At 39.9% G+C, this 132023-nt stretch overlaps 9 protein-coding genes across 10 annotated transcripts; 4 read left to right on the forward strand and 5 right to left on the reverse strand.

Annotated features, from left to right (window-relative positions):
* The first annotated feature begins 934 nt into the window (after positions 1 to 934).
* Positions 935 to 4105, forward strand: CALHM6 (calcium homeostasis modulator family member 6). The gene is made up of 2 exons (XM_084516206.1): positions 935 to 1613; positions 2872 to 4105. The coding sequence occupies exons 1-2, from the start codon at positions 1095 to 1097 to the stop codon at positions 3280 to 3282; spliced, it is 930 nt and encodes a 309-aa protein (XP_084372332.1). The 5' UTR covers positions 935 to 1094; the 3' UTR covers positions 3283 to 4105.
* A 4898-nt stretch (positions 4106 to 9003) lies between these two features.
* Positions 9004 to 32800, reverse strand: TRAPPC3L (trafficking protein particle complex subunit 3L). The gene is made up of 5 exons (XM_084513884.1): positions 32585 to 32800; positions 27496 to 27593; positions 24522 to 24621; positions 10702 to 10887; positions 9004 to 9936 (listed from the first exon to the last, which is right to left on the reverse strand). Exons 1-5 carry the CDS (start codon positions 32624 to 32626, stop codon positions 9817 to 9819), a joined length of 546 nt encoding a protein of 181 aa, XP_084370010.1. The 5' UTR covers positions 32627 to 32800; the 3' UTR covers positions 9004 to 9816.
* On the forward strand, positions 12106 to 42930 carry LOC311434044 (calcium homeostasis modulator protein 5-like). Of its 2 annotated transcripts, none has more exons than XM_084513881.1 (3): positions 12106 to 12149; positions 12455 to 13009; positions 15661 to 18088. In XM_084513881.1, exons 2-3 carry the CDS (start codon positions 12470 to 12472, stop codon positions 16048 to 16050), a joined length of 930 nt encoding a protein of 309 aa, XP_084370007.1. In that variant the 5' UTR covers positions 12106 to 12149; positions 12455 to 12469; the 3' UTR covers positions 16051 to 18088. The 2 variants fall into 2 exon arrangements, with proteins under 2 accessions (XP_084370007.1, XP_084370008.1); XM_084513882.1 differs by lacking the exons at positions 12106 to 12149; positions 15661 to 18088 and adding exons at positions 39856 to 39960; positions 40711 to 42930 and having other exon boundaries at positions 12211 to 13009.
* Positions 42931 to 43160: 230 nt separating this feature from the next.
* RWDD1 (RWD domain containing 1) lies at positions 43161 to 50894 on the forward strand. Its single transcript, XM_084513883.1, has 7 exons — positions 43161 to 43300; positions 44558 to 44623; positions 46124 to 46254; positions 46870 to 47013; positions 48210 to 48342; positions 48972 to 49034; positions 50353 to 50894. The coding sequence occupies exons 1-7, from the start codon at positions 43228 to 43230 to the stop codon at positions 50463 to 50465; spliced, it is 723 nt and encodes a 240-aa protein (XP_084370009.1). The 5' UTR covers positions 43161 to 43227; the 3' UTR covers positions 50466 to 50894.
* Positions 50895 to 55017: 4123 nt separating this feature from the next.
* Positions 55018 to 69208, reverse strand: LOC311434047 (amine sulfotransferase-like). The gene is made up of 7 exons (XM_084513885.1): positions 68996 to 69208; positions 61373 to 61543; positions 60062 to 60270; positions 58304 to 58430; positions 57536 to 57630; positions 56717 to 56897; positions 55018 to 55637 (listed from the first exon to the last, which is right to left on the reverse strand). The coding sequence occupies exons 1-7, from the start codon at positions 69135 to 69137 to the stop codon at positions 55513 to 55515; spliced, it is 1050 nt and encodes a 349-aa protein (XP_084370011.1). The 5' UTR covers positions 69138 to 69208; the 3' UTR covers positions 55018 to 55512.
* A 2694-nt stretch (positions 69209 to 71902) lies between these two features.
* LOC311434048 (amine sulfotransferase-like) lies at positions 71903 to 81079 on the reverse strand. The gene is made up of 7 exons (XM_084513886.1): positions 80869 to 81079; positions 78125 to 78295; positions 77040 to 77248; positions 75819 to 75945; positions 75040 to 75134; positions 73588 to 73768; positions 71903 to 72522 (listed from the first exon to the last, which is right to left on the reverse strand). Exons 2-7 carry the CDS (start codon positions 78261 to 78263, stop codon positions 72398 to 72400), a joined length of 876 nt encoding a protein of 291 aa, XP_084370012.1. The 5' UTR covers positions 78264 to 78295; positions 80869 to 81079; the 3' UTR covers positions 71903 to 72397.
* Positions 81080 to 98666: 17587 nt separating this feature from the next.
* ZUP1 (zinc finger containing ubiquitin peptidase 1) lies at positions 98667 to 106999 on the reverse strand. Its single transcript, XM_084514564.1, has 9 exons — positions 106766 to 106999; positions 105426 to 105542; positions 104232 to 104341; positions 103282 to 103450; positions 102667 to 102855; positions 102142 to 102310; positions 101248 to 101399; positions 100682 to 100902; positions 98667 to 99486 (listed from the first exon to the last, which is right to left on the reverse strand). The coding sequence occupies exons 1-9, from the start codon at positions 106935 to 106937 to the stop codon at positions 99439 to 99441; spliced, it is 1347 nt and encodes a 448-aa protein (XP_084370690.1). The 5' UTR covers positions 106938 to 106999; the 3' UTR covers positions 98667 to 99438.
* Positions 107000 to 107028: 29 nt separating this feature from the next.
* KPNA5 (karyopherin subunit alpha 5) lies at positions 107029 to 126451 on the forward strand. The gene is made up of 14 exons (XM_084514563.1): positions 107029 to 107169; positions 108433 to 108566; positions 110971 to 111072; positions 111155 to 111254; positions 112049 to 112143; positions 112837 to 112968; positions 113838 to 113926; positions 115048 to 115147; positions 116725 to 116888; positions 117926 to 118004; positions 119026 to 119151; positions 119879 to 120006; positions 120866 to 121044; positions 122870 to 126451. The coding sequence occupies exons 1-14, from the start codon at positions 107166 to 107168 to the stop codon at positions 123055 to 123057; spliced, it is 1620 nt and encodes a 539-aa protein (XP_084370689.1). The 5' UTR covers positions 107029 to 107165; the 3' UTR covers positions 123058 to 126451.
* On the reverse strand, positions 125434 to 131498 carry FAM162B (family with sequence similarity 162 member B). Its single transcript, XM_084514565.1, has 4 exons — positions 131219 to 131498; positions 130828 to 130939; positions 127981 to 128089; positions 125434 to 127745 (listed from the first exon to the last, which is right to left on the reverse strand). The coding sequence occupies exons 1-4, from the start codon at positions 131319 to 131321 to the stop codon at positions 127647 to 127649; spliced, it is 423 nt and encodes a 140-aa protein (XP_084370691.1). The 5' UTR covers positions 131322 to 131498; the 3' UTR covers positions 125434 to 127646.
* Positions 131499 to 132023: the final 525 nt, after the last annotated feature.

Raw genomic sequence — 132023 nt, forward strand, 5'->3', positions numbered from 1 at the left:
CTGTGCACTAGAAGACTTCAGAAGGTTTAAATGACTCTTAGTGTTCATCGGCAATAATTCTCACCAGAGCCATTTTACTTGCTCTGTGCTTGTTTCCTGTAGCATGGGTGATGTGGGCACCACATCATACTTGCTGACTTGCTTGAAATAGTTTCTACAAATGTCCGGCTGACAATTCAGATGAGAAAAATCTTTGTTAGGGGTCTGGTCAAAGCCCCTCAGGGTGTCAGTGAAACCTATGTAATCTGGGAACAAATGTTTTCACAGGAAGTTCAGTCTTCCAATCCCTTCCAGATATATTTCTTCCGTATGCAAGCCTTTTGCATCATTTTTCCACTTTATGACATTGGCTTAACTACTTAATCTTTGCTTTTTAGGAGCAGGTGTTTTTTTTGGGGGGTGAGGAGCTATAGAGATGCCACTAGCTGCTATGTTGGTGGAAGTCCACAGTCTGATTCCTGGCAGAAGGCACTCTGGTAGCCAAACCTTCACTCAGTAATCCTGGATCAATGCTAGGTGTGCATTGGCTAACCTTCTCTGATTACTTTAAAATGATTAATTAAAAATTAATAATTTTTAAAAATTTAAAAATTGACATGATTATAGATGAATTTTCTTCTGTAAAGAACAAGCCATATTGTGTTGGTAATAATAAGATTGGATTATAGAACGTACACAATTGCAGGTGGTTTCCTTACATTTTGTTCACACTTAATCTGATGCCTCACTCAAAAGCTTCCCTGAGAAGACTGAGGTTTAAGCCATTGCTAGTTGTAATGCAGGCATGTCTGGACAAATATAAAACTATTTTTATAGAAACAAAGACAGACTTTGCTGTTTTGATGCTGATTATTAGGGTGGGCTTCCACTGGGGTATCCACTTGACTGTCACACTGTGCAGCGAGTTCATGCTCTTCAGTTTCCCCTAAAGGGTTTCTTCAGTGACTTCCTGATTCAGCTTTACCAACAGAAAGTGAAAGCTCTGTGGGCTTTTATAAGCTGTCGGACATTGAAGACACTTTTGCTTTTTCTTTCCTGACTGAGATTTCACTGTTCTCGAAACACAGGGAGACCACCAGAGTCTGCAGCAGAAAATGAAAAAGTTACGCACTGTGATGGATTTTTGTATCCGCCACCAGAAGATTCTGGGTTACAGCACTGTGTCCCTGCTGACAGCTGCCAGCGAGTATATCTTCTCCTCCGTGGTCTTCAAGTGTCCTTGCAATTCCTCGAACATCATGTATGGCTGTACCTTCCTCATAGCGCCAGCCTTTGTCCTCTTCCTGCTCGGCTACATGACAAATGCCAGGGTCTGGCTTTTGGTGACAGGCAGATGCTCTTCAAAGAACCAGTGCAGCTGTGACTCCCGTGGACACTTTCTCAACGTGCTCTGGTCAGTGACAGCCAGTGCCTTGGTGGCCCCCTTCACCTGGATCGCGGTGGCCCTGCTCAGTGCCAGCTTCTATGTGTGCGCAGCAAGCGGGAGCAGCGCCTTCAAAAAGCTGGTGTGCAAGGACTTCGAAGAGTACTGCAACAAATCACTGAAAATACCCTGTGACGAGGAGTTGTCCAAGAAGATAGGTGAATTACACAGCCTTGAAGCCCAGTCCCAGGTAAAGCCTCTCTGCTATGCTCTTCCCTGATGGACCCCAGCCCCACCCTCTTCACACACACTGGTGCCTGCAGGGGACTGTCAGAGCCCTTATCTCTCACACTGACTAGCAAAAGTACACTATTAGCAAAAATTCGCTGGTCAAAAATACTAACAGAAAGGTAACAAGTAGCTGTTTATGCTAGCTTCTGTTTTAGCATGTTTGCATAACAATTGCTTGGCAAAGGCACTTGCAAAACCTTTTCCAGAGCTAGGCAGAGAACTTTCCACAGATGCTTTTTTTTTCTCATTTAGATTAGAGCTGCCACAATCTCATCTCCTTTTCCACTTTTACCCCTCTAAATATCTCAAACTGTTGTAAGTATGCATTAGCTGAGAGAAAGCTGAGGTCATGAATAGGGAGGAAGCCAATGTCTCATTGCAAAAGAGAACTGGCGAGTGAAGCAATAGATGGCTGGTTTGACTACAAACCTCAGAGCTTGGACCTGTTATTAAATTCACACTTGTAATCTAGCTTAAAAAATATATCTACCTTATTACAGCATTGTTATTTTATTACAGCACTACAGTTTTATTGTAGCGCTGAAAGAAAACTGCATGGTCAAAAAATCAATAGCACTCGCAAGTGGATTTTTTTTCATTTGCAGTGAAATGAATCTAAAGCATTTTGGCAGCACTACAGTTTTGTTTCTGTTTGTTTGGTCCTCTCCTTAGCTCCAGGAAATAAACCATTTTTCATCACTTTTTCTCAGGAAAACATGGTTAATGATTTGGCTGGTTATTTGTACAGCTGGTTAGATTTATGAGATAACCACACACACACACACACACACACAGTGTTTAAATTTGCTAAATATTTAGCTTGTGAATTCTCCAAGAGAAAGACTGGAAAGGGGCAAATTTTATATAGTTGAATTCTGATAGTGTAAGAAAGGAGTAAAATCAAGGAAGACTGACTGTTACTGATATTTCAATGAAAATTAAAAGAAGCAAACAAGTCAAACAAATATGGAAGACACATGAGACCATTGTGATTAATGTACATTATTTTTTATACCTGACCTACTTTCAGCAAAATTAAGAACCAAACATTCTAGGTATGATAAAACCCTGTACAAACCAGGAATGATTCCTGTATTTGATAGTCAAATGTTCTGCCTACAAAAAATACGGTTTCCATGTCTGATTCAATGTTATGTTCTATACTCTTACATAGGACCATGTAAAAACACTGTTAACCTACCTATTTCTTTTCCAAGATGGCAGGATGGTTGCTGATTGCCATCATCATGACTGTGGCACTCATTACAACATGTCTCAGCTACTGTTCCTCCCCAGTTAGCTACCTTCAGATGAAGTTCTGGAAAACTTACTCGAAAAAGGAACAAGAGGTCTTGGAAATCAAGGCTAAAGACCATGCAGCCAAGCTGGCAGAAAGAAACGTTCACTTCTTTTTTGAACCTGCTGACCCAGCACCATTTTGGACTCCCAGCAATGAAGACTGGCAGAAGATTTCATTCGTATATGGCTTCAATACAGAAGAGCAGCATTACAGCATGATACACAAGTATGTGAACACAAACAGAGGCAAGACATCCAGTGGAACAGATCAGATTCACAATGTTTTAGCATTTGTGGATGAAGCACATGGAAGTGAATCTGGATTTTGATGAAACATAGCCTTTGTAACACTGGTAATCTTTTAAACCTACTAATATAAAAAGAGTCTTATTCTGAGCTCTTACTGAAATCAGTATGTAGATATTGCATGTAAACCTCAGGAGATTTATTTTTTAAATAAACTATACTTTTGTTTAGGTTCATTTAAATAAATACATGGTTCACAATGGGAGTTTTCATATGTTGATGTTCATTAAGAAAGAGTCATGTAAAATAACAAGGATCCACAGCAAAGATGTCAACGTGTACCATGTCAAATTATTTTCCAAATGCCTTACAAGAATTTGGGAGCTGGAGTGACAAAACCAAACTTTTGTACCTGTCAGTAACACAGGGACAAAAAGAAATTGAAATTTTGACCATAAGTTTAGTTTAGTTTATTAGACATCACTTGACTTGACAATAAATATTTCAGTACAGCTTAAAACAAGCTCTAGACTAAAATATTTGCTTTCAGTCAATTAGTTTCTCAAGGCAAAGATTATGTCTTTTAAAATCTGGGGAGCAATTAACATTTTGGAGCCACATGTGCACGAAGTCCATTAGAAATGCTAAGCATGACTTCAGCTGGTCATCAGTTGGAATAACCAATAAATAAGTAAATAAATAAATAAATAAATAAATTCCAGCCATTTTACTCCTGTGTGTCTAGTTGTTTTAGGTAACAGTGAAAATAAAAGCTTTCACTCTGATGAATTTTCTTTACCACTGTCTGATCTTGAGTACCTTTTACAGCAGGCCTTCTTCTACTATTCATTTCCTGTTATTCTAAAAGTTTTCTGTGGAAAAAAATAAAGCGTGCATAACTTCCAATTTATAGTCCATTTGTATTCATTTCTATTTTATCTGAAAAAAAAAATGTACTTTTCATGCATAATACTACACATAGATTTCTGGCCATTTCAACAGTACCTAAGCTACCCCTGGATGTATCCACCAAATAGTCTAATTTGATCCAGAATAGAGGCCAAGTGCAAATTTACATGGCTTAAGGAGTTAGGTTTGTTAATAATATGACAGTGTAGGTGAAGCTGCACATTTAAGGATGTTATAAATCTGCAGTTCCGCATACTGTGAGAAAATACGGATGTTCTTATCAAAGAACTCCTAATGATAAGAAGCAAATACAAAAGTTTGGAGTGAAGATTGATAAAGTTATTTTTTTTTCTCTGAAAGTATTTTCAAAAATGAGTTGGGCTGTTTGGTCCAGACTGTCCTTTCACTCCTCCCGGAAACCTTCTCTTTGTAGACAGAAAACTCTAACTTGGAAACTATTCAGAAAGACAGAGAGAATTCACAGAATTCACAGAATTTCTAGGTTGGAAGAGACCTCAAGAGTCCAACCTCTGACCTAACACTAACAGTCCCCACTAAACCATATCCCTAAGCTCTACATCTAAACGCCTTTTAAAGACTTCCAGGGATGGTGACTCCACCACCTCCCTGGGCAGCCTGTTCCAACGTCTAACAACCCTTTCAGTAAAGAAGTTCTTCCTAACATCTAACCTAAAACTCCCCTGGCGCAACTTTAGCCCATTCCCTCTCGTCCTGTCACCAGGCACGTGGGAGAACAGACCAACCCCCACCTCGCTACATCCTCCTTTTAGGTACCTGTAGAGAGCGATAAGGTCACCCCTGAGCCTCCTTTTCTCCAGGCTGAACAAGCCCAGCTCCCTCAGCCGCTCCTCGTAGGACTTGTTCTCCAGGCCCCTCACCAGCTTCGTCGCCCTTCTCTGGACTCGCTCAAGCACCTCGATGTCCTTCTTGTAGCGAGGGGCCCAAAACTGAACACAGTACTCGAGGTGCGGCCTCACCAGAGCCGAGTACAGGGGCACGATCACTTCCCTAGACCTGCTGGTCACACAGTTTCTTATGCAAGCCAGGATGCTGTTGGCCTTCTTGGCCACCTGAGCACACTGCTGGCTCATATTCAGCCGACTATCCACCATCACTCCCAGGTCCTTCTCTGCCTGGCAGCTCTCCAACCACTCATCTCCCAGCCTGTAGCTCTGCTTGGGGTTATTGCACCCCAGGTGCAGGTCCCGGCACTTGGCCTTGTTGAACTTCATGCAGTTGACCTCAGCCCATCGGTCCAGCCTATCCAGATCCTCCTGCAGAGCATTCCCACCCTCGAGCAGATCAACACACACACCTAACTTGGTGTCATCTGCAAACTTACTGAGTGTGCACTCAATGCCCTCGTCCAGATCATCGATGAAGATATTAAAGAGGACCGGCCCCAGCACCGAGCCCTGGGGAACTCCACTAGTGACTGGCCTCCAACTGGATTTGACTCCATTCACCACGATTCTTTGGGCCCAGCTATCCAGCCAGTTTCTAACCCAACAAAGCGTACGCCAGTCCAAGCCAAGAGCAGCCAGTTTCTTGAGGAGAATGCTGTGGGAAATGGTGTCAAAAGCCTTGCTGAAGTCAAGGTAGACCACATCCACAGCCTTTCCCTCATCCACCAAGCGCATCACTTTGTCATAGAAGAAGATCAGGTTCTTCAAGCAGGATCTGCCTTTCATAAACCCATGCTGACTGGGCCTGATCACCTGCTTGCCCTGCAAGTGCCACGTGTTGACTCTCAAGATAATCTGCTCCATGAGAAATCCCATGATGTTGCTTGTTACAGCCATTTTCAAATGAGGAAGCAAGAAAGTGCCCATTTAAATTAGATGAACAAAACTAGATTTGGTGGCTTCATTCTTACTCTAAGTTGAATAAATGACATGTAAAAGGAAAAGAGGATCTAATCCTGTGTTCACTGCACTTTAATCAGTGGCTCTTTTTCTTCCAGGGAACCTGATATTAATAGTGTAACAGGTGTCCGGATTGTTATTTGTGCCTCCAGGAAGCACAGTTCAGTTTAAAATGTCCCACTTTACCTCTCCTATTAAAGAGTTCATTTGTTCGCTGACATCTAGAAAACAATAAATCTGCTCTGGAATGTCTTTAGTTGGAAGGAAACAATGTCCTGGCCCCACTGAAATCAGCACCAAAACATTCCTTGACTCAGTGGGGTCAGGCTTTACCATAAAGACACATAAAATAACTCAGGATAGACCAAAAGTATCTGGTTTAAAATAAACAACACACACACACACACACACACACACACACATATGTATATAAAGCATCTGGTTTAAAAATAAAACCATGTTTATTTCATTTTCTGATGAGAACCTGCAGTGAAAACACCAACAGAGTTTGTGTTAATCCTGTCAGCTGTATCTGAGTGGGCTTTTGCCACTTCCTACTCACAACCACAACTGCCAGGGTCCCATTACCAAAGCTGCTTTGGCTTTCCAGGGAAGACGTAGAGCCAGTACTTCTCATTAAAATGAAAGAGCAAAGGCTTCGGAAGGTCTTCTTCATGTCTTCAAGTCTGCCAATGCAGTCTATGTGTTATACGTAAAATTACTTTTAGGGGAAGGAGAAAAATTCTACCCGTGTATAAGGATATGAGCAGATATTTCTGTAATGTTTTCATATACAGTCATATTTGAATTTTTGATTTTCCTCATATTTATTTAACACTCATATCTTCTCTGTGTACTTATGAAGGAAATGAAAAGAAATTTCAAATGGAAACCTTAGTGCACTTCTGGGGGCTCCATCAGCCAGCTCCAAAAGAAATGTCTACACTCGCAAGAAACGCTGAGAAAAAACCTTCTGGAAATATCTTACTAAATAAGACAAGTAAAATCTGTACATCTACAGGTTAGCTAATGTCAGCAACTAATGGTAATGTAATTTGTGTCACTGTTTTTCCTATTGTTTGTTACCATTTTTCTAAGAATGTTTCCTCTTTAACTTCCTCCTGTTTTCATAAACAGCTGTAGCATGATACCACTCTGCTCTGCCATAGACAGAAGTGTGTCACATTGCTGATCACTTTCTTCCCCTTCAGCAGAGAACTTTAGACCTTCTTCATGTGTCTGGAGAGATGTCCAAAAGCTGAAATGGTGAGCTTGTGCTTGCCTGACATCTCGGAGCTCATGTACAGGAAGATGATGTTTGGAAAAAAGTGGAGGGGCTTTGTGGTCATTCTCTACACAGAGGTGAATGATCTCTCTGAAATGTGGGCTGTAATGGGTGGGTGTTGTTTCACCACCGCTTTCTGTTGACATACTGCTCAGAATTTGCTTGCTCCTTCTTATGCTCCTTAGATGATACAGGGCCTGGAACATCTTCCCTATGAGGAAAGGCTGAGAGACCTGGGCCTGTTCAGCCTTGAGAAGGGAAGACTGAGAGGGGATCTTATCAGATCACAGAGGGATTAACAGAGGGATTTGGTGAACCTCTTCTCAGTGGTCTGTGGGGACAGGACAATGTCTGGGGGCAACGTCCACAGAATGGATCACAGGAAGTTCTGCACCAGTACGCAAAATAACTTCTTCACGGTGAGGGTGACGGAGCACTGGAACAGGCTTCCCAGGGAGGTTGTGGAGTCTCCTTCTCTGGAGATATTCAAGGCCCATCTGTACGCCTACCTGGGCAACCTGCTCTAGGGAATGTGCATTGGCAGGGGGATTTGACCTGATGATCTCTTGATGTCCCTTGCAACCCCTACAATTCTGTGATTTTGTGATTCTTTGGAATACAATAGACAAGGTGATCCAGTGTGGGATGAAAATGCAAAAAAACAAAGCAGAACAATGTGTGTACATCAAGCATGCCTACCCAGCACAAGGTAAGGCAGTAGGGAGCCAAGAGGAGGAAATGCTGCAGGACCAGATGCCTGATTTCACCAGAATGAGGTGAAATGAGTATGAACTGCACCCAGTTTAGTCTGGCAGTATCACGTTATCTCCAGGCTCAATCTCAGATCTGGGCTGGCTTGACTGGCTCAGGCATTTCTGCTATATGTTCATTTGCACTGTGGAAATTTATCTTCCAAACCTTATCAAATCTAAATAACAGAAAAGGTTTCATTGGGCTGTTTATAATGAAATATAGAAAGCAGCAGCTTTGGAGTCCTACACCAAATATCACCACAAACGTTTGGCATGGAAGGAAGGGGCATGCACCTGTGTGAAAGTCTAATGCAACAGAGGTTTAAGAGAATAGTATTCCACAAAAGAAGGATGGCACAGGCTATTCACTCTGCAGATAATGACAAACAGAGAATATTCCGTTGGCAGGATGTTGCTAGAGAGAGGAAAAATGGCCATTGCCTTGGAAAGCACCTCTGTGGGCAGACAGAGTTGCCAAGTGTCCATCACAAAGAGCTTGGGCACAACCAGAAAAAACCTGCTGAGGGCTCCTGCACAGGCAGTGAAATCAGGCAAACTCCACACTAACTTTAAGATTAATTTTTACAAAAAAGCAATTAGAGAACTTGTTGTGCATTATAACATGTTGTTACATGCTGTAACTTATTGTAGCAATTACCACACACTGGGCTGAGCCCAAGGGTGAGTAATGAAAAGCTTAATTTTTACTCTGTGTAAAATTGTTCTCTTAAAGCTCTGCAGTGAGCTGGCTCTGTGGGTAGGGCACTGCATGAGGATTTGGGACCTGGGTTTTTCTCCCGCCTATACCCAGGTTTCTTTCATTACACCAGACAGCATTAAACCTTTCCTGTTACCCAAGTGCCTGTGAGGATGGTGTTTCTCTAATTCTGTCATGTTGTGATAACAGAAGTCCATTGCCAAGAGGAAGATGTTGACAAAGGTCATGTAAGAACACGCACACTGACCAGCAAGTTGGTTGTATGGCAATCACTGACCTTTTATTGAAGTTTCCTTAACTGAAGTACAGATCCACGGTGGTTATATATCAAATATGCTATGTCTTTTTTCAGTGTGGTCAGAGGATCAGTGCTCCTGTAGAGCTGGCCAGTGTGGGAATGGCACAAAAGCTAAAGTTTGGAGCAACACCAGCACTGCCATGATTGCCTGATGCACACACAAGGCACCCCAGCCCAGAGGAAACAGCCCTAACACACTACATCCCACACCAGACAAATTGCATGTCTGTTGGGTATCAGAGGCAGAAGGATTCCTCATGTAAAGAACTGTGAGTGGCAAATCATCACATACCTAAGCATACACTTCACAGTGAGAAACCACATCTGGTAGTCACAGCAAAAGGATTTATTATTCTGAACCCCAATCAGACAGGGAAATAAAGCATCTCTTATCAGCCATGCTTTTAATCACCAACAGACAAGATGGAAATAGATAGTCATGTTTAGCTAAAAATAGCAGGCTGTACGATTGAATATTTTGTATCAGGCATGCACTAAATACTGAGGTAAAACTTCCAGTGAGCTCAAGAGCACGGTTATGTGAGAAGAAAGGGCAAGGCCTCTTTGATCTTTAGCATCGATACCTGTGTCATGATAAGTAAGATAGCTTTCCCCCTGCTCTGCCCTTTTGTTTGCTTCCCAGCTCTCTTCACCCTTCCAACATCTGAGTGGTGCAGCTGACTCAAGGAAACATTTTTACCCTCTACGTTATCTTCAGAAACAAAAGGTGCAAAACATCACTTAGCAAAGGTTTCCCCCAATATTTCTTTCATTTATTTCTTCTGTGCTTTCTGTCTTCAGCCTTCCTTAAAAATGTAATTCCTATTTCTGTCACAGCATCACCCTTCAGCCTGTCCTGCAGGAAGGTCACTTCTGCCGCTAAGTGAACCTGGAAAGAAGCAGGTTTGATTAGCTAAGCAAAGAAATACTCCTTTTTTTTTTTTTTTTTTTTTTTTTTTTTTTTTTCCCCTCCAGTGTGACAATCTTCTTATCTCTCACCACAAGGGGACCCTCTTTCACAGGCTTCATAAGAAACAGATTTCTAGAATTTTAAAAATATCTTTCCAAAGTAAGTTAATAAAAAGGAAGGTTATGTACACTGGAATTTGAATAATGTGTTAATCATGATTCCAGTGTTTTGCTTTGTTCTGAGAACTTAAATTTCTGAGAAATTAAGTTTGAAATGCCATCTGATACCCTTCTGATGTTTGGGTTTTAACATCACATGATTCTTTCTTTCGCCTGATCTGCAGTTGTATTGCTGTGACCCGAATATGCTTTATTTGTCTTCATACATTTGGAAAGAAACAGGGACGGCTATTACTGTAACGTCTATGCAGGAAAATGATACAGGATCAAGGATCAAATGAGAAGTGCAGCATGACCCCTTGGCTCTGGCTGCTTTGTGTTAGCTGACTCCCCAGCTCCATCAGCCACCAAAGGAGCGCAGCTGAGACTGAGCTCAGTGAGCTAAGCTGTGTGCTTCTTGGCATCCAGGATCAGCCTGGCCCTTCCTATGCCAATATAGACATTTAATCAGAGAGGGGGGCTGAACACTACTAAGCTTACTTCAGTTATCTGAGCAAGTGGTGTTGCTTTCCTGTGTCTCTGCTCATTAGCAAAGATCAGAGAAAACAGATGAGCACTTCCTTACCATTTCCAAGGCACCTCGAATCACCCCACAGAGAAGGTTGCAATAGCAAAGTGATGCTCGTTCTGCTGGCAGCTCCTCCACAAAGTCCACCAATGGGTTTTTGTCCAGGATTAAAGAGAATTCATTACCTGCAGCACTACTGCAGCTCACACTGGGGGTGACCCCAAGGTACATCTTGAAAGCAACCTGCAAAAGGAGGAAACCAAGCTGAGTGGTATAGTCAACACACCAGGAGGAAGGGGTGCTGTCCTAAGGGACCTGGACAAGCTTGAAAAGTGGGCCCATGTGAACCTAATGAGGTTCAAAAAGACCAGCTGCAAGGTGCTGCACCTGGGTCGGGGCAATCCGGACATGAGTGCAGACTGGGAAAAGAACTCATGGAGAGCAGCCCTGCAGAGAAGGACTTGGGGCTTCTGGTGGATGAAAAGCTTGACATGAATCAGCAGCATGTGCTTGCAGCCCAGAAGGCCAACTACATCCTGGGCTGCATCAACACAGGAGTGGCCAGCAGATCGAATGAAGGGATTGTCCTCCTCTACTCAGCCCTTGTGAGGTCCCACTTGGAGTGCTGCATCCACGTCTGGGGCCCCCAGCACTATGTGGGATGTGAGGCTGTTAGAGCAGGTCCAGAGGAGGGCTGTGAAGTTGATCAGAGGGCAGGAGCACCTCTCCTACAAAGACAAGCTGAGAGAGCTGGGGATATTCAGCCTGGAGAAGAGAAGACTCCAGGATCATGTCATTGCAGCTTTTCAATACTTAAAGGTGACATTAAAAAGATGGAGAACAACTTTTTGTTCAGGCAGACAATGATAGGAAAAGGGGGGGTGGTTTTAAACTAAAAGAGGGGAGACTGAGATTAGATGTTAGGAGGAAATTCTTCACTCAGAGGGTGGTGAGGCACTGGCACAGGTTGCCCAGAGAAGCTGTGGATGCCCCATCCCTGGAGGTAAGTGTTCAAGGCCAGGATGGATGAGGCCCTAGCCAACCTGGTCTGGTGGGAGGTGTCCCTGCCTATGGCAGGGGGGTTGGAACTGGATTATCTTTAAGGTCCCTTCCAACCCAAGCCATCCTATGATTACATGAAACTCTGCCCTTTGAATCTAGAGAATAAATTATAGGATGCACCATCCTGCAGATTAGCTTTGCTCAAGGTAAATAGGGCTAAGGGGCAGAAAGGCTTGAGACTAAACTAGATTTGTCTCTTCTGCACTCAGCTGGAGCCAGAAAAAGAAATCTGGAGCTACGTGTTACTCCAGGGAAGTACAGTGTAAGGCTGCTTATTCTGTTCTTGATGTTCCTCTGCTTACAGCACCATACAAAACAGTTTTATTGTTATAACTTGTGCTTTCAGTGGCGTCACGCTCCCCTGGGACCATTAGCTCCATATTAGGTCCTTCCCTACATTGCTGGCAACTTTGATAATCACAGCTCAGGAACTCCTGCAACTGGTGAGTGTGTGCATTTACTCTGCTCTCTATTTAGAGCCAAAAAAAAAAAAAAAAAAAGAATAAGACTGCCGAGACTGCAAATGTATTTGATAACAGGGCATTGTGTGCTTTTCTACTGCCCTGCTCGCGGAGGGGTCCCCATGTGTGTGCATTTGTACAGACAGTGACATCATTACAGGATCTAGACAGCGCTGAAGCAGCCAGGCTGGCAGCAGGCTGTGCTTCCCTTGAAGAGCCCTCCCCTAATACACGGCTACAGACTCCAACAGCTGAAGATACAAGTGTTTTGATTTTTACCTCTTCAGGGAGTATCATCGGACATGGATGGTTTCCAAACAATCCTGAAATTCTTTATAAACCGGAGAACTGCTATTGGTTACAGTTTTATGGCTCTGCTGACTCTGGGAAGCGAACGTGTATTTTCTCTTGTTGCTTTCAGATGTCCCTGCAGCAATGAAAACTTCAGGTATGGTTTAGTATTTCTCTTCTCCCCAGCTTTTGTTTTGCTGGTCATTGGATATTTCTTGAACAGCAAGACCTGGAAGCTCTTCACAGGTTGCTGGGTGAACCCCAGAAAAATATTCCCCAAAGGGAATATCTGCCATTTCTTCTACATCTTTGGACAGATCACTTTAAATGCTCTGGTAGCACCAGTGATGTGGCTTTCGGTGGCTTTGCTCAATGGGACTTTTTATGAATGTGCCCTGAGTGGCTTGAGAAATCCTGCCTACTTAGATGCCATTTGCCGCAACAAATCTGTGAAGTGTTTTGAGGAGCTGCACAAGGTGGCCTGTGGCAAAAGCACCATGCCCTTTTCAGAGAGTGAGGAACTCAAGCTAACTCTTCAGGCACAGTCACAGGTAAGAGAAACAAATAAAGAGAATCATAGAGTTTGTACTACTTGCTGTGGAAGGTGCAAAAATAAAACTGTTGGTTCTACATAAACCAAGTTTTAGCATGATGCAGTCCTGCCAAATACAATAATCAATCTCTTTGTTCAGCTTGAGCCATGACTTGTTTCCTGGGAGGTCCCACTGAAGTCAGGATCAGTAAGGCCAGGTAACTTAAAGCTATCTTTCTGAAAGAAGACAGCTCTGAAGAGAAAAACATTATTCAGTTGTTTAGGAAGCCAGATTAACAGATGTCACCCAGAGGGGTCTGTTCAACTAAAAATCCATACCACAGTTTCTTTTTTTTTTTTTTTTTTTTTTTATACTACTATTGACACTGTAAAAAAATGTTGCATCAGTAGCAGTGAGAAAATACTGGGAAATCAGATTTGTGATGCATTATTTATTTAACTTGTTTCTATTTGCATTTCTCAAGTTTATGATGCCAGAAGAGAGCATGTTTTTTTTCTTCTTGGAGGAAGGAAGGAAGAAACACTAAAATAAAACCAGAATATGCAAGGCTAAGATAAAATGATAACATTTTACTATATTTATGTTACAGTTCTGTTTGTTGCCTTGTAATGTAAATAAATTTTAAGACAAAAAAAACCATCAAAACATAGGAAAAAAAGAAAAAAGAAAAAGTGTTACAGAAAATGATGGAAAGATGATTGTCAGCAAAGCGCAGGAAGAAGAAACATTCTGTGGAGCCAGCAAGTTTTTGCCAGACAATTGTGTCCATCTGGAACTGTTTCCTACCCAAGACCTGGTTTTATTTTCAAGTCCTCAGGCAAATAGGACTGGAATGCAGACAAAGACTGCAGTGCAGGCAAGGCAATTTAATTGAGAGATTTAGAAAGAAGCAACAAATAGTTCTAAGACTTAAGGTTTTATGTATAGGAAATAGTGAAGACGGAAATAATGAAGAAAGAAATAGAAAGGCCAAAGGCTCAGAGTGGGAATAGCATGGGAATACATACATTCATTCTCTAAGCTGTAAAAGAGTGAAAAGCTGCTAAAAAGAGCAATATCTCAAATACCCACAGATATCAACAGTTAGTACAAAGTGACCAGAGAATGAAAGAACATGAAACCGTTCTTCCATAACAGTTCCTAAAAACAATTGTTTGTTAGGCTTCCTGGTTTCACATATTTCCCTGAGGAAACTTTCTATAGTTCCATCAGCTAAACACAGACTTTTACTGGCCATTATTTTTCCAACATCACTCCGCATATTATCACTACCAAATCAGTTCTAATTCATATGGGTTTCTGAAACCTAAAAGATCCGTTCCACACTGGAATTTTTGCCCCATTTGAAAAAAAAAAAAATCATTTTATTTCATTTAATTTTTTTATGTCCACATTGCAGTGGAGTAAGTGAGTAAAGCTGTTGGCTAGACCAGCAGTACTCAGCATGAATAATTTGCATTCATACCCCTGATCCCCTTAAAGGAGAACATCCTACAAAAACAATTGCTAGCACATTTTTCTACTCTCAGCCCTTGCTCACAGGTTGATCAAGGTTGATAGTTGCTCACAATTCATAACTGTGTCTTAAATCTAATTCTTGCTGTGTTCTATGAATGCTTTCAGGAGATAGAAACCCTTATACCAACTAGTGATCATGACATCTTATTCAACTTGTCCACTTTTCCCCCTATGCTACAAAATTCAGTGAGCAATTTCAATATGCTACATGCTGGACCATTAGATTTTTTCAATAAATTCTCATCAAATCATCTTTAAATTATCAAGACACTACTTCTGCTCTCAGGTCCAATCTGTTTACAGTTACACTATACAGCCATAACATTATTTGACTGATCAGTTAGACTTCTCTTGGATTTTTCTTTGTGCATGGTGGTCTTGTGGTTGAAGTCTGATTTGAGATACTCTGTTCCTGAACCTGCCATTGCATTTGCTCTGGTCTCTTCAGCAATTGTTATTCAAGTTCCTTTCATTACAGAATCACAGAATGGTTGTCCTGGAAGGGTCCTTAAAGACCACCCAGTTCTAACCCCCTGCCATGGGCAGGGACGCCTCCCACCAGACCAGGTTGCCCAAAGCCACATCCAGCCTGGCCTCGAACACTTCCAGGGATGGGGCATCCACAGCTTCTCTGGGCAGCCTGTACCAGGGTCTCACCACCCTCTGAATGAAAAATTTCTTCCTTATTTCTAAATCTTCCCTCTTTTAGTTTAAAGCCATTACTCCTTGTCCTATCACTACACTCCCTGATAAATAGGATCATTTAAAAACTGAGACAAAGCCTGTCTCTGTGGCTAGACAGTCTCTAGTATAAGCCAACTTTTTGTGGTGTTCTACCTAAAGAACAACTGTCTTTCACTTTCCTGATAAAGAGACATCAAAATGGACAATATGGAGAAGCCTTAGCCCTGACTTCATCTCCCTTCCTTTGGTCCAGGTGTGGCAGGCCCATTAAGACTAATGGCAGGCAACAAATGAAAACTGGAAAGTGATGTCTGGAGTAGGTCCCCCAGAGGAGCAGCAGGCCCTTTGTACAAAGAGCAGTCACTGTTGGACATTTGATTTAAACAGCATTTCTACTTGGGCCACTTTAACCTGACACCTGTTCCTTTTTTTTTCCCCCCCCCCAGATTTTAGGCTGGTGTGTGATAGTGACTATGGCCCTTCTCTCCCTGCTAACCACTTGCTGTGCCAGCTGCCAGTCAAAAGTCAGCCACCTCCAGCTGATGTTCTGGAAGGTGTATGCCGAGGAGGAGAAGGAGCAACTGGAGCAGACTTTCCAGCTGTATGCCACCAAGCTGAGCGAGCGAAACCTGAAGTGCTTTTTTGAGAACAAGAAACCGGAGGTTATTCCCCTGCCAGCTTTTCAGGCATGGGAAGATGCTTCCCAGCTCTATTCTTTCAGCAGTAGCCAACAGCATTACAGCACAATTCACAGGCTAGTTGAAGAAGGCCAGAAAGAAATCAATGAGGAAAGAGAGACAACACTAGACTTTGTAGACAGAAGGGAAATACCATAGATAACATATATATTTTCAGCCTTTTTATATCTTGCTAATATAGCATACTTCCAGCTGATTTCATCTATATTTTTTCATAATGGTCTCTTTCTTCTTGATCACATTCCCTCCCAGTTTTATATTTATGTCTTTTTTAATTACTTCTGCACAACAGTGAAAAGACTGTAGTCCTCACTGGCACTTCAGGCTCATGCTCTGCTAATGTTACTGGCTCCAGGTCAAAAGCCAAGAGGATTGAATAATGACTTATGGGAGGTTTTAAACAATATCCTATGTAAAAGGCCTTATAGCACACCTGTCCTATGTAAATCAAAAGACTGTCATAAGGTAACACTATTCAAAATATGTGCATAAAATAATACATGTGTGGCTTTCCGACAGTCCACAGAAAGTAAAGGTATTGCTTCCATGCACTTCCAGGCACAGTGATTTTTTTTTTTTAATTATTTTTTTATGTGGTACCAAGGTACTCAGTCACTGAATGCATCCCAATGTCTTTGATCTCCTGTTGCACCTAAAATGCCATGGATGGCCTCATTGTTCAGCCCTGGCCTTCTTGTCCCTGAGATGCCTTTCTGAGACATGGAGGAGAAACCTCACTTGACAATGAGGTGTCAGGTAATTTCTTGGACAAATCTTGCAGTCAAAGTGTTGGGTACCAATAACTTGAGATTCCCAAATGGTTTCATTTTTCTACATGTATGTCTTTGTTAATAATAATAATAATAATAATAGTATTTTCAAACAGAACTAGAGTAGCTGCTTAAGCTTTGTTACAATAACTAAAATGCACATTAAAATGCATATTTTGTCTCTAGAGACTACTTGCCATTATCTTCTCCCACGGAGAACCTGGGAGGCTTCCCATTGTACTGGTACGAAGCTCCTCCCTGGAGCATATTTCAGATGCTGGCTGGAGCCTGCAGAGCTGCCTAGCATTGCTTTTACCAGGTCTGCAGCCAGCATACAATAGAGGCCCTAGAAGAAAACTTCACATTTTAAGACAAGAAAATATTTTTGCAGAGGGCTGATTTTAATTTTTTTTTTTAGTGTCTTAGGGAATGTAGAATGTGTCTAGAGAAGAGGGGCTAGCAGGCCAGGCAGGTGGGGTGGCAGCACAGCCCCTACTTCTGATAAAGGCCTCTCACCCCTGAGCCCTCTGCTTCAGCTCACGCACGTGGAGTTCACTACGTGGCTCTCTCACGGGTTGCCTGAGCCTTTGCAAACGCTGTGTAAAAGAGGCACAAAGTTTCTGCCAAGTTTCTTTCCCCGGGGTTACTGGGTAGGCTTTTATGCAGCATTTTTCTGCCAATCTCCCTGAGCCTGCAAAGAATCATATCTTTGCACAGGTTGAATCAGACTCTTATCAACAAACCAGTATACTTTGCCTGGCTATTTTCAAAAAAAAAAAAAAAAAAAAAAAAAAAGACTAACTAACAATGTCACAACTATCTGCATTTACAGACCATTACATTTTAAAAATACAAAATCCAAGAGCTGTTTCCACTATCTGCTTAGATTTATTTATTTTTTCTGTGCTTTTAGAAGATTTTGTGGTCTCTGAGCAAATGTTATATTGCTTTTTATCCTGGCTGCCCCACTTCGCAGCAGACTTGGACCATGTTGTATGCCTAAATGTACCTGTTGCAATGGAAAGCAGAGAGGCCACATTGCCAGCATAAAAGTTCCAACAGCAGGCATGTCTGACACCAGTAAGTCAGACCTGCAGGTGGTCACAGAACTGCGGCATTTCGCTTTGCTAAGTTCATGGTAGCAAATGGCCAGAGTACGTGGGAAGCTCTGAACACAATGGGCTGTGTGATTACAACAGACTGGAAGGATGTTCTTCGTAAAAGCCCATATCATGGATCTTCTGATCTCAACCAGAAAAATGATTACAACCTAATCTTTGTCTGTGTAACAATTTCACATTCCCTTTGATTTGCTGTCTTTACCTATTTTTTCTGACATTCATATAATCAGTTTTCTACTTGCCAGAATGTTTATTAAAATAATAAAGTACAATTCCCAAATTAAATCCCTACTAAAAGTGTTTTTCGGTGGCTTCCCAGAGGGAGCTACTACTTGCAGTGCTGGGTATATGGTACTGCCATCTCCACACTGCTTCATCCATTTACACGTGCATCTCTACAACTACACAACTCCCAGGCAGGAACAGGAGTGCTTTTTTCTGGTTTCCAGCACACGTTTGTACAGAGAATTGCAACGGTAAGTAGCCAGGCAATGAAGGAGGAAGCTCTGGGTTCTGCCCAATCTCCAAGAGCAATAGTTGTGTTCTGTGACAAATTAGCCAAAACACGGAGCATTCAGGCTGACCCCAGAGGCTCAGCCATTCGGATACATTGTATTAAGCTTTGATGCAGAAGATGAGAATGTTTATCACACGCAGTTTATAAGGGAAGACTAAATACCCTCCAGTCCATGCAGGTTTCTACCCCACACCTCCTGAAAGAAAATCCAGGGCTACTACTTTACTTCCTTTGCCTTATCTCTACACCTTCCTCCTCACTGGTACCACAGAAAACCAAAGCAACTTGGAATGCAAAAGGGAGGACACTAAGTAGGTTAAGGAGATCATCAATAGGTATGTGAAACAAATGGGCTGATGTAAGGATGAGGACTTCACTGTCCTATAACAGCTGGGACACAAAGGTAAAAGTGTATGTGGCAGAACAAGACAAGGTAGGAGGACTGAGGGGTCCCACCTCTGGCTTTGGCAACCTTTTCTTCTTCAGGAGAGTGCTCAAAGCTCTGCATCTGAGTAGTCAGAAACATATGAAGTGCGAGTGCTTCCCAGCCTGGCCTTCTTATTTCTCATGGAATGACACAACTGGGATCTACTGTCTTCTCCTCCCCCTTACCAGATGACTGGTGAGAGCACCAGGAGGTGCTGATTGTGGCTACCAGTCCTCCAGACTGGGCTGCTGGGGGACAGGCTGCACTCAGCGGCCCCATGGCATGAAACAGAGCTAGCATTTCTGCCCAGCCAGCTACAGGGAGCTGTTTCTCCTGTACCCCCTTTTCCTTGTGCCTCACAGCCTGGTCTTTACCTTGAAGAGCAGCTGCTGAGTGCTGAGTGCTGCAGTATGTGCCTGATAGGCGCCTCAGCCCTTGCTGATGCTTGTTCCCAGGGCTCTGTTATTCTAACTGTGTTGTCTTTCCAAAATGTCTGTGATTTAATGCAATTGCCATGCGGTTCCTGGAATACTTCTATCAAAACAGACAGAAATAAAACCCAGCTTGACCCTATTTTTTTCAGCTAGAATCTGATTTTGGCAGATTTAACTCTGTCCCTCAAGCAGCTATTATAAAAGCTGTTTTGTATCAGCATTGTCCATGAATTAAAGTTCAGTAGCTACCACAGCAGCTCATTTTCAACACGATCCAAAACAAAGTGATCAAAAAAAAAAAGAAAAAAGAAAAAAGAAAAAAAAGGAATAAACATTTTCTCTTAGGAAATAGATTTTGCATTAACTCTGATGCCAATCAAATATGAATGAACAAATAAACAGGTAATGTCTGTTCAATTCTACTCCGTGTTCTTTACCTCAGTTTACTTATTTCTTCCCCTCAGTGAGAAACCAGTTTTCTCAACTAAGTACTTTTAACACTCCTTGTACACATCTGCCCCTCTGTCAAACTCCAGGTCTTTCTTACAAGACAGTAACTGGTTAAATGTGCTAGGCCCTCATATGCTTTTGATTTAATTTCATCTGTGTTTTGCATTATGTTATGACGAATCTTTCAAAATCCTATTGTTAAAATTTCCGGTGTTAAAGAGAACTTGCAAGGAAACTATGCAAAACCAGTAGCCAGCTTGCAGTGCAATAGTGCACCAAATTAAGACAACATTAAAAAGCTATAAAGTGCAAATTGTTAAAAGGTCTCACTCTCGTAAGTAATTTAAGCACATACATAAATTATTCATTGAATAGATAAGAAATGAAATTGTTTTTTGGAAACCAGCTTATGACTGGAGAGAAATTCCTTTAAAGTTGTACCATGTACAACTTCTCTGAGGGTAAAACAAAGACCTTGCGATCTTTCTTCAGGACTCCAAAAAAGGGAATTAAAATGAATGAACCATTTTGAAACTTGCATCCATAAATTTGCCTCATTGCTATTTTTATGAAATGGAATAAAAAAAGAATATCTGTTTAGACACATACATAGCCAGCCATTAAAATGAACCCATAAAAAGCAAAAAAGCACAGCTGTCTTTCTTTTGAAAATGTGACTTGCTGTTTTATGAGATTATGTGTTGCTTAATGTCAAACAAGAAATCTCTGCACTAAACAAATAAAAACATGAGATTGCCCTTTTTCAGATTCTCATCCAGCAGCCTTTGTTTCTCCAGCAGCAAGACTAAAATTCGGTGACATTTTGACGGTGATCAGATGCATTCTACAACTACTGAAACAGTTGGGAATCCACTACCTTATCAGTCCCTGTAGTGAAGAGTTCCCAGTAGTATATACAACTCTACAGAATGTTGTATATACAAGTAATGGTGCAAAGTAACTGACACTGTTAAAAAAAAATAAAACCATAAAATCAGATGATATAACAAGAAGATTAATCAAGGAGATTACTTCATCTACTTAGATGGGGGAGGGCAGCCAAAATAACTTTTTTGCTGGCATACTTTTAATTCTTAGTACTTTTCCAGTCAGTGTTTGGGAAGAATAAAATACTTCAAAGGCCTTGTCATGTATTCTTGATCCCATGTACTCACAAACTATCCTTTACTCTTTACAGTGCAGCATTTCATGTCTCAGTTTACTGCTTGCCACTTAGCACAGCAATCTGCATTTCCCGCTCACTGGTGAGATCTGTAAAACAACATTTACCAGCTTTGTGAACTCTGTCAGCTTCTGTCAGACTTTCATGGGTATTGTCCAGCTGCTGCCATCTGTATCACACACAAACCCCTCCTGGGGCATGATGGCATTGTGCTATGAAAGCTTCTAGGTCTAGGATACTAGAAGATCTAAGATTAAATATAAATGTTGAGTTCTTTGGTTAATTTTTTGCATCTTTTTTTTTTTTTTTTAATCAGATCAGTGATGCTTGGAATCTTTTGAGGAGGGACTGAAGTAAAACTTTGATTTTTTCAGGTCTATAGTGTAAAATTATCACCCTTGTTTCATATGATTTTCTGATTGTATGAAAAGTAGTTCTCACTTATACCCTGACCCAAACTCTGAATTCAGTGTTGGATGATACTTCTTCAGCTGAGCTTTGTTCTCAGATGGTTTCCATTCTCTTATACCACTTTACCAGTTAGCAGAAAGCCTGTTTTACATGGCCTGTTTTGTCTTTTTTCATTCTGTCCCTACTGTAACCACGCAAAATCACAGCATGAACACGCAGAGTCAGGGGACACCATGGGAACTCAGTGTAGAAGGGCTCTGGCTCATCACCAAACTATGTTGGCCCTCCTTCAGTCCCATGTAAACTAGCAGTAAACCCCAGGCTCTGCAGTCTGAGTCACTGGATCACAGAAAATGACTGCCTTAGGTACAGCTTTCCTCCACTATTTATTTCTCAGTATAGCAAGCTGGCTTTATACTCCTGCTTTTTCCTTTGTTTCATCTCTTTCCATTTACACTGAAATATTCTCCACCAAACACCCACAGCATGACCTTGCAGACTTCGTCTTTGCACTTCGTCTTTTTCCAAAGGACTGCAGGATAACAGCTATGCGTACAAGATGGTTGGCTTTAACTACTTTAGCTGCTTAACTGTCTTAATTGTTTTAACCTTTTAACCGGTCTTACTCTACACAGTCATTTTCAAACAGATTTCTGTTTAAGAGTTAGTGCAATGAAGTATTTAAACTTTTTATTTTTTTTTTCTCCTTGTTGAGAACACTGCTACTGAAGAGTTAAAGAGGTCATGTAAAAAGTTGTGTAATTTTGAACCAGCAACTTCAACAGTGTATTTGCAGTTACTCCCTGGGTCATTTTGCATATATTTCATAGGCATATGCATCAGACAAATGCTCTTGAAGACTGCTTCACAAATGCTTGGCAAAGGCACATGAAAACATTTTCCATATCATATTTTGTCTCAGAAAGAATATACTTCCACAGAACTCCTCTTTTAGTTTGCTGAAAACAGAATTTTCAAGAGACTTTCTGCTTTAAAGTCTTTTCCAATCTTTCTGAGTAATATGATTTCTCTCAGTAAGTGTATTTTGATGTCCAGCTTGTAGCAAAAGGGAAATGGTATCTTTTTTCTTATTTGGATGGTTAACTTCTCACTGTATTTTGTTGTTGGATTTCCTGTACTGGACAATGATGGTTCAGCTATACTACAGCAACTGTATATAAGGAAACCACGAGGAAATTCAAGACTCAGCAAACCAGAAATCTGGCATATATATGAAAATGCAGAGAAAACAAAGAACATACGCCATCTGAAGAAGAACATGAAATAGAACAGTAAGGTGTTTTTGCAGCCTGGCATCATTCTTCTAATGAGACAGCATGTTTTAACACAGTGATTGAAATGCTGCTTCCCTTATGTTTTTCATTCAGCTGACCTCACTACCACCAGTGGATCCTCTACCCTGCATCAGCTCCTGCTAAGGACAGGTTTTGTTATACATTATTCTGATTTGAGACTCCAAAGCACGCTTTGCTTCAGCACAAAATGTAGTTTCTACTCTTTTATGAGCTAGCTGAATATGACTAGCTTTTTGTAATGTAACTGGTTTCTGCTTGAAACTTTGGCAGATTATGGTGTGTGTGTCTTTTACATGTGTGCATGTGCAGTGAATTACTTTATAGCTATACTTGCAACAGGAAATGCAGAGAGGCCCTTTATTTCTATGACAGCCATCATAGACAAGTATTTTGGAATGATAATACTACTTCTGTCCCACCACTTCAGTTAGATGTAACTTAAGTATTTCTGACGCGGTGTGACGAATGTGAGCAGGATCACACCTGGTACCAGCCAGAATCACTTAGACATAAGATACGCCTGTGCTACTAGCATACACTGCTGCCTTAGTATTGACAGGCTGGTGTTTATACTGTATAGACTGTACAAATAGCCTGGTGTTTCCCAGCTCTGTAGTCAACATCATATTTAGCTGATGCTGCTGGTAATTCTTAAGTAATTCTCAAAAAGTACGCCAGACATACTTTTGTCTTCCAAAACAATCCCCTCTAAACAAACCTCTGGTATATTAACTGATTCCTTAATCTCTCCACTTAAAGCAAATGACCACCTAGCAAAGAGTTCTTTGTTATAAAGTGTGGTTAATTTTTACCGTTGGGAAAGCTCAGGCATATCTTCACTGACAACATTTCATAGATGAAAATCATAAAGGACAAAATGAATCATTCACAATGATCTGAGTGGGTATCAGTCTGAGCCAACTTCATATCCACAAACTACCACCTCCTTTACAGTGTCTCTGCTGTCTAGAAGGGCTAGACATCCTATGGATTTCTCTTCAAGTTTTCCATAGGGTTGCCCCTGGGGTCAAAGCTATGTCTTTAGAACTTCATTATTGCTACTAAATTTTCTCCTAGATCTTTACTTGCTGGCAGTATTGCGAAAGACTACTCAAAAGGAATTTTTCCATCAAAAAGGGAGGAAGTACCCACAATTATTATTTTTTCTTTTGGTTTATTGTTAGATTGGTGAAGAGTGAGAGAAATGTTTCTCATTTTCCTTTCTTAAGTTACTTCTCTTCCGTTGCTGAGTCTTGCTTTTGCAGAAAATCCTGCAGCTTCTTCCTAGTATTACCATTCCAAGGTTAAAAAATGTCTGAGATAATAAGGAAATGCTGAAGAGAGTTCAGATGGCAGGAATAATATCGAATTTTAAGAATCTATATGAGATACTTAAGCCATTTACATTCCTAGACAATAATAAAACAAAGGGGGGGGGGGGGGTGTAATAATAATTTGAAGTTATTTAATGAATAATTTGAAGTTATGACTTTAATTTGAAGTTAAATGACTTTAAGTTTAGATCAAGAGTCAGCACCCTTTCACAGCTCTCACTTTGTTGTGTGTGTCCTCAACTCAGATACAAAACTATTACCCATGTGAAGCAGTTCTGTGTTTCTGATGATTCTTTATTTTAAACTTGCCATTGTGGGTTTATCAAAACCAACTGCAAGATTCTCATCTCATTAAGCATCAAATTTTTATGCTATGTTTTGGTGCTTTAGGAACTGGTATTTCCTCTCAAGGAGAACCTGTATGAACTACTGATTGATGTGAGAATGTAAATAAGGAAAAGGCTATATTTCACCCAAGGAAGCATGGGTTTGGTTGTGGAGAACAGCTTTTTTGTTGTTGTTGTTAAGACAACCATGATATAGCAAGAAATGCAGATAACTGTTCTGGAACGAATTGATGGAGGAGGAGGGAAAAGCTAAGACCATTGAAGGTGACAAAGTTCTACAGAATGTAAATCTTATTTACCTGTGCAATCATGTCTGCGGTTTCAGAATAACTGCGACACCGTTTCACAGATGAACGAGCTAAAAAATCGTCGATCAGCCTTATGCCAATGGCATATCCCCTAGGGGGAAAACAAAGAACATTAACATTCAAAAAAGTAATTTTTTCACACCTACTATCTCCCAAATCTTTCTCTTGTGCTTTCTCAGCAAACCATGTGCATGTTTCTGAAGGAATGGTTTTGAGGACATCAGATTTTTGTGGTCTAGATTCTTATTTCTACCACGTTTTGCAGCACAGTAAGATGTAGTTCATGTAGTCATATAAAGAACCATACTCCTTTAAGCATGATATTCCCAGCAAACATCATAAGAATTATGACTATATATACATGCATATATTTATATTTACATATATAAACAAATATGAGATAGCAGATATATGACTGTAATATATAAAGCCATATAAATAGTACACAAATGAAGGCTGATTAATACTGTTTTGTCACTGAAAATAGGATAGGACTACACAGGACAGGATTTTCTCCTTTCCTATGTGATCCCCAGAATTCATCTCACACCAAGGAAATCACAGCACTCATCTCTGGGTTGGCATGGATTTCTGGGCACCCTCACTGCAGAGTTCTGGAGTCAGGCAAATTCACAAGAAAGGGATACACACCTTATCTCCTTCACTTTATCCTCTTATCCTTTCACCTCCTTCTTTGCTTTTCCTCCACAATTCCCTCTTTACCTTTTCTCTAATATGTTATCTCCCTCCATCTAACAGCTGCAGAACAAATCCAGAAGTTGTCAATGTACCACCACCTTTATTTGTATTTAAAATACTACAAATTCAGAGAAATGAAGTAAAAAAGAATGAAAGTTAATGAAAATTTTCATCAAACAAGTACTTATTTCTAGCTTTCATGTAAATAAAAGGGTCAGTAACAACACAGTATGCACAATAACTATGCCTGTATTGCTCCGAGCATTATTTTTATTTTTTTTTTTTTTGAAATAAAAAGGAAAATTTGAAATAAAAAGGAAAGTTTATGAGATGGACAGAAACCTTATGAAAGAATGTGAACCAACTCTGAAATGTTTTAAGGGAATTTTTCATGTCCATATGCATGGATATTCTTAGTTTCTGCCTGTTTGTCAGAGGCCTTAAACCTTCTGCAAGGAAGGCTGCAGTCAATGGAGTTTCTTAGTGATTTTTTACCATGTCTTTGACAAAAAGCCAAAAAGTGATCTGATGTTCAATGTGATGACAAGACAGAAAGTGTTCTTGGCAGCATGAGGTTTGAAGCTGTAGAATCTCATGCATCAGAAAATGATGAAATATTTATTTATTGCCTAAGTATCAATATCAATAATGTTGGTAAATGTCATCAGCAGTTAGCAAGGTATGCATTAGTGATGCACAAGATCCTTTTCAATTTTTATGCCTTAGATTTGCAAAGTCAAAACAATAATAAATTGGCAAGCTGATACTTGGCAACTATGTGGTGAAAAACACCCATCTCACAACAGATTATCTATGTATATACCTATCTAGAGAGATCAGAATAGAATATCTGCTAATCTGTTTCTTCCTCAAGATGGGCTCCTTTTATCATCACAGAAGTAAAGCTGATCATATTGTTTCAATGAAAACTATCAATATTTTATCGAGTCTTTTTCTTATTGAGAAAAACAAAAAGATCTTATAGAAACAGCTATAATAACAAAACCACAAAGAGCAAAATATGTCTCCACATATTCCAAAACTACCCTTTCCTAATTGATACCATAGCATCAGATACAAGTCTATTATTATTGTTCTTTTTTTTTTTTTCATTATTTTCATCAGAGCTGAATGAGGTATTAATATCAAATAAAAATTGGAGGGATATTGCCCTTTTTTAGTTGTGAATAAATTACTTTATCTTTCAAATCAATGATTTTTACTTGCTTCCATCAATAGCTATTGGACTATAACTCATTTGCAAGTTTTCAGATTAAGAGTAAAGTGTTTAGGTATTCTGTCTAGCTTGATTGTTGTAAATCCTTGGCATGTCTGAGCTCTCCTCTTCTGAGTAGCATCTTATTATACCTTCTTGTTAACCAGTTCAAAATTTCTTTCTTACTAATTTTCTGTGATACTATTTCACCTGTGATAGTGACTAGGAATCTTAGTAAAGATGGCATGTTCCTACATAGGATCTTCATTTTCCAAAGTGGTTATCTGTATATAAAAAAAAAAAAAAAAAAGAAAACACAAAACAAAACAAAAAGTTTCTCATTGACCATTTGTGCTGTCACTCACTGCTGTATGGTCTTTTTAAAGATGAGAGGCCTGCTGGCCCTTAGTTGAGGAAAACAGATCCATGGGCAGAGGCCAATTGAAAGTGCCCAAGTGAAACACCTGAACTGCACCCTTAAGGAAGATTGTTGACTACAGAAGGACCCTGGTAGTGTGATTACTTCTTAGCATCCAAGTCACAAACCATAGTCCTGCTAGATGAGGGGAAGCCCTGGGAAGGCCACGTGGACAGTAGGCACACAAATGCATGTTATACCTGGGAAACACCTGTGAGAAGTAAAAAGCTTGAGAAGATTGAAATAACATAGATATGAAAGACAGAAGAGGAGAGTTTACAAGGAAGTTGGAAATAAGTACATGAAAATAGGAGATGAAATTTATGTCTATCTTATTAACTAGCTCAACAAAGTATTAACAAGGAATACAGGTAAACAATCAAAACAATCCTGACACCTTTCTTCTGAGAATTCAAAGGTTAATTGCTCATCATAATTCACAAATTAATGTTATTTCTGCTTACAGAATATCAAGCCTTACCCCCTTATCTCTGTAATCCTTGACAGTGCTGGAAGTCATAAATTTAAGAGACAAATACACATATAGGTAATATACAGGTAGTGTATATAGGTAATATACAGGTAGACAAATAGCATTATCAATGAAGCTGTATATTTAATGTAGTACTTACATTCTATCTAAACAGGTGTTGACATCTTCATCTTTTTCATAATCCTTACACAGCTGGGCTACCAAAGCCCCATACGTCAGCACAAAAAGTTCTCTGCTCTGCCAGAAAAAGATGGAAATCAAAAATGAAATAAATTATAATTAAATGTTTTCATGGTGTTGAGTTGCTACTGTATTAAAAGTAAAAAAAAAAATACCATTTACATTAATAAAGAAGCTTCTGTCCATTGACATGTAATCACTGAAATCCACGATTAAGTGTGACAGAGCCTGATTTAATCATCACTTTAGTTTCTGCACAGGGATTTTTGGTAGTCAGAAATGCCATTTGTTGGGATACAGCTACTTTCATCAGATACATTCCTGTGCCCTGCAACAGTACATATGAATGCTGAATTGATAAATGCTGTAAAATGCCACCCAAAATTAATGATAGGCATTTAACTGCAGGAAGAATAAATGATGCAATTAACTATTAGCCCCTCTATAATAGGAACAGTATATACAGTGAAATTCCAATTCTTTCACAAAGGTATGATTGATGTGATTCAGATCATCAGTTGTCCCCCACTGCAAAAAACAAACAAACAAACAAACAAAAAAAGATTAAAGAATATTAGCTCAGAATAATGAAAACAATCTATAATTCAGCAAAAGTGTAAAGAGTAACAATGAGCAAAGCAAAAAAGAATCAGTCACATTGTCATATTGACATTTCCCCTTCTTTACCAGTCATTACAAGTAATCATTGAATTATAAAGTACCCTAAATTGGAAGGGACACAAGAGCATCATCAAGTCCAACTCCTGGATCAACTCAGGACCACCTAAAAACCAGACCACATGTCTGAGAGCATTATCCAGATACTTTTTGAACTCTGGCAGATCAGGGGCCATGGCCACTGCCCTGGGGAGCCAGTACCGATGCCCAACCACCCTCTGGGTGCAGAACCTTTCCCTGACCCTCCCCTGTCCTAGCTCCATGCCGTTCCCTTGGGTCCTGTCACTGTCCCCAGAGAGCAGAGCTCAGCACCTGCCCCTCTGCTCCCCTTGTGAGGGAGCTGCAGGCTGCCATGAGGCGTCCCCTCAGCCTGCTCTGCTCTGGGCTGAGCAAACCAAAGGAACCCAGCGGCTCCTCACATTCCTCGTAAGGGGGTGTCGAGAGGCAGGAGACCTTTTCTCCATTAACACCAGTGACAGGACCCACGGGAACAGGGTTAAGCTGAGGCAGGGGAAATTTAGGCTTGACGTCAGGAGGGGGTTCTTCACAGAGAGGGTGGTTGCACACTGGAACAGGCTCCCCAGGGAAGCGGTCACTGCACCGAGCCTGTCTGAATTTAAGAAGAGATTGGACTGTGCACTTAGTCACATGGTCTGAACTTTTGGGTAGACCTGTGCGGTGTCAAGAGTTGGACTTGATGATCCTTAAGGGTCCCTTCCAACTCACGATATTCTATGATTCTATGATTCTATGATTCTATGATTCTATGTCTTTCCCTCTCTACCTTTTGCCATATTTGTAGCCCTCCTTTGGACACTCTCTACCAGTTTTATGTCATTATATCGGGAAACTTCTTTCCCTCCTTCCCCTAGGGCAGGATCCTGCCAGATCACCTCCATGGCACTGCAGAACTGATTGTATTTAGCAGGAGTAGCAGCTGGCCTTTAGGCCTAAGAGATTAGGTTGGCACTCATTAAATTCTTGGACAGGAATAAATTCAAGGAAGTGCTACAGGCTTGTGGCATGTGGGCAGGCTGGAGGTGCTTTTTGTTTATAGTCAGTGGAAAAATAATAGTAAATGCCAATGAAAACATAGAACAGGAAGAATGGCTTGGTGGAGAGACCTTTTCCTGCCCCCGTTGCATCAACAGCTTGGAGTTTACTAATTTTTTCCATTTTAATGTCACTGTTTAAAATGTTAAGTAGCATGGAGTGTTATCATAAACTCACCATGGTGATAACTCCTGTTTACAATAGCATTGGACAATTTGCCAATTTCTCATTAACAAGTTCTTAATGCAGTAAGTGGATGTTGTACAGGTTCTGTATTGTTCTACTCTCAACAAAAAGTCTGTGTTGTAACAAGACAAATGCCTTAGAGAAACCTAAGCAAAGTATAATAATAAAAGTGCATTATTGACCACTCTTTCAATATGTTGGAGAAAGAAGCTATTTATTTGACACAGTATTTTTTTCCCATAAATTAAGTTAACTTTAATTACATTATATTCTTATATTTCTTTTTCAGTGGAGACCTTTGTCACCCACCAAATTTTCCATTTTCAGAAATAGGTACATTGTATTAGAGCCTTCTGGAACTTCTCCATTGCCCCCAACTCATATCAAAACTCATTCTTTCTTTGACCCTACAGCTCTCTAAGCACTTAGGTCTCTGTTTCTGAGCAGACTCCAGTCTTAGAAACTTTGTGTCCATGTCTTTCCTAAGCCTGTTTAGAGTTTCAGAACTAAAGATAAAGGAAAAAATGCAGTTAAGTGCCCAGTTAGACATTCACTTTGTTTTTGCTATCACTTTTCTACAATTACTTATGTTTTCTTTTCCTTACTAGCAACTTAACCTCTCTTCAGTTTGTTATATGTATACAGGTGTGTCATGATTATACTTTTAGATGCAAACATTTTCTATTCTAACACAGTACTGTTGCTTTTTTTTTTTTAAACTACTGTGGCCTTATTTCTGTATTGCTCTTTTGTATTTATGGTAAAATATTTCTAGACAGTTAGAAATTTTAAACTAAAATAAATTCTGAAGAAACTTAGTATTAGCAGTGTGTAATGACCATGAACACTGAAGTTTTCCATAAGAATATTTTTTTTTCCACTACACACTCTCCTTTAGCACATAGTATTTCTAAGTGATTTCTGTAGCAAAAGCAAATGTACCTCACTTTATGCAATATGTTATAATAAATCCATAAGACATTTAGATCAGTCATTCCCAATGTGGGGACACATTGTGAATGTAATCTAAGGTGTAGAAATCCTGATCTGGAGAGCTCACTGTACCAGCTCACCCTTGGCAAATACGATGGTTTCATGGGGGCAAGAACAGAAAGATGGCTGGCAGGGGGTCCCAGTACTCACCACCTCCAGTGGGGTACAAACAGCACCACCCTTCTCCTGATTCCATCACTGAGCACTTCACAGTCCCTAGTGCAAGCCCTGGCAACTACCTCTGCTTCTGTCAACTGCCACTCTCACTGCCCCATCTAACAGCTACCTCTGTCTGTCTTTGTTCACCCTCATGCTGCTTCCTGACCTGAAACATCAAGAATCTGAGCTTAGAGTCAGATCACCTAAGGACGTGAGGTTTACATGATCCCACTGTCATTCTATCAGGTTTTTCCTAAAAGCTACTGACTTCACCATATAATCTCAACCACACTTCATGGAGGTATACACATATGAAGAATCATTACATACTAAGGAAATCGGTGGCTCTGGAGATGACAGGATGTTGGTGACAACTGATGGTACAGTTGTTGTCACTAAGATGGGGGTGCAGAAGAGAACTGAAGGTATAGTGGGGAAGAGAAATGAGATAACCATCATATGAATGTCGTATGAGAAAAGCAATGTGGATAGGAGCATGTGACTGCAGAATGGTCTTGGTGACTGAAGACATCTCAGTGGGGAACCAGAACTGTGGAGGGTACTGTGACCTTTGTTAAGAGAGTGTATATAGTCCTGGAACTACATTTAATTAAAAAGGAGTTTTCACTAATCCTGCTGACTTTTGAACTAATTGTTTATTTATTGCTATTAAAACTGATTTTGTTATCCAGACCTTTGCAAAGTGTATTGGCTGAGACAAAATTGTGTTTGTTGATGAGAGAATTCTTACTTTTAGAAACACTATGGCTAATGCCCTATGCCACTGTGGTGACTAGTTCTCACTGAAAGGAATTTTGAAGCATAAAGAACTGGCATCATTCAGGATGAGTTGACTCAAAGAACTGGCATCATTCAGGATGAGTTGACTCATTTCATGTTGCAGGTGATTTAAAACAGAGCAAAACATCCACTTTCTGGGAGAAGATGCTAAGTAGTAAGGTTAAAGCATATGTCTCAGAACAAATGATTAAAAGTAGTGTCCTCCAAACTGAATTTTCCTATCTGATTTTTTCATATTTTAAATACCACTTGCAGAGAACAAGAAGAACAATAATTGATATCTTTAATGGCACAAAATACTCCTTTTTATGAACATGCAGCTAAAGAAGTCGTCCTGGGAAAATTCTGCATGCTTAAAATAACTGCCTGAGCTTTAGGACAATATTAAGATGAAGTGAAGAGGAAAAAAAAATAAATGGAAGTCTACATAACTTCTAATTGATGTAAATCTGTGCTAAATGATCAATGGTCAAAGCCAACATTTAAAGACAAGTGGTACAGTTTTACCATTGTCTTCTCAAGATTCAGATTTCAGCCTTAAAGCCACATGTTGAGATCCTATCACAGTGCACTCCTTGTGCATGAAAAACTGTCACATTAGGAGCATGAAGAAGGATCCCTGCTTATGCAACACAAACCTCAAAAGAAGACATGGTCTGTTATTTATGGGACACACAGCAGGTGCCAGGTATGCTGCAGCCCCAGATGAACCAACTCTTCCTGTAACTGCTCATGTGCCAGAGACGAGGCTGGCATTGCTTCTTTTATCCAAAATAAGAACAGAGTTTTGGCTTCAGGATTCATACTGAAGGACTGTCTGAAAATAATTTCATGTCATGTCTCCAGGCAGCTGGAGATATATGAATGTTTCTAAAGCAAATACTAGCATTACTGCTCAAAATCAGACTCCAAGTCCTATGGGTTTGCCTTTTTTATTTTTATTTTTATTTTTTAATGCCACATATTAATAGCTGGCAGCTTGTTGGCAGTCCACCAGAGCATCCCACTGTAGGTATAAATGCTGCCAGAACCTCTGTTCTAATACTGGCAGACTCATCCACATCCTTTCTGTACTTTCAAGCTATTCAGAAACACATCTGCACAAAACACATCAATACAATAATAGCTTATTTTTACTCCATGCACAATTTCAGTTGCACATCACAAAAATATCTTACTATTTTCTGGCTGTCCTGCTTTCTTCCTGGTGGCCGTGACATGTTGCTTGTGTAATGCTTGAATATGTGATTGTCAGCTTATAGCTTTTCTTCCTCAAGCAGCATGTTCTTCTCCCAGTTACTGCATTTTCTCGTTCCCTCCTCTAAAGTTCTCTCTTTTCTGCTCTTCTGACTTTTACATGAGATGTGCTCGCTGCAATCTGTAATGCTCCTGATGCTCCTCCTATTCTCTACGTGTATCGAGCCCTTTGGGAATTTGACTGGCAGCAGATCTGCCCTTGTACACAACATAAACAACTGCTCCATCCATAAAAGTGGGCTGTAATTAAGTGCACAGTAAATATCTACGGAAAGTAAAACCAGGCAGCATCAAGAGTTTGCAGGTCTTATTTTTTTTTTTTTTTTAGAGACAACAAATTCATTTTGTTGTTTGTGCCAGGTTTTGGTGTTTGGAGAGTTAACAAATGCTCCCTCTTTGAAGAACAAAATCACAATTACACCATGCTGATGTATAAGGTAATTAAAATGTGATCATTTTCAACTTCAAGGAGCAATAGTCTTCTATTAGCTGTGACAGCTGTAGTCTGGTGAGTTAACGTTTGCCTAGGCAGGAAGAGCATGGGTTACAAGGACTACTGTCATTATGGTACTGGGGGTGCAAAGCTGGTGGGATGGATCTAGGGCACCCAGATTCCCAAAGGAATAAACTGGGTACCCTCTACAGCTGCCAACTTTGGCAAATGGCACTTTCATTATCAATGTTTCTAGCAGATTTTACATTATTCTTAGCCCGCTATTATCCCTACTTGTAAACATCCCTGTTACAAATATCCAGGAAGGTTCACCTTACTTTTTCTATTTTCACCTATGTCAATTTTGGTATTTTAATTAGTTCATATTTGGTACAAATTTAGACTATGATTACTAGGCAATTTAAAAATGAATCTGATACTTGTCTTTCCTTATACCACTTTTCTCCACATACATTCCCACTGAGTTCTCTCAGGAGAGCAAGTAAAAGGTTGTGGACTCATCTGAATGCCATGCAGTTATTAGATTCTAATTCATTAATAGATTCTGTGCTAGAGTAAAATTACATATATGTATATCTCCAGACACATAGAAAGCAGCAAATATGACTCATTTAGGATAAGGAAGATTATTTAAGAAAAAAATGGTAGCTTAAAATTATAAGACAAATCAACAACAAAAATAAGGACAATTATAAGCATGTTTTAGTCTTTCTTGTGCAAAAATATAATGATTGTAACATCTTTCATTGTACCCACAATGAGGTAGTCTGGACAACTGTACATTAAAATAAACCTCTTCCATTTTTTTTGTAGGTACTTGTCTGTCCCTGTAAAAGCTAACTCAATTTCCTAAGTGAAAATATTTAATAGGTACTTTCCATATCTAAATTTAAGTAAATTATAAAAGCCAGGCATTAAAATTCTCCAGATAATCACTTGCATTTCTAAATGGAGTCAGAGATGGATTTGTTTCTCAGATTGTCTCCAGCTGGCCACAAGCACCAAATATGTCTCTCACTGCAAGAGAATCCATATCCTGTAGGAGAATGTACTGCACTGCATTAAAAATAAATAAATAATCTCTAGATTATCATTAGCATAAATTATCTGCAGTGAAACCATCACAAAGCACTTAAGGCAACCCATAAGTGAACATCATTTTATTTATCTAGTTCTGAGTATAAGAATGAATTATTTCAATCTGAATTATTAATACTAAAATCATGAAGGATCACTGCAGCCCAGAAGGTGCAATGTTTGGTAAAGAACACATCAGCTTTGTTTGGAAGATACTCTATGTGCATACATGTATATACCTAACTGCTCATATATAATATGAGGCACTAGAGAGTATGTGCTATGTTTTGAAAGGTTTGCACATGCTAGAGAAAATGTAGCAGCAATGCTCTGTCCAAACAAGCTGGGAATTAAATGGCTCCACTGAGGGAATCAAGTCATTGGTAGCTTGAATCCACACCTTTAGGAACAGGACAAAGCCACCTTCATAATTTTAACTGCTGTCTGACTTGCAGCCCCATGTGAACAGTAGATGTTGGCACACACCTGGCAGCTGTTTAAATCATAACATAGCCTTCTCAGAATATATCCAAGGCAATTTGAATAGTGGGGATGTTAACATCACCCTCCACCTCCCTTCCTCTTACGTTTTTCAGGAGAGGATATTAGTCTTTAGCCCCAAGAACTGTTGGTGTGGTGCAAGGTTGGACTCAGTGATCTTGAAGGTCTCTTCCAACCTAGATGACTCTATGATTCTGTGACTGTTTGAGCATTACAGTTCTTCCCTCCCTTTATAATACACTGAAAACAAATATACACAAAACATCTCATGAAGTTCAAAGGCATGCATAAACATGTGCACCAGTATCCTGCCTCTTACAGTGGACTGGCTGTTATGAGAAAGCTGAAACTTCTAGGGCTAAGTACATGATCTCTTCAGTAGTCCAGTATCTAAGGATTCTCCCAAAAATGAATATTCCAGACCAGAATGCAACAGTGCATTTGGTGTTCAATATATTAAACAAAAACAAACAAACAAACAATCAAAAAATAAAAAAATACTTTGAGCCAAAATAAGAATATATTTCCCACCAAAAAAAAAAAAAAAAAAGGTATCCAAATAAGTACGATACAGGGTTGGGCTTTTGTTTGCTCTCTGTCTTCAGACTGACAGATTTTGTGCTAAATATTTCACACAGAGAACTGAGTTATTTCAAGCTGTAAGAATGTAACTGATGTGGGTTTGGAGATGCATGAAAAAAACAAAAAAAGTACTTGAGCACTGATTTCCCACATCGCAAATGAGGGCTCTTTCTCAGAGCCCAGTGTGGCTGCTGCTTTGGCTATGTTTCAGAAGAAAGTAGTACCATTGCTTTCACCTTTCCTTTAGTGCCCTATCTGGGAAGCATTTTCAGCCTGAACTGCTGAAAATTCCTTGGTTTGGTTACAGAGCCCAGGAACAGCTTTCCAAGGGAATGTTCTCAGATTCAGGCACCTACTTTCTGTGGAAACTCACTGCAGACACCTAACATCTCTATAAATTTTCCCTGTAAAGCACAGCTGAAGCAAAAGATGTAAGTTAATAAATAAATAAATAAATAATCATTAACTGGTTTCTAATTTTCCCTTAAAATGTAGTTTATTGATGGTTTTCTCACCAGTGCCTGTCCTGGTTAATGGGAAAGGAATTTCTCCCTTAACCAGGCTAAAGAGTCCATGAAAATGGCTTGGCAACCTGAAGCCAACCCAGGACCATGCAGAATGCAGGATATGGACCATGCACCCCTAAGCTGCCCCAGAAATCTGTTGTGCAGGTACGACCTAAGAGCACAGGCAGGCTTGACGCCCACTGAAAACCATAGAATCACAGAATTGTTTGGGTTGGAAGGGACCTTAAAGACCATCCATTTCCACCCCCCTGCCATGGGCAGGGACACCTCCCACCAGACCAGGTTGCCCAAAGCTCCATCCAGCCTGGCCTTGAACACCTCCAGGGATGGGGCATCCAAAGCTTCCCTGGGCAGCCTGTGCCAGTGCCTCACCACCCTCTGAGTAAAGAATTTCTTCCTAACATTTAATCTAAACTTATCTTTTTTCAGTTTAAAGCCACTACTCCTTGTCCTATCCCTACACTCCCTGACAAAGGGTCCCTCCCCAGCTTTCCTGTAGGCCCCCTTTGGGCACTGGAAGGCTGCTATAAGGTCTCCCCGGAGACTTCTCTTCTCCAGGCTGAACGACCCTAACTCCCTCAGCCTGTCTTCATAAGAGAGGTGCACCAGCCATCTGATCATCTTCATGGCCTTCCTCTGGACTTACTCTAAAAGGTCCAAAATGCAGCTAGAGGAGGCACAGCACATCAGCCTTTTGACTGCTTGGTGATGAAAACACTTGTGCAGGATGGAAGAGACCAGGGTTCAGTCTCATCCTCTGAAATCCACAGGAATAAAATCTTCAGATGAAAAATAGAGGAAAACCCCCTTTTTTCCTCTACCCTTTCTTGACCACAACATAACAAAATCCAAATCTTTTTCTGATCCAATAAGATACCAGCTAAGCATGACTGCTAGAACTGAGTCAGGTGGAGTCAGCTTCTTCCCAACACCTCAACACCCACAATGACTGGAATGAGATGAGTGAGTGAGTTTTGACTAGATAAGGCAGGCAGATGAACTGAAACCAACCTCTCTCTTCTGCCACAGCAGCTTTATTTCAATAAAAAAACAAATGAGTACAAAAAAACTGTTTTATGCATATGGAAGGATAGGAAGATGTAATATGTATTCTAATCAACATATTGTAACAGAAAATAGCAAACCATGCTCAGTTCTTCAGAAAAAGCACTTATTCTGATAATGAAGTTCCTGGCAGAGAATTCAAGCTGACGGAGCCCTGCAAAATGACAAGGAAAAACACAGCTAAGGTTTGCCCATGTATTGCTATTTGCCTCAGACATCAACTACAATCCTCTCTTTGCCTCAGAGGTGAGCTGGCTGTCACCCCAGGCTGCAGTACCTTGGATCGCATTCAATCCTAACTCCTCCTGGGCATCAGATAAAGAGACTAGATGTCTACCTCAGGACTCTGGGTTGCTCTGCAAAGGCGACTACTTAAAGGTTTGATGTGCCGCCCAAGCTCTTAATTGGATCCAACCTGTAATTTGTTCCACAATAGGATGACCCAGCAGGGCTTTTTACAGCACAACATGAAAGCAAATGCAGAAAAAGTGACAATGCAGCACTACAAAGTTGTTTTATTGATTGTATAAATTGCCTCATTCAACAGCCTTAGGCTGATTATGAATATTTCAGTGTTGTGCACCTCTTCAGTTTCACATCTAATGTGCTTCTGGAGTAAACAAGTGATGCTTGGGAAAGCCTGCCTCCTTTATAAGCAAAAAGGGTGCCCAAAGAAAGCTCAGCAGCAATCAATTGGAGATTTTAAAGAGAACTGAGGCACAATGGAAGAATCGTATAAAGCACATTTTCAAAATAATTCTGTAATAGGCAACTGGGTTTGTTCTACTGAATTTAAAGGAGGCAAATTTTATCAAAATATAATACCACTAGTTAATTAAAAAAATATATATATAAATATCAAAAAATCTGTGTTGTTGAAAGAAAATGAATCTTCACAATTCAGACAGCACTGGTCATTTTGTTATGGTACTACACTGCCCAAACAACCAAGAACTTAACAACAGATTCCAGAAAAGTAGTGGCAAAGTGCTGATGGAGGTTTCAACACATTTCTCTAACACTTTTAATTTAGTGGAATGGTGTTGCATGGATTTGTGAGCCAAATGTCAGCAAGGGCCTCATTCATAGATTGTGAATGAGGATGGGACAAGCAGATGTCCACACTAAAAATGCACTAGAGGAATAGGGTCTTGCCTTGTAAATAGGCAAGACTTGTTTGTTTGTTTGTTTGTTTAAACTGGCTACTTTTTTTTCCTGTTCTTGGTAATAATCTTTATATTACAGGCAGTTAGACTTCTTAGAACCTAGATGTTTACAGGCATTTGCATATTCACCACCAAATCAGACAGGAGTGTACAGGGGACAGAACTACCGGATGGCATGACCTTAAACAAAGTGCAATCTGGACAAAATCACCAGGAATTAAATGTTTTAAACTAACCTCTGATTAAGGCTTGATTTGTGAGAGGCACCGAGAACCCAGCTCATGCATCCTAGTATAGAAACCAGCTCTGGAATGCATAACTAAAAAATTTCTATCTACTCTGCCCACAGAGGGGTTGACGATACCTACACAAAATCTTAGAAATCTGAATTGTGAACATGCTATACAAATGCCAGCTGTTATCATGAGTACATCTGAAGCTGGCTTGACACCACATGAATAGCAAATTATACATTAACACAGAAAATCTTTCTGAAGGAGACAGCCTAAAGGAGTGTTCAATGCTGTCACAAAATGAGACATGCCGGTTTCTTGCCAACCTCAGGTGAAACAATAAAATCTTCGTGGTCCAACAGCTAACCACATCTCAGACTCCAGAACTGGGGAAGCAAATAGAACCAGAACTGACATTAAATGTTAACAGAATTGGGATTCCAAACTTTGTGCAGCTTACAGTATCCTTTCCATTTTTATCTTAATGTTGAAACATTTTAAAAAGACCTTTTTTTTTATTATTGACCCACTCAACAAGGATTTCTTTGTTTTGTTTTGGCTTGTTTTTCTCTGTGCTTGTTTGCTTTGTTTTTAATAAAGAATAGGTGAAAGCATTTATTCTTTTTCCCCCCATTTTTCTCCATTTTTTCCCCTAGTCCTACATCATCCTTCTGCTAATTACCAATGATTAGAAAATTGCTGGCCAACTGCCCCTGGCAGGGTAGCAATCAGTTTACTAGCATTGCATGACCTTCACAAGGTAGGGAGGACTGATTGGTGGTTTTAGACAATTAGCAAGGGGCTGGCAGAGCTCACAATTGCTTAAATGCTGAATGTTCCTGAACTGCTGAGGGAAATTACTGGATCAATTAAAGCATGTGACTGGATGTCTGCAAGTAGATATAAAGCTAGTAAACAAGCTTTGGACTGTTAAGGAGCAAAGTTAAAAATTAGTTGAAGGGGAAAAACTAGCAGTTGTTTGTGTTTGTTTGTTTGTTTTTTTGTGGTTGTTTTATTTTGAGCTATTGGAATTGATTTGTTTCCAGTGTAGTCTGCTACTAATGTTAGTTAACTACAATTAAAAACTGTTATTAATTTAAGGCAAAAGCATCTGGTAAAGTGTAAGATCTAAAAATGACTTTCCTTCCAAAGTGGCCAACTTTTCTAAAAGGCAAAGAGGTTGTTATTGCTAATGCTATAATTGCAATATTGACAATCGGTGGGCAGCAACTCTTCTCTTTCTTTACGTTCAGCTGTCCCTGTCATGTGGGGCAGAACCTCATCTACGGGCTGGCCTTCCTAGGCGTTCCTGCGCTGATCCTTCTGGTTGTTGGCTATGCTCTGAACAACCAGACTTGGAGACTGGTCACAGGCAAAAGGTCTCCCCTTCAGGCAGAGGGCACGCAGAACCAGCTGCTGCAATGCAAACTGACCTGCTTTGTGCTGTGCAGCATCACCGGGAGGGCACTGGTTGCTCCTGTAACGTGGCTAGCGGTCACCCTGATAAATGGCTCCTACTACGTGTGTGCCATGAGCGAGTATGTCTCTGTATATTATTATGGAGCTAATCCTAATATTACGGCTAGTGACCGCAAAAAGATTCTGGCTGCGTTCCCTTGCAGTCAGTTAGTTCCTCCAGAGCTGAGCCGGGCAAGAGACGAAGTGATTCTCCTACTCCGATACCAGTCACAAGTAAGTAACTCATGTTTCTGCTGTGAGAGATGTTGCCTGCAGATCTAATTTTATCAGTGAGTTAATTCAGCAGGGAAAGTGTGAGGATAAAACAGGATCAATATCTTTTGCCTTGAGTGCCAAATCTGTGTTTTGAAGCCTGCTTTGTTCCAGTAAGAGTAATTAAATTTTCAGTATGCAAGTTATTACTTCTGACTGTCCCATTTGCTACCTGCTACTGGAGGATGCATTCCTGTATGTTGAGAAGTACCTCCAAATAAGACCAATGGAAGTCTGAGAGCCACTGGAGGGCAGGAAGATTCTTGATTTGAACATAAGCAATGTGACTAAAGGACTGAGAGAGCACCACATAAGCCAAATTTAAGTTCTGTGTGTTTTTTTCTTCTTTTAGATCAGACTCAATTCTAGGAGCTTACATGTGAGATAAATACTAGAGGGAATATTAAGTTGTTACTTCAAAGAAAATTGATTTTAAATGGGGTGTAAGATAATTTGGGGGCTTCTCTGTTACATCCTTAACATACCCTACAACAGAACTTCCTTAAACTTGATGGGAATAAATGTATTGCATGGCTGGTTGCAGTGGGCAGGGGACTGGTTATGATGGCTGACAAGGTCTAAACCTAGCAAGCGACTACTGCCATCTCATTCAGGAAAAGCAAATAATGATTGTCTTATGGACTTCTTAACACTCAGAAGTGACCGCTATGGGTATTCTCATCTGTAACAGCTTTTCTTTGTTTGTGGAAGGTGGCTGGCTGGCTTCTGATCGCTGTGGTAGTCATCACCGTCTTCCTGTCTTACTGCTTGGCAAGCTGTTTCTCCCCACTCAGCTTCCTCCACTTCAGATACTGGACCAGCTATGTCCATAATGAGCAGGAGCTCTTTGATGAAGCGACAGACCAGCACTCCAAGCTCTATGCCATACAGCACATAAGGAAGTTTTTCGGCTTTGTCCCAGGGAGTGAAAACGTAGGAGAAATCCGCATCCCATCTCTCAGAGAGTGGCAAGCCATTTCTGGACTGGCCTTCCTGAAACTAGTGGATGAGGAGCATTATGACTACAGCCTCCTCCATGACTGGGCGCTCAAGGGTTCAGTAGACAGGAAATACCTGAAGCTTGATGAAGACCCTGTGACCACCACTTAGCTCTGAGGGTCTGAACCCCACCAACACTTCGTAGAAAAACAGGAATGTGTCTAGCTCAGCTTCACACCTGAGCTGCTGCAGAACTTTCTGAGACATGATTGGCTCATGAGCTTTATGTAATAATACCTTGTTACTGTAGTCCTTTGGGTGCTTATAGGTATCTCCTGATGGTGTCTAACTCCTGTGAGATGTGATGGTTTACATCCAGATTGCCTTGTAGCACTTCTGCAAAAAGGATGAGTTTTATTGGGAAAGAAAGTTATCCCCAAATGCTTTTTCTTCCCACCCATTAGCTATTAATTTAAGTATTTTTATTTTTTTTTTAGATTCTGAGCAATTAAATTGTATGAGCCTGATCCATTCTGTGCAAAGTAAAAGTATATACCCAGCTTTGTCTTACTGACCCCTAGCAGAAATGCCTTATTTTCCCCTTCCACTTCTTTCTTATATTATGTGAATTAAATTTACTGAGCTAACCACAAATTAAATCTGTTGATATAGCAGTACAGAAGAAACATAAGGAAACTTCAGCAACAAAAGCTAAATCTAGATATACTGATAAGAGAACTTTGAGTTCTGCTTAAAAAAAAAAAAAAAAAGATAAAATGCTCACTAAGATGCACTGGATGGAGGGGTTCAGCATGTAGCAGCTCTTTTTTTTTTTTTCTTTTTAAAAAAGACACTATATGTGAAATAGAAATAGCAGAGTCAACCTCACTTTCCTTTTGCATGTACTACAGAAACTGTCAGCTTCCACCTGTGTGCCAGCCTACTACACAAATAGCAAATCAGGATGGGAAAATCTCACTCTAGAGTAAGGTTTGGGGGGGGGGAATACAATTTGGTCATTCTACTGTGCCCATAAGTATTACTGTGGTTAAAAGCTATTGTTGTTTTTTATTTTAATGAAAAAAAAAAAGATTTAATGAAGTTTTTATCTTAATTCTGCATGTTATGATGTGATGTTACTAACTGATATGTCTCCTTTAGCTCCCTGTGCACGTGCTTCGGGCTAGAAGCACGGACAAATGGACAACACAGGTTTTTCCTAATGCTTCTTGTATTGCCTTGCTGCCAGCAGGGTGTGCTACAAAGCCACATACTAGATCACAGGATGCTATCTGCTGTTTGGGGGGGGGCGGGAGACAAGTTTTCAGTTGGAGAAATACAGTTATTTAGCACTTCCTATCATGAAATGCAGGAGCCAAGAGTATGTTAAAAAGCAGGCCTTGGTAAGTGTGCATAGTCTTCCTTTAAGAGTTAAAATCCTAAAAGCAAGCACTTCTGGGCATGCAAGAGATGTATATGCTGAATAGCTGGAATAATGCATATTTTACATCACTAAACAAATTCTTATGAATTCACAAGTATGTATTTCACTTGAATCCTAAACTTTCTGGTAATCGTACTCCATGGTTTGTATGACAAGCTTGGAAGCCAAGTATCTGCTAGTGAGCACAATTGCTAATTTCACTTCAAATTCTTTGGGTTTCTTGGTGTGGTTTTAACTATGTGCAGTCTGTGAACCATGCAATTGATTTGTGTATCTGAAAGTTTCTGCGAAATCCTATGTTGTCTTCAGAGTTGAAATGAAGGAGGGGGGAAACAGCTGCTACCTTTATTTTGTGTAGTTTTGTACTTTATCCCTTGTTTTATGGTGCTGCTGTGAAATGATACGGGACTTGTAGATAAGCGAAAGTGAGCCGTCAGCCTTTTACTTGTTGTGGGAGTGTAACTTTTAAGTGACCCTTCGTGTTTCCCAGCTACTGTTTTAAACTAAAGTGTAAAAATAAAATAAAAATATGGGGTCACACTTCCGAAGGAGGAGCTTTGTGTGCCGTGGTGATGTCTGCCTGCCCCTACACCGCTGGAGCATAGCCCTGTCGGGCTATGCAGCCCTGCAGGCAGCCTGCAGCTGCGGGGGACCCCAGCACAGAACACGGGCATGCAGGTTAGCGTTAATTGCGCTAATTACCCTTCCTGATGAAGGGAACATCCCCCAAAAGCCCAAAGCCATCCACGGCCGATCGGGGCGGCGCCAGGCCTGCCTAGCCGCTGTGCGGCGCGGGGCGGCGCAGCGCAGGCGCCTTGCGGGGGGCGGGCGGCCGGCGGCGGGCGATGACCGACTACAGCGAGGAGCAGCGCAACGAGGTGGAGGCCCTGCAGTCCATCTACCCCGACTCCTTCACCGGTGAGCGCCGCCCCCCGCGCCTCAGCCACGGCCCGACCCGCGGCCGGCCCCGAGCCGCCGCTGCGGAGCTCGCGGTATCGCTGCCGGCTCCTTCTGTGAGGGCCTCGGGTGCGGGAGTGGGCGCCGGGGAGTCGCTGAGGGTTTGCTGCGTGCTCGCCATCTGCCCTGCCTCGCTTCGTGAGGGCGGCTGCCGGCAGCGCTTCTCTATGGAGTTCACCTGAAAAATCTGCTTCTGTTCTCCGCGGTTATCTGCTAAAGCTGTGTGAGGCGGTCTCTGGTTGCTGAGGGTGCTGAGTCAGTTGTTGTGATGTTATTTTCATATCCTGGCCCTTTTTGCTTCTGTGCTCTCAAGTAATGCGCTTGTACCCAAAGGAGGAAGGATTATGAAAAGATTGTGATAGCGATATATAAACAGATAGGTAAAATTCAGTCAACAAATCGTGTCTACTAGATCATTTATAGGTTATATCCGTGATCCAGGCTAAGCCCAGTTCAAGAATTTGGTCTGCAACTCACGCTTGAGTGATGGGGTGAAGCCGTCTAGTCCTTGACAGTAGGTTATAGAGCTTGCTCCCATTATTTATTTATTTTTGTCTACTTAAAACTGCTTGTTGTCTGTCTTCTAGCAGCCTCCTTCCCAGCTGGGCGCTAAAAGTGACCATACTTTGCTTTTGGAGGTGAACTTGACTGCTCACAGATTTAATTTTTGGTATTGACTGTTTAAAGCTCCTCCTTTTAGGCTACTTCCAGACCTATGCTCTTGAAGGAACGTGTATCTTTTTGTGTACCATTGTGTATCATTGTGTATCTTTTTGTTTTAAGAAACATTTGTTACTTTAAGCTGTTCTAAATACAGTAGAAGGAACAGATACGCTGTAAAGTCTAGGGCCACCAATGCACTGGATACCTACCATACATACCTAGCACAATACAGCAGACTAGTTTTGGGATCTTTCTGCACACACTTGTTGCTCTGTCACGAGTCATTTAGTGGTAGGTACATCTGCACTCTTTCTTTTCATGGAGAAACCTTTTGGTATTGTTGATGTAATATGCTGTCAGTCAAAGAGCGCTTCAGACTATCCTAAGGAAAACAGTTGTTAACTGAAAAGAGCTTCTTAATAGGTTGAAAAGGCTCTGAATGCTGTAACGAGGTGCTTCTATGCCTCATTAGTCCTAGAGAAATTCAATTTCAGCGATGTGAAGTAGTTGTCTAATTTATGGTATCTTTCTTTTTTTACCACTCTTTTTTAACAGTATTGTCAGAAAAGCCAACGACTTTCACAATCACTGTGACGTCTGAAGCAGGTGAAAATGACGAAAGTAAGTTGATCACATCTTACAAAATAATAGTCTCCCCTCCTATATTATTAACATACAAGTTTACAACCATGTTTCAGTTTTAGTGTATATAACAACTTTCAACTTATGCTTCCTGGCTGCTCTTTTCCAAAGTCTACTTCCACTTTAAGTATCTTACATTTATTAAGCTACTGTAGAAAACCTCTTCCAGGGGCTGGGTAAAAATAAATGTCCTTCTCTCTAGACTGTAAAGTTGTGGAGATCAAACAAGAAGTTTTTCATTCACATGGCGTTGGAAACCTAATGCCTGAACTGTCCGTACTGGCCCCAGAACAGCTGTTCTGTCCCATGCTCATTCATTTCAGGGTAGCTTATGATTGTTGCTGTAAAGTGTTGATTTAGTTATTGTTGTGGAGCAGTTTCTGAAAGCTGAAATAACTATTTAGGGTTATTAAACTGTACTTAGGATAGCTTCAACAATGCATTACGATTGATTTGCTGGATTGGTTCCTTTCCACGAAGGTCAGAGCCATGGCTTACCCAGAGGAAGATATGTGTGAAAGACGGAATAGGGTTGTCATGTTTAAGATGGCAGAAAAACTTTCTCAACTACTGTAAAGTAAGGCACTGCGTGTGCAGAAAGCTCTTAAACTTTATCATCCTGTGAAGTATCTGTCCAAAATTTTTCTTACAGAAGGGCTGACTGTAGTTATTGTGCTCTTAGTATGTTGCTGCTGGGGCCATCAGCATCTGGTGCCCTTCTGGTATGGAAAGGCTTTGTGGTGCTCCAAAATACTCTGGCACATCCAAGAATGCTTTAGCTCTCAGGATGGTAGGTGCATGAATTTGAAATTTCTGGTATCAGCACAAGTGTGCTCAGCTGAGCTCTGCAAGTGTCTTTGGGTGAACTTTGGGTGTTCTGGCAGGATGCACGAAAGGAAGGAACTTGATTCTTTGTTGGCCTTGTTGCCTTGTTAACCTAGCTCTGGGTGGCATCAGGTTGAGTGTGTGATTGTTAGGAAGCTCTTTTGGCTTATTAACATCTTTTGGATACTTGTGTTCTTGTGATAGTATGCATGTGGAACCCTGTTTCCTGATGCAGTGGTTGATACTCCAACCAGATATCCAGAATTTAAAGCATTAGTGGGCTGAGGTTTTGTCTAAATCTGTTTGTTACGACTCAGCCTTGTTTTCTCCAGCAGTGAGTGGGATGTAGGGGAAAAGAGGTTACTATGCCCACTCTTGCACGGAAAGTTTTTGAGTCGTCTTAAAGTCCTTTCAGGCATGAATTTCCTGGATTAGTTTCTATAAGGGTAAATTTCACAGTCTTCATTTCTCACCACTCTTGCCTTATATTTAAATCTTTTTATATAGTTTTAATATCTGTGTAAGATGGCTGTTTCTTTAAGAAAAGATTGTTTTCCTACTGTGAAATCTTTAGGCTACTGATGCAACAGAAGAACATACGATTAGAGTTACATAAAGTAGTCACTATAAGAATTGCATTTTTTTGTCTTGTAGCTGTCCAAACAACACTTAAATTTACCTATAGAGAAAAATATCCTGATGAAACTCCACTGTATGAAATTGTCTCCCAGGAGAATCTTGAAGATAATGATGTCACAGACATAATAAAACTGTTAGAACAACAGGTAAGGAAAATGGAATACCTCGATTGATCTTGATATCACTTTCTTGATATCACTTCTCATTTTAGCCAGAATTTATCCCTCAAGTCAGTTGTTCTCTGAGCGGATGGCCTACTGATGAAATATATTCCATACTGTAAGGACTGACTTTGAACTTGGAATTTGGTAAATAACACTAGTGAGGTAAATGACATTACAGAGGTAAAATATAGGGCTAATTCAGTGTGCACAGATGAAATGGAAGTGTGCAATGAAATTGCACTATAGGCTATAAGCTCTATAGGCTATAGGGCTTTCCCTCTTGGCATTTCTGTCTTACAGTGAATTCATGTAACTGTGTATTTTGGAAATAAGCCACTTCTATTTTATTTGGAAAGATTAAAAAAAAATACTTTTGCCTTAATTCTTTTCAATAACATAATTATTTTGGGGTAGACAAGATACTCTTCAATCCTCGGCATTAGAGAGAGTACATTGTGAAGGTATGAGGAGGAAACACTTTTCTGTTTTTGATTCAGTAATTCTTGTCAAGTCGTGTCTGCCTTACAGATACATGCATTAAGCTACAGAAGGTATGAGGTTCTCCTTCTGTTTGAGATTGCCTTCTTTGTGTTGTAGGCAGAAGAAAATTTAGGAATGGTAATGATCTTCACTCTAGTCTCTGCAGTACAGGAGAAATTAAATGAAATAGTGGATCAAATAAAAACACGAAGAGAAGAGGAGAAGAAACAGAAAGAAAGAGAAGCAGAAGAAGAAGAGAAAGTATGTAAAACACTGTTTCTAACAAAAAAATTATTAAAGATTTTCCTTTTTTTTTTTTGTTTGCCTTTTTTATGCATGGGTTTGATGCGGGAACAGCTGTGGGCTAGATGTTCCTCTCAATGCAGCTCAAAGTTGATGTAATTAAAACTTACAGACTAGAACATACTTGAGTGATTTCCCCCATCCAACCATTTTCTGAAGCAGTCTTTCCAGAGGTGTTTTGCACATTCACAGTCACCTCTAGCATTACTTCTTAAGGCTGGAGCGTGGATTTTTCCCTAAAAACAAAAGACACTGTATCCAGTTTCTTGTTTGAAGAGGCAAGAGGGAGTAGGTAATAAAATAAATAAATAAATAAATAAAAAGGATAGTATGTGCTGTGCTGCACACAGGCTGCTCTTGGTCTAAGGAGGTGTCTCATCCTTGGTAGACAGAGCAGGTAGAGTGGAAGCAGTGGGACCAGTCTTCAGGACATGGTTTGTCCTCCCTACACGTTTTTTACCAACTACTGTGAAATAGTTCTCCATCCATGGGATGTGCTGGAGTAACTACTTAAGTCTTCACTTACTTCTGTAGCTAGAGGGAAATGGAACTTGGAAGGTTCAGTATTTCTGAAAATGGCAGGAAAAAAAACACAAAGCAGCCCTTTTTCTCTGTTAACAAGAGAGAAGAGTATTTTTTAATAGAAAGATTCCAAAAATATAAAAATATTATTTTATGTAAAATGTAAAATATTATTTATATTTTATATAATAAAATACAAAAATATAAAACTCCAAAAATATAAGAAGAAATTTATATTTCTATAGAAAATTCCAGTCCAGATTGCATGTAAGAGGTGATAAGAAGTGCTGCCTATTTAAGGACAACCTCTATAAGTGATATTTTGCTAACCATTACACTCACTTTAGGTCAAAAATAGTATTTAGGATTTTTCCATAATAATTGCTACCTCCGTGCAGCACTCTGAAGGGTGAGTTCCGTGATGCAAAATAAAATAAAATGAAAAAACAGTAAGAATGTGTTTGCATATGCTTGGGTTTAGGATTACTTTATCAGAATGTTTTACAGCAAGCAGATGTGTCTGGGATGCTGTAATTTAAACAAGGAAGAGAATGCTTATCTTTACTCCTAGCTGTGCTAGGTGATGGTATTTGCGGATTTATTTTCTGCTCTTTTTTTTTTTTTTTTTTTAGCAACGTTTTCATGGCACTCCTGTTACAATTGAGAATTTCCTAAACTGGAAAGCAAAGTTTGATGCAGAACTCCTAGAAATAAAAAGGAAAAAAATGAAAGAAGATGAACAAGCAGGCAAAAATAAATTAAGCGGTATGATATAAAACTGGTTCTGAAGCTTTTGCAATATTATCAGAATATCATGACGAGCCTTAAAAGTAATCTTAACACTTAAAGACAATAGTAGTAACTAAACTTTTAAAATAGTATTAAATTATTATTCTTCATGTTTCGTGAAGTCTTTTTGTGTGTTGTATTGGGTTAAATACAGCTTAAACACAGTTCAAGATTTCTGCTGAAGTCATTAAGGTTCCCAAACCACATTTAAGCTTCTTTGGTTTTATGCCAGATGGTATACCACTTTGAGCATTGTTCTGGCAGAAATAGTTGGGTATTGTTAAACAACAGAAAGGCTCTACATCAGACAGTTTACAGATTTGGCCTTTTCTTCCCCTACCTCCCAACTAGAAAGGCTTTACTTTGTATGATGTGATGTTTTCTTCACAGATGTAGAAGCTGGTGACTGATGTACAGATCCATCTTGTTTTTCCTTTATGCCCTATCCATCTGAAAAGATGGAAAAAGCATCTTATCTCCAGTTCCCACAGAGGTTTTCTTGTGGAATGCAAGATGAGGACCGATGCAGGAAGGACAGAGCATAGGCTTTTATTTCACAATTCTGCTTGGTTATATTTATTTATTTATTTATTTTTAACTTATAGGGAAACAGCTGTTTGAAATGGATCACAACCTTGACACATCTGACATCCAGTTCTTGGAGGAAGGTAAATTTCTGTTTGTTTCCACCACTGAAAGACAGTGGCTCAATTTTTTTTTTTCTATTAGCCAGCCTTCTTGACCCCATTTCAGTCACACATCTCAAAGTTCTATGTTCTTTTCCCTGAACTTCAACACCAATAATGAACATCTTGTATATCAAATTAAATGTTACTTTTCTCTGTGCAATGCATTTCTTCTTTGTGCTTTTGTGTAGGTTTGTCTATTATCTTACTGAAAATAATGTTCTGGTGCCAGCTGAACATTTTGTAAGACTATGCCCAAAGACATAAAACTTGCAAGTCTGTTGAAGATGAATCAACTCACAGTCACATACCATCTATTTCATTTGCTGTACCTCCTTTTAGTGTTCTAGTTTAAAAGACTGATCTTGAGTTAGGGCAATCCTGTAATGTAACTGCATTATCTCTTGGCATTGAAAAGAAACACCCAGGCAGAAGAGTCTAGTTTTATGTGAATGTAACAACTTAATAATAAAAAAAAAAAGTTGTACATGAATGTCATTGAATATAAACTTGAAATGGCAGTCATAGAGGATTTGTTTCTTCTTTTTTGAGGGCATAATTTAACCTTGCCTTCCTCCCAAAATGCTTAAAGTGAAGTTGGGTTATTGACACAACATTTTACTGTCTCAAAGGAGGAACAGATTTCACCTCTGTATTTGGGCTCTATCCCTGAATGAGTTGGATTAATGTGTTAACTTTTAATCATTTCAGACGAAAATATAAAAGTATGTAAAGCTTCAGCTTTCTTTTATAATTTAAATCTAAAAAATTATGTTATATATTACTGACTGTCTAAAGTAGTTGTCTGCCTTTCAAATTTGCTTGCTGAGAAAATACTTTTTAAAGAATAATTCTGTATGTTCTGATGTTCCTTATTGTGTGTATTTTTATAGATATATGGGAATTTCTGGGAAAATTGTCTTAAGAATACATGGGAATATTCATTTTATTTTTGTACGTATAATTAGTAATAATTACTAATGGTAATAATTAGTAATAGGAAGGATTATATGGAAAATGGTTTCATAAGAATTAAGCAATACAAACTGAACGTAGTTTACTCAAGAAGGTTTAAAAACAACATTAGAATTCAAGCAAGACTGAGGAGACTTAGAACTTAAGTCTGAGTATATAAGAGAAAGAGGATTAAAATACACAAAATAACAAACAGCAAATGTTCAGTGCCGTTCTTTTCAAAGAATGAATGTACAGAGAATGAATATACAAGCATTGTGTATTTTGTTGTTCAGGTACTGTTTTCTTCTTGCATAAAAATAAATTATTTTTCTGTTCTTTGCAGCTGGAAACAGTGTGGAGGTTGATGAATCTTTATTCCAAGAAATGGATGATTTAGAGTTGGAGGATGAAGAGGATGACCCTGACTACAACCCTGTTAATTTAGATAGCGATTAGATATTTTTTTGTACTGGCTCTGTCATCAGCATGGACTTATGTAAGGAGAGATAAGCAGGCAGAAAAGCCACAGCATCTGTGGTTGTAGTAGTGTGTATTGGTTTTATTTTTTTAAAGAAAAAATATTTTAAATCCAGGAGAACAGTCTTCTGATGACTTTCATTATAAATAAATTGACTTTAATATTTCAAATGAAAAATTTGAGGCATATTGTTCTGTCTGAAAATACTCTATTTTCTCTCTTTTTTTTTTTTTTTCCTTTCCACTTCTGTGAGTGTTCTGTGAAGAGACGTGACAAGAAGCAAAACATAAAGATGTCATAGCAGTCACTAAACACATCTACATGCAAAAGCCGAGCAGCTGTTCTGCTATCTTCCACCTAGGATATGCACGGGCAAGTTTAGTGAATAAAAGGGATCACATACTATGCAGGTTTTTTTTTTTCTTTGAAATTTTATTACACGCATTGCAAGTAGTGGTCAGTTCTGTTCTGATGTCCCAATTTACTAGCTGAACAGCTGCAGATTGGCAGCACTAGTCAACTTCTAATGAGGCATAGCCATATCCATTTTACTAAAGTAAAATCTTTTGCCATAGTTCAGGATAATAGTTTCAAAATGACTAGTTCAACTTTGTAGAAAAATAAATAAAATAAATAAAATAAAATAAAAAATAAAGAAAAATAAATCTGAGTCATACAGTCCTCTTAAAAAAATGTTTGATTTGTTTAGAAAAGGCTTTACAAAGCCCTTTTTTTTGTGCATTAAAAAACATCCATGCTTCTCCCTTCCCCCCCAAAAAAAAAAAAAAAAAGAATGTTTGTGAAAACAAACATTGTGAAAACACTATCAACAGAATACATTAACGGTATTTACAGAGTGCATGTAAGTTTGAACGTAACGAGAGTTGGTTTAGAAGCGTATTGTTGGCAGCCAGTAAAAGTCTTGACATACAGTAAAGGTGCATATCGACTAGTGGATGGGATGTTACACGGTTAACCATTCAGATGAGTTGCTTATGGAGCTACTAGCTTGATGGTAGACTCCTTCCCCCTTTGCATCTTCAAAAAAAAAAATACTACAAGAAGTGTGATATTCAAATAGGCTGTGGTTGAGACTGCGTCAGCTAGAAGGATGGTATGGAAGGTTTCAAGAAACTGATCTCCGAACAGAGAACCACCATGCACCTTGATTAGAAACTTCTGGATTTTAAAACACGTCTGGTAGATTGCCTTAGCTGCTCCAGCTTCAACCTTTGAAAAGAGGATTGCACTAAAGTGTCAGTGCTTAGAGGAGTAAAGAAATTTTGAACTTTAAGGTTTAGAAATTCCGTATGCAAGATGAGAGATTTCATTCCAGAAATAATTTAATGATATATAAGATTACCTGCTCGTGCCACTTGAGAACATCTGTTTAGGATGATCTGATATAACATGTTCCAGTAGTCATGTCTTTTTCTATTCAAGATGAATAAACAAGCATTTCTAATAGACAGAAATAAATGTTCAAGTACCCTATAAATGCTTTTATAAATTAACCACGTGCCTTTGTTCCTACCATCCTCTATTTGATCTTTTTAATTTTGGCACCTAAGAACTCCAGATAAGTGTCTAGGTTTCAGTGATGATGTATGTTTCAAAGCAATAAGCAGGATCTGTGTTCCAGCAGACGTTACCAAATATGCTTAAAAACCTTGTAAGCTAATGTGATGTTAAATCTGACTTTTCCAAAGATGCAGTTGGATTGAAAGCTTCATAGTGACTGTGTCCAGCTTCCTGTGCAATTGCTAGTGTACTTTAAAATGCTGTTCAACACTGAATTTAATTTTCTTCTGCTATGCCTCATTTCAGCTGCATTCAAAAAAAAAAAAAAAAATTACTTTCCACTGTCAGTTTATACATTTAAAACTAGGATATTTTTCATAAAAACAATGATTTGGTTCTCCTTAAATCTGGACTGAATTCAAAAATACTGTGTAATCCGTGCAAAACGTGGTAATCTGAAAAAGTTTTCTAAGTCACTGATGATACAAGAGTTATCTAAGTGAGAAAAACAAGTTTCTTGCTAATGGTATTCCTAGATTAATGGGGTTTTCTATTCTGTTTTCACATTAATATTTTTATTGTTTTTTACGCAGAGGATGTGTTGTTTAAAGTTACAACTCTCAAGTTAAAATGTAGAAATGTATTTTTCATTGTTACTTGCATCTTTTGTTTCCAAGCAGAGGTGCTAAGGATTGAAATAACAAAAAAAAAATTGCTTAAGTCCATTTCTCCAAGACTTTGACAGACATTTCATAGACTGAGCTTCTGATTTGTTTAGCTTTATTATCCATTAACATCTGTGAAATAAAAGGGAATTTGACTGAGAGCGGGCTCAGCTACATTTGTGTGATTTAGTTTGCTGACATGGACTGAAAGGCGGGCTTTTTTTTTTTTTTTTTTGGTGGAAGAAGTTTTGATGATTTACTCAAAATTTGCTTTGAGTTAAACAGAACTCTAATTCATATTAGTCTAATAAAATCCCATCAATTAACTCTGATGGAATTTTAGTAATTCAAACTCATGATGCCAACAACCGTGGCTGTATCTTGCTGTTAAATCTGCAAGTCGAAAACTTACACTGTAATCCATGTAGAGAGACTATTATGGGTTGCAATGCTGCACTATGGGGCCACAGCTAATATAGGTTTGATCCTGCTGAACTTTATGTCAGAGCTCTAGTAGAATTCAACAGATGGTGCCCACTAGATCAAGATGCTGCAGGAATGCCATCTCAGGCCACATCTGGCAAGCTGCAAAGACAAGACTTCATACAAAAGTGCAATGACAGCTGCCGGCTTTGAGGCAAACAAGACCTTGGAGTAACATACACTTCTGATTTCCTATTTTAATAATAGGTCAGTGGTTAGCGTGCTTTGGCCAAAAAGGCAGAGCTTCAAGTACAATTCCCTGGGGAGATTCAACTTCCATCTTTCTGCTTCTAACCATCAGGATAAGATGTGTCCTAAGTACCTTCGGTTTTAACTGTGTGGTTGCTGAAGTCCAAAGTTTCTTGGACCAGACGGTAGACTCTGCCTCGATCCAACCTGCAGATAGCCTGCATCCTGAGAGAGAGCAGACACATAACTGTGCTCTCTTATTACAATATCTGATAGTCTTTTTATTTTCTTATTAGCACTTCAGTGCATTGCAAATGGGCTCCAATTCAGAAGAGACTGCACAGGCTTAATTCTTTCACATAGGTGCATTTATTACCATGGATTTGATTTTCCTTTCAGTACTGAATGCTTGTGATATCTACCAAATGATAGAGGTAGCTGGTAGGCAGTATGAGTGGCTTTTTAATTTCTATGAATGGTGTTGTTGGTATAGTCTACCATTGGAAAAAGAATAGGAGATCAAGATCCAACTTGTACCAGGCTTTATTTGTACTGAAGGTAAACTCAGCAGAAGGCCCACAGTAGTCTTCTGACTTTGAACTCGTTTTATGTTTTCTGTGGCCAGGGTAAATATGTACAGGTGGAAAAAAATCACCAGTCCCCATGTCTGAAGCTCAAACTTGTATGCCAGGGGGTGTAGCAATTTTGTAAATCACGAGGTTTTTTTTTGTAAGTTTTCTTGGTATTGGGGATGTGAAGTTCCAGAAGAAAAGATGATCTGACTGTACCATCGGGGGTACGTAAAAACCTTCTTGTAAGCTAATGATATGAGGTCACCTATGTCAAACTGAAGGATCCAAGAGCATGCCGTGCATGAAATAATTCTGTCCAGCAAAAAGCAGGTAGAACCTGTGAGAAGGCTAAAGCAGATGGATTGAAAATGAGAAGAGCAAGCTGGTCTTTGGGAGCAGTGAGTGCAGTTGGTGTCTGGAAAAAAAATAAAAATAAAAAAGTAAGAAAAGAGGAAAAAAAATGGAACAAAATGTTTCTTCCTTAGATTGTGATCCTTCCTTCTGCCCTCTTGAGTAAGGCCGTAGTGAAAAACACAGAAGAGTGTTAGAGGGGAAAAATGCTGGAGGCATATCAGAGACTTGTCAGTGTCTTTGATAAGGGGGGGAGCTACAGTTTGTGAGCAATTTCAATGGACAAAATTGATAAATATTCAGGAGATGGACTTCCCTTTGTAAGCTACATAAAAGACATTGCTGTCTAGAAAGGTGAATATGTCACAGACTGGGTGCATGTCAGGAGTGGTGGTGTGGACATAAACATTTTTTCAGTTATTGGTAGAAAAAAATCTTGAGATACATCTCTGTACCCGTCTTCTCATGGGAAGCCCTTGGGGAAGCCACTGCATGGAGTTGTGTCAAGGACAGATTAAACCCTGATAGTGTGTTAATGTGTATAGGAGTCACAGGTTGCTGTCAGGTTTTTACCTCTATAGGTCTAGTAGATCATTAGGTAGGACAGAGTGGGCATTCACTTAAGAAACCACTGTGATTATGGTGTGTGTTTTTCTCAAAAACTTCAAGCAGCAAATTGTCAAACATGACCCGAAGAACGGTAATAGACAATGCATGAAGTGTTTCAGTCAATAGGCAACACCAGAAAATGCAACAAAAAGGCCAGTTTAATAGCTAAGGGTTGGGTATTTGAGTTTACCAAGCTAGTATAAATTGAAATATATGAAACCAGATCTATAGCACAGACGGTCAATCTTATTTGCAGTCCAGACATTTAAAGGTCTACCAAAAGAAGCCTCGAGAAATTCACAAGTAGAAACATTTCCATACAATTTTAAACTATCTTTAACACCAATCTATCTTCACTTGGGTTTCTACAACTTTGGTATTGTTAAAGTCAGTGAATGTAAAAGCAAACACAAAGAAAGGAACTCACAGTTTACTTTGAAAATTAACTTGTAAGTATCTTGTAAAATTACAAAGAGGAAACTGATGAAATTGAATAGCTCTCAGACAAGGCATGTTTTCTGAATGAGATGCTACAGTATTCTTTCTATAACACAGGTGAAAATTGATGTATTTTGTTATTCTAGAACTTCAGGTACATCCATCGACTCCATAGGATGATGAGAGTCAAAACCAGCCTACATTTCACTGTTAATATCCCAGGTGATTTTGATGGGCAGGGTCTTAATTTTCTCATTAAGTACTTCATCAAACCTTTCACTCTGCGCCACTGTCATCATATTTTTCCAGTCTCCAACAGTGCCTGAAGAAAGAAGCAACAAAGGGGGGTGAGAAGCAGAACATGCACCTGTCTGAAAGCCCGTCTGCTGACAGCGAGCGCTATCCTCGCGAAGCTCTTCCTGGCTTCCTCAGCATCTCTCAGCTGCTGGTCCCCTGGGAGAGACTCCGTGTGCTCTTTGGAGGACTCACTTCCAAGTCTAGGTGATGTGTATATAGCGCAGCATATAGTCCTGTCTCTCCATAACGTTACTCAGCTCACTGGTTGTGTTTTTTAGTGATTCCTTTGAGATCAAATATGAGATGGGGGAAAGTGTTAAAAGTAACACCTATTTTTTTTCTTCTTCTTCTTCTCTGACTGCACCACTCTTTAACCCCTAGAGCTCTCATCCTACACTGTGCATCAGGCCATCCTAAGAAAGCCCAGGATGCCTCGTGTTTACCTTGAGGGTAGTTGATAAAAGAGGCTATGCTCATACTGTGAAGATGACTCTTGCCTTGAAAAGTAAGAAAAAACACATGTGAAGGAGGGCTGCACTGTTTTCAGCCTTAAGCAGCCTATCCTGGTAGACCGTCACTGTTCAAATCAAATTCACTCTTGTGTCTAGATGGTAAGTTGGTAAGTCTCTTGGAGGCCTAGAAGCACCACCTTTTTTTTTTTTTTCTTTTTTCTTTTTTTTTCTTTTCTTTTTTTTCTTTTCTTTTTTTTTATATTTTTTTTTTTTTGTCTGAGAGATGCTTTTCTCCCCAGTGAAAGCTACTTATCCATTTAGCAAATTGCTCATAACCATATCAGCCCCCAGTGAGATCCAAGGGTAACCTTACCGCTGGTTCAGTACAACCCTCAGATCTTCTCTGATATCTTGCAGGCCTTCTGCAACTTCTGTTGCAATCAGTAAAACACAATGTTTTATCATTCTTAGGAAAATATGGTAAAATCAGTGATGCCTTAACAATAAAACAGCTCTTATGAATTTAATCATGGCTAACCTGACCTGTCCCTCTGATGATGGGGGCATTCCAGCTAAGTTCATAAGCCCTAGGTACATCTTGTGTCAAGAAGAGGAATTAGGTAGTTGTTACATTGGACTGCTTCCATTTTACCTTTTCGTAGAAATCTACCCTTGCTTTTGTCTGCGATGTCATCTGGCAGGTTCTCGTAGTTTGCCCTGGGATCTTTCTTCATGTTCTCAAAAGTAGCCTGTCTCACAACACTTTCTATTTCCTCTTCACTCAGCTTCTTGCCTAGGAAGTTGCAGATCTTCAGCACAGCACTTCTGAGATCCTGCAATAATGTTACTTTGAAGGGTCTTGATGATGCAAAGAACTAAACACAGGATCATAAAAGGGCATGAATTTGGGTTCAAAAGAGGCCATGTTTTTTATGAGAGCATAGTCTCACTTGCATGTCTTGAGCTCTCGAGTTAGGGATGCTGTAACCCGCTGTGGCAGTGCCCTTTTGGAGCACTTCCTAAGAGGAAGTAGAAATTGCACAAAGGCACAGACAGACACCAAACAGGGAACATTTGGTCAGCAATCTGAGAGCTCCTCAAGTGCCTTAGCAATTGCCTCTTAAGCATTTGTTTCCTTTAGTAGAACTGTTATGAGCACATTTTTTGTGTTGAAGATATTCACAAAAGCCTTGTCCTGTACTATTTTAGAAACTTTTTTTTGAGGTCGTGCTGAAGATTACTTTTGTCCTAGTAGAAGGTGATCTAACCAATAATTCTTTTTTTTTTTTTTTTTGATAAAATCTCACACCAAAGAAAAAATATGACTTTATTCTCTCAAACGTCTCGATTTGATTCTACACCATAAGGGACTAAGCAATTTCCAATACAAAGCGTAATTATAAAGACCTATCTGAAAATACATTTATACGGGAAGATAAAACCTTGAATACAGTGATATAATTGACCTCACCTTTTTCATGTCTTCATAGGTAAGGAAGAGTATATTGAAATCCTCCGCATGGCCATACCAGCCTGCAACATGATCGAACCAACAACTGGCGATCACTTGCCAAAGGGAAAATAATTGAGAGAGAGAGAGAATGTTATTTACCGCTAACAGTAAAACAGTAACAGTATCAGTCACTTTTTTTGGCACCCACATTATTTTTGAGGATAGGAGCGTAGGCATTCCTCTCTTCTGTTCCATTTTCCCCAAGACTCAGAGGGCAGTTATGCCCATAAAGGCATAATGAGATAGGCTTTTTACAGGGGGTGTGGGATGTGTGCTCACAGCCTATGGATGACAATTCTTTATGCTCATGTGGCAAACCCCCTCTGGTTTCTGGCAATCCGCACTCATAATGGCAGAAGCAAAAATCTACTTCCTGTTTTTCCCGTACCGTGTCTTTTCCTATGGGTTCAGCTCCACTAACCAAGTGCAGAAGGTGTTAAGAGCTCCTCAGTCATAATGACTATATTCTGAATTGGTATCCAATGCAGATGAGACAAGCAGATTGCACATTGCTGGGGAGCAGCAATGCCTTGAGTATGCTACCACCTTTGGACCCAAGTTAATCAGAAAATGGTGCTAAACTCAGGCAACCTCTGAAGCTTTGGATCCAGGTTACAGCATAGCTGAGGGTTCTGGGTACTTGTTATTTATTGATGAAATTAATCTCTATTCAATCTGAGGGCATGGGCCAGGATTTGGACTCCTTAAGTAAGAAAGATATCCTACCTTTGCCAGCTAAAAACCTCTCCATGCAACTATTAAAATCTGGATCCTCCTCTACTATGTTCATGTATTTGGAAAAGTGGTAGTAAGAAACCAGCACATCCTTGGGGTTCCTGGTAACATAAATAATCTACAAAAAAAAAAAAAAAAAAAAAAAAAGAACACTGGTCTCAGAGATGTTACAGGGCTCTGATATCCCGACCATCAGTGCAGTTGTCCATAGATGTCCTTACAGGTACGACTAAAATGATGAGAAGCCAGTCTCAATGCAACAATCATGTTAAGTAAATACTGGAGAATGTAATTTTGCTTACAGGTAGAGCAGCAAGCACTCCCTATGTGGTCATTCAGTGCCTGTGGCTAACTCCTCGTGGGGTCCACGTTACAGTGATACTTTTCACTTGTGTAAGGTAGTCAGGTTGAAATATCAACACTAGAAAATCGTTTTAAATTTCTCTTTGAGTTAGCATCATATTTCTGCAAATACTGCAAGTTCTCATGAGGAAACGTACAATAACTTCTGGTAAATCACAACTCTGGTACAGTTGTATTTTCAAGGTGTATTTCCAATAAGGATTCCTAGATACAGTGCAGGAGAACTCAATGAACTCAAATTCAAAAGCTCTGAGTTGAAATCACAGAGAAAAAAAAAAAAAAAAAAAACAAAAAACAAAAAACCTTTCTATGGTTTGATATAATAAGGACAAACTGAATAATGTGTTCCAGCAGAGGCGGAAAGATGCCCCCAAACAAGATTTTCCTGAAATCACAATATATTTTCTGACATGTGTAGCCTGTGTGATTTTGGTCAATTTTCCCATTCTTTGCTGGGCATCATTTGGATTTCAAATCCTCTTTTCTTCTTAGGAGATTTCTCTTTCAAATTTCACTGGGATTGAGAAGAAAGTGGTGAGAACTCTGCAGTTTTCCACTACACCTGTATCTGTGAAGAACCTAACTGCAGCACTACAGGCTTGCCTCCACAGCTCCTGTGAGCACAGCTCTGCAACAGGTATCTGCTCACTCAGCCCCAGGAAACCTCACAGCAGAAATGAGGATGGAAGGGGCAAAAGGGGACTGCTGCAAGAAAGAATAGCAGAAGCATCTTGTCATGAGATACTTTGCCAGGGAGCAATGCAGGAATTTGTTGAAAGGTGGTTAAGGCAATTCAATGTCAGAACAAGACAATGCCTGTATGTCTTCAGACTTTCCTGTATGTCCATGTTCAGTAAGTGAGCCTTAGTGTTGTAGACTGGCTACATTTGCTTCTAGGAGTTTTTTGTAATGGAAGAGAGCCCCTGAGCTGTGACACAATTCACCGTAAGGAGCCTGATTCAGAAACTCCCAGCACCGATGCACAAGAGGTGGGTTTCATGTTATCTCTCTTTCTACTGTAGTCCTGTGCCACTCATCAGTGTCAGAGGCTTTTTTTTTTTTTTTTTCCCAGACTAATAATTTCACTGGAATTGGAGGTTTTCCCAAGAGTAAGATCAGTCCAAGTCTTTGACCCTGGCAGGTCCTCCTGAGATACACTGCTGTACCACGAATCTCTCTAGCAGTGTTAGGGCGGAGAGATTTGGCAAGAGGAAACAGAACTGATGGGCTCTAGAAGGTCACTGATCTCCCCACATGTATTAGGCTGGTGATATTTATACCAAGGCATGGGGAACTAAAACAGGAAAAAGACAGGATTTGGACCAAATCACTGAGGCAAATTTTCCAGATTGTTTTTAAGTACACTGTAAAAATAACATCACTTACACGCCCTCTTTTGTTTCTCAGGTCTCTTGGAAGTAAGTAGTAAGGCAGGTGCGTGGCAAAAACACGAGGCACAGGAAGACTTGTATAATCCTTATTTTTTATATTGTATTCCAGCCATGGGATTCTGTCCATGAGCTCCATATTTTCAGTTCCATTTCGGTGGCCTTCATGAAGTATCAAGCTCAAAATGTTCTGAGTCCACACGGTTCCTGAGAAGAAAAGCTTTTTGTTTGAACATTGTTTGATTATTTATTTTAATTTTTATTTAAAGACATTATATTACCATAAATACAGCCTCTGTACAGTTGTACTTTTTTTCACTTTGTGAATATAAATACAGCTTTGCATACTGAAGATAACAACCATAAAAGCCATGGCAGGTAACTAAGCCTTCAGTTCTTTCACCCAGCATACTCAGCTTCCACACAAATTGTGTCTTTCCTCAGGTTGTTGTAGCAACATGAGATGTTTAATTTCTGTGGTCCACACTTCTAAAATATTTTTGTCTGTAAGGGATCTTGAAAGACTTTTGCTTCCTGAATTCCTGAAATGTGTTGTAATATGCCACAAAACAAACACCATGCTTAGAAAGCACAAATCATAATTTCACGGCTGTGATGATGGTCTTACTCTGCTTGGCCTCATTAACCTAGACAATTTTTCTGCACAGCAGTGGAGCTTCAACAGAAGGATTAGAGGGCACCTTATATAGATAGTGAAGAAGAAGAGAAGGGGAGGACAGGACAGAGGGAAAGATGTGAATGGGAAGGAGACAATATTCTGTGCAATTCATAACTCAAAATCATCTGCAAACTCTTTCCTGTCAGTGGGTGCTACATCACTTTGCAACACAAAGCTCTCGCTTCCAAAGATGTGCTCATCTGAGTGCTGTTACAGCTTTGTCCCTTAAATGCTGCCCACCCATCCAGACCCTCTGCCTACTTGTACGGCTTGCTCCAGCACCACCTGATGATGAGTTAGCATCACTTGGGCTTTCTGTCCCCTACCACTGCCACTCAGGACCTCTCCATGGGCTTCTTGTACCTTCAAGAGCTCAGCTTGTTTTGGCCATAGCTTGTTCTGAGCACGGAGTCCAAGAATGAGGTAGATCAACTCAGTTGGACAAAAGCAGGCATCCTGTGTCCTGCTGTTCAGGCCATGGCTATGCAGGATTTGTACTTAATGCTGCACCACATATCCTCAGAGATGGTTCATGTCTAAAAGCAAAGCTAACAACCTTAGGCACAGCTGCGATTAGGTGGTTGAATAAAGGCAGATTTATTTCCTCTTTGGAAACAGTTCCATTCTTACCTGATTTGGGATAAGTAGCTATAAATATGTCACTGTCTTTGATTTCAAAATTCTCCAGAGAAGCTACATGCTCGACTGAAGTATTTACACCAAAGTAAAACCCTTTGTACTTGAACATAAACTCTTTTGATGGTTCCATTATTAATCTTTTGTCTCTTAGTGGTGAATTAGCTGCAATAAGAAAAAACAAAATTATACCTTCTTGTTTCATTGTCATCTCACAGAAAAACAACAACAACAACCAAAAAAACAAATAAACAAAGTAAAAAGCAAAAAACACCACCCTACAAAGACAAACCAAGCAAAGCAAAACACCAAAATTGCAATTCAAAAACAAACAAACAAACAATTGGTTCTTGCAAATTCTAGGAAAACTAATTTTGCTACAACAATACACTGAAATTTAACTTTCATATTTTCACAAGAATATCAGGATATGTTTCTAATATTAATTTAGATATATATTTCTAATATTAATATAGATATATAGCATGATCCTTTATTCATATACAAGTATATGTTATACACACTTAAAAACTAACATAACTATAGGTAACCTGTGTAAAAAATCATTTGTCAATTTTTCTCTAGGATTTGAGCAACTACAAAGTTTCCTTTGGATTCTCATCATCTCTTAAACAGAGCTGGCTTAACCAAGCTCTCTTTCTAAATGTTTTGACTGAAATTGTGTTCTGCATGTTTTATTTTAATTTATGTCTCCTACTTATTCTGTCTCCTTATCAGTGCTTCTCCCATAGTAAGCATAATTTCTACAAACAGGGATGGGTAGGCATAAATGTGAGTTTTTAAAAATGCCTACTGGTTTTATGACGTATTCTTGTATCTTTATACCATTGCTGCATATTTCCAGAAAAAAAAAAAAAAAAAAAAAAAAGTTAATCATTATTGTAGGGAAGAACAAATTCTCTGGGAGATACAGGAAGATTAACAGAGTGAAGAGAGAGACCAACTCTTCTAGCTGAGCAAGAGCAAAATGAACATCCAGGTTTGAAGGTTTGGGTTTGTGTCCCTTTAAGCTGAACATCCATGGATTTCAGCAACTTGAGCATCCAGGTCTCTCTCTCCCAAGTGAGCAGATGTACTTCAGAAAACATTGTGCTGTTTTTCCCCAGTTGGGCAGCCGAGCTCCATCACAACCACTCTCTCACTCAACCCTCCTCAAAGAGGAGTGGAGAGAAAATACAATGAAAAGGGCTCAAGGGTCAAGACAAGGATGAGGAGATCGCACGGTAATTACTGTGATGGGCAAAACAGACTCAGCATAGGGAGATAGTAAGTTTAACTGATTATAACGAACAAGCTAGAGAAGTGAGAAACAAAGGAAAGAAACCAAAAGCACCTTCCCCCCCATCCACCTTCTTCCACCTCCTCTTCTTGAGTGGCTCAGGGGAATGGGGGAACGGGGGTTATGGTCAGTCTGTAATGCTTCTTCTCCACCACTCCTTCTCGGTCACTCTCATCCCCTGTGCTGTGGGGTCCCTCCCATGGGATACAGTCCTTGATGAACTGATCCGGCGTGGGCTTCCCATAGGCAGCAGCTCTTCAATAACTGCTCCAGATATGATTCCATACCACAGGGTCCATACCTCAGGTGCAAACTTCTCCAACCTGAGTCTCCCTCGGGCAGCAGCTCCCCCCAGACCCTCTGCACCTGCGTGGTCTCCTCTTCACGAGCTACAGGTCTGGCTCCCAATCTGCTCTGGTAGGGGCCTTCCACAGGCTGCAGCCTCCATCGGTGCAGGTCCACCTGCTCCACCGTGGTCACCTCCATGGGCTACAGCGTGGAACCCTGCTCCACTGTGGTACTCCAAGGGCTGCAGGGGGACATCCTGCTTCACCATGGTCCTCACCACAGACCGCAGGGGATTTCTTCTCTGGTGCCTGGAACACCTCTCCCCCTCCTTCTTCATTGACCTTGGTGCCTGAAAGGCTGATCCTCACTCCTCGCACTGTCCCAGCTGCTGTGTGGCACAGTGTTTTTTCCCCTGTTTTAAATATGCTCTTACAGAGGCACAATCACTTACTGGCTCAGCTCTGGTCAGAAGTGGGGCCATTAACTAACATGGGGCAGCTCCTAGATACTTCTCACAGAAGTCCCTCCTATGGCCCTCTGCTACCAAAACCTAGCCACATAAACCCACTACAAACGTACAAGCCTTAGGAGAAATGACCTGAGCAAGTCCATTTTCAGACTTGGATATCACAACCATTATTTTGTTTGGGCTGAAAAATATTTGGAAAAAGAGACATTTCAATCAGGACTTTTATTCAGGTTGCTGTTCCCTGCCTTCCCCCTTGCAAAGTGTAGGTGATCTGTCCCATGTCCTCTCTGCCTGCAGTGTTTGCCCTTGCCTCATCACCTGGCTATTTACTGTAGCTCAGTTTTGCCAGATCAGCAGCTTATGCAATTCCCACCGGCCAAGTGACCCGGGTTCATCGTGGCAGTCAGTTCTTGGAAATGAGGCCACCAATCCCATCCCTTATTGCCCAGCTTCTCTCCTGTTTAGGCTCTCCTGCTCTGTGAGCTCAGCTGGCCACAGGATTGCCCAGCAGTGTTTCTGTGTGACGTGCCTGCCAAGCCATAGCCAGGTACCTTGAGAAACACCCTTGGACTGCCCCCGGTGAGGCACGTGCATGTAGACGGACACCACCCATGGGGCCTTTGCTGCCATTGGGCCCTTGGCGGCTGCTCCACCAAAAGGCAGGTGCCAAAATAAAGCAGCAAGGGGCACACAAGCTGCTTGTCCAGGTAACCTCTTGCCATGGTATAGCCTCAGGAGGACACATGGATGTCCCTCAGGCTGGTTCCGTGGCTCAGCCTAGGGCTGATGCTCCCTGCTCTCCTCCAGCTGCCCACCACCAGCATCTGTAGGGGAACTGCATGCCTAGTTGATCTCAGCCACATCACTGGAACAGCCAAGCAAAAAGTTTCAGTTTTAACTGTTTTTTTATATACCTGGGTTCTTTTATAGAGCCAGATTAAATAACTGATGAGTCATTAACTGCACCAGAAACAAGGCTGAAGAGTAGTAGCAGCAGTAACCCCACTTAGAGACCAAGGATTTGGTACACATTTGAATTCAAGTCAGTACTTGAATCTGGGAAAGTCCTAAGACTGAATGGATATGGGGAATGAGGGAATATTTGAGGGAATATTTTTATGGCTACCTAGAGGAAAAATGAAGAGTTTCTAAGAAACTAAAGGAAGACACATTCCATGCATAGTACACAGAAATATTACATGATACTCCCTGCAGGGCCTCAAGGGGAGGTGCCGAGGTGAGACTCCTCAAATGGGGGCGGACACCCTGCCCTGTCCCCGTCGGGCAGAGGGAGGGGATCTGGGAGCTGAGGAGGAATGGAAACAGGTCCCTGCTCGACATCGCAGGCGATGCTCTCCCCTTCCGGCCCCACCTTCCCAGGTGCCCTTACACAACAGGTTTGAGGCCCTAGAGATTGAGAGGCCGGTGTGTGAGGAAGAGGTAGCAAATGTTCCCAGGAGGATGCCTGGAGCGAGGAGGTCGACTCCGCGCCTCAGGACTGCCTCCACCAAAAAAGACAGGAGGGTTATTGTTGTTGGTGACTCGATTCTTAGGGGAACAGAGGGCCCTATTTGTCGGCCGGACCCTACCCGTAGGGAAGTCTGCTGTCTCCCTGGGGCCAGGGTCAGGGACGTTGCCAGGAAGCTTCCTAACCTGGTACGCCCCTCTGACTATTACCCCCTTTTGATAGTCCAGGCGGGCAGTGATAACATCGAAGGGAGAAGCCTCAAGGCTATCAAAAGGGACTTTAGGGGGCTGGGTCGGTTAGTGGATGGAGCGGGAGTGCAGGTGGTGTTTTCGTCCATCCCTATGGTGGCAGGGAGGAGTTCAGAGAGGACACGGAAAGCCCACCTGTTAAACACGTGGCTCCGGGGCTGGTGCCAACGCAGAAATCTTGGGTTTTTTGATCATGGGGCACTTTACTCAGCACCTGGCCTGATGGCCGCAGACGGGTCCCTATCTTTTAGGGGAAAAAGGATCCTGGGCCAGGAACTGGCAGGGCTCATTGAGAGGGCTTTAAACTAGGTAGGAAGGGGGATGGGGCTGAGGCTAGGATTGTTGGGGCTGTGCCAGGGGGAACAATGGCAAGGCCGGAGGATAAGGCAATGGCCCAGCTGAAGTGCATCTACACCAATGCACGCAGCATGGGTAACAAACAGGAGGAGCTGGAAGCCATCGTGCGGCAGGCAGGCTACGACTTGGTTGCCATCACGGAGACGTGGTGGGACCAGTCTCATGACTGGAGTGCTGCAATGCCTGGCTATAAGCTCTATAGAAGGGACAGGCAGCATAGAAGGGGTGGTGGTGTGGCTCTCTATATTAGAGAGTCTTTCGAGGCTGTAGAACTCGAGGTTGGGAATGACAAGGTCGAGTCCCTTTGGGTTAGGATCGGCAGGGACAACAAGGCTAGTGTCCTGGTCGGGGTCTGCTATAGACCGCCGAACCAGGATGAGGAGACGGATGAGGAATTCTACAGGCAGCTGACAGAGGTTGCAAAATCATCAGCTCTTGTACTCGTGGGGGACTTCAACTTCCCTGACATATCCTGGAAGCACAACACAGCCCTGAGAAAGCAGTCTAGGAGGTTTCTGGAGAGCGTGGAAGATAGCTTCCTGACGCAGCTGGTTAGTGAGCCTACCAGGGGAGGTGCCCCGCTAGACCTTCTCTTCGCGAACAGAGAAGGACTGGTGGAGGACGTGATCGTCGGGAGCTGTCTAGGGCAGAGTGACCACGCAATGGTGGAGTTCACTATTCTTGGCGAGGCCAGGAAGGGGACCAGTAAAACCGCTGTATTGGACTTTCGGAGGGCTGACTTTGAGCTGCTCAGGACATTGGTTGGTGGAGTCCCTTGGGAGGCGGTTCTGAAGGGCAGAGGGGTCCAGGAAGGCTGGGCGCTCTTCAAGAGGGAAGTCTTAATGGCGCAGGAACGGTCTGTTCCCACGTGCCCAAAGACGAGCTGGCGGGGAAGAAGACCGGCCTGGCTCAACAGAGAATTGTGGCTTGATCTTAGGAGGAAAAAGAGGGTTTATAAGCTTTGGAAAAGTGGGCAGGCCACTAAGGAGGACTTTAAAGAAGTAGCGAGGCTGTGCAGGGACAAAATTAGGAAGGCCAAAGCTCATCTGGAGCTCAATCTGGCTACTGCCGTTAAAGATAACAAAAAACGTTTCTATAAATACATCAACACAAAAAGGAGGACTAAGGAGAATCTCCATCCTTTACTGGATGCGGGGGGAAACTTAGTTACAAGAGATGAGGAAAAGGCGGAGGTGCTCAATGCCTTCTTTGCCTCAGTCTTTAGCGGCAATACCGGATGTTCTCTGGATACCCAGTACCCTGAGCTGGTGGAAGGGGATGGGGAGCAGGATGTGGCCCTCATTATCCATGAAGAACTGGTTGGTGACCTACTACGGCACTTAGATGTGCACAAGTCGATGGGGCCAGATGGGATCCACCCAAGGGTACTGAGGGAACTGGCAGAGGAGCTGGCCAAGCCGCTGTCCATCATTTATCAACAGTCCTGGCTATCGGGGGAGGTCCCAATCGACTGGCGGCTAGCAAACGTGACGCCCATCTACAAGAAGGGCCGGAGGGCAGACCCAGGAAACTACAGGCCTGTCAGTTTGACCTCAGTGCCAGGAAAGCTCATGGAGCAGATCCTCCTGAGAGTCATCATGCAGCACTTGAAGGGGAAGCAGGCGATCAGGCCCAGTCAGCATGGCTTTATGAAAGGCAGGTCATGCCTGACGAACCTGATCTCCTTCTATGACAGAGTGACGCGCTGGGTGGATGAGGGAAAGGCTGTGGATGTGGTCTACCTTGACTTCAGCAAGGCTTTTGACACCGTCTCCCACAGCATTCTCCTCAAAAAACTGGCTGCTCTTGGCTTGGACTGGCGCACGCTTCGTTGGGTTAGAAACTGGCTGGATAGCCGGGCCCAAAGAGTCGTGGTGAATGGAGCCAAGTCCAGTTGGAGGCCAGTCACTAGTGGCGTCCCCCAGGGCTCGGTGCTGGGGCCGGTCCTCTTTAATATCTTCATCGATGATCTGGACGAGGGCATCGAGTGCACCCTCAGTAAGTTCGCAGATGACACCAAGTTAGGTGCGTGTGTCGATCTGCTTGAGGGTAGGAAAGCTCTGCAGGAGGATCTGGATAGGCTGCACCGATGGGCTGAGGTCAACTGCATGAAGTTTAACAAGGCCAAGTGCCGGGTCCTGCACCTGGGGCGCAATAACCCCAAGCAGAGCTACAGGCTGGGAGAGGAATGGTTGGAGAGCTGCCAGGCAGAGAAGGACCTGGGAGTGATGGTGGACAGTCGGCTGAATATGAGCCAGCAGTGTGCTCAGGTGGCCAAGAAGGCCAACGGCATCCTGGCTTGTATTAGGAACAGCGTGACCAGCAGGGCTAGGGAGGTGATCGTCCCCCTGTACTCAGCTCTGGTGAGGCCGCACCTCGAGTACTGTGTTCAGTTTTGGGCCCCTCGCTACAAGAAGGACATCGAGGTGCTTGAGCGGGTGCAGAGAAGGGCGACGAAGCTGGTGAGGGGCCTGGAGAACAAGTCCTACGAGGAGCGGCTGAGGGAGCTGGGCTTGTTCAGCCTGGAGAAGAGGAGGCTCAGGGGTGACCTTATCGCTCTTTACAGATACCTTAAAGGAGGCTGTAGAGAGGTGGGGGTTGGCCTGTTCTCCCATGTGCCTGGTGACAGGACGAGGGGGAATGGGCTTAAGTTGAGTCAGGGGAGTTTTAGGCTAGATGTTAGGAAGAACTTCTTTACAGAAAGGGTTGTGAGGCATTGGAACAGGCTGCCCAGGGAAGTGGTGGAGTCACCATCCCTGGAAGTCTTCAAAAGACGCTTAGATGTAGAGCTTAGGGATATGGTTTAGTGGAGGGCTGTTAGCGTTAGGTTGGAGGTTGGACTCGATGACCTTGAGGTCTCTTCCAACCTAGAAAATTCTGTGAAATTCTGTGAAAATTCTATGATCTTATTCTGTAAACAAACAAACAAAAAAAGAAACAAAACAAAAAACATATTTTTCTTTCTTGCACATATATGAATATGCAATAAAAATATATGAGGAAAAATAGCCTTGCCTCTTTGTCTGGAGAGATTATTCATGGTCTAGCATATCTGATGGGAGAAGAAATAGGCATTCAAATATGCTCTTACCAGCCGGATATGAATCTGAACAATGTGTCGAACATTCTGCCTGCAGTTGCAGACAGAAAGGTGTCCCCTGATTCACCTCCTGCACCCGCAGTGACTGTACACTTCAACTCTGCTCATTTGACTGCCTCACAGCCACAACTCCAATCCCTTGCTGAATTGTACAGAAAACCGATGTAAAACTCATCATCCTGCACCAGCTGTCAGACACCTAGCTCCTCACGGCTGAACTCCTGCCCACACAGCCCCTGTGCCTATTCATCTCCTTCCCACAGCGCTTCTCAAAATGTTCGACAAAAGAGGTCCGTGCACAACTATTCTCGCTTTACTGGCAGGGTTGTATAGCATCATTCAACTCACAGAACTACAGTTGCAATAATTAATTTCAGGCCTGCTTACCTTCTCTGCTCTCTTTCTGGTGCCCACGGAGATGTATGTTATTCCTTTCCCGTTCGGTGACCACAAATACTTCGAGAGAGGTTTGAGGTTTCCTATTTAACCAAGGCGTGCACCCACAACCACCTTGCTCTTTGGCTTCCATTCAACGTTTGCTTATCTCTAACACAGAGATTAGAGAATTGACATAACCCGTGAAAAGGTTAAAGCAGTCCTGAGAGACTGGTGTAATTATTCAGTTGCTTGATTTAATTTTTGTTCCTCTTTTTATCGACAACATTAGTAATTAGGAGCAGAGAGGAGCAGAAGTTAATACAATATTTTACTTTTTCTTTTCTTTCTTTTTTTTATCGGTCTAATTCAGTGTGCACAGGTATGACAATGAAATGGAAGGCATATAGAGCTTTCCCGCTTGGCATTTCTTTCTTAAAGGGAATTAATTTAACTGTGTATGTATAGTAATTGTGGAAATAAGATACTTCTTTTTTATTTGGAAAGATTCTAAAAACTTAGAGTCATTGCTTAGAGGAATAAATGTTTTTTGAACTTTAGTATATAGAAATTCCATATGCAAGATGAGAGATTTCATTCCAGAAATAATTTAATGATATATAAGATTACCTGCTCGTGCCACTTGAGAACATCTGTTTAGGATGATCTGATATAACATGTTCCAGTAGTCATGTCTTTTTCTATTCAAGATGAATAAACAAGCATTTCTAATAGACAGAAATAAATGTTCAAGTACCCTATAAATGCTTTTATAAATTAACCACGTGCCTTTGTTCCTACCATCCTCTATTTGATCTTTTTAATTTTGGCACCTAAGAACTCCAGATAAGCATCTAGGTTTCAGTGATGATGTATGTTTCAAAGCAATAAGCAGGATCTGAGCTCCAGCAGACGTTACCAAATATGCTTAAAAACCTTGTAAGCTAATGTGATGTTAAATCTGACTTTTCCAAAGATGCAGTTGGATTGAAAGCTTCATAGTGACCGTGTCCAGCTTCCTGTGCAATTGCTAGTGTACTTTAAAGTGCTGTTCAACACTGAATTTAATTTTCTTCTGCTATGCCTCATTTCAGCTGCATTCAAAAAAAAAAAAAAAAAAAAAATTACTTTCCACTGTCAGTTTATACATTTAAAACTAGGATATTTTTCATAAAAACAATGATTTGGTTCTCCTTAAATCTGGACTGAATTCAAGAATGCTGTGTAATCCGTGCAAAACGTGGTAATCTGAAAAAGTTTTCTAAGTCACTGATGATACAAGAGTTATCTAAGTGAGAAAAACAAGTTTCTTGCTAATGGTATTCCTAGATTAATGGGGTTTTCTATTCTGTTTTCACATTAATATTTTTATTGTTTTTTACGCAGAGGATGTGTTGTTTAAAGTTACAACTCTCAAGTTAAAATGCAGAAATGTATTTTTCATTGTTACTTGCATCTTTTGTTTCCAAGCAGAGGTGCTAAGGATTGAAATAACAAAAAAAAAATTGCTTAAGTCCATTTCTCCAAGTCTTTGAAAGACATTTCAGTAACATAGACTGAGCTTCTGATTTGTTTAGCTTTATTATCCATTAACATCTGTGAAATAAAAGGGAATTTGACTGAGAGTGCTAGTGAAATCTGCCAACTGATAGAGGCAGCTGGCATCAGTAGGCTGTGGAACACTGTGTGGGTAGTATGACAAGTATGTGGCTTTTTATTTCTGTGATTGGTGTTGTTGTTATAGTCTACCATTGGAAAAAAAAAAAAAGATCAAGGTCCAACTTGTACCAGGCTTTATTTGTACTAAAAGTAAACTCAGCAGAAGGCCCACAGTAGTCTTCTGACTTTGAACTTGTTTATGTTTTCTGTGGCCAGGGTAAGTATGTACGGGTGGAAAAAAATCACCAGTCCCCATGTCTGAAGCTCAAACTTGTATGCCAGGGGGTGTAGCAATTTTGTATATCACGAGGGTTTTTTTTGTAAGTTTTCTTGGTATTGGGGATGTGAAGTTCCAGAAGAAAAGATGATCTGACTGTACCATCGGGGGTACGTAAAAACCTTCTTGTAAGTAATGATATGAGGTCACCTATGTCAAACTGAAGGATCCAAGAGCATGCCGTGCATGAAATAATTCTGTCCAGCAAAAAGCAGGTAGAACCTGTGAGAAGGCTAAAGCAGATGGATTGAAAATGAGAAGAGCAAGCTGGTCTTTGGGAGCAGTGAGTGCAGTTGGTGTCTGGAAAAAAAATAAAAATAAAAAAGTAAGAAAAGAGGAAAAAAAATGGAACAAAATGTTTCTTCCTTAGATTGTGATCCTTCCTTCTGCCTTCTTGAGTAAGGCCATAGTGAAAAACACAGAAGAGTGTTAGAGGGGAAAAATGCTGGAGGCATATCAGAGACTTGTCAGTGTCTTTGATAAGGGGGGGAGCTACAGTTTGTGAGCAATTTCAATGGACAAAATTGATAAATATTCAGGAGATGGACTTCCCTTTGTAAGCTACATAAAAGACATTGCTGTCTAGAAAGGTGAATATGTCACAGACTGGGTGCATGTCAGGAGTGGTGGTGTGGACATAAACATTTTTTCAGTTATTGGTAGAAAAAAATCTTGAGATACATCTCTGTACCCGTCTTCTCATGGGAAGCCCTTGGGGAAGCCACTGCATGGAGTTGTGTCAAGGACAGATTAAACCCTGATAGTGTGTTAATGTGTATAGGAGTCACAGGTTACTGTCAGGTTTTTACCTCTAGGTCTAGTAGATCATTAGGTAGGACAGAGTGGGCATTCACTTAAGAAACCACTGTGATTATGGTGTGTGTTTTTCTCAAAAACTTCAAGCAGCAAATTGTCAAACATGACCCGAAGAACGGTAATAGACAATGCATGAAGTGTTTCAGTCAATAGGCAACACCAGAAAATGCAACAAAAAGGCCAGTTTAATAGCTAAGGGTTGGGTATTTGAGTTTACCAAGCTAGTATAAATTGAAATATATGAAACCAGATCTATAGCACAGACGGTCAATCTTATTTGCAGTCCAGACATTTAAAGGTCTACCAAAAGAAGCCTCGAGAAATTCACAAGTAGAAACATTTCCATACAATTTTAAACTATCTTTAACACCAATCTATCTTCACTTGGGTTTCTACAACTTTGGTATTGTTAAAGTCAGTGAATGTAAAAGCAAACACAAAGAAAGGAACTCACAGTTTACTTTGAAAATTAACTTGTAAGTATCTTGTAAAATTACAAAGAGGAAACTGATGAAATTGAATAGCTCTCAGACAAGGCATGTTTTCTGAATGAGATGCTACAGTATTCTTTCTATAACACAGGTGAAAATTGATGTATTTTGTTATTCTAGAACTTCAGGTACATCCATCGACTCCATAGGATGATGAGAGTCAAAACCAGCCTACATTTCACTGTTAATATCCCAGGTGATTTTGATGGGCAGGGTCTTAATTTTCTCATTAAGTACTTCATCAAACCTTTCACTCTGCGCCACTGTCATCATATTTTTCCAGTCTCCAACAGTGCCTGAAGAAAGAAGCAACAAAGGGGGGTGAGAAGCAGAACATGCACCTGTCTGAAAGCCCGTCTGCTGACAGCGAGCGCTATCCTCGCGAAGCTCTTCCTGGCTTCCTCAGCATCTCTCAGCTGCTGGTCCCCTGGGAGAGACTCCGTGTGCTCTTTGGAGGACTCACTTCCAAGTCTAGGTGATGTGTATATAGCGCAGCATATAGTCCTGTCTCTCCATAACGTTACTCAGCTCACTGGTTGTGTTTTTTAGTGATTCCTTTGAGATCAAATATGAGATGGGGGAAAGTGTTAAAAGTAACACCTATTTTTTTTCTTCTTCTTCTTCTCTGACTGCACCACTCTTTAACCCCTAGAGCTCTCATCCTACACTGTGCATCAGGCCATCCTAAGAAAGCCCAGGATGCCTCGTGTTTACCTTGAGGGTAGTTGATAAAAGAGGCTATGCTCATACTGTGAAGATGACTCTTGCCTTGAAAAGTAAGAAAAAACACATGTGAAGGAGGGCTGCACTGTTTTCAGCCTTAAGCAGCCTATCCTGGTAGACCGTCACTGTTCAAATCAAATTCACTCTTGTGTCTAGATGGTAAGTTGGTAAGTCTCTTGGAGGCCTAGAAGCACCACCTTTTTTTTTTTTTTCTTTTTTCTTTTTTTTCTTTTCTTTTTTTTTTTTATATTTTTTTTTTTGTCTGAGAGATGCTTTTCTCCCCAGTGAAAGCTACTTATCCATTTAGCAAATTGCTCATAACCATATCAGCCCCCAGTGAGATCCAAGGGTAACCTTACCGCTGGTTCAGCACAACCCTCAGATCTTCTCTGATATCGTGCAGGCCTTCTGCAACTTCTGTTGCAATCAGTAATACACAATGTTTTATCGTTCTTAGGAAAATGTGGTAAAATCAGTGATGCCTTAACAATAAAACAGCTCTTATGAATTTAATCATGGCTAACCTGACCTGTCCCTCTGATGATGGGGGCATTCCGGCTACGTTTGTAAGCCCTAGGTACATCTTGTATCAAGAAGAGGAATTAGGTAGTTGTTACATTGGACTGCTTCCATTTTACCTTTTCGTAGAAATCTACCCTTGCTTTTGTCTGCGATGTCATCTGGCAGATTCTCGTAGTTTGCCCTGGGATCTTTCTTCATGTTCTCAAAAGTAGCCTGTCTCACAACACTTTCTATTTCTTCTTCACTCAGCTTCTTGCCTAGGAAGTTGCAAATCTTCAGCACAGCACTTCTGAGATCCTGCAATAATGTTACTTTGAAGGGTCTTGATGATGCAAAGAACTAAATACAGGATCATAAAAGGGCATGAATTTGGGTTCAAAAGAGGCCATGTTTTTTATGAGAGCATAGTCTCACTTGCATGTCTTGAGCTCTCAAGTTAGGGATGCTGTAGCCTGCTATGGCAGCGAGCTGCCTTGGGGAAAAGAGAAGTTGCACAAAGACACAGGAAGACCCCATAGAGTATTAATTTTCTTTAGTGGAACTGTTATGAGCATATTTTTTTGTTATTCACAAAAGTCTTGTCCTATAATATTTCAGATTTTTTTTTTACAAAATTCTTGTCCTGTACTTTTTCAGAAAGTTTTTTGGTTGGTTGGTTGGTGGTTTTTTTTAGTTGTTGTTTGTTTGTTTGTTTGTTTTGGGATTGTACAGAAGATTACTTTTGTCCTAGTAGAAGGTGATCTAACCAATAATTCTTTAGTGGTTGATACAATCTTGCACCAATTAGAAAAAATGACTTTATTCTCTCAAAAATCTCAATTTGATTCTGCTCCATAAGGGACTAAGCACTTTCCAATATAAAACATAGTTATAAAGAACAATCTGAAAATGCATTTGATATGGGAGGCTGTCCTGGTTTCAGTTAGAACAGAGTTGATTTTCTTCCTAGTAGCTGGTGGAATGCTGTGTTTTGGCTTAGGATGAGAAGAGTGCTGATAACACCCCAATGTTTTAATTGTTGCAGAGCGGTGCTTATACCAAGCCAAGGACATCTCAGCTTCTTGCTCTGTCCTGCCAACAGGCAGGCTGGGGGTGCAGTAAGAGCTGGGAGGGGACAGACCCAGGACAGGTGACCCAAACTAGCCAAAGGGGTATTCCATACCATCTGACGTCATGCTAAACAATATATAGGGGTGGCTAGCCGGGGGAGTGGGGCCGGACTGCTCGGGGTTAGGCTGGGCATCGGTCAGCGGGTGGTGAGCAATTGCATTGTGCATCCCTTGTTTGTACATATTATTATTAGTAGTACTATTATCATCATTGTATTATTATTATTATTATTATTATTGTTGTTGTTGTTGTTGTTGTTGTTGTTGTTGTTATTGTTATTTTCCTGTCTTATTAAACTGTCTTTATCTCAACTCACGGGCTTCACTTTCCATTTCTCTCCCCCGTCCCAGAGAGGGAGGGGGAAGGGTGAGCGAACGGCTGCGTGGTGTTTAGCTGCCGGCCGGGTTAAACCACGACAGAGGAGAAAACCTTGAATGCAGTGATATAATTGACCTCACCTTTTTCATGTCTTCATAGGTAAGGAAGAGTATATTGAAATCCTCCGCATGGCCATACCAGCCTGCAACATGATCAAACCAACAACTGGCAAGCACTTGCCAAAGGGAAAATAATTGAGAGAGAGAGAGAGAGAGAGAGAGAAATGTTATTTACAGCTAACAGTAAAACAGTAACGATATCAGTCATTTTTGGGCCTGTGCAGTATTTTTGGGGAGAGGAGCGTAGGCGTTCCTCTCTTCTGTTCCATTTTCCCCAAGACTCAGAGGGCAGTTATGCCCATAAAGGCATAATGAGATGGGCTTTTTACAGGGGGTGTGGGATGTGTGCTCACAGCCTATGGATGACAATTCTTTATGCTCATGTGGCAAACCCCCTCTGGTTTCTGGCAATCTGCACTAATAATGGCAGAAGCAAAAATCTACTTCCTGTTTTTCCCGTACCGTGTCTTTTCCTATGGGTTCAGCTCCACTAACCAAGTGCAGAAGGTGTTAAGAGCTCCTCAGTCATAATGACTATATTCTGAATTGGTATCCAATGCAGATGAGACAAGCAGATTGCACATTGCTGGGGAGCAGCAATGCCTTGAGTATGCTACCACCTTTGGACCCAAGTTAATCAGAAAATGGTGCTAAGCTCAGGCAACCTCTGAAGCTTTGGATCCAGGTTACAGCATAGCTGAGGGTTCTGGGTACTTGTTATTTATTGATGAAATTAATCTCTATTCAATCTGAGGGCATGGGCCAGGATTTGGACTCCTTAAGTAAGAAAGATATCCTACCTTTGCCAGCTAAAAACCTCTCCATGAAAATGTTAAAATCTGGAACTTCCTCTAGTGTTGTGATGAATTTGGAAAAGTGGTAGTAAGAAACCAGCACATCCTTGGGGTTCCTGGTAACATAAATAATCTGCAAAACAACAGGTCTCAGAGATGTTACAGGGCTCTGTTATCCCGACCATCAGTGCAGTTGTCCATAGATGTCCTTCCAGTTACCACCAAAAGTGTGAGAAACCAGTCTCAATGTGACTATCATGTTAAGCTTACAGGTAGTATAGCAAATCTTCCCTTTGTGGTGTACTTTCTGTAGGTACTCATGAGGAAATGTACAATAATTTATGGTAAATCAAAACTCAGGTACAGTGTTAACAGCATTCATGCTCTGTGACCTGAACTGCTGTTCCATGGTGCTGGTGCCAGAGGCAGAAGATTGTGAATGACAAGGGGGAGTCCCATCGTCCTAAAGGAAATCCTTGTTACAGTCAAGGGTTATTTTGGCTCTTGCTGACTTCTACCTCAGGCAAACACTGGGCACCTCCAGTAAGATGGGAACCCTCCTGCCTCTCAGATGGGCACATTGCCCTTACGAGGCTACAGGTGTTTGCAGGGAGAGAGAAAAACCCTGCTCTCAAACTGCATTTCTAACTGGGTAAAATTACTGCATTAGACTCCTGTTAACTGAAAAGTTCTCTGATTGCCTTTAGCAAAACAAAATTATTATTTCCAAGGTGTATTTCCAACAAGGATTCCTAGATACAGTGCAGGAGAACTCAATGAACTCAAATTCAAAAGCTCTGAGTTGAAATCACAGAGAAAAAAATAAACCTTTCTATGGTTTGCTATAAAATAAGAACAAACTGAATTATGTATTCCAGCAGAGGGGGGAAAGATGCCCCCAAACAAGATTTTCCTGAAATCATAATATATTTTCTGACATGTGTAGCCTGTGTGATTTTGGTCAATTTTCCCATTCTTTGCTGGGCATCATTTGGATTTCAAATCCTCTTTTCTTCTTAGGAGATTTCTCTTTCAAATTTCACTGGGATTGAGAAGAAAGTGGTGAGAACTCTGCAGTTTTCCACTACACCTGTATCTGTGAAGAACCTAACTGCAGCACTACAGGCTTGCCTCCACAGCTCCTGTGAGCACAGCTCTGCAACAAAAATCACTGAGGCAAATTTTCATCATTGTGTTTAAGTACATTGCAAAAATAACATCACTTACACGCCCTCTTTTGTTTCTCAGGTCTCTTGGAAGTAAGTAGTAAGGCAGGTGCGTGGCAAAAGCACGAGGCACAGGAAGACTTGTATAATCCTTATTTTTTATATTGTATTCCAGCCATGGGATTCTGTCCATGAGCTCCATATCTTCTGTTCCATTTCGGTGGCCTTCATGAAGTATCAAGCTCAAAATGTTCTGAGTCCACACGGTTCCTGAGAAGAAAAGCTTTTTGTTTGAACATTGTTTGATTATTTATTTTAATTTTTATTTAAAGACATTATATTGCCAAAAACACAGCCTCTGCACAGTTGTAGGTGAATATGAATACTTTATATTCACTTTGTGAATATAAATACAGCTTTGCATACTGAAGATAACAACCATAAAAGCCATGGCAGGTAACTAAGCCTTCAGTTCTTTCACCCAGCATACTCAGCTTCCACACAAATTGTGTCTTTCCTCAGGTTGTTGTAGCAACATGAGATGTTTAATTTCTGTGGTCCACACTTCTAAAATATTTTCAGAGGGAAAGATGTGAATGGGAAGGAGACAATATTCTGTGCAATTCATAACTCAAAATCATCTGCAAACTCTTTCCTGTCAGTGGGTGCTACATCACTTTGCAACACAAAGCTCTCTCTTCCAAAGATGTGCTCATCTGAGTGCTGTTACAGCTTTGTCCCTTAAATGCTGCCCACCCATCCAGACCCTCTGCCTACTTGTACGGCTTGCTCCAGCACCACCTGATGATGAGTTAGCATCACTTGGGCTTTCTGTCCCCTACCACTGCCACTCAGGACCTCTCCATGGGCTTCTTGTACCTTCAAGAGCTCAGCTTGTTTTGGCCATAGCTTGTTCTGAGCACGGAGTCCAAGAATGAGGTAGATCAACTCAGTTGGACAAAAGCAGGCATCCTGTGTCCTGCTGTTCAGGCCATGGCTATGCAGGATTTGTACTTAATGCTGCACCACATATCCTCAGAGATGGTTCATGTCTAAAAGCAAAGCTAACAACCTTAGGCACAGCTGCGATTAGGTGGTTGAATAAAGGCAGATTTATTTCCTCTTTGGAAACAGTTCCATTCTTACCTGATTTGGGATAAGTAGCTATAAATATGTCACTGTCTTTGATTTCAAAATTCTCCAGAGAAGCTACGTGCTCGACTGAAGTATTTACACCAAAGTAAAACCCTTTGTACTTGAATACAAAATCTTTTGATGGTTCCATTGTTAATCTTTAGTCTCTTAGTGGTGAATAAGCTGCAATAAAATAATATGAAATTATAACTTCTTGTTTCATTGTCATCTCACAGGAAAAGAAACAAGCAAACAAACAACAACAAGAAAAACCCCACCTCCCTACAAAGCAAAACAAAACACCAAAAGTGTAATTCAAACAAACAAACAAACAATTGGTTCTTGCAAATTCTAGGAAAACTAATTTTGCTACAACAATACACTGAAATTTAACTTTCATATTTTCACAAGAACATCAGCCTATTATCTCTACTAATAATAACAACAACAAAAAAAATTATATATAGCATGATCCTTTACTCATATACAAGTGTATGTTATACACACATAAAAACTAACATAACTAAAGGTAACCTGTGTAAAAAATCATTTGTCAAATTTTCTCTAGGATTTGAGCAACTACAAAGTTTCCTTTGGATTCTCATCATCTCTTAAACAGAGCTGGCTTAACCAAGCTCTCTTTCTAAATGTTTTGACTGAAATTGTGTTCTGCATGTTTTATTTTAATTTATGTCTCCTACTTATTCTGTCTCCTTATCAGTGCTTCTCCCATAGTAAGCATAATTTCTACAAACAGGCATAAATGTAAGTTTTCAAACATGTCTACTGGTTTTATGACATATTCTTGTATCTTAATACCATTGCTGTATATTTGCCAGAAAAAAAAAAAAAAAAAAAAAAAAAAAAAAAAAGTGTTAATTATCATTGTTGTGATGGACAGGGAAGAGTGAACTTCCTGACAGCAAGAGAAGCAAAGGGAACAGCAAGAGAAGCAAAGGGAAAAGACTCTTCTAGCTGAGCAAGAGCAACATAAACATCGAGGTATGAAGGTTTAGGTTTGTGTCCCTGCTACTGCCTTTGAGCTGGACATCCATGGATTTCAGTGGCTTGAACATCCAGGGCTCTCTCTCCCAAGTGAGCACATTTACTTTCAAAAATGTACAAGCCTTAGGAGAAATGACCTGAGCAAGTCCATTTTCAGACTTGGATATCACAACCATTATTTTGTTTGGGCTGAAAAATATTTGGAAAAAGAGACATTTCAATCAGGACTTTTATTCAGGTTGCTGTTCCCTGCCTTCCCCCTTGCAAAGTGTAGGTGATCTGTCCCATGTCCTCTCTGCCTGCAGTGTTTGCCCTTGCCTCATCACCTGGCTATTTACTGTAGCTCAGTTTTGCCAGATCAGCAGCTTATGCAATTCCCACCGGCCAAGTGACCCGGGTTCATCGTGGCAGTCAGTTCTTGGAAATGAGGCCACCAATCCCATCCCTTATTGCCCAGCTTCTCTCCTGTTTAGGCTCTCCTGCTCTGTGAGCTCAGCTGGCCACAGGATTGCCCAGCAGTGTTTCTGTGTGACGTGCCTGCCAAGCCATAGCCAGGTACCTTGAGAAACACCCTTGGACTGCCCCCGGTGAGGCACGTGCATGTAGACGGACACCACCCATGGGGCCTTTGCTGCCATTGGGCCCTTGGCGGCTGCTCCACCAAAAGGCAGGTGCCAAAATAAAGCAGCAAGGGGCACACAAGCTGCTTGTCCAGGTAACCTCTTGCCATGGTATAGCCTCAGGAGGACACATGGATGTCCCTCAGGCTGGTTCCGTGGCTCAGCCTAGGGCTGATGCTCCCTGCTCTCCTCCAGCTGCCCACCACCAGCATCTGTAGGGGAACTGCACACCCAGTTGATCTCAGCCACATCACTGGAACAGCCAAGCAAAAAGTTTCAGTTTTAACTATTTTTTTTATATACCTGGGTTCTTTTATAGAGCCAGATTAAATAACTGATGAGTCATTAACTGCACCAGAAACAAGGCTGAAGAGTAGTAGCAGCAGTAACCCCACTTAGAGACCAAGGATTTGGTACACATTTGAATTCAAGTCATGACAACAAAGCTGGGGAAGTCCTAAGACTGAATGGATATGGGGAATGAGGGAATATTTGAGGGAATATTTTTATGGCTACCTAGAGGAAGAATGAAGAGTTTCTGAGAAACTAAAGGAAGAAACACTAGAAGACACATTCCATGTACACAGAAATATTTCTTGATCTTATTCTGTAAAAAAATAAATAAATAAATAAAGGAGCTTTCTTACACATATGTAAGAAAGCTTGTTTGGAGATCCTATTCATGGTCTAGCATATCTGATGGGAGAAGAAATAGGCATTCAAATATGCTCTTACCAGCCAGATATGAATCTGAACAATGTGTCGAACATTCTGCCTGCAGTTGCAGACAGAAAGGTGTCCCCTGATTCACCTCCTGCACCCGCAGTGACTGTACACTTCAACTCTGCTCATTTGACTGCCTCACAGCCACAACTCCAATCCCTTGCTGAATTGTACAGAAAACCGATGTAAAACTCATCATCCTGCACCAGCTGTCAGACACCTAGCTCCTCACGGCCGAACTCCTGCCCACACAGCCCCTGTGCCTATGCATCTCCTTCCCACAGCGCTTCTCAAAATGTTCGACAAAAGAGGTCCGTGCACAACTATTCTCGCTTTACTGGCAGGGTTGTATAGCATCATTCAACTCACAGAACTACAGTTGCAATAATTAATTTCAGGCCTGCTTACCTTCTCTGCTCTCTTTCTGGTGCCCACGGAGATGTATGTTATTCCTTTCCCGTTCGGTGACCACAAATACTTCGAGAGAGTTTTGAGTGGTCACGTTTCCTTTTTAACCAAGGTGTACACCCACAACCACCTTGCTCTTTGGCTTCCATTCAACGTTTGCTTATCTCTAACACAGAGATTAAAGAACTGACATAACCCATGAAAAGGTTAAAGCAGTCTTGAGAGACTGGTGTAATTATTCAGTTGCTTGATTTAATTTTTGTTCCTCTTTTTATCGACAACATTAGTAATTAGGAGCAGAGAGGAGCAGAAGTTAATACAAACTTTTATTTTTATTTTTATTTTTATTTTTATTTTTATTTTTATTTTTATTTTTATTTTTATTTTTATTTTTATTTTTATTTTTATTTTTATTTTTATTTTATTTTTATTTTTATTTTTATTTTATTTTTATTTTATTTATTTTTTAACTCCACTCCCACTGAACTTTTGCCCACAGTGGTTTTACCTCAAACTTTGAGTTCCAGTAGTTCCATAGGACAACCTGAATCCACTGCCCTACATCTCAGTGGGGTCGAACCGTTCAAACCTGGTCTCAGACAAAAAATGGACTGTTTGGGTTCAACACATGCATGTGCTCCTGTTAAGCTTTTCTGTGAGATAAACTGAAACAAAATCTTGCCTGAGACCTTTCTCACTGCAAGCTGCTTGCCAACCATATCACAAAGAAAAAAAAAAAAAGAACATTTTGTTCCCCTGTATTGTTCTGTGTTTTGTGTAGGATTACTTTTTAACCTGGATCAATTCCCCAAGTAGTGCCTGAACTTGCACAACAGATCAGTCAGGTTGGGCAGCATGAAGATGGGCTAGAAAGTGAAGTAGGGCTTTCTTTTTCATCACAGGGGAAAGCCTCAAGCCAAAAGATTAGGCCTGCTCTGCTTTGCTTTCTGCTCCAATCAGGCATTCCTCTAGTATTTTGTAACTGCAATTTCTTCTCTACGCGGTTAATAATAGTGAAAGGCAACAGCTATTGATCCCAAAACTAGGCAGGGAGTTGCTCCACAGGCATTCAGGTACTATGACACACACATCAGCTTCGTGATGTAGCTGGGGAGCCAAGAAGTGTGAGGTAGGGCAAGAAGCAGCATTCTCCAGTGAAAACAAATAGCCTGTAAAGCTACTTGGTCTTTGGACAGTTGGTGAGAGGGGAAAACATACAAATCCCAAAGATATTTTAAAGTGTCCTGAATTAGGACTTGTCCCTTGTCAGTAGCTCTGAATCACAGTCTGTCTGCATGTAATTGTACATAATCTCCATGTGCATTATCTGTTTTGGGACGAATAGTCCATTACAATATTAATGATTAACTATGGGATCCAGATACCTGACATATAACTACCTTATAGGTACAGTTGCACAAAGTTCAGTTTGAGACTGTCTAGGAAAGTAAATTTATGGTTTATTGTATGGTTTAAACTAAACCAACATTCTCAGTGCCGTTAACATCTGCCTCTTATGTCCTTCTCTAGTTGCTTCCCCTGGTACTTTCACACAATACATTTCTGTTCATTCTAATACTAGCTTTCCTTTCACAAGGTGTTACAGCAGTAGTAAACTGGTGGACCTAAATAAGCACCCAAGTTTCCTAGACACACAACAGAAAAAGAATCATCTCCTGCCTACCGATACAGTAAAGTTAAAAAGTAAAGTGAATGCCTAAGTTAGGCACATAAAATCCCCCCAAAAAACTTTCATATGTTAGTGCAAAATACATTCAACACATCATAGCAAAAAGACCTAATTAGGCCACTTCAGCCCTCATTTTAGGTATGTGTATAGGAAGAGATTGTTGCCCCACCAACTGAGAAGAAAAAAAAAAATAAAGTTTGTACTATATTCCTTTGTTTTAGACGTTCTTCAGGTACTATGACACCCCAACAACATTCTTGTGTTGCCTTTTACTGCACTAAATCCATGCCAAAGATACATGACACCTGAGTGCCAAAGATACATGACATTAGAGAATTTTCTCAAAAATGTGTATTACCTAAGAGCAATAGACAGAGTCACAGGTTAAATGCAACCATTTCTCATGAGTATGGTGTCTGCTTACTCCTACGGGATTTCTGTCACTGGTATGCTCTGTCTCCCTCTTTCTTTCACTACTGTAATTCACAATTGAATGTGTCTTACCTGTGTCTCTTGTATCCAAGTTCCTATGTTCAGCAAAGGGAAGGGGGTTTTATACAATCTGGTTATGTCCAGATTGTATACGTATGTATATATATATATGCATATATACACAATATATGTATATATAATCTAGCTCTATTTTACAAAGTTCTAATTTTGTATTGCATGAATATCATTACCACTAGATAACCACACTGGCTACTCATTCTTCAAGAAAACATACAAAATTTTCTTCAGGTAAATACATATAAAAGTGCAGTTTCCATGTTTAATGTTATGAAGTGTATTGTAAAGGATAATTTGACTAACTGGAATTAGAAGCAAAACTGAATCAAAGTATTTTATCTCATTTAATATTCGGAACACCTTAGCAATATTATATTATAACACATTATTATATGTATCATATATGTATGATATATATATACTTTAATGTATAGCAATATATAAAAAATATATATTATATAAAATATATATTGCAAGAATATATTATATTAATTATATCAATATGCTCCATAGCCAGCCTTACTATTCTCATTGAGGGCATGTGTCTTGTTATCTGTCATAAACAGATTTAATTTACAAATGCATTGTCAAATGCATTGTCAAAATTACTGCCAATATTATGTATTTTGCTCCACTTATGCTTTACACAAGCTATACATATGCATATTACATATTCCATTGCATAACCAGGTTGTAACTGGCCCCAAAAGTACTCACAGTGCTTTGTGATGATGTCAAATAATTTGTAACTGCAAGTTTTTATGGCTATCTACCTCCAGTATTCTTCTACCCTTTCTCTAAGGATTAAATATCAATTAAAGATTACAAATAGATAGTAGTTCTTCAAGATATGTGAGAAGAGCAGAAAAAGTATAGAAAAACTGCATGAAAATAATTTATTCTTTGCTCGTTTATTTTCTGTTTATTCATGAATTAAATCACTAAATGTCTGAATGTCTAAAAAATAAAATTTACCTTTTATTCAATCTTCCCATAAAATCTGGACTGAGTAAGTAGAACCAGAATAAACAGTAAGCAGAATAGATCTGTACTGTTCTCTGAGGAACAAGACCTATGTGGGTTTTCAGTCTTTAATTAACTTTGTTAAATGATCAACTCTCAAAATTCTGAGTATATAAATTTGGCATTCATTAGCTTTATTTTGTCACCAGTGTTTAATTCCTCTTTCTCTCTCTCTCTCTTTTTTTTTTTTCCCATATTTTCTGTGAAAGAGAAAGCTACAACAGGGAATTGTTAAAATTTGAACACAGAACCTGAGAACATCATGTCCATGAAAGCAACCATCAACTGGAAAATGGCTTTTTAAAACATTTTAATGACTTTTTCAATAATTTAAAATACTGAAGTCCACTAGGGTAAAAGGAAACTGAGAAGAATGTTGAAAACTATAAGCATTACATGGTCTTAAATATGTCTGGCCTAAGAAATGTGACAAAACCAATTATGCAACAAAGCCAATGATATGACAATAAGATAATTTTTGAATTATGCCTGAAACGTTCTTTTTGAACAAAATCTAACCACTTACTTTGGTTAGAACTATGCACAAAAATCTCCTTTTCATAAAATACTGTGGGACTATCTCCTTGCGTTTCCTGCCTTACAATAAAACATAACTGTGGTGACAGTTATCCATGTATTTAATTCACACAGAATGTGTGTGTGCACATGTGCATCTTTCAGCAGAAGAAAAGAACCCTTTCAAAGGTCGGGAATGGAGAACTTGATTTTCTTTTCTCTCAGCTGTAATAAGGATCCCAAATCCTTTCAACTGTTTTGCATGCCCAGAAGCTGAAAAGCATTACACCATCTACATATTTTTTTTTTTTCTGTACATACAGCAAAAATTATCAGCTAGATGTCTTATTACTTTTGTCTTTTCCCCTCTAAAATTTCCAAAGCCTACATTTTCTTTAGAACTATTTAAAGTGCTGCTGACTTATGCTGTTGTAATATTATTTGCCTAACCCTGTTACACTTTCTCATATTCATGGTATTTACAAGCACTTGCCTTTTATTGCTCTGCTTTTCTCCCCTTATCCTGATTCAGCTTCTGATATATCAGCTTGTCACTCTTGTTTGTCTTTTGAATAAGAAACTTTCTTCTTCAGCCTCTTTGGCAAGGCCTCATAGTTTGCCTTGGGATCATTTTAATATCTTCACATGTAACCTGTTCACACCACAGCCTTTGGTTCATTGTTAATTTAGTTTTTGTTGTTGTTGTGTTTTTTGTTTGTTTGTTTGTTTCCTTTAGATCTGTAGATTTGCAACACAGTGTCTCTGAGATCCTGCAGAGGACAGAGTAGCAGGAGTTTGGAGCAGGATTCAGTACTTAATGTACTCCATCATGTCCCATTCAAGACCAGGTTTGTCAAGGCAGTACATTTTAGTTCTCAGTACCACTTTGAATGAGGTTAGATGCCAAAATCTATGTTTTGAAAAGAGCAACTCTCAGTGTCTCTGGCTTAGAATCAATTAATGAGAGGAAAAAAAATATGGAAAAATTGTGCTTAACCTGTCTGCTTCAATACAACTCTTCTCAAAGTGAGCCACCAGATGCAGGCACAGGCTGGAAGAGGAGTGTCTGGGGAGCAGCCCAGCAGAAAGGGACTGGGGGTGCTGGTGACAGTGGGCTCAGCATGAGCCAGCAGCATGCCCTGGCAGCCAAAGGGCAAACAGCACTGAAGGGTGCATTAAGCACAGCACAGCCAGCTGGTCAAAAGAGGTGATGCTCCTTCTATATTAGTGCTGGTGTGGCGTCACCTTGCACATTGCATGCGGTTCTGGCCTCCACAATATAAAAAAGAATGCTGTGGTCCTTGAAAGCATCCAGAGGATGGCAACAAAGCTGGTAACAGGGTGTGAAGGCATGTCCTGTGAGGAGAGGCTGAGGACATTTGGGTTGTCTGATCAAGAGGAGACCGAGAGGCAACCTTGCCACTCTCTGCAACTCCCAGTGCAGGGAAAGTGGGGAGGGAGGTGCCGGCCTCTGCTCCCTGGTCACTGATGGCAGGACATGAGGGAACGGCGCAAAGCTGCACCAGGGAAGGGCCAGGCTGGGTGTTAGGGAAAATTTCTGTACCATGAGGGTGGTCAAACACTTCAACAGGCTTCCTAGGGAGGTGGTTGATGCCCCGTGCCTGTCAGCATTCAAAAGGGTTTTGGACAATGCTCTTAATAACATGCTGTAACTTTTGGTTAACCCTGAAGTGGTCAGGCTGTTGTACCGCACGATCTTTGTAGGTCCCTTTTAATTGAACTATTCTGTTCTGCTCTGCTCTGCTCTGCTCTGCTCTGTTCTGTTCTGTTCTGTTCTACTCTACTCTACACTACTCTCTGTTCTGTCCTGTTCCATTCCATTCCGTTCCATTCCAAATTGCTGAACATCTAAAAATAAGGACAAGACTCTGCACGTTTTTGACTGACAAGTGTTGGACACTGTGGTCCAACTTAGGGTATGATTTTTCCTATGTTAGCAAGTTACCTGCAAGTTAAAGATGCAGCCCATTACCTATATTGCACTGTAAACTGGAGGCAAAATGCAAAGGAGAAAAAAGCTGTAGTGAAAACAGGGTCTGCAATTATATCCTTGTGAATAAAATCATTGCCTGAAAAGTGCACACAAAAGTAAACTGCAAACTACAGAGAGAATTTACCCCATCATCCTGCTTCTGAGGGCAGCAAGGGAAGAGATCAGAAGGGTAACAAAATCCTTCCTTGTCTGTTTATTGTGCAATTACTATGCATAACTATCATGCAGTTATCCTTATTAATCATAGCTCATTTAATTATTCTTCTGTTACAAATGTTCATTTTTTTTAATGCATATTTTATTTCTCCAATACTACCATGTTCATGGATGGATGCTATTAAAAGCTGATAAAGCCATAAATATGAGTTCATATATACTCTTCCTTACACACAAGGAGACTAAGAAGGAAAAGACAATTAATATCACTGTGTTTAACATCTTATATCCCAGATTTGTTCAGCCAACATAGCACCAGACCCAGAGTACAACAAACTGAAATACATGAAAGTCTTGAGTAAGAGCTAGTGATCTGTTTTGCATAAAGTCTGGTTTTGTTTAAAGTTTTTTGTTTGCTAGTTTGTTGTTGTTGTTTTTTGTTTTTTTTTTTTTGTTTTTTTTGTGAAAACAAAAAGAAACAAATGAAAACACACACACACAAAGATAAATAACTAGAGTGAGAATAAGGAATTTTGTGGAAAAAAAATTCTATGGGTTTTAGACAGGGAGTCCTCCGCACGGGACAGTTATAACAAAAGATTCAGGTAGTTCTTATAAGCTATAAATGATTTTCTAAATAGTGTGTGCAGAACATGTCATTTAGACGTTATTTTGATTATTTTATAGATATTTATTTATAATAAAATGTCTACATTAGTGAAAATACCCAAGCTGAAAAGAAATTTGGGTTTTATTTAGTATATCTCACCGAGTAAGTGACACAGTACTTCCCCTGCACCATGCACCTTCCATACAGAAACCTTTCTTTCTGTATTAAAGAAACCAATGCTACCATGAATGTCAAACATTCCAAAAGATGGAGGAGGATGTGAGATTGTTTCTCACTGTGTCTGTCACCCCAAAACCCACCTTTCCTGCTGGTCCAAGACTGTAGGCATGTTGTACCCAATGTGGTGGGTACAATACCGTACTCGTATATGAGCTGCAGTGGTAACCATACTGTGATTTATAGTGTACAGACACACAAGTAAACCTTCTAGCAAAAATCACTTATTTATCAGACCACATCCAAGAAAATAGTTCTTTGGCCTAAAAATTTTATTTGTCCAATTGGTTTTGCTTATTTTTATTTTCCTTTAGGCAGGCAATCGAGGGTGAAGAGAAGGAAAGACTATTTTATGACCATGTTTGTTCGGGGGTAATAGCACGTCATAAACATGTCTTAACAGCTACCTTTGGTTTCAGGTTATCTAAGTCAAAGTGCATGTTTAAAGGTAAAAAAGTGATAAATTCCTAGTATACAGGAAATAATACTAGAAAGTATTATTTTTTGGCAACTATGATAGGACTGCAGATCAGCCATGGCCTCAGCTATTACTTGACAAGCATTATATGGCCAGCCTCCCCAATGGGGCAGCAAGTACAAAGCAGTGAGTTTTCTCCCCAGTTTTTCTGCATGCAAACTTATCTCTGTAGGTACAGTTTATGGAAGGGATCACTGACATATGATATTTTGTTTTTCAAGGCATTTGAAAATACTATTGGATTCAGAGGAGCCTGAAAAGTATTGTGGACTGCCATGGACCAACTGGTGTGATTAAATTGTCAGAGCTCAGCGCAGCCCTTGAGGCAGCCAAGGCAGAGGAAGGAGAGCATCTAGAGGATACTGCTATTACATTATGCTCTTCCCTGTGCTGTCCCAAAGACTGAGCCCTGGTAGAAGATTAAAAAAAAAAAAAAAAAAAAAAAAAAAAAAAAAGCTAGTTCTTAGGGTGCTGCAGTAGTGCAATAGGATTTGTTTTATAGCACCAAGCAGGTCCTGGAGGGCAGAGGCATGGGCAGTAGGAGCCTTGCTGGTGCAGCACAGTGCTTGTGCAGCACTCGGTGGTGCTGCTCTCTGGTGGGAGAGATGAGGTCTCGATGAGCAGCCCTTCCATTTACATGAGCTGCAGCGTGCCGTTCTGCCTACATGGTAACTCCTTTTACTGTCTACAGACACATAGTAGGGCTTATCAGAACAGGTGTATTTGGCAAGACAAAGAAATCATCCTGGTGTCAGGTCACTTTGTCCCGATATCATATCAAAGTGTTCCTATCAGCATTGTCTCATTTCAACAAGCCAGTAATATACTTAGAGGTCCTATGTATCAGCAAAAGATTCCCCACAGCTGGAATTACCAGTAAAATAAAAGTTTTAAAGTGCAATCTGAGCACAGATAAGCAATGAAACTGTCTGTGCATCCAGTTACACTAATGTGTAGGATTGCACTGGCCAGAGTGAGCCGATAGGAAGGGCTGTGGCAGTGTTGTGGCTCTTTCTGCTTTAGCTGTGATGATAACATGGTTGGGGCTCGTAATGTCTTTCTGGTGCCTCAGGGGGTCCAGAGGGATTCAGCGTACCTGCCAAACGGTTGTGCTTCTGCAGGAATGGCTTGGAGAAACACATCTCCTAGGCACTCATGGGTTGGAGGCACGGGCCGAGCACCTTTAGGTTGCTGGTTGCTGGATTTTAGGATTCTAGAGTCATGGGTAAACTGATAGGTACACTTCATTGCCAATAATTTTCATGCACATGGACTTTCATATTTCTGCTACAAATGTCTACATTTCAATCATGGGATCCTTCATATAGTATAAAGAAGCAGGTTCCTTTATGTTTAGTGTTTTGCTTTACCAGAAAAAATACTTTTTTTTTTTTTTTTTTTTTTTCCAAAAAACAGTCATTGCTCTTTTTGGCTGTTCACCTTTGATATAAGCATTTTGACCATTATTACCTTGTTCTTGTTCTGAGAAATGAAGAGAATGGAAAACTCAACCTCATGTGAGTACCTGCCCTTAAAATGGTCAAACCACAAGCTTCCCACTACTGCTAGCAAACTGAGGTGGCAAAATACGCTAATAACCCATCCTGCCATCTTGTAAATTATTTCCCAGATTCTCACTGGGCTACAAGAGGTTGCACATGGCTCATGACAACCAGCGGCCAGTTCATCTCAGACTCACTGTGATTCACACAGCCAGTGGAAAGGCTAAGACTTCTGTCTATGTACCAATTCACACAGGAGACATTGCATTATAATAACAGTGTCTAAATCAGAGTGGTCTTCAGTCTCTAACAATGGGTAGGTACATTGCAGGTGCTCTTCTTAAAACCATCTTTGGGCAAGCTGGGTCTATTTTTGACCCTGTCACTTTGCATAACAATTGTAATTTAGCACCCTCTAATTCCAGCATCCTCTTCTTATTTTCTCCATGTTTTATTTAGGTTTTACTTTCTTTACTTTCCCACATCCTCAGCATTTCTAGAAAAGATTAAAAAGTGTGTACTCTTAATATCAACAACTTCAGCAGAATTATGTTATACATGAACTCGTGTAAATATGCTGAAAGATGTTTTTGGCTCTTCTAATAAATAGTACATGCAGGTAAAGCTTGTTTCCTGAAGTATAACTTCAAAGCCATACATCTTCAAACAAATCATATACTTTTCTTCAACAGCTGAACAAAACAGATGTACCTGTCATTTACCTGTGCTATTTTTCTTGTTTTTTTTTTTTTTTTTTTTTTTTTTTAAGTATTTTAAATGCTGCAGCAGCAGACTCAAGAGAGACAACATTCAAATGAAGACACCAGGTATAGAAAATACCATGGTGTCAGTCACTGTGCTCCTATGATCACAATAAAAACGTATAAAGAAATAAAATGAACATAAGCTGGTGCACAGATATTTCAACAAAGTTTTTTTTCTATAAAACCAACAGCATGTAACTGGCCTCTATTTAGAATTCTGCTTGGAGTTTCCAGGCAATACCTGAAAGGTGCATAAAGAAAAAAAGGGACCAAAATCAGGAAAACCAGGATTAGTCTTATTAAGGTTTCACATGAAAGTTACAACTCCTGCTATGAAGGTTTGTGCACATCTGAATAATTTCTGTTCATCATTTAAAGAAACCTCATTTGCACTGAGGCAAGAACTGTCATTGTACCACTTTGTAAGTGCATCTCAGCTGCTGATGTGCTTTTTTGCACGTCTGGTTGTAAAAATAGCCATAGGCTCTGTAATTTCTTCCTAAGAAAGGAAAAGAGTTGTTCCTGCACATGTACTAACCTTTACCTTCATCTAACAATGAGTTTGCAAATAATGAATAGAAGGGAGTAAAAGAAATAGAAACAATATTTTACTGCACATACTAATGTGAAATAATGGCATGTGAGTTCCACCAGCCAGGAAGGATATTAGCAGCAAAGTACTGCCTAAAGGGACTTTCAGCTTTTACAGAAGCATAGACTTCTCCTGTACAACACTGCTTTTGTTTGAACACGATGGGGAGAGGGAAAGGAAGAGAAAAGTCCAGGAAAAAGAAGAGTGTTCTATAGATACAGATTAGAGAGAAGGAACTGAAAAATAGTTTACACTAAAGGAGATTTTAAATTATTTATTTTTACTTTTGGACTCTTTACTGAGGCATATAAAGAGGTTATTTATTCATCTTGAAAATATATATTAACAAGAAAAATGCCATATCACCATCATTCATTGACAGTAATGGTAGCACTGCATGAAAATCAGGAAGCTTGATAAAAGAGTGGTTATGTATCAATGTTCTGTTCCTGCTTCAAGCAAAATCTTTATATCTCCTCTCATATTTATTTAGGAGAAACCTACTATTTTGCACAGTAATAACTTCTTCACTTTACTTACAATAGGTAAAACTTTATGAGTTCTGTCTTCAGAAAATTCTCCAGATTTGACTTCTCTAAACTGGTTATATTTTTGATGAAATGAAAAATGAGATAACCCATGAATTTTCATATTTTTTTATTTTTTTTTACTCATCGAAGATATATTACCTCAAAACATTAATTAGGTATGATTGGGGAATGGACACATCCATAAGCATGAATTTATCACCTAAGATGCTAGAAGAGGCAGGGATGAATAATGACTTTGTGCTGATGCTAGAATATAATGAAACGCTGATGTATGACACCTGGCAGCTTTTAGGAAATAAATGCTTCCCAGCTGGAAAGCAAGCCCTCTCAGCATTTGCTGCTACTTGGCAATATATGTGGTATGAAGAATCCTGTTTTCTAGATAGCAGTGTGTCCTGGTTTCAGTTAGAACAGAGTTAATTTTCTTCCTAGTAGCTGGTGGAATGCTGTGTTTTGGCTTAGGATGAGAAGAGTGCTGATAACACCCCGATGTTTTAATTGTTGCAGAGCAGTGCTTATACCAAGCCAAGGACATCTCAGCTTCTTGCTGTCCTGCCAGTGGGCAGGCTGTGGATGCATTAAGAGCTGGGAGGGGACAGACCCAGGACAGGTGACCCAAACTAGCCAAAGGGGTATTCCATACCATCTGACGTCATGCTAAACAATATATAGGGGTGGCTAGCCGGGGGAGGGGGGCCGGACTGCTCGGGGTTAGGCTGGGCATTGGTCAGTGGGTGGTGAGCAATTGCATTGTGCATCACTTGTTTGTATACATTATTATTATTATTATTATTATTATTATTATTATTATTTATTATTATTATTATTATTATCGTGTCTTATTAAACTGTCTTTATCTCAACTCACAGACTTCACTTTCTGTTTCTCTCCCCCGTCCCAGAGAGGGAGGGGGAAGGGTGAGCAAACGGCTGTGTGGTGTTTAGCTGCCGGCCAGGTTAAACCACAACACAGTGTTTTGTCAGAGCAATACCTTTCTCTAAACAATTCAGTGTCTGGAATAGGATCAAGGTTTAAAAATAAAAATAATTCTCTATTTGCTATGCTTGCATTGAAAATTCATTGTAATCTGTAGGTGTCTGATAGTTCTCTGTACGAGAAAACTGTTCTGAAATAACCAGGAGATGGAATTAAAACTTATTACTTCTCTTTGGTCTATGGCTGTCTCCTGCAGGACACCCTGGCACATCCCTCATGCCACCTCTATAAAGGGGAGTACAAATACTGAAAAAATAAGCTAGAAATCACACTGTACAGGTGAACTGCTGTATGCATGTAGGAAATCATCACTTTCAAGGCTGGAAAGTGAAATGAAATTCACTGAAAAATAATTAGACTCTGTTAGAATTATTTTTGTGAGGAAAAACATAGGGCTCACCAAAATCCACATTTTTCACTGGAGCCTTCAGGTAGGAATGTTTATCTAAAAATACCTAACTATAAAGCACTATGAATTATAATTAAAGAATAGAATTAATAGAATGTCCCTAAATTACCAGAATTACTGGAATATTACTAGCATACTAGAATTAAATGAGCTGATTTTTTATTTCAAATAATGTTCAAATAATAGTCCCTATAAGTGCTTAGTATTACAGTATATACAAATATTTAAATTATATATAAGATTAATTGAATATAAATAAGTAAAAATGATTCATTTTGGTAAATATATATATATATACAGGTTTTTTTTGTTTGTTTGTTTTTAATTTGGAAAATTTTAACATATTTTCCAAGGAGAAATGAACGCATTTTTAAAATTATAGTAAAACAGTTGCTGTTTCTGATGAACCTGAGTGGTAGTTTTCCTGATAACCACCTGAAGTTTTTTTTGAGTTAGGTAATGGCACATAAAGAATCAACTGCTTTAGCAGTCAGTGTATGGCAGACATAGGAGGCATTTTGGTAATCATGTTGTGCTGTTTTGTGTAGATTCACAGACATTCCCTCAATGCTTTCTTAAGTAAATACACTTTGCAGCTGAATACGAGTGACTAGGACAACCAGCGAGGACAAGTGTCTGTGATTTACTTCTGGTTATAAAACTGCACTACTCCTTCTATTGCCCCACTGTCTACAAAGAGAAAACTGGATGAAAGTAATTCATGGAATTTTGGGAACACACTGTAAGTTTCTTCACCCAAGTGGTTATTCAAATATTCACGATCTTGCGAATTGATCCAAATAAGATCCAATTGTTCCTTTGACGCAACTATTTGCAAAGAAGATAAAAAGTTCTATTTCTGTGAACCCAGTGGAGTCTGACGATAAGAAGTAACATCCCTTAAACAGTTATTTCAGTCAGGATTGTGACTAAACATACTCGTTCTGTCTCTCAAGGCAACCCTTGAGTAGCAAATCAGGCTATTTGTCTAGGGTCTCATTAGGGTTATTTTCTGTGTTTTTTTTTTTTTTTTTTTTTTTTTTTTTACCCCACTGGCTTCTTAGTGGCTCCCAGATAATGTTTGAAAGTTACCCATTGCTCTGCCCCAGCTGCAATTCACTGAAATTGTCATTCCTAGAGTCAGACTGAAACAATGAGACACCAGTAGATTGACCCTAGGAAATCTGTAATTAGGCCTGTGTTGCTCTGACACTCACAGAGTGCTTGCTAAAACAAAATAAACTCAACTGAAGTTATTGAGAGCTTGGCATAAGGTCATGCTGACACAGGGAATCAAATATCCCACAGCATTGGTTGCTGTCCAGATGGTGTCAGGAATTGTCATTGCAGGGGCCCTTGCAGAGGTGTCTTCATCTGGATCAGGTGAGGTTCCCATTCTTTTGCTCACTTACAGTCCCCCATGGTCCTGCACGTGTATGATCCATCAATGTTAATCACCTTAAACAAAGGACAAACATCTAGATATCTGAACTACATACAAACGTTTGTCCAAAGCGATTATTTCTGCATCTGCAGAAGCAGTTTCAAAAGCACCTTATCTTGGCATAGTTGGTGAATAGTAGGCAGCAAGAACTGCCCAGGGGAAGCTTCAGGAAGTCCAGGTTTCCCACCTGGAGAACTCCTGCACTGGTTAGTGTGCAGGCTTTGCTGTGCAGGTGCCTGGGGGTTCAGCTAGCACCTTTTCCAAAGGTGGTCCCTTACTTCAATTCAGTCCTTTATCTCACGTCAGTTGGCAGACCATGCAGGAAATTAATGACTTAAGTGCCCAGAATATGCACAAGGCACAGCCCTGGTGCCCAGAGACACAGTAACTGTAACTCACATGCCCTGGTTCTTGCTGAGAAATGATGACCACAGAGCTTTTTGGAACAGAAAGTCAGAGCCCATGTGGGAACACTTTGAGATCAGCAGCCAGCCAAACTCAACATATGAGTTGTTATCACCTGAGCACTGATGTCTATTTGGGGGTGGGATTCCTTTCCCCATCCTGAAAGCAGCAGCATGGGTGAGACCTGAGGTCAGCAGCGCCGTGCCAGTGTGGCCCTCAGGACCTCATGTCAGACCCACTACATATTTGGCCTTCACTTTCCAGTTTCCTCAAAGGTATACCACCTTTGCAGAAACTTAGCTCCTAGCCGCCACTTTCTTGTGCGTGAGTGTAAAAGCCTAGGCCATGCAAACTACCAGCAAGTGTAACTCTAAGGCGTAGTCAGCATCCAGGTGGTTTTGAGATACCTCACCCACACTGACAGGCACAGAGTTATCTCTACCTCCAGTTTGGGGTGTCATTAGTGTCCTACAGACCTTTACATTTATCTACATTGAATTGCTGCTCCTAATTTATTACAACCCCCTTGCCCTCCCATCAAACACTCAGTCCCATCTGGCCCTGCTGCAGTTAATTCGTTTTCTATTATGCTGAGCAGAAGAGATCAGAGGACTGCACCCTGTAGAACCTCCATCACCCACTGCAGAGAGACTGGGTAGGAGGGGTGGTGGCATGGAGGCACCATTATTTTGCTATTTTCTACATCCAAGGCAAGATATGGAGCCCAGCAGGCAGATAGCCACAGTTCTGTCAGTACACAAGGTGAAATGTACTCAAGTACACATCCTTTTTTTAGCTGAAGGGATAATAATAGAGATGTTTCTCAGTTATACCATTCACAAACATAGAGGTGTGTCATTTGGCCTTACAAATTAAATTAATCATTATGTAATTATGAATTAATGAGTCATTACTAATCCTTAATGCAATTCACAGTAGTGTTTTCTCATGACAGAATATGCAGTGGGGTTATCTGAAATGTACGTTAAAAGGTAAGTAACATTAAAAGTGTCAAAGCTTTGTAAGTCATGAAAGTCTGGTTTTAAAGTTATTCAGCCCTTTGTACAGGCAGCCTGACAGCACAACTGCTCGCCAGTTCTCCTGTGAGACCACTGCCTCCTGCAGGGTACAGGGAGATCATAAAGAAGGAAATAATCAGGGCTGGGTCTGCAGATTCTCTGACTGCTCATCGTACTTGATGAAAGGTGTGCAGGGAATAAGGCAGAGCGCTCGAGTGCAAGGGCAGAAAGGAGCTAAGAAAGGTAAAATAGGTTCTGTTCTAAAGAAGAACGTGTTTCTCTCCTGGGCACAATGACCCTAAATAATGCTGGACCAAATCCTTGAGCTGTTTGTTAACTAGAAGGCCTTTATTTTCAGTGCCCAATATGAGATACTTAAAAAAAAAAATGTAGAAATGCTGACCATCTTGTTGGCAATTAAAATTAGTTAAACTGCATCTTGAACTTCTGAAACACCATAAGAATACTAAGAATTTTAACAGACCAGAATGTAGTTTTATGGCATCAAAGATTAGAACTGTAATTCACACAATGAGAGCAACAAGATTTTTGGATGGTACTGGAAGGCAAGCAAAAATTCATGTTTTCTTGCTAGAATTAATACAAAACACATCACTATAAAATTAAGAAAATATTCCAAGACTGCAAAATTGTATCAAGCAGGGAACTGCCCCTTCCAGAATACTGAAGTCATAATCAAAGCTGTAAGGTACGTAATAACAACATATCTCCTACTGTGTGAAGTTCTGCCACCAGGGGAATCGTGGCTTCCAGACTGAACAGCATCAAAGATCATCAGATAGTTTTAATGGGAAGCATTACAGCTGTATCTCACTTCTGTTACCAGGTTTAAGATGTAAGGAGACATTAGGAGGAAATTCTTCACTCAGAGGGTGGTGAGGCACTGGCACAGGTTGCCCAGAGAAGCTGTGGATGCCCCATCCCTGGAGGTGTTCAAGGCCAGGCTGGATGGGGCTTTGGGCAACCTGGTCTGGTGGGAGGTGTCCCTGCCCATGGCAGGGGCTGGGACTGGATGGTCTTTAAGGTCCCTTTCAACTTGAGCCATTCTGTGATTCTATAAGGTGAAAAGGCCCTGTCATCCTCCCCCAGGATTAGGGAGGCCAGGTTTGGCCTTGTCCTAGAAGCGAGCAAAAGGAAAGCAGGATGTGGTGACAACCTTGGAGAAGTACGGATACCTCTGATGGATAATAGCAGCTGCAAAGTATTTTTTCTTTATAGAGTGAGTGCTTACCAGGAGCTGAATTATTTCTACTCCCTCATGCTGCTGACAGTATTCAGATTTACTGTGTTAGCCCTCAGATTTTACTGAATTGTTTATTTTATTCCATTCCTCCAGAAGGTGGGCAAAGAAAAAAATGACATCCTAGATGTCCTGGCTTTGGCTGGGACAGAGTTACTTTTCTTCATAGAGGCTAACACGATGCTGTTTTTTTGGATTTGTGATGAAAATAGGAATGACACCAAAGGGATGTTTCAGTTGCTGCAGAGCAGTGCTCGCACAGAGCCAAGGCCTTTCCTGCTCCTGGTGCTGCCCGGCCAGTGAGGAGGTTGGGGGTGCCCCAGGAGATGGGAAGGGACACGGCCAGGACAGCTGGCCCAGGCTGCCCAAAGGGATGTACCGTACCGTGTGGCACTGTGCTCAGCGATAGCAGCTGGGGGAAAGAAGAAGACAGGGGGATCGTTGGGGTGATGGCATTTGTCTCCCCAAGGAGCTGTGCTGCGGGGTGAGCCCTGCTCTCCTGAAGGTGGCTGTTGCAGGCACGTAGCAAGCAAAACCAAGCCTGACAGGACAGAAGATGCCCTCCTCCCATTGAGAGGGAAACCTACATGTAATTGCCAGAAAGACAACAGAGCTGTGCTGAGCACTTAAAACACAAATTCACAGTATTAGTCAAAGTTTTTTTTTCCTAAGTGCTCAGTGACCCATGGATGAAAGGCAGACTCGAAAACCCTTAGAGCTGCAGTTAAATTTACTGGCTTTTGGATGTACAATGCATGTAAACGCAAGGGCACTGAGTCACACTGGGCAGAATATTCTCAGTCTGGCTTGGAATTAGCACTCTTAACCAGGAATAAACAGCTTCAGTCAAAGGGTGAGTGAGTAAACAGTGCAGAAAGACTGAAGCATATCTGAGAGGGTCTTAGTGATAGTATGGCAGCAAAACTTCACGTGGTGTTAAGAACATGCCACACAAGACCAGTGCTAATAGGGGAGTGGATAGATCACTACTTCCCAGGAAATCTGTCCCTAACATCAGCCACTCGAGGCAGTGTCCTTTATATTTAACCTTTTTCCAATATATAGGTCACTTCCATATACCTGCCAGAAATTATACATTCCTATGATTAAGTTTTTTGTTTTTACTTTCATGCATGTTTGAGATGTTACTAAGGTGTGGATTGCAACATCCTTACATATCCATTCACTAGAGACTACTAGCTCTGAGACAAACAGGTTAATGGTAAAACTCCCAACACTTACATCAAGGCATCAACACACAGCAACCCAAATGAGAGGCAAGTACCTAAACTCCTTAATAAATGAATGTCATGGGATGATTCAGTTGCTTAACAAAACATCTAGAGCTATTTGCAACATGAGACCCCCTGCACCCCACCCTGGCCTCCAGCTACCAGGCTGGAGAAGCATGACTTTTACAGTCAGAGCAACATCTTAGATACACTATAGCACCTCTAAGGCCTAAGGCGCCTGTTTCAGCAAATGGCTCCGTTGTCCTCAATGGCACTAAGCCCGTATAACAGAGCTCCTGCCCAATAGTCATGTCTCAGAGCCCCCTTTGAGCTATAAATCAGAAAACATAAATAGAAATTAAAACCAAAAAAGGACAAAATAAACAATGTTTTTTAAAAAAAGTATTTTATTTATTCACAGTACAAAAAATACTTTCTTTCCACGCCCCTGCGATTTGTCTTGCACACACCCCTGGACCACACACACACACCACACTTTGGACACCACTGTCTTCGGTCTCATGCCCCACACTAACACTGACCCACCTCATAAGCACGTTTGTGTTTACAGGTGGTACATGTAGAGAAGCCAGCTAATTAAAAAGAAGTGCAGTAGCAAATTAATCCCTGGTGGAACAAACCATGCCACATCAAGTCAGCGAACTGTCTCTGTACTTTGCAAGTAGTTGCAGGAGAAGTTGCAGAGGATGTAATAGATATTTGATCAAATTTTGTAAGAGATGGAGCATTAGCCATAGAGGTGGTATAAATATATTTACAGAGGTAAATTTCAACAGGCAAAAAAAAAAGGTAGCTTTTTAAAAAAAAGGTATGTTTACCCACTACTTATTGACAGTGAACTATGGTAAATAGTTTGGTACAGGAAGGTGGGTATTAATTTGCAATTTAAGCAACTAAGAAAACACCCAGTTTTCTACTAAGGTAAGAACTAAAACTGAAGAGTTACAGATTCATCTGGACAGAAGTGTTTTGACTGAAGATCAAAACTACAGGTTAACGCCAGTGTTGTGCTTTTCCAGGGCCCCTGAAACTTAGTTCAAGGCATAATTTAAGTCTAGAAAATGTTACGTTAGGGTCACAGTCCATCCATTTAATGTTTCACAGCCAACAGATTCCAGGAAGAGGTAGTAAAGGCATCCTTTAAGGAATCTTCTCTGATGTTAAGACCCGAGAAGCATGGCAGCGAGACTAAAAAAAAAAAGTGTGGGTAGGGGAGCGAAAAAGGAGAGAGAACAGTTTAATGAACTATTACACCATTTTAAACCATTAATTTGAAAAGTTTACTAACATATAAGAGGTTATATTTCATCTGTGATTTTTCTAGATAAAACTCAAAACAAATACAATTTTAAAAATTAAATCAAACCTTTGGAAGGAAGAAACACCCAACCCTACAAGACACACTTCCTTAATTACAGTGACCTGAATTCTAATGCTTTTGCCAGTAAGGGTAAGAGAGAGTGTGTGTCTTGCTGCTATTTCTGACATGTTCAGGGACAGGAAGCACTTAGATAATGTCTCATTTCAATATACAGCTGTTAAAGACACTTCAGCGGGTGACTCAGACAACAGTTATTTCATAATTTACACATAAAGTCTGTCCTTAAGTTTGGAGATGCTGAATAGCGTGCATAAGATACCACGGAGTCTGAACATGGATCCAGCAAATTGATTTGTTAATGTAGGAAAGTGGAAATTTAAGAAAAAGAACACATCTGACATTCAGCTGAAAGAACTTCAAGGTCCAAAGAACTTACAATGCCCAATGTGAATCATCTAGACAGGATTTATAACAAATGTTGACAGCTTGAACATATCAAGGTAATCAGAGCTGCATGTTGAATACTTTACATTCTAACTACTCTTAGAAAGCAGAATGTGCTAGTTCTAGTACCCAAGATGAAGAGACATTGAGTGGTTAGGCTTCAGTATCCATGTGCCTTTTTCTTCAATTATCAAATGCTGATAGATGTCACACAGCTTTATAAAGTTGAAATAGAAACACCCTGAATGTACTTTTGTGCTATGAATGCTCTGCATGTAACTTATATGCCTATGATAAGCTATTTAGAATACTACAAAAAATGCAAAAAAAAAAAAAAGCCTAATTTACATAGGCAATCAAGTGCAAGCTTCATAAGAGATTTCTAAGCTGTCAGTTATATCAAGGTAGCACCCATTTACATGCAAAACTGTTCTGTTCTGGATATCCTAATGATTACTCAATTAACAGAGAATATGCAGAAAGTAGAGGAAACAAAGAATGAGGAAACTGAATAGGTGAAAACAAATCACCATGTGACCACACACACATTTGAGTCTGAAAGAGGAGATGCAGATTCTTGTACATTTTCTTACAAAAACTATTTCCTGAAATACTTACCGTTTTCTCTTCCAGTGTGAGGATGCCATCTACAGCAACTATCTGGTACTGCTTTTCTTTTAAGCCACCCACAAATCTCCGAAGTAGTTTGAGACCAGTACCATCGGTGCTTTGTTTTAAGAGTTTCTGCATTTCTTGAGAAGGACATCCCGGGTCAAACAGTAGTAAACATAAGGTTTTATTTTTCTTCTCTTCTATTCCAACAACAGTACGACTGTGACCTAATTTCAAAACAGATTTTCAGTATTTTAGACACACATAAAATCCAATTTACTTGTTTGTAGCATACTATTTATTTTCAAATCAAGGAACATAATACTTGAAATTTAATAAGGTAATTTTAAGTATAGAGCAGACGTCAACATGCTGAGATCCTGCTCACGCCCAGCTTTTTGTTCAGTAAAAATAAAAGCTTTTTAATGTTACATTTACTTGCTAGAAGTTTAACAGTAAACAAAGCTAGGCCTTCAATTAAATGAAGATGGAACGTATGACGCTGCTCTGAATTGCAGCACATATAGTTGAAGATAGAGGATAGTAAGAAACCAGTACACTGTGATGCTGACCTTGATGCTGCAAGTAGACAGGTGGTCTGGAAGTACACACTACCTTTGTAGCACCTTCATTATCTGTAGAATAGTAACGCAAAATCCACTCAAACAAACGAGGGTGCGTACCCGCGGGACCAGTTGGTTTGTGAAAGTCAATAATTTGACACCTATAAAACATTTAAAATAAAAGCAACAGATACATTTGAAGCAGGTTGTTTTTTTTTTTGTTGTTGCTGTTTTTGTTTTAAATTTCACTTCAGTCCCTTCCTCCTACACCAAAAATATTTTGTAAACAACAGTAATTGCAGGCATCAAGTGGTAATTGTCACTATTTTTTTTTAAATAAATACAGGCTTAGAAGATACATACATGTAAGTACAAAGCAATGCAGTATGCACTGTTCAAGACCACAGTATTTACTCAGTGGCAAAGAATTACTCTACTCTGTTCAGCCTAATAAGCTTATGAAGTCTGCCAAAATTAAAACATTTGATTTTTGTAGAATTACAGCACAGAGACAAATTAAGAATTCTAAATACGCAAAGTGACTAGCTGAAATGCAGATTCTTCTTGAGATTAAACCTAGAGCGAAAGTAAGCTTTTAATATTTGATTTTATGTCTATGTGGCACAATTCCTCAACCAAGTCTCAATGACCAAAACAGTTAATTCAATCTACGTATCTGCATAAGTAGATACATACATTCACACTGAAGTAGATACATAAATTCACAGTAGATACATCTTCACACTGCACTAAATCTTATCCACTTATAGGCAGTTTAAACATAAAGCCACTATGATGGCTTCTGCTTAATAGTTTAATTCTTACCTTAATTCTGACCCTTAAAAGATACATGCTTAATTATCACTTAAAAAAAAAAAAAACATCAGAAAAAGTAATACTTACTTTATCCTGAGACTGGTTAACAGTGAATAAATTTCACATGCTCCTATCCATGCCTTGGAACCACGTAATCTGTTGTTGAAGTGAGATGCCCCATGAGGATCAAAGCCTTCTTTCCAGGCATCTTCAATCATGGACTGAATCTTCGGTATACTAGGAATTAGTGCAGTATCTGAAACAGAAAAGCTTTTGAACTGTAGCAACAGTTACTGAAATAGCACATCAAACCCATCCAGCCTCTTTTGTAAGAGCTAATTGACGTTACAAAGATAACCCCCCAAAAAAACCCAAAGGTTAAGCTTCAGCCACATAATGCCTTGCCAACAGTCATGCCTTTGATTCTTTTCACAGTATGGTCTAGTGTCAATAGGAAACATTTAATGGGATACCCATTAAATGGTATAAAAATGGGTATCCCAATGGGTATGCCACTAGTAAGCCTTGTTGTATAAATGAAAGAGTAAAACACAGATCAATAGGTTGTCATTGAAGACGTGCAAAATAAGTAGTCAGGATTCTGATTAATACCTCTCAAGCAGTCACTATACAAGCTGTTTTGCAGCAGCGAGGAAAGGAGCATTTGGAAATTCCTGTAACCACAACCCCAGCCTTTGTCACCCAAAGATGAGTGGAAGTGATCTACTCCTGCTGAAAGCCAAACACGTCTCACATCTTTGTTTTCATTCTGATAGTACTTGCACAATGCTTCAATTACTCCTAGAAGAACAAATATGAAGTTTATCTGTAAAAAACATTACTTTTCCAGAAACAGATTACAACTAACTGAAACACGATATAAAAAGCAGCTATGAATTTTAACAGCTAAAGTAGGTTAGGAAGCAAAACTAAGTAGCAAACAAGCATATTCCCAAAGACAACCCTCATGCAGTAAGAGATTTTCAACTTCTGATACATATTTTATTTGGGCCCTTACCTTGCTTCCAAGGTTTCACAAGTCTTCAGGTTCGATAAAGGATTAAAAATATGTCAAACTTAAATTTAATTATTAAACTAAGTTGTCACAGATTAATATTTGCATCCTAATTCTAATCCTAAATAATGAAATAATTTGTTAAAAACTGCTTTGGTCATCAAATGCATTGACTAAAAGCTACATGCTTAGTTGCTGAAATGCATTTGTACCTGAGGTTTTTGTTTTCCCATCATCTATACCAACAGCCAAACTTTCCATCATGTCAGCTTTTCTCTTGTGATATTCAAAAGGCTGCATCCTTCCTCTATCAACTTCCCTTTCCATGTTCTTTAGGAACTGCTGCTTGTAGCCTCCAGAACTATCCAAGCCATACTGCCTCTGTTAGGGATAGAACGTGCATGATTGAAATCACATTTTAAAAATTCTTGTTCAATGACGTAAGAAGCTGCATGCACAATCAGTAACAATGAAAAACAGTGAACACTGAGACCTAAGATCTTCAGATTTACGACCTCTTAGAGCTGAAGACCAAGCTTCACTCCTGACTAGAAATGCAGAGTTAGGACAGCTATCCCTGGAAGAGCAGACACATCTCCCTGCTCCCCCTTGAGCTGACAGCCATTGGCAGAGGCAGTCAATTACCAGGAGGTAGCACGTGCAGAAACCGATGCTATCAGTGCTGTCAAGTAGGAGACAGAGGGAATCTAGTGGTGGGGTACTCACTAAAGCAGATGATGGTGTCCAGAAAGAGGACAGCCAGGATGCTCAAGGCCTCAGGTACTCTGCCAGGTAACATACTCCAGGCTGTGCCAAAAGGCAGAGCACTAGAGCTGGGTGAGGTGCAGTATGGGGTGGCAGGGTGCCTGGTGAGAGCAGTGCAACACGCACAGGTAGCACCTGGCCCAGGGTAGCAGTAAAGTCAAGTAGCTTGAGGTAGGCATGCCTCACACCAGTGCCAAGATCAGGGTTGCTGAGAATTTGCCTGCAAGCCACTCCTGCACCAACACTTCAGCACAGTCTGCCTGACTGGCATTACTAGGTCACACCTGTGCATTCTTATTTTCATGTAATCCAGGAAACAAAACATAACAAATTCAACATGATCAGCTTCTAATGGCACATCTCTTCAACATTTTGCCATTTTGAAACATTATGGTACCTGTAGCTTTTTAAATTCTTCCTTCTCCCGCTTCTCTTCTTTGAGCCTCTGCTGCTTATCTTCTTCATGTTGGAGCTGTTGAGCCAGTTCTAGATCTCTCATGTTTCCACCTATTCAGAAGTAACGATTCAAGAACAGAGGACTTGATCAGGAGGTTAACAATGCTTTGATGGATCATTTAAAGATTCTTTTCTAAGCAGACATAAACTAGGCACTACTTTTCAGAGAGGGATCCCACAGTGTATTAAGCTATTAGCAAGGAGTACTAAACAGGACTGACAACATTCAGTCTACTAAGACTCAGACTCCTGACTTCCACAAAACGTATGCAGAGTCACAGAGCTGTTGCTTGGCAAATAGTTCAAGTAACACCTCTACTATTAGTAAAACTTTTGTTTACTATGTTTCACTTAATTATTAGCAAGAAATCCTAGTTTCCTGAACATCACAGACCTATTAGCTTCTAGGATTGCTGTTAGCAACCTCGTAATGCAGTGACAAAAAGAAACAGGTTCAGAGGACTGGGTAAGGAATTTCTAGATTACTATTAGCCATGCATATAAGGCAAACTTATTTTGATTCCTTTACCTTATCACTATGACTGTTGAACAAGCATGAACATTTGGAGTAAAGAATTGAGTAAAAAAAAATAGACATTATCAAAAGGTATAGATTTTAAACTCTTTACATGGATATTTACCACTCTAAACCCTGTACCATAGGATCACTGAATGGTTTAGGTTGGAAGGGACCTTAAAGACCATCTAATTCCAACTCCCTGCCATGGGCAGGGATGCCTCCCACCAGACCAGGTTGCTCAAAACCCCACCCAATCAAGCCTTGAACACTTTCCAGGGATGGGACAGCCACAACTTTTCTGGGAAATATGTGCATAATCCTCCAACAGAGCTAGGAAAATATATGTAATACTGCTATCTTTTACATATTTTCCGCTCTAAGTTTTAGTTTTGTCTAACACATAGTGAACTTATTTAACAAGCATGGATAGACATACTTCTGCATATGTAGAGCACTTGGGCAAGCAATAATACTTAGTATAAATTTCATTACGGGTGTATTCAGTTCTCTTTTTATAGAAACGCTTACTCTACATTTTGTATGAAATTCTATACTGCAACATGCAAATACTGCAAATGCTTTCAAAGATTATCAAGCTTGTATCCTTTCACATACCTTCTGAAAAGCTATGTTCCTCTAGGTGTAAATCCACGTGTTCTTCAAGAAACTGAAGGTTTGTACAGGTAAGACTGCATATGGGACATTCGTATAGCTGTTCACCATTTCCCGTGTCTAAAAAAGAAATGCAGTTTCTTGCTTAATGCAATTCCTGGTTTTGTGTGGTTTTCTTTTTGAGAGAGAATCATCCCCCAATTGATATATACAGTCTAAAATAAATATACAGTAAGAAATTTTATATTGCCATTGAAATTCCTCACAGAAAGGCAGCACATGCTAAACAGCTATTACTGTTAACCATTTTACAACTCATAAATACCTGACAAGTCTGAAAACCTTTTCCTTCTATTAATCAAGTTTTATCCCATTTAACTTACCACGGTCCTTGTAACATTTTTATTTAGACGTGCCTAGTCTGAATTGTCAGATCTTTAAGAAAAATATCTGTGCTGTTGATGGAAGAATGCTTGCTTACAAAAATTTAATGTTTGAGTGATAATGGTTAAGTAAAATAAAATAAAGCTGTAATTCCTTGTTAATCTCCCTGGGTTTTCCTCCTGCAGTTTTTGTATTATTATTGAAGAGTACCATAGAACAGTTAAGGCTCAAAAGAACTTCTGGTGATCATTTAGTCCCTCAGATCAGGGTCAAGCCAGACAGGTTCAGGTACTCAGGGCCTTTTCCAGTCACTTTTCAAGTAACTTCAACGACAGAAACATCACAACGTTGTTGGACAACTTGTTCCAGTGACTGACCACTCTCACAGTAAGAAGTGTTCCTAAGTTTAAGTGGTATTTCCTGTATTTCACTCACAGCCTGGCATCCTGTCTGTCACTGGTCAGCACTGAGACAAAGCCAACCCCATCTTCAGCGCTCTCTTTTTGAGTCACTTCCACTTTCTTAAATTCACAAAACGCAGGATGTAATATGCTTATGTTAACTTGTTGTGGAGAACATTTGCCCAAGCTAAAAGCTCGTGACTGGCTGGAAGGGAATTTGATGTTATAATAACCTGAGCTCACCTGCAACGTTTTGGATAACACTCCAAGTGTTTCAGGAACAGACACGAATGCATTATGTACGTTTAAAAAAAAAACAACAAATAACCACCCTTAATACAGATATTTTGAGAAGAGAAGTTTGTACGTATGCAATTAACTTATGCAAAGCCTGCATTATTTACACCAACAGAAATAATATATAATCGCTACCTCCAGCTGAGAGCCGACCAGCGCTGCAGGCACCCCAGCACCCAGCCGGTTTCGGGGGCGATGCCCAACCCTCACGACCACCGCCACCTCCCTCAGCGGGTCCCCCCCATCCCCTCCGCCGCTCACCCGCAGCGGGGGCACCCAGCAGCCTCCACCCGTGCGCTCCCGGCTCCCTCCCCGCCGCCTCCGGCCGGGCCGTCACTGAGGGCCGCCGGAGCCGCTGGCAGGGCGGGCAGCGAGGGTACCGCCGCGCCGCCTCGCAGGGCAGCGCCCGCCCGCAGCCATCGCACACCAACATGGCGGCCGCCGCCTCAGCGCCTCACGGGGGCCGCCGCCATTCCCCAGCGGGACACCGAGCCCGGTGCCGCCTCCTCCCCCTCCTCCTCCTCCTCCTCCTCCTCCTCCCGCCGAGGCTGCTGGGAGCGGCTGAGCCCGCCCCCGGGCGGGGCGGCGGCCGCCATCTTACGCCGGGAGCCGGGCGCCGTTTCTCCCGTGGAGGCGGCGGGCGCCGAGCGGCTGCGCCTCGATGGGTGAGTCCCCGGTCACCGCCTCGTGGGGGTGAGGGACTGCGGGAGCCGCTGTGCGCCCCCGGCACGGGGCGGGCGTCCTGCCGGGGAGAGGTCGGAGGCTGCTGCGAGGGGAGGGGAGAGGGCAGCGGGCTGAGGGAGCCTGGCTCGGCTCGGCTCGGCCGGGGGGGTCGGGCCGGTAACGGGGCGGTGCGCGACAGGTGGGGGGGGGCCGTGCTGAGGGCCTGTTTCCAGCCTGTGTTTGTTACTAAGCAGTCCTCGGTACTGCTGCTATTGCAAATAAAAAGACGAATCTCACTGCGGAAGTTGACAGAGCCGTGTGGCACAGCTGTAAAAGTGTAGTTCAGGTGTTCTTCTGCATGTGGTCTTGTTGTGAAAGAATTTCATACGACTGAGTTTGCTTGGAGTCTTGAACCGTATTTTTGACGGTTAATTATTCCTCAGATGAAGGCTTCGGTTCTAGCTTTGAAAATTAGCACTAGGTTATTAACAACCTTTCTTCAGTCAGTTTGATCATTTCGGTGACAGATCACGTTGTATCGCTTTTATCTTTCCACAACTGATGCGTCTGAAATGATGGGCAGATTCCCGTCCTCTTTATACATCAAAAGAGATGTTAATTAAAATGAGTCAATTTTTTTTTAACTTAGAATTGAAAAGGGTATGCCTTTCTGGGTGCTGCTGACCCCCTTTTTTCTGTAGAGTTTTTTTTCTGTATACAGATTAAAAGGAGACTTAGCATAACCCTTAGATCCTGCTTTGTTTGTGCAATTGGCATTAAAAAAAAAAAAAGCAGTGCAGTGGGATGTTAAATGAAGCAGTAATTACTGCAGGTTTTCTTCTAGGATTTGTCCTTATTTTTGAATACACTTGATGTCTACTTTCTGAGAGGGAAAAACAAGCTCCTGTACTTGCTGACAGTTCCTTCAAATCTATGTCAAAATTCAGCAAAATAGTGTTTTTGCTTTTACTGTGTAAAAATTTACAGTTTGCTCATAAGATCAGTAACTTCATCTGGCACTAGCTTATGCCCCTTAATGAAGCGTCTGATCGCTGAGATGACCTGCAATTTAATCTGCAGTTTAGAAATGACTGTCTAGGCAAAGATTTTTCTCTGCTTTCTCTCTTGGAGATTTTTGTTGACGAACTGGATATTGCCAACAGCTACAGGTGTACGTATAAGTGTTGCTAGATACTTCTGTAGCACAGGAGATGGCAGGTTTGCTTTCTTGTTGTCCTCTTGAAGTAATTCTTTCTCTTTAATAGACAACATGTCAAGCCCGGGGAAGGATAACTTCAGAATGAAAAGCTACAAGAATAATGCACTTAATCCTCAAGAAATGCGCAGACGAAGAGAAGAGGAAGGAATCCAGCTTCGGAAACAGAAAAGGGAAGAACAGGTAAGCACCTCCATGAACTGTTGACTGTTAAGTGCTTGTGAAATTAAATTCACATATGTGAAAGGCCTTGACTAGATTCTTCCTGTGAAGCAGAATCCAAAGCATGAGGTTTTCTGTGCAATCTTGGGGAGCACCAGGTACCTCTCAGTCAGATCATAAAGCAAAAACAGTGAGCTGAGGCCCTTCTAAATCAGAAGGGTACACGAGGAGATACCTGTGGCTTAAATTTAATCTCTAATCTAGGTTTAGACATGTAGGACTGGGCTGAAAGATACCCTTGTATCTAATAAGGATCAGAAAACCTGGATTCCATTCTAGAGTTTGGACCAAAGATGTAGTGCTAGGGGTGAGGGCAGCTTTCATCTTTGAAGCTGTACTTCAGGTTGTTCAAGGGCTTTTATCAGTAGCCTAGTAAAGTAGCCAACAAATAGCGGTCTCTAGACTCTCTTTTTCTAATATTTGCAGCTGTCCTTACCGAATTATTAGTGATCCGAGTACATTATATAGTGTTATGGTTGGTGGTAGTTCCTTTTCCAAAATGTTTAGTAGTTTGTCTGGAAAGTGAGGAATACAGTTTGTTTTTCTGCTTGGTCTAAAGTGGCAGACTTGTGTCTCCCAACACCTAGAGAGTGTCCCAGGCACTGATCTACAGTCTCCTCTGAGGCGGGAATGCTTACCTTTCTCCTGGGAGAGTGGTGCTACTGCTTGGAAAAAGAATTTGTGTTAGTTGGGTCAGATAGGTAAGAAAAGGAAGTAGAATCCTACTGGAGTATTTATCTGTGAATGAATTCATCTGAATTGCAGCTTCTGGTGAAAGTTTTGTGAATTTTGTAATAAATACTGCATAGTTAAATTTTATATATAAATAAAGGGGTTGTTTCCCATGCTGGTTTTTGTAACAGTGAGAATGAGAATACCTTAATCTTAATCGTTAGACTAGTGTTGTCAGCAGTTTTTGCACTGTCAGGAACAAGTTTATGCAGGGAAAAGAGACAGTTTTGCTCCAGTAAAAGTTATAAATTGTAGATAGGCCGTGTTCCTAAACAAAAAAACAGTTTATGTTTCAAGCAGGATCTTGCTTGTCATTGCTGAATGTTAGAAAGAACAGCTGGTCCTCTAAAAAGAGGAATATTGTTTCTTCTTCCATTTGTGGATTTAAATGTAATTAAAACTTGTTTGTGTCCAGGATTCTGCAGTTGTTTAGTGCCTAGGTTTGTGCCCAATCCAGAAATGTGTTGAATGAGGGAGATAATGCTTTGTTTTAGGTTCCTGTTTGTATGGCTAGATATAAACGTGGAGCTGCTTACACAGTTTTGGGCATATGTGACAGCTGAAATGTAGATATCTATAGACAACTTTCAGGACAAAATGTTCTTCAGAACTTAGTAGGAGGTTTCACTGTTATGCTTAGAGGTGAAATCTGAGACACTCCATGGATTCTCATGTTTATTTTTTAAGGATACCAACATCATAGTCTTAGAATTATTGATTATTACAGACTGTAAGTGTAGTAGTGGATTCAGGACTAAACAAAATAATAAATAGGTTTGGTTTCTGGAAGAAAACAGGGTAATGAATGCTATGTTTGCATGCCAGAAAATGATGAGGCACTCATTAAGTATAGCCTGTTAAACACTACAGTGCAGGTATGTATTTTAAGCATAGTCAGTTCATGAAGCCAAAGTGATTTTTGGACACACACAACATTTAAGGTTACATAATTCGAAAGTTCACCTTGAAATTATACCATGTTTTCCTCCAACTATATTAAAAGTATTTTATTTTTTCTAAAACTGTGTGCTAGATGTAGGTACATAGGTACATAGAGTTTAGACTTTCCCCCTTTAACAGAATGTGGTGTGCTGAAACACAGACTGTGGCTCTGTGTTGATGATTTTGGCCTACGAACGAAGTAGCTTGTGGAATACTATTTTCTGCTTAAATACATGTATAAAGAATTATGAGGGATAAAACAATGGAAGACCTGCATCTGGCTTGCTGGAGTTAAAGAAGCATTTGGACTATGCTCTTAGTCATGTGGTCTGAATTTTTGGGTAGACCTGTGTCTACCAGGAGTTGGGCTCAATGATCCTTGTGGGTCCCTTCCAACTTGGGATGTTCTATGATTCTTTTTCTTACATTTGAGACATTTATAGATCTTTTCTAATTAAAAAAGAACTTGAGGGTTTCCCTCGAGGCTTACAGTGCTGTTTATGTATAGGTGTGTTTTTCTCCTTTCTGTTCTTCAAACTTTACTGTACTCAGCTGTTTGCATGGATGATTGGGAAGGTGAGTAGTTGAAACACTTTGGCTAATATTGGTGGAAACATTTGCTCAAGTAAGTCATCAGTACCCTTTCTATGCTAAGTTTTGAGATATTCCCAACATTTTTTTCTTTGTTCAGTTGTTTAAACGCCGAAATGTTTCTCTCCCGGGAAATGAAGAATCTATGGTAGAAAGTCCAATTCAGGATCCTGATGTCAGTTCTACTGTACCTATTCCAGAGGTAATTACTCTAGAATATATTTAGAATATTAGCTGTTTATGTGCTGTGTACTAGACCTAAGAAGTCCTCCTTTCATTTCTAGGAAGAAGTTATTACAGTAGATATGGTGCAGATGATTTTCTCAGATGATCCTGATCAGCAGCTCACAGCAACTCAGAAATTCAGAAAATTGCTATCTAAAGGTATGTAAACATTGCTTTTTTGTTTGTTTATTTCTATGTTGTTATGATTGCTAGTCATATAGAATCAGTTAACATGTAGTTTTGTTTCACTTTAAAATAGTTTGCTGATGCTTCAAGTGTTGTTTATAGCAAAGCATTAACAAATCCATTCAAACCTAATGGCTAAATACAAAAGACATCATTATTCTAATGTTAAATTTTTCAGGCAAAGTAACAAAGGCAAGGATGCTTTGATTAAAGTGTCCAGGGCAGTAACAAACTGCTCACTAACAGTACTTAGTGCTTGTGTCAGTGATTGAATTTCTGATTCTAGTTCTGTGTTTGAGGGGGTAAAAGTGATATGCCTGTCAAAGAATGGTGTTAACTTTGTTGTTCTTAAAATTCAAGACGTTAAATAAATAGACCAGCAGTCTTTAATGCTGGTATTTGTACAGTCTGCTGTACAAGGGTATGTTTGTTCATATAAAGTAGTATGTAACAGTAACTGCTGATCTGAGTTCCTGATTGAAGGAACAGTGTTGTAACAAGCTACTAACATGCCAATGGGTAATTGTGTGTGTTACTATTATTATACACAATAGGGTGTTTACCGAATTATAGCACTTCATGGAGATGATCCAGCAGTCTTCTGAAGCCAAAAATTTAGTTCTCTCTTTTGAGATTAAAATGATTGCTAAACGTTTATGGTAAGAACTTCCTGAGAATCATATTCTTGCTTTGTGTCGTACTGAAAAAATAATGTCTGTGGTCTTTTCCATTAGACTTACGCAAATATGTTTGTTTTTGTAATCTAGAACCTAATCCACCCATAGATGAAGTCATCCAAAAACCAGGAGTAGTACAGAGATTTGTGAAATTTCTAGAGAGGAATGAGAATTACACACTGCAGGTGAGTTTGGCTGGTACTAATTTATGGTTCGGAATGGGATTAGAAACATCCATAACAGTTTTGGAAAGCATAATTAAATTATTTTTGTATATCCAAGCTGTAAGTTTTAGTTGTCTGAAGCGTTAATTATTGCCACTGAAATTGTGGCCCAACTTGTGAATTTCACAGTAGTCTTTAGGGTGATGTATTCAGCTGGTCAAATTCTTGGATGTGGAAAACAGGCTTTGCTCAAGAGAGTGGTGTATTGAGAGCATCAGCGTTGATGTGTGAGTGGAATCTGCTTTATGTTTTGGGTATAGCGTAGTACCTTTTTTCTTTCGTGAAATTTTAGCTGTAAAAATACATGAAACCAAAAGGCTAAATTCTTAGAAGAAAATTAAATAACGTGTGATAGGTGTAATTAGTAATCGCCTATTTCTGGTAGCCAGCTAAATGGCACTTAGGCCTGGTGCTCGTGGATATTAGACCAAATAATTCAACTGTATGTAGCATAAACAAAAGGAATTTGTGCCAGTCAGTAAAGATTATGGTAGTTTCCATAGAAGAAAATAATAGTAATATAACCGCATTTCAGTGGAAAGGAAAAAAGTTGGAAAAGTCACCTCTGCAACTCTCATGTCAAACTGTTTTGAGTGAATTTATTATTTTTTATGCTGAGTTGTTTGAGATAGTATTCTTTCTGCTCCTCAACAGTTTGAAGCAGCTTGGGCTTTGACAAACATAGCCTCTGGAACTTTTCTACACACCAAAGTTGTAATTGAAACTGGAGCTGTTCCAATTTTTATTAAGTTGCTTAGTTCAGAACATGAAGATGTCCAGGAGCAGGTAACTGTTTCCTTTCAGTGTTTTGTAACTATAAAATCAATTTATGAATCTTTTTTTGTCTGGTTAAAGAGGTCTCGAGTTCCATTTTACTGATCTGGCTCCAGAAAGATAGGAATTCACCTTCAGTGTATTTTTTTCCCTCGTGCTATTTTTTCCCTGTTTCTTTCAAGTCCCTTTGAACCTGTTTTTTATTTTATGTTACTGAATACTTTGCAAAGCACCTCACTTCTTGTGCTATTTATAGGCTGAGAGGATCTAAAACACAAAAATACAAAAAATGTAGTAGAAAACAATGTTTGTGGATTTTTTTCTAAGTTTCCATGCAGCTTAATTTCCTATATCCTTCTACCTTATTGTTTTACAGTCTTCATTAATCTTTTTTTTTTTTTTTTTGGCTTGTTTGTTTTTGTTTATTTCTTTTTATGTTTAAGAGAGGCTGCAACTTACTGGCTTTTATTTAGCATGAGTTTGGAATGTTTGAAAATTTAAGTTAGTGATTTAACTTTTTTATTCCTTAAACATTGTGTGCAGCTTTGAGCCAGCTTTAGTACATCAGTGAATGCATAGTGAGCAAATGTAACTATTGAAAAGATTTTATGTATGTTTTTTATTGAAAAGCATCTAAATCAGTGTACTTTCAGAACAGAAGACTGTTTTCTTGAAAGTATAACTTCAAATGTAGGTAATCTAATTTTTTTGTGAACTTACACAAAGTCCTATATAAATCAGTAGTCTTCTGAAATTTTATAGTCAGAGTGATACTGCAGACTTTCATGATTCCATAGCATTTGCTGTAAAAATACTTACATTATCTGTAAATGTTGATTTGCAAGCGTGTATAAACTCACTTGGATGCTTTACTTTTTAAGGCAGTGTGGGCTCTTGGTAATATTGCTGGTGATAATGCAGAATGCAGAGACTTTGTTTTAAACTGTGGAATATTACCACCACTCTTGGAGTAAGTATTTCAAATTGTTACTGATACGGGTAATGCTAAACTTCAACTTAAAACTTTAAGGTTCTTGCTAAATTGAGAATATTTCTCATTTTATTTCTATGAGCCTAACATTTTGGATTATCTGAGCTTCGTGTATATCTTTAATTCATCTGTGACTAGAAGCTTTCAAATATCTGCAAAAAGAGAATAGTTTCATATCACTAGTATGAAGTTTCTGTGATGTGTGGAATTCTTTCAGAGTTCTGGATATGTAGACTGGGAGAGAGGTGGTTTAAGTCATATGTATGTTTCTGTGATTCCAGCTGGTTGTGTGGTAGGCTGTCCTCCCTGGCTTCCCTACTCTTGTCCAGTAGCTCCAAGCTCCAGTCCTGCTGTCTATTTGGTTGTTGAGTTGAGCTGTGTGGACTAGTTGTTACACCAGAAGGTTCCACTAGGATTATTGTTCCAGTATTTACTGTACACTTATAACGAGATGTAAAGGAGCTTCATTGCAGGGAAAAACTTCACCCAACACAAATACTCTTCAATTTATTCTTGCTTGAAATACTATAAAACATTTGTAAAATAGCTTAAAATTATCTTCCTCAAAGACTTAAGGGTTTAAAGATTTCAAACAATTTGGTATGTATCTGAAAGTGAACCTGATTTTTCAGGTATTGAATCTTTCACAGTCTATTCAGCAAAAACAGTAAAACATTAGTGTTTTTTTTTGTTTTTTTTTTTTTTTTTAGGTCTTTTAAGTTCTAATATTTTATGGACCCTTTTTAAAATTATTAATTTCATCTTCTGAATGAAAACATCAAAGTTAACTTGAAGGTGTATTGTGTTTCCAGATTCCCTCTCTGAAAAGATTAAACGATTTGCCACCTGAGCAGTGCTTTGCTTTATATGCATATATACTTGATTTAGGAATGAGACGTCCATACAAAATATTCAGTCCCTTCTAAGAGAATACTTGCATCATGTCAGCTATGAAGAGAAACAAATTGAAACTAGTACCCAATAATAGGATTTTTTTCCTGTTATGAGGCATTGTTGGTAATAATAGAAGAGAAAAAGACGTAACTTTTTCAATGAAAAGCGACTATTTTTTAATTAATATTATTGCATCTCTTTGACAGACTGTTAACAAATTCAAATCGTCTTACAACAACTAGAAATGCGGTCTGGGCGCTCTCAAATCTCTGTAGAGGAAAGAATCCACCTCCAGACTTCAGTAAGGTATAATGAAGTACTCATTTCAAGAAATCAGAAAAATGAAGATTTACATTTGTAATATGTTGTTAGACACTATCTTTGAATCTGGAGATAGACTTGATTTTATCTCGTCAATGTGATCGCACAGTCTTGTCCATCTCTTGTATCTGCACAAAATCATCTACTTTGACACCTGTCAGGCAAAAAAAAATAAACTACTTAAAAGCCTGAGATCTTACTTAGTCAGATGCAGGTAGTCATTCATTGCTATGAAATGATGGACAAGTAATTCAGTGAGGACCAAACCCCTTTGAGCTGTGTTTTCTCCAGAACTTTTTAGAGGATGAGAGTTATAACTAAAGCTTTTCTTCTTTATTAATTTTATGGTTGTTTAATAAGATGTGAGTTCATGCTGCAGAAATAAGGTTTCTCTTGTAGTCACAGAGCAGAAAATTGAATTAATTCAGACTGCTATGATAGAGGTCATTTGCCTATATGCTCTCCACTTCCACCTCTCTCCAGTTAGGAAGGCAGTAATGTAAAGACTAGTTAGAGGTATTAGCTTCTTATTTTGAGTATGAAATTAACTTCTGGTAATGTTAATGACAATATAAGATGGAATTGTACATTGGATATTATGGTAGATTAGGCCAATATTAAATACTCATTAAAGGTAATTTGGAGAGAACGTGCTGAAAGTTAGGGAATAGTGGTTACTGTTATTGCTACTTAAAAATTCTTGGAGAGAGGTTAACAGGAAGGGAGATCTCTGATGTCAATTAATCACCTTGCTATTGCTCTACCCAATTTTTATATCTGTAAGTAGTATTTTGTTCCAGTAGCAAAAAAGCAAGGTTTCTTGCTGCTTAAACCTTTTCAACCTTGTTGGAAAAAGGATAGCCTGTGGGTAGCTGCTAGTAAGAATAACTTCAATAGCACCAGCTGGATACATAAAGGAGGCTAAATTGTATAACCAAGGCAAGGTAAAGAATTAAGTTCTACAAAGAGTGTGAGATTGTGAGATTCATCTGTATAGCTAAAACATGTCAGGTTTCAACTGATAGTAAAATGGTCTGGTTCAGTTTGCTCCATATGTTTGTGTGGAGGACATGAGGGTCAGGGCTAACAGTTGAAATGAGGTTAGCCATAGCTTATTTGATTTATTCCAGTGAATGTTGATTTTACTCTGAGATTCTTTATGTTAAAACAACTGTAAACTGGTTATTATAAATAACCTCTGGTACTTCTATATCAAAAAGCATTGTTACTGTGAATTTCTATTCTCTAAGTGATTTTAAAAATGGATCAGTAATTTCCGATCATCTAGTTACATGTAAAAGCAGGTTTTGTTTTAAGCTGTGCAATTACATAGATACTACACTAGGTATATAAATAAGTAGTCTTTTAAAAACTTAGCCAATCCACCAATTTGATTTGGTTATCTCGTTTAATCAGGATATGTTTCACCTAGGTCCTAGTTCATTATTGAACTCATGTGCTTTGGCAGTAAATAGTTTTGCAGAGTTATTCCTTTTCAGAATGTTCTCTGAAAGATTAAAAATATAAAACACTGAATTTTGCAACATTTTTCTTTAACCTAGGTTGCTCCTTGCTTAAATGTTTTATCAAGACTGTTGTTTAGCAGTGACCCGGATGTATTAGCAGATGCTTGCTGGGCCCTCTCTTACCTTTCAGATGGACCTAATGATAAAATCCAAGCTGTTATTGATTCTGGAGTGTGTCGAAGATTGGTGGAGTTGTTGATGTAAGTCCCCTCTTCGCCATTAACTGTCCTATAGCGATATTAATATTAAGGAGTTCAAACTTAGTTTTGTTTTTTCACTTATAGTTTGAATTTATTTCATGAGGCATAATGAGCTTGATTTCAGTCTGACACCTTTTCACTTGTTTGCTAGGTTTCTTGACTCCTGGAAATTTTCCAGGAATCAATGGAACAATGAAAAATGCTTTCTCTAAAGTAGTCTTTTATATTTCAAAAAAAAATTAATTCTTCTACATAATTTCACTTATGTGGAAGAATAGGAAGGTGACAACTTGAAGCTTTAATTGTAACTAAATTTCTCAGCTCAAGTGTTCTGATGCTGTTATATTTTGTTTCCTTACCTTTCTAGGAGATGTAGTTGAAAGAATTTTTGAACTCACAAAGTCTAGAGGCAGGCTTGGGCTGCTTTTGAACTATTCCAGTATGTTTGTTCTGTGGTTCATTATTTTCCTAGAAAGGGAGACTAAGTTCCTGTGTTTACGTGGGGACAACAGAGTAGGTCAGAGATGGTAGTTCCCAACACTGACAGTTTAGCACAATTCCCTGTGAAAAGCTCATTTGTACAGCTCTCAGGAGAGGGTGAGGTTGCTTTCTCTTGTGTAGATGCTGTAGGACAGCTGAATAGGTTTTCTTCCCCTACATACCATATACTTGAATGTGGGAATGGGGGCTTCAGATACGGGTTTCTAAGATTATTGACTTACAAAAGGGGAAAGCTCTCTTACAAAAGAGGGCTGCTAAGTTTTAGTATACACTTTCTGTGGATGATGCAGGTTCCAGTATTGTATTCAATAATTGAGCTGGGTGAAGTGAGTCTGTTGAACAGATAGATTACTCTGTTTTGTCATTCCACAGAGGTGCCCTTTCTTTGGTTGCATTTCTTAAACTTGGTTAAATAGGACAAAATAATGCTGTTTTCTCTATAACTAAAAATTTAGTACCTGAAGTAAACATTTGTTCACTGAAAATGCAAAATTATGCTGTAGCACTTGGTAATACCAAGCAATATTTCTCTCCAGGCATAATGATTACAAGGTGGTATCCCCTGCATTAAGAGCAGTTGGAAATATTGTTACGGGAGATGATATTCAAACACAGGTAAGACTAATTCATTAAAGAAAAATAAGTTGGCAGGAAGAAAAATGGTTACAAATCTTTGTATAAATTATTCTTTTAAAAGCTTGCAATAAAATACACACCTAATACAGCTATTTGTGTGCATCAGTGAAGGAAACTCTGTCCAAATCTATGTTGTTAATTTGGCAGTCAGTTTGAACTGGTATTTTAATCATTAAATTACTGCAAGAATGAACATTTTCTTACAGCACTGTGTGCAGCAGATTACTTCATTTCTGTATGCAACATTGAATGCTGATTTCCGTTGATAAGGAAAAGAACTTTTTTCTCTTAGTTGGGATTCACTTTTCCATTCTAATTCCCTTTTTCAAGTATTCAAATGTAGTCAGAGTTCTCATTTTTTGGAAGCAATACTCATACTTGATTTGTCCTTGAATTTTGTATGTATGATACATGGTATCTATTTGTATGACAAACCGACTGATGCAATTTGTTATAAATATTTATTTTTTAATCCTAAAAAAAAACAGAATTGAGCTTGAAGCTATGCAGGAAAATTAAGGTCCTTTTTTGAAGAAAATTGTGCTTAAAAGGCTTATAGTACTAGAGTAGAGGGTAAATAATGAAATCAGTTAATTACATAATTTATTTTAAGCTCTTTGGGAGTGGACTTCACTAAAGACTTAAATAGAAAATATCTGTTGCTTTAAAAACAAGCGAGCAAGCAACTGAACAAATAAAATTTACAGTTCTTGGTGGTGTAAAAGTTGATACTCAAGTCTTAAACAGCCTTACATAGCCTTCCTGTCTTTATTCTTCTGGTGTTAACTTAGTTGAGGGCATTCTTTCCAATTTATCTATCCAATTGGATCGTCTATTCAAACACTACCATATTGAGCATTTTAATTTTGCAGGATGTTATCTTTCATACTTCTAAGTAGTGTAAATGTGTTGCAAAATACATTTCTTATGACGTTATCCATAACGTGATTTATATATGCATATACATACAAAACAATTTTCAATTCTCAAATTTTTCTAGGTGATTCTGAACTGCTCTGCGTTACCCTGTCTCTTGCACTTGCTTAGTAGTCCCAAGGAATCTATTCGGAAAGAAGCCTGCTGGACTGTTTCTAATATTACTGCAGGAAATAGAGCTCAGATTCAGGTATACCTTGTAAAAGCATTGTTATACATTGTAATATACCTGTTATTAAAGTAATAAGCAATTTTACTTTAAAAAAATTGGAATGTTTCACTGGACTAGTTTGTGTGAAAAGGACAATTCTACCAATTCCACCTATTGGGAAATGTTGAGCATTTGGCTGAAATTGGATGATGTCATCAGTACTGAATTACCTTGTCGTTAACTATGAAATCCTGCCGGTTTCTCTAGGTGTCTGGAATTTCCTGGAAAAAAAGGTTCTGTTTGACAAAAATGAGAAATCAGAATTGGAATACATTTCAGTATGATTTTTTTAATTCTCCTTGAATTAGAGATGAAAATGTTATACAGTCTCCAATTACAGTAATGGTCTTTTCTATGGAGATGACAAACCTGAATAAAATGGCCAAACTTTTGCTGAGATCGAGTGAAGCTTGATCTCCAATTCAAAAACTCAGATTTAGAGCTTATGTTACATGATCTTTTAACAGGTCTATCCAGTAAAAAGGTCATCAACTGTTCACCAGAGAGAAGCCAACAAATTGCAATGTTAGAGTAGTTAGAATTTCGGTTTAGCATTTCTAATTAGTGTGGTGCCTTCTAACAAAACAGCGTTTCTTTTGCTATGAAGAGGCATTACTGACTTCTGTAGTGAGCGTATTGATCTTCTTGCTCTTTGTATACTCAATCTTTAGTAATTATTATTAAACGTCCTCATTTTATCTCTTAGGCTGTTATAGATGCAAATATTTTTCCAATATTGATTGAAATTCTTCAGAAGGCTGAATTTCGCACCAGAAAAGAAGCAGCATGGGCCATAACTAATGCAACGTCAGGAGGAACCCCTGAACAGATTAGGTAAGATTGTGTATGTGTTTTTTCTGCCTAAGTACCTTTTCTGAGGCATTTTTTTTCCTGCAATTGAATCCTAACAAACGAGCAAGAAAAACCTGCAAACTAATTTCTTGAAGCTCTGTGTACATTGACAATCACCTAGAAGCTCAGAAAGATAAGTAGAATATATGCGGTAGAATTGATAAATTGACTGAAGCCATTTGGTTTCAGGGGTGTTATGCCTAAAGCCTTCATGAAGTTATTTTACAGAGTTTGTATTATGTTGTCAGACACAATTTCAACAGTTAATGAACAGTTTCAGTGTTTGGAAATTGAAAGCCTTGGGAGAGTTGTTTAGAAAACTTATGCAGTTGGATTGCATCTCTCTGTGGAGAGGCTTCAGCAAATTTAATGTTTTCTTTGCACACTCTAAAGTCACTGTCAATGTTACATTAAAGCAGATACCTGTGTTTTTTCCGAAATGGAGTTTAATTAAAATTCTACTCTCCGTGGCTATTAAAAATACTACAAAGAGTGGATTTCTTGAATAACCGGAATAAAATGCTCTCTAGTTTCTCTGAATGCCACTAACATACTAAACAATTTGAATCAGTAGTTCATCTTGAAATGACAGTATAAAATATTAAAATTTAAAAGCCTGAAAGTCCAGTTATGAATATGCATATCAAATTTTCCCATTAGGATAAAGTAGAGTATTAATTGTATTTCAGACTAAGGTTTTAGAAAATTTTTATTTCAGACTTTTTTTGACAAAATAATAACCAATGTGTGTGAGAGTAGTATATCAGAATAAAAGTACTGGTTTATCAGTCCTCCTTCCCCCACCTCCTGTAACCCCTTTTGTTCTTCTGCTGTTCTAAAGGTATTTAGTAGCACTAGGTTGTACCAAGCCTCTTTGTGACCTCCTGACTGTGATGGATTCAAAAATAGTACAGGTGGCTTTGAATGGACTTGAAAATATTCTGCGTCTTGGAGAGCAGGAGTCTAAGCAAAATGGAATGGGCATTAATCCTTATTGTGCCCTTATAGAGGAAGCATATGGTAAGAAATTACTTACTTTAAAACTGCACACCTAAATTTCTATATTTTGGGTTCTAAATCCCTTATGAACCATTTTGAAATTTGTAGGTGAGTTTAATGTAATATTTCTTCTTTTCAAGCATAAGTGGACATTAAATGACTAAAAAAAAATAACAGCATGGTGGGAAAAGTGATTAAATACAGAAAATGTTAAGATGTTTTTGTCTGCAGTCAGTTTCTGAAATGTGCCTTAAGTGAAACATTCTCAGAAATATTTAACGAACAGGTAGGTTTTCTAGTCTATTGGAACCATGGTTTGCAAAACTATCACCCAATCCCAAAATATAGTTTAGTATATAATCCTGTCTGGTAGTTTCATTACCAATAGGGATGCGAGATCAAAGTTTGTTTTACTTCTTCACAAAGTCAATAACTTCTTAGTGTAGTAAATATCAGTACTAGCAAGAATCCACTTCAGATGATAAAATTACTAAGTTTCTGTTTTTTTGTGAAAGTACCTTTTTCTGTTGTTTTGTTTGTTATTTTTTTAAGACTTGGAGTTAAACCGCATATTAAAAGCAGATTATCAAAACTAAAATTGCATTTGTAGAATTTAATGACTGGATACTGCTGATTTAACAAAATTTTTGTTAAAACTGGCTCCTAATGAATCCAGCATTATTTATGGAGGCTTATCTAGTAGTTTCTGACGAGAAAGGAATTGGTAGGTGTTTGTGTTTCAGTCAGCTAGAACTGTTAATAGCTGATGCTATGTTACATCTGACTAGATAGTACTAATTTTTCTGCAAAGTAACCAGTAAATCTGAATTCCCTGTTAAGGAGTTAGTTGTATTTCTAAAATCATGCATACCCAAAGAACATACTTTTGCAATCTAATGTATAAGAGGAATAAGTATTGGAGAGTTTAAAGGAATTTATTCTTGTCAAGATCTTGAGTCTGTTCAAAACTTCACCTACTGAATGTCTAGTTCCTTTTTTTGTTGTTAGTTGAGTAGGCAACTGAAACTGTAGAGTAGAACAAGTTCAGTAGGGGAAACAGCTGATGACATCACCCTTATTTCTTTGTCCTCTGTTTTCATTGGAAGGGTTTCTTACAAGCTCTTCCTAATCCAACATAAATGAAAACTGAGTTATCTTAAACAGCTAGAAAGGAGTTCTGAGTCCTAACCTAACTCACCTCCAGGCACTTTTCTGCCAGCAGAGCAGAGGTTATTCCCTCCAGCTTGCAAATGATAAGTCTTTGGAAAAGACAGCATTTTCAAATCATAGAACTAAATTTGAAAAAAAGTAACAGGCTGTGCCCAGAGACACCTCCATAACAGGAGATAGAATTTAGAGTTGTGGAAGACTGCAGGAGTAAAAGAAAAGAAATGGGGATTTTGGAAATTGCTACAGGAAGCAGTGTGTTATCCTGACTCCCTACTTTGCTTTCTTTGTACATAAGGAATGCTCCTTTTTAGAAAGGGTAGCTGCCGTCGCATCTTAACTGCTACTCATTTGCTATAGTTTTAAAACCAGTTTGAACAGCAGAAGGTGCTGCAAAAAATTAAACCTAGAAATACATGGGTTAAGGAATTCCTTAATTTATCCATTAGGATCATTTAGCATGGAAGAAAAGGCATATTACTTGGCAGAAAGAATGGAGAGAGAGGAAAAAAGCAATTATGTGTGAAGATCATTGATATTGAATTAATTTAGATGGTTTGGGGTTGCCTTTTTATTTTAATGTGAGTACCACCACTAAGTCTTCATACTTACATTAGCCTTTGCATTCATTATTCTTCTGAAGCAATTAGATTTTGAAAATGTTTTGTTTTGAATTTAGGACTTGATAAAATTGAATTTCTTCAGAGGCATGAAAACCAAGAAATCTACCAAAAGGCTTTTGAACTCATAGAGCATTACTTTGGTGTTGAAGAAGAGGATTCCAGTATTGCACCTCAGGTGGATGAAATTCAACAGCAGTTTGTGTTCCAACAGCAGGAGGCTCCAATGGAGGGATTTCAGCTGTAAACTATTAAAGTGAAGACAAGCATAAAATGTAAACACATGTAGTTTTTTTTTTTTTTTTCTAGAGGTCTTTTCTTTATGGCCAAAGTTAGAGAAGTTGAGTATGTTTTGCAGAAATAGATGAAGAAAGCAGCTCATGCACTTTTATATATTGTTAGATACAACTGTTCTTTGTTTTGTATTTGTGTTTTTTTCATTCTCATATGTACAGAAAACAACCGTGAGTAATGTCTAAAGTAAAGCATTTAAATGTGATTTAACAAGAACTGTTAAGCTAAGACTCGGTAGGATTTTAGGCAGTGGTTCTGACTCTTTCATGTAGTCTCAAACTGCATATCAGCAATACAGTTACTGACAGTTGTGTTTTTGGCAGTAGGCTTGACTTGCCCAGTCTATCAAATCTACCTCTTGTATTGAAGCGAAAACTTTGCTTCAGAACTAAGGCATGAAATAAAGATGAGCTTGTAAGAAGCTGAATTGGAATGTGAAAAATATCTATTTAAATTGTGAAACTTCTTACATTATTTACTTTACAACACACTGTTGGAATTTATTTATAAAATGTATTTAAAGACATAATAGATATATATATAATGCTAATTACGCAATATAACAAACATATTTCTGAATCATTTGGGAAGAGAACTGTTTCAGAGGTTTCCAAATTGGAATCAGCGGAGAGCTTGCTTGTCATTTGATGCGTGCTCTGTAACTAAAGCTGCTAAATGGCATTAGAAGTTAGCCACAAATACAGTACTTTGCTGTGAAAGCAGTTGCTGTAGTTACCACAAGAATGCTGCAATTATGAATGACAGAGATGGTCATCTGCAAAGCTGGAAATACAAAGCAGATGGTTTACAGCTGTCTCCTGCCAAACACCACTTTAGTTTGAGAAACATTGCAATGTTTGCCTTTCTAGTAACAGTAGCCTCTTAAAAGTTGAGACAGTAGGTGTTACGTTTTTGACCAAATACTGCTACTGCCACTTGAATTGCTCTTTCAATTAGATAAGTCGGTTTTCATTTGGTTAGAAATACTGCGGTGAAGAATGAATAGAGAATCACTCCAGCTGAATGAAAACTTGTTGTACTGTAAATAGCATTAGGTGTGTGGACACCAAAACTAACTAGAAGTTACTGTATTCTAAATATTTAGGCTCTACAATACACAGTGTTTGCTGTTTAAACACTAAAAGAAACAAAATTCTAATATTGGTATCAACAGTTTTGAATACAGAAAAATGTATGCTGTGCTTGGACTTGCATATAGTGTTTCTGGAATATTAGTAGTATGTCTCATTTGGAGAAATTCTTTGGGTTAACTAAAGTATGTTTCTTTACCTGTAATTAATGTATTAACATCGAACTCCTGGGTTAAGTGAAATCTTTGGAATATGGCAGCATTTCATACTTCATAAAAAGCTGCAATTCAAACACCAAATTACTTATCCTATGGCACTGTGCTTGTCACTAATCAGTATCTTAATGCACTGAAAAATACAGGTTCAAGGTGGTATCATTTACCGTATCATTTTATATTTAGAATTTTTGTATGTGCAAGTTAAGATTCTAAGACGTTTCACTTTGATGTTACAGCAATATATACTATATTGTATTTGAATGTGGGACTTGAAGTGGATTTTTTAAGATTAATGGTCAGTTTTGACTAAGATGTAACTGGCAGGAAAGAAACCTCTTTTTGAAGTCTTTTTACTGGAATTTAGAGGTGTAAGAAGTGTGTATATAAGGAGTGCTGTTACTTCACGAACTCTGGATAATGAGATATTTTAGCAAATGACACTTTAAACCTAGATTTGTACAGCATACAACAATTTTGAGTAGAGTGATAATACTGAGTACAGCTGCCAAATTTTCAGATGTTAGATGATTGTATTTGTGCCCTTTTTATTCTTAGAGTTTTAGGATTTCATATACTGACCTTCCTTCCCCCCATTGGTTCAAAGTACAGGGTAGTGATCATGGAAGTCTACCAGGATTACTAGTAAGTGCTAAATTCCAATGCTCTTCTAGTGTTTAAAAAATATATAAAAATTATTCAGGTAACAGGGTATTCCATTGTGTCTAACAAACTTGTTTTGATAATGTTACATAACCAGCTGTGCCTGCTTTTATTTGGAGGACCCTGTAAACATTACATTTATAAGCCCCTCTGACTTAAACCAAATCTGAACTATAAAGATCTTGATTAAAAGACTTGAAAATTTAAGGAGGGGATATATGAAGTATTATATTTGTTTTGAAAAAATGTCTTCACTTTTGTGGATATATTAATCTGTGAACAGTTAGTGACTGCACTTTATGCATTTAGAAAAATATATTTCATGCCTCTGATATATTTAAGTGTAGTAGTTTAAAAGGGAACTAAAATTGATGGACTTTGGCTAATGAAACCATTAATTAAACTCAACACTTGCTTTACCCTAAAGTTAAATATATATATATCTCATTAGTTATTCTTTAAACTATAAAATACGATATGGCCTTTCCTGTTTTATCATTGGATTTATTTCATATTTTGTTTAAAAGCACATTAATTAACAGTATAAAGCCAGAGATGATGTCTTATGGACAGCTCTGGTGTAGTCATTTGCACGTAGGGGTGTGAACATGAAAATAGGAGAGGCAGGGGAGTATTTGGGCATTTTATGATGTACTGAAGTGCCCCATTATTTACAAAGTTTGTTTCAAAATCCAGGGTTTTGGTTTGGGGGGGTCTTGGTATTAAAAGGGTACCACTTGTTCTGCTTAAATGTGAATACCAGCTAGCTAATCTATGCAACTATGCAAAGCATAAGATTATTTTTCAGTTCCCTACTCTTGATACACTGAATCATATCTAATTTCTTCATCATTGCACTTTTCTCTGAGGACTGGTTCATACAGCTTTTTAATTTTCTAGTATTTGCTTTAAACACTGTTGCTAGCAGCAATCAGAAAACAGTAATAATGTTGGCACAGAAATAAGTTAGCTGTAGAACAAGTTTGCAACTGGAAAATATTTATTGTCGGGTCTGTCTTCAAAAAAATAAAAAAGATGCACTATTGTCTTTCTTATTATTTCTCAGTTGGTTTAAAGTTATGAAATTTTACAACTGAGGACTTTTGTAATAGGTCTACCAATTGATATGTAAAGTTTAACTTCGACCTCAAGAGTTCACTGAAATTTCAAATGAGATATTTTAGTTACTTACAGCACAAGATCTTCATATAATGTGTAGAAACTAAAATACCTGTATTGACTTCAGATAGTAATAGTGCATCTTTAAATCCAGGCCAAAGGCCCATTACTGTAACAAAACACATGAGTAGTATGCAATATTATGGAATGTTAAATCTCCAAATACCATACAGAAAACAATAAAACCTATTTTGCAGAAGTCTATTGTATTTATTTAATGTTTTAATAAATGCGGCTTCTTAAACTAGGAAAAAATGCAATTTTGAATACAACATTGAGGCAAATGAATTCCAAATGGCTGTTTTCTGCACTGTAAAGCTATGTAGTACCACCAGACAGAAACCTTCTTGGTTGGATATTTACAAAACATATTTAAACACATGCTTATATGATACTCACAGCCCTGTCTTCACATGCAGAACCAACCACTTGTGGGAGTTCTCATGAATTTTGTAAGGACTTGAGAAATCATGGGATTACCAATCTGTTTCCCTTACCCTCACTTACCCCAATCTCCCTTCAGTATATAAAACTTGAAATGTTCTGGCTGATAAATTTGTTATGTACTTAGAATTGCATGTCTTATTTTTGCAATTTCAGTACTTTCATAGAAGGGCTTGGATTGGATGGGACCTCAAAGATTATCTAGTTCCAACCCCCTTGTCATAGGCAGGGACACCCACTAGATCAGGTTGCCCAGGGGCCTCATCCAGCCTGGCCTTGAACACCTCCAGGGATGGGGCATCCACAGCTTCTCTGGACAACCTCTGCCAGGGCCTCACCACCCTCTGAGTGAAGAATTTCCTCCTAGCCCTTAATCTAAATCTCCCCTTAGTTTAAATCCATTCCCCCTTGTCTTATCATTATCAGACTGAGCAGAGTTATTCCCCATCTTTTGTAAGTCCCCTTCAAGTACTGAAAGGTTGCAATAAGGTCCCCCCCCCAGACTCTTCTCTTCTGTAGGCTGGACAGCCCCAGCTCTCAGCCTTTCTATGTAGGAGAGAACTGCTTGGTCTTTGCTGTATTTAATCTTTCATTCCAAAAATACAACTAATCTTCCAGTAAGGAACTTTAATCTGTGTAACAGAGCTCAAAATCAAGGCTGAAAGAAGAGTTTTAGGGCAGACAGTGGAAACTAAGTCAGCCCATTACCTTCCATACTCAGGAAACTACCTCATCATCTTTGATATTAATTACTGGTTTTAATCATATGCAACAGGTAGGTACAGTATCTTTTAAGAAGACCTCAATTTCTTTCTGTGATCTTGTAATTACTATTGTTAGCTCCGTAGTGTGTGTAATAGTGCAGTTGCCCATTTATTGGTGAAATCCCTAACTGTTCTTGATAACAGTTAACTTTCCTCGTACAACAACATTTGGCACCTCACGTAAAGTTACTTCGTCTTTGACTCCGCTGCTAGCGCAGCCTCTTCCCGCCACTTGGCCTTCTTTGCCAAATTCAAGCTTGTTAACGACTCGTGACGTGCAGCAGCCTGCAGAAGGAAAGCACTTCCTTAAGAGTAATGTTGTGAATACCATCACTTGGGGAATGCTATCAGATCTTGGGAACCACCACCCACTTACTGCTTTATTTCCAGGGTAACAGGAACATTACCTGAGATTATGGCAGCTGTAAGTTGCTGCTCTTTGAATTTTCTCCATTAATTTCTCTCTGAATTACATCATTTCTAAATATGCTACAGATTAGCTATCTAGCAATGTACTCACCTTCTTTGCTGAAGCAATCACTGCAAAACAGGCAACAATGGAAAGGCCAATCATGATGTAACAAGCTTTAACTCGAGCTTTGTTCCTTGCCCTGTCTAGCATCTCTGGCCTGCAATTAAAGTTTTTGAGTTGAATCATTTTAAAAAAAAAAAAAAAAAAAAAAAAGCATTTCTAGACATCACAAACATCACCGCTACAGAGTAAAAAATAAAGTGGCTTGTAAAGCAAGCATCTTTAGATTGCTATGATGTTTAGTTTTGTGCCACCCACGAGCTTTGTATTTTGTGACCCTAATCCATTTCCAATAGAAAAACAACATCTAGTGCATTTAGGAACGTTTTGAGCTAGGAAAAAAATGTTTATTGGTGTAGTAAGTATTTGCACTTAAATACTTGGGCTAATTGTACCAGAAATCCCACCTTAAATTCTATATAAACATCGTGAAATGGGGGGAAGGTTATCTATTTTAATCTGATAGAAGAATACATGTATATGTGGTGTTAACAAGAAATGATGGAAGCAAGTTCCATGATTATTCAAAATAATCTTTATAAATAAATTGCTGTCGTACCTAACCTGTTAAGATGTCATCCTGTACACTGTAGGTTAGGGACTTTACATGCTTAGATATGTGATTATAACAGTCTGTGTTGCTCTGAGCTAGAACTTTTAGTCAGTTCTTTAAAAAAGCCGCAGCTTTATTGTTTAAAGTTGGCAGCTGATGTCAGCCTGCTTGCTATTACAAGAACGCATACCTAAAGATTAATTTTCCTCATCATCAAAGGCAAAAGTAATGAAATCCGCCCTTGCTTTTGGCTGTAGTTGCTGTCAGAGAGGCATTCTGCAGCCCAGCAAGCTCTGTTGGTGCAGCTCCCGCTCACACAGTTTTTGGTTCCGAGTTTTTGGCTGCGTGCTGCTGAGCACCAGGAGTGCGGGACGTCTCCGTATCACTACAGTCCTCATAAGGCTTTCAGCTAAGCCATCTCCTGAGCCAGGAGTTATACTTGGGAGTACTGTTTTTAGGATTTTCCAATGTAATACTGGCTAGTGTGCACAATTTTCATATTTTCTTAAATTGACTTTATATATGCACGCGTATATCCATTACTTCTCTAGAAGGCTTAATGGAATGGTGGAGGACAAGTCATGAGCAGCTATGCCACACTACCCCCGTGCCCAACAACACACACACACACACACACGTTGTGTGTGGCAGGTTTCTTGTTGATAGCTGACAGTGCCTGCGGTTTTAAGTCACTGCTTCTGTGGTGTACAGTGGTAAACACAACCTCTTTACAACAAACCACACTACAGATCAGTGCATAAAACCATTAATCTAGGATCCATTTGTAAGAACAAAAGCAAAACTGCAAATGTTATTAGTCTGGCTTATTAACGTAATCATATTTCGTAGTACACTAATTGAAAATCTTCTGAAGCAGATTTTCACTTTCTCCTTGCTTTCTGCCTCTGGTTTAAGGAAAGCAGACCTTATTATCATCTCTAATTGCACATTAGGGCCTGTGTTACTCAACCCTTCATCGAGACTCTGGTTAAACCTGTGAATTCATAACAGCTCTTTGCTGTTTTTTTTAAACATTTTGACCAAGGGCTACAGATTTGAGCCTTAGTACAAAATATCTTCAGTGGCTAGATTTTGTTTAAAGGTAACAGTATCTTGCATTCTTTATTGACAGTTAAAGCAGTGACACTGTTCAGCTTCAATGTCATAAAATTAGCTTCATTTAGCATATTATGATGATTTTTAAAAAGACATCGCTTGTGCGGAAAACAGAAAGTGGTGACATACCTGTGAGGCCAGAAGCAAGTTGTTTGCATGTGTGTGGATCAGCAGAGGCATGTGCCTTTACAAACACCTCTCCACTATTTCAATTGTCCAACCACTCAAAGCTTTTATAGCTGCCTGAACCTTTCCCTAAGGGAAGACTGTGGGATAAACACGGAGCAAGAGATGTCAGACCCTCTAGAAAGCTGCTGCCCAGCTTGGGAAACAGCAGCATTGCAGTCAGGAACAAACAGTAAGAGGAGCAGCTAGAGGATGCACTTGCTGTGCATAGCTCTGTATGCTGCTTGTGCTGAACCTACCACCCTAGGCAGGGACATACTGCGATGACAAAAAGCCATGTCCCGGACAGAAACACCATGGCAAGACACCACAGCCTAAGAAAAAGGCAGCAGTTGGCACTGCAGGGGTTTCATACCTTCCCTTGGGGAACAGTAACTTCCACCAAGTTGAGGTGAGAAGCAGGTCAACGCAAGGCTAAGACCATGTCAAGTACTTGGTTTTCCTTGGATTTGCCTTGGGGAGGAAGAGATGTTTTTCTCATAACCTTTGTATCTATTTTTTTTTTCCCTCAAATTCTTCTTCAAGCAATAATAAATTCTAATTTGGTTGATGTAATCATTCTGGGACTGTCAGCTCCCTTAGAGCCTTTATGGGAGCTATAAACAGAACACAGTTTACTAACAACTTCCTTCTCTGGTTACACATTAGGAATAAACAAAATAAACAAGCCATTTTATATATACACACACACACACATTATCTACATAAACATACATGTGCACACAAACACACACATATATATATGACCAAGGCTATCTACCCATGACCCAGTTCTTCAGCATAGGCTATGAGGTCTCCAGTAAGGGATTCTTTTTCTTTCTAACCTATAACCTGCACAGGAAACTCTTCTGCCCTCTAATTTGTCTCAAAGCTTTTGGTATTGGAGCTGCTGGCTGGTTCAAACCCCTCGGAAAAGCTTCAGCTCAGGCACACCCCACCTCTTTCCCTTCGGCTCAGCAGGACCATGTCAGGACACTTACGGGATCCTTGGAGGAATCTCTTCTTCCGTCTTGAAGCGGCCGGTCCAGAGGAGGATTTTTCTGTCGAACTTGGAGGGTTTGTAACTCGCAACCACCTTGTGAGCCTGCTCAGCTTGGAGATGAGAAACAAACAGCCCATGGCACCGAGGGAGCCTGCCAAGGGTGGGGTGGGAAGGGAACCCCCTCTTCCAGCCCATTCTGGTCTCTGGGGGACTCAGCCCCCAGCGGGCATCTCCGGGGCTCTCCCCCTCCCTCCCACCTCACCTCTGGCCACCTGGGCCAGGAGGCGAAGAGAGGTGAAGAAGCCCCGAGCTGCCTCGCCCCACACCGTCCCCATCCCGCCTGGGAGCCCCGGTCTGACCCCGGCCCCCCGCAGCACCCCTGCCCTTACCGCGGCCGGCTCCGGGTCCCCGGGCGGGCCCCCCTCCGGTGGCGGCCGGGCGGCTCGGCGGGGCCGGCAGCAGCCGCCTGGGGCGGAGGCACGGCGGGAGCATGGCCGGGCCTGGCTCTGCACGGCGGGCACGGACACCGACACGGACACCGACACGGACACCGACACGGCCCGGGCTCCGCCTTGAGGGGCCGCCGGGGAAGCCGCGGGCAGCCCGCTGCGAGGGGCGGCCCCTCGGGCCTCGAAGCCGGCCCCGAGAAGCCGCCTCTCGCCTTGCCTCGCCTCGCCTTGTCCGGCGCTGCCCTGCAAACGTCGAGATGAAAAGCACGCGAAAAGGGGGCCTCGGCTCAGTGTTGGTCCGGGTCCCTCAACACAGACCCGCGCCCATCACTGCCCCCGGGGGTCCCAGACCCCACACGACACTCTCTAGTGCTTATTTCAGTTGGAAAAGGGGGTTTTGGTGCTGCGTTGTTTTGCTTTGGGGATTGGCTAAGTATGTATTTGCTTTCAAGTCCTGGTCAGAGTTAACCTTTATTTCAAACAAAGACCAAAAATATCATCGGGGAAAATAAACAAGCAAACAACCGCAACAAATACTAAGAGAAAGACAAAAAGTCAGTGTAGAACTGAAGGCACGGGTCTGAAGCCTTGCATCGTTGGCAAGCCAGAACTTTGTTCCCTGTTTTCCAGCAACAGAGCCTGAGGTAGACAGCTCTTTCTGAAAGCAAGTTGTTGAGTAGAGAAAATCACGATCTTTTTCATCAGAATGGGTTCTAGCATCATTGATATTAATCTATATATATAC

Source organism: Aythya ferina (genome assembly GCF_964211825.1).
Source record: "Aythya ferina genome assembly, chromosome: 3".
In the NCBI taxonomy this organism is placed as follows: domain Eukaryota; kingdom Metazoa; phylum Chordata; class Aves; order Anseriformes; family Anatidae; genus Aythya; species Aythya ferina.

What these genes read in the sequence shown, in the direction of transcription:
- KPNA5 (XM_084514563.1), top strand. An exon ending in ATGAAGATGTCCAGGAGCAG is followed by an intron (nt 112,969 to 113,837) that starts GTAACTGTTTCC and finishes TTACTTTTTAAG; the next exon opens with GCAGTGTGGGCTCTTGGTAA. An exon ending in CACCTCCAGACTTCAGTAAG is followed by an intron (nt 115,148 to 116,724) that starts GTATAATGAAGT and finishes TCTTTAACCTAG; the next exon opens with GTTGCTCCTTGCTTAAATGT.
- LOC311434044 (XM_084513882.1), top strand. Translation starts at nt 12,470, where the DNA reads ATGGATGGTTTCCAAACAATCCTGAAATTCTTTATAAACCGGAGAACT. An exon ending in CTCTTCAGGCACAGTCACAG is followed by an intron (nt 13,010 to 39,855) that starts GTAAGAGAAACA and finishes ATTACGGCTAGT; the next exon opens with GACCGCAAAAAGATTCTGGC. An exon ending in TACTCCGATACCAGTCACAA is followed by an intron (nt 39,961 to 40,710) that starts GTAAGTAACTCA and finishes TGTTTGTGGAAG; the next exon opens with GTGGCTGGCTGGCTTCTGAT.
- ZUP1 (XM_084514564.1), bottom strand. Translation starts at nt 106,937, where the DNA reads ATGTTGGTGTGCGATGGCTGCGGGCGGGCGCTGCCCTGCGAGGCGGCG. An exon ending in AAGAATTTAAAAAGCTACAG is followed by an intron (nt 103,451 to 104,231) that starts GTACCATAATGT and finishes TATCCCTAACAG; the next exon opens with AGGCAGTATGGCTTGGATAG. An exon ending in TGTCTACTTGCAGCATCAAG is followed by an intron (nt 100,903 to 101,247) that starts GTCAGCATCACA and finishes TTTTGAAATTAG; the next exon opens with GTCACAGTCGTACTGTTGTT.
- LOC311434048 (XM_084513886.1), bottom strand. Translation starts at nt 78,263, where the DNA reads ATGGAACCATCAAAAGATTTTGTATTCAAGTACAAAGGGTTTTACTTT. An exon ending in TGAGAAACAAAAGAGGGCGT is followed by an intron (nt 75,946 to 77,039) that starts GTAAGTGATGTT and finishes GTTGTTTTGCAG; the next exon opens with ATTATTTATGTTACCAGGAA. An exon ending in CCTATGAAGACATGAAAAAG is followed by an intron (nt 73,769 to 75,039) that starts GTGAGGTCAATT and finishes ACATTATTGCAG; the next exon opens with GATCTCAGAAGTGCTGTGCT.
- RWDD1 (XM_084513883.1), top strand. Translation starts at nt 43,228, where the DNA reads ATGACCGACTACAGCGAGGAGCAGCGCAACGAGGTGGAGGCCCTGCAG. An exon ending in AGCAGGTGAAAATGACGAAA is followed by an intron (nt 44,624 to 46,123) that starts GTAAGTTGATCA and finishes TTTGTCTTGTAG; the next exon opens with CTGTCCAAACAACACTTAAA. An exon ending in AGGCAAAAATAAATTAAGCG is followed by an intron (nt 48,343 to 48,971) that starts GTATGATATAAA and finishes TTTAACTTATAG; the next exon opens with GGAAACAGCTGTTTGAAATG.
- FAM162B (XM_084514565.1), bottom strand. Translation starts at nt 131,321, where the DNA reads ATGCTCCCGCCGTGCCTCCGCCCCAGGCGGCTGCTGCCGGCCCCGCCG. An exon ending in GAGATTCCTCCAAGGATCCC is followed by an intron (nt 128,090 to 130,827) that starts GTAAGTGTCCTG and finishes CTTTAATTGCAG; the next exon opens with GCCAGAGATGCTAGACAGGG. An exon ending in TGATTGCTTCAGCAAAGAAG is followed by an intron (nt 127,746 to 127,980) that starts GTGAGTACATTG and finishes TTCCTTCTGCAG; the next exon opens with GCTGCTGCACGTCACGAGTC.
- CALHM6 (XM_084516206.1), top strand. Translation starts at nt 1,095, where the DNA reads ATGAAAAAGTTACGCACTGTGATGGATTTTTGTATCCGCCACCAGAAG. An exon ending in GCCTTGAAGCCCAGTCCCAG is followed by an intron (nt 1,614 to 2,871) that starts GTAAAGCCTCTC and finishes TTCTTTTCCAAG; the next exon opens with ATGGCAGGATGGTTGCTGAT.
- TRAPPC3L (XM_084513884.1), bottom strand. Translation starts at nt 32,626, where the DNA reads ATGTCACGGCCACCAGGAAGAAAGCAGGACAGCCAGAAAATA. An exon ending in CCGCAGACATGATTGCACAG is followed by an intron (nt 10,888 to 24,521) that starts GTAAATAAGATT and finishes CTCCTTTTGCAG; the next exon opens with GTTGCTTTCAAGATGTACCT. An exon ending in TTCGAGGTGCCTTGGAAATG is followed by an intron (nt 9,937 to 10,701) that starts GTAAGGAAGTGC and finishes GCTTCTTTCCAG; the next exon opens with GTTCACTTAGCGGCAGAAGT.
- LOC311434047 (XM_084513885.1), bottom strand. Translation starts at nt 69,137, where the DNA reads ATGGAAGCCAAAGAGCAAGGTGGTTGTGGGTGCACGCCTTGGTTAAAT. An exon ending in CCAGAAAGAGAGCAGAGAAG is followed by an intron (nt 61,544 to 68,995) that starts GTAAGCAGGCCT and finishes TTCTTATTGCAG; the next exon opens with CTAATTCACCACTAAGAGAC. An exon ending in TGAGAAACAAAAGAGGGCGT is followed by an intron (nt 58,431 to 60,061) that starts GTAAGTGATGTT and finishes TTTTTTTTGTAG; the next exon opens with ATTATTTATGTTACCAGGAA.